Source organism: Danaus plexippus, chromosome 27 (assembly GCF_018135715.1).
Source record: "Danaus plexippus chromosome 27, MEX_DaPlex, whole genome shotgun sequence".
Taxonomy (NCBI): domain Eukaryota; kingdom Metazoa; phylum Arthropoda; class Insecta; order Lepidoptera; family Nymphalidae; genus Danaus; species Danaus plexippus.
In genome coordinates, this window is record NC_083555.1 from 402,469 (window position 1) to 512,223 (window position 109,755).

Consider the following 109,755-nt stretch of genomic DNA (forward strand, 5'->3'; position numbering starts at 1 on the left):
AACATCGCCGGGGCAACATCGTTGTATGGATAAAATATCATATAACGAGTGACGCCGCTGACTCCGCGGAACGAACACCAAGCCGTGTGAACCAGAAGATTCCTGATACCACACAAGCTATGGAATGGCATTGCTATCCTAACATCGGGGCAATCATGTAGTCTTAGGTATAGGTTATAAGTTTTAATGTGTAATTTTTTATTATAATATACATATAAATATGTTTCGTAGTTTTCCTGGAACCTCCGGTCGCCACCTTATATAATTGGCGCAGTCGGTAGGATTTCCGACGTTAGTTAGATTTAGGATTTTCTAAAATCGAAAACCGTCTGACTGACGAAGCTTTCAAGCCTTATCGGAAGTCCAGAACATTATGGAGTAAGGATGGCTGCTGGAACTCGTCACACATCGACCTAGGAAGACTACGACTGAAATTAAGTAAGTACACCAGAATCGCTCTTGTGTTACTTCTTTCCTTATTCATAAGATCCTCTATTCCTTTAAAATTGTATCGAGCAAATTTAAGGTACATAATAGTATATAAGTAAATGAAAAATGCTATATTTTAAAAAATTTAAAGATAAATGAACTTTTCCTTTTGATTTTATCCTTTTTTTAAATAAAACTTTTTATTCTCATAAAATGAATAGATTATTAAGCATGGTTATGTTTAAATAAAACTTTTTATCCTATACCTACTCGTGTCATATTGCCTTTTCCTCTAAATTATCCTATTAATTAATTCTCCTAAGTTACCACAAAAGCATTCGGTGTAATAGCGGCAGAAAGCCCGAAGTTTTAATAATAAAGTCTTCTATGGCCAATCTGATAAATTAAAACCTTGAAAAAAAAAAAGGAACTAAGAATCTGGATCCATGGAACACTGCGGCAACATTTTACTCTGTGGAAAATGGTTGCCGATCTGCGGGTGGAGGTGTTACGTACGCGCTACATATTATAAAATATATGAACATCGCCGGGGCAACATCGTTGTATGGATAAAATATCATATAACGAGTGACGCCGCTGACTCCGCGGAACGAACACCAAGCCGTGTGAACCAGAAGATTCCTGATACCACACAAGCTATGGAATGGCATTGCTATCCTAACATCGGGGCAATCATGTAGTCTTAGGTATAGGTTATAAGTTTTAATGTGTAATTTTTTATTATAATATACATATAAGTATGTTTCGTAGTTTTCCTGGAACCTCCGGTCGCCACCTTATATAATTTACGCCTAATGAAGTCTGTAAAGCTTTACAAATATAAAAACAGTTGTAAAGCACAAAAGAAAAATATCAGTCATTTTTGCTCATAGCTTTTAAATTTAAAATATTAAGACAAAAAGAAAGTAAGAATTAAAGTTGTAGCCAATTCTTTGCGCTATAAATTATAAATATTTTATAAGACATTAGTCTTATAAAATACTCTGTAGTATTATTAGTTTACGAGATCCGAGCGAAAACCCTTTTTCCAAAAAAGTGGAAGGGGTGCAATGGAGAGTGTTACAAATCCATAGATTTTTGTATTAGGTTGTAAATATGCTTATATTGTACTGTAATGGATTATTTCGATCAATCCTCTTTCCATTCTCTCTAATTCTAAATTTTATTTTAACATACGTTACATAAAAAATGTGTATGTACATAACGCACACAACACGCTGTTCATAAGAGAAACTTCTCTCTAAGTATAATTATGTAATTAAAATATAAGTTTATTCACTGAACAAAATAACATTACAAGTGGAAGATGGATCTCATCACCGACGTCCTCGCTCTGAATGATGATCAGTCGGTAGTCAAAATACGTAACATAGCACGTGCTCTTGAGAAACGTGGAATGTGAGGAGTTTAAAGCTTTTTATTTCAGATAACTGACCTTAATGTAATTACATGATATTGTTAGTTGAAGCTCACGACTTTATCGAACGTATGATCGAGATCGCTTACTGACATACATTTAATTGGATTTTTCGTAATACAGAAAGTTATATTTAGAACAGTTCATAAAGTTACAGACATCGTTAATGTAAATGTATTAATAAAACAGATTTAAGGGAAATCTTTTATATTAATTGAACGATTTAATAAAAATTGGACTCTATACCTCTGATGTGTTGTTTGTACTAATAATGATAATTCCCGGTGAAGATTGTACTGAAAATATGAACTTACGAATACGATCCTTTCATTAGTAATAAAACAAATATTAACAGTGACTATATTAAACGAAGTTAAGAAACAGATAGGCATATTTTCCTAAAAAATACTGGTGCATTGGCCTTTATTATTAATCAAAGAATCGATAATATACTTTATTTTTATAAGTATGGGTCATCTAATAAGATGATGCACACGTACTATTATATTTGTCGCTACTTTTCATAAGATTCCTTATTTGTAAAGCAATAAACAATCATGAAAAAAAATAAATTATGGTAAATCTCACCCTATAATTGTAGATCCAAGTGTAATGTGACTTTAAATACAATTATTGAGAAGGAAACAGTGGAAATGCATGAGGTGACTAAAACTGAGGACTTTAGACACTCACACATACTACAGAAGAGTCTTAATCAGATCTAAGTCAGATAAGTAACCAGAGAATATAGATGTCATATTAATCAGGAGATCAGAATGATAACAGGCGATAAAAGGGCAAAAGTTATTATATACTAGTTGAGGACCACTGCCATGAAACTAGTTTTCAAATAAAAACAAAACCGCATCGAAATTGGTAGATCTATTTGAGAGTTATGATGCCACAAACACACATACACTCACACACACGTTAATAAAATCTAGATAGTTATTTTAATTGTACTTACCTAAATATTTTGTACATTTCTTAAGTCTTATGTAATTAAATATAGATGTGCTACGAGTACTCCTCTACATAAGGGTCTTCATCATTGTATAAGATTTCCAAATAAAGCTTATTTAATACTTGACTAATTTTCATAAGTTATCAGCACGTAACCACACGAAATTTTAATAAAGTATCTTTCAGCTATACCGTACATAACACTTCAAGGCGTGCATTTTAAAAGTATTAACAAACTCACGAGTATATAAGACGATCGACACATCTCCAGCATCATTGAGCACACAACAACATATCCAGTAACAGCGGCACTAACAACGACTCATCATATATTAACAGAACGTACAAGTTCACCGAATCAAGGATTCCTTTGACAAAATGAAGGTGTGACGTTTAATCAACAATAATATTATTAATCATTTTATTTGTAATATTGTCTAATGTCATGTTGTTTTCAGTATTTCATAGTGTGCTCGTTACTCGTGGTGACGTGTTTGGCGGAGCCACCAGTTAATAACAGGTAAAAAACATTCAACTAATAAGAACATTAAAGAAATTTAAATCATTTTCTACATTTATATTTCATTGTCTAAAATATTTCTTAAAAATTGTATAGTAAAATTTAATGAATACATTTTTAAAAATATAAATTGCATTACATATAATATCTCCAGGTATCTTCCTCCACAAGCGAGGAACGCGTCTCCCTCTCAGAGTTATGGTGTTCCCGAATTCAGTCAGAGACAGACTGAAGCTGTCTTCAGGTAAATTAAGAAATCATAATAATAACAACAATTTTCTTTTCTAATTGATTCTTCTACATGAACTTGATGCTCAAAAATAATCCAATATTCTTATGGTTTTAAAAAACCGATTATGTAATATAGAAAAACATAGTTTCCTAATCTATATAATATTACAGAGGACGTCCTTCATCTGCCTACGGACCACCTGCAAGTATCCGGCAACCAAACTCTCAATACGGACTACCCAAAACTCCTTCCTCTCAGTATGGAGCACCGAACAACCAATATCAAGGACAAAAGCAAGCACCCACCGGCCAATACTTACCACCAACCAGCCAATATCAAGCTTCGGTGAATCAATATCCAGCTGCGAACCAATACCAAGCACCAAAAGCACAATACTTGCCGCCTGTAAACCAATACCAAGTTCCTTCCACTCAATACGGTGTACCAGATCAGTCTGGACCCAATGGTCTCTCTCAAGAATATGGAGCCTCTGGATTTGAAAGAAGTACGTTATATTTGAGATTATATTTGGTCAACAATTATTTAGATACACTTAGTAACAAAAACATGCAATCATATTTATAAATGTGCACAGGTACCTGTATTCCTCAATATATCTCCCTTATAATATTATAAAAAATATTTAAGGTGTCGGTGACAACAAACATGACAACCAGCAAAGCAGACAGTACCTCCCTCCCAGTGCTCGCGGATATGATGATGGAAGCAGTGGAGTGAGTTTAATATCAGATAAAAACTTTAGGAATGGATTCAATTAAGAGTTGGAACAATAGAATACTCTTTAACAAACTACTAAAGCGCATAAAAGTGTCTCCCATAATACTTTTTTCTTTGACTACATCTCTTGTTATCTCTTAATATAATAACGACTCTTCTTGCAAGTATCGTATCTAAGACCTTTTAATAAAAACATTCAATAACAGGAGCCCGCAAACTACGACTTCGAATACATGGTCGAGGACGCTCCCTCCGGCAACGACTTCGGACACCGAGAGTCACGACGAGGGGACCGCGCTGAGGGAGTCTACTACGTCGTCTTACCTGATGGAAGGAAACAGGTAATATACAGTTGGAGGTTGTGATGCTGTTATGGATGGATATATGACATTGATTCAGATCTTTTCTCGTTCATTTTAATTGGTTAAAATATGTTTATATTTATAATGTATTAGTTAAATTTTATAATATGTGCTAATTAGTATGAGGTACTCCTGGGCAGCATCAAATTTTTTTTTATTACAACCTTTTGTCACTAGACCGTTGAATATGAAGCCGATCAGGACGGTTTCAAGCCCAAAATCTCATACGAAGACGTCAGCGCCGGATCAGGCTACGACAGTAACAGACAAGCGGATTACAACAACGATAACACCAACGGACCTTATTAGAAGACTAATATAGAGAAGGGTTTTTTAAGATGATTGTTTATCTTTATTTGATAGAGAGAAGGATCTTCTTCCCTTCCTCTAACTGATCTGTAAATAGTCCTTATTCTTAATGACGACAAGCAATGTTAATGGACACTGACTGTGTATATATTTAACTTTAATTCTATGTCTACCTTACTCTTATTTATATTTTAAAGACTTTGAGGAGTCCAGTTATACCAAACTTTTTATATGTTACCGTCTTTATTTTTGTTAAAGATTGTGTACTAAATGTATTTTTGTAAATAAATAATACACAAATGAACTTTTGAATCCTTTTTCTTTTCTTTAATCCTTTTTTTAATATAAAGTTGCATGGGTATTAATTTCTGCTTATATGCAAAGAAAAAAAATAATTGCTAGGCATAAAAAAAACTAAATTATAAAAATTAAATATAATATTTTGGAATTGACCAATCAAGCCTAAAAACATTATAGATTCTCAAACTTACTCGATATACATATTATGTACACAATGATTATGTAATATGTTCTAGAAGAATAGCGTCAAATATGGAGAGACACAAGAAGATTCGGATTGTAGGAAGAAGGAGACAGATGTCATAATGTTATATACGAAATATTAACACGAGAGAAAGAAATCTACTGCTAAGAAGTTACGCATACATCTGAAAGGAATCTCAATTCTAAAGACTTTAAACTTTAAACTGAGACGATTATTTTTTAAATCATTAAACCAAATAATAAATAAGAAACCATGTAGTAGCAAGATTATTCATCCAGGCTTTCCTGGCATCACAGGGGTCAGACCCCCACATCCTCAGACTCAGCGATACATAGATAGAACTATATTTTGTTGCTTTATTTTTTAATTTTAAATATATTTACCTAATATTTTAAAATAATAAAAACAGTGCTAAGCAAATTTTCTTACTTTCACTTATACACAGACAGGTTTTGTATTTTTTTAACGCCTGCAAACTTTCATCCAGCTTTTTGTGCACACTTCGAGAATATCGTTTTAGCCCTTATGTAGCCTTTTCAGATACATACTTTACCTTTACGAAACATCTAAATATGTTGGATTTGCTACATCAATAGTTTCTACACACATTTAAATAAACAAATCCTTTTGGACTTCTGAATAGCTGTATTTGGCTTAGAATTGATCAGAACTCAGAGAATTCCGCCCAGCACTTAGGTTACGTTTAAAATTGTATGACCTTTAGTTGATACGCACATCAGGTCAGATGAGGTTATGATGACGCTTGTTTCTGCATATGTTCACATTGTTTTTCAATTATAGCTTCAGTCATGTCGAAAGTACTCTGAGCATGTTCCATGATATTGTCTCAATTAGTGCTTATTATCTTAATCTTAGGTTTAAGGTGTCTGTAGCTTTAGAATAATTTTCTTTCTAATTTCTTACCCCAGTTTGCAGGTTTTATTTACAAAACGTGGATAAATGCAGTACCGAAATAATGATGTCATGTTCCTGTTGGTCAGGTATACAGCAGTGTTCACTTTGTCGACCTGAAACTTCTGTGGCATATTACCGACAAACAATAGAAAACAAGTTCTTTCCACTACTGGCGACGCATAAGTTTTTTTTACCCCAATACCCGAATTTTGCATAAAAAAATACATTTCTGAAGAGAAAATTTAACCCTCACTATTTGGTCTTTTATTTTCTGCCGGGTTGTTTTCAAACGAAAGTCTTAAATACTGTAAAGTATTTACAAATCTCTTTTTTGTCTTTAAGATGATCATCTAAAAATTATTTATAAAGAGCAAAAACTATCACGATGATCTCATTGATATTTACTTTATAGATCCACAAACATCAAGTATAAACCAGGTTATGATCAGCTTCACTCGTGTTACCTTTGTGAGTAAACGGTAGCCTTGGCTGACTGCCTTCACAACCAGTAAAATAATTAAAATTATATATCAATCACGGCTCTTTCCGGAATACACAGATAGATATCTTTCTTTGTACCACGCATCGTGTTAAGGTGTTCATTATTCAAATATATTTCCCTACTTTCTACGTCACTGGACCCGTATGAACTGTCTGAGTTAGATATGTCGGCAGAGAATCACAGTATTCCTATATTTTTGGTATAGTTTGACATTTCGTAACTTTGTTTTTCTAATATTCATATTCTGCGCATGAAATTATCATCAAAGAGCCTTTTCAATTGGTTTTTCACCTCCTTGAGTATTACATTAAGTTACGTAGAAGTTTATTACGTTACGTAGATGTGCCCCTATCGTGATGTGTCAGTTATTTTAAATAGAGAAAAAACAACATTAAAAAATTATATAACATCCCTCCAAATTTCATACGAATCTTACAAACATGAATTTTTAAATAGCACATTCGTCGTTTTGACACAATCAGTAATATAATTAAAGATCACTTCTATTTGAAATACAAATCAATGGATCTGAATCTGTACAAGGCGGAAAGACTTTGATGTTATTCATTTCGTATAAGCAATGTTGTTTTCAAGTTATATATTTTAAGACTTTTAAATATATGTATTACTAGCTGTGCCAGCGACTTGTTCACGTATAAAAAGTACCTTAGTACAAAATTTCTTCATAAACAATGTTAGAAGTCGTATTAGCAGTTTCAGTGAGTATAAACAGGCTTTTTGTATGGCTCACTCGAGATAAAGCTACGTATAATTGTCCATGAGAAAAACAGGGCGTACGCGGATCTACACCGACGTAACTCATCTTCTGTCCCTCGGAAATAAGTACATTGATTAAATAAAATATGTCATTATTAAACACATTAAGTGTTCAACTTTACATAAGTTTGATTCAAAGTAGTTTAGAAATATTCCCATGGGAATGAGGCATTTTCCCGCGGGAGAAGGTACCCTTAATTTTGCATCAGTTGATCAGCAACCCCCATATAAAATGTTATTGAAATCCTTCTAGTAGTTTTTAAGTTATAAGTGTAAAACTACAATAGACAGGCAGACAGACAAAAATATCAAAAATCATATTTTTGGCATCTGTTTCTTCTATGAATACCTCTAAGGGATTTGTTCTCATTTTAATCTATTTTCAATGTACAGAATTGACCCCGTCACCGACTTTATTGTATGTAAATTAGATTGAAGCTTCCACGTGTAATTAAGATTAAGACTTCACTCTTACTTTTTATCTTATGTCCTCTCTTACCAAATTAAGTTTCCTATGATTGACAGTTTATTTCCCGTAAATAGTTTTTAATTATGTATTTAATAAATAAATGGCTTTTAAATAAAATGATGTTTAAGTAGAGCTCACCTTGCGGTCATTACAGGGTTCTGGTCACGTAAGAAATGTGCTCTACTACGAGTAATATGCATATATTGCTTTGTCATATTAGTTTTAAATTTTATATTTTTAAAGAACAATTTGCTTTAAATTGACGAAATATCCAAGAAATATTGACATACCAACTTGTTTATCTTGAACAATGCCTTATTATTGCTTCATCTATTTTATTTACAATAAAATACGGCTTGGGCAAAAAAAATTAAATATAACTATAAAGAAAAGAAAACGATTTAAAATAATTAAATTATTAAAATTTAAAATAAGTAGAGTACCTTTCAAGGCTTTTACTTACCGTTTAATTACCAATTAACAAACAAAAATTTAAAAATAAATAATTTTAAAATACAAGTCCGTCTCAGATAGATGTATCAATGTATATGTTCTTGTTAATGTCCTTTCCTTATTAATGACGTATTTAATACAACATTTATATTTATTACTATCAATTCATTACAATAAAGAAATGACTTTCAACAACCATCGATTTCATAGTCCCTTCTTAATAGGTTCCTAAAACTTGCTCTAGTCACTGTTCTGTATCTCCTGTGAGGGTTCATGTGACCTGACCGTATCGCCCTCTGACGGAAAACTCAAGCGGCTGGTCGAAGAGTGACCCGGAAGCCTTAAAGCGCTTCCCTTTTAGTCTAACTCTGAAATTCCTCCCAATATTCACGTTGTTTCTTTAAATGTATAGCTGAATGTATAGCTACCATAGCTGACAGTATCTCTTTACCAAGGAATGAATCGACTACTCGTTCACATTTATTTAAGTTAATTATTAATATTAAATTACAAATAACAAAGTATTGAAATAAATCAATAGAATATATACTATTTAAGACCAATGAAGAAGATTTAAGGTCATCCAGAGCTTTCCTAAAGCAGATCGCGTCGTGAGAGACCTTGTTCAGTAATTACAACGATTCTTAGTGAAAGTATAAGTATGGATAAACGCACTGCGGACTGAGATGAGATTCATGTGTAACCGAATTAATTGGAAATATTTTATTACAAATGTAATTCATAACTAATAACAGTGCTTGAACCAAACACTAATAACATCTATTTTATTCTAACTGTCACTGAAACTTATAACTGTTCCATAATGATGCAAATGAAGACGTAATTTAAATTATTTAACATCAAAAACAGTTCTAATTTAATATCTTTCCACCCATTCGACTATGAATTGTTATTTAACTTTCCGTATTCTATCATACAAGGAGATGAATTGAAAGTTATCTGACACATTTAATAATAACCGCTTCTGTTCCTCATTTATTGTAAATTATTTTCACTTAAATAATCAAAAAATAATACATACATAGTTTAGAGCCACCTCTCATCACATTATATGAGCCAATAGAATAGAAAGTAAATGAGTTCCAATGAGTGATTTTTTTTATTTAGATCGAAAATTTAAAAATGGTGAACGAAATAAAGCCTTCTTATTTGTACCGTAATGATATATCGTCTACGTTTCATGAATATTACACGAGCAGTTTTCTTGAATTGCGATAGCAAAAATTCTTTTTCATTGTTCATTGTTCAGCTTTTCTAAATTTTTCTTAATTTTTGAGACATATTACGTTACGCAAATAAGTTAAGTGTCTGTTACACACTTGAATAATCATAGAGGGTATTAAGAAACTAATGCAAAGTGAATTGGGCCTTAGAATTAAACTTCTCATAAGCTTCCAATAGACCTTGCCCTGTCATTACTATTGGTAGTAATAATAGATTTGTAAGAGTTTGGAATGCACACGATATGGACATAGATATATAAATAAAATATTGTTATAAATACAATTCACAACATTGATGAATAAAACTTACCTTCTAAATCATCTCGCATAAAATACAAATGCAGCTAAATTGGCTACACTAGCAAGTAATTAATTAAAGATCGCTCATAATTCTATCAAGTTTATTTGAAATCTATAGTCTACTATATTTATTTCTGATGACACAAAATGTGTTAGATCAATCAAAAGCAATGAACGAGGTTTTAACTTTTATATGACACGTGAAATAATACAATGGAGATGTTAACGAATTTATAATTTCATCATTTTATCTTTGACTTTACTTTCATTATATAAGTTGAAAGCAAGTTTTTTTTAACACAATGTTAAATAAACTATAATTTAAAGAAAAATTCGGATGAACTCTTATCTAACCACGTATTTGTTAAAGGAATGTCCTTGAAATTAAGCGATGTTTAAGTAGAGCACACCTCGTGGTCGTTACGTTGTGTTGGTCATGACTGTAATGTACTCTACTATAAATAAAATACATTCTTTTGTAGTAATAAACCAGACTTAAAAAAATTTTCTTCTATATTTTGTTTGAAGCCAATTTGAATAAACCTACTGTTTCTTTTAAATAAAAAAATAACCTAACATAATTTTTATTTTAAATCTGTAGGCCGAGTAAACATCAGTCAGTTGCTACAATTCAAGACGTTCATCTTAAAAGCTTCAACAGATTGACGAGTATATAAGACGATCGATACATCTCCAGCATCATTGAACACACAACAACATATCCAGTAACAGCGGCTCTAACAACGACTCATCATATATTAACAGAACGTACAAGTTCACCGAATCAAGGATTCCTTTGACAAAATGAAGGTGTGACGTTTAATCAACAATAATATTATTAATCATTTTATTTGTAATATATTGTCTAATGTCATATTGTTTTCAGTGTTTCATAGTGTGCTCGTTACTCGTTGTGTCGTGTTTGGCGGAGCCACCAGTTAATAACAGGTATGTAACTAACTTTCAAATAATAATAATATCAAAGAATATTTACATTTTAATTATCTAAAAGGATTGTATTGTATATTTAAAAAATAGCATTTTTGAAAATATACAATACATTACTTATAATATCTCCCAGGTATCTTCCTCCACAAGCGAGGAACGCGTCTCCCTCTCAGAGTTATGGTGTTCCCGAATTCAGTCAGAGACAGACTGAAGCTGTCTTCAGGTAAATTAAGAAATCATAATAATAACAACAATTTTCTTTTCTAATTGATTCTTCTACATGAACTTGATGCTCAAAAATAATCCAATATTCTTATGGTTTAAAAAAAACGATTATGTAATATAGAAAAACATTGTTTCCAAATCTATATAATATTACAGAGGACGTCCTTCATCTGCCTACGGACCACCTGCAAGTATCCAGAAACCAAACTCTCAATACGGACTACCCAAAACTCCTTCCTCTCAGTATGGAGCACCGAACAACCAATATCAAGGACAAAAGCAAGCACCCACCGGCCAATACTTACCACCAACCAGCCAATATCAAGCTTCTGAGAATCAATATCCAGCTCCGAGCCAATACCAAGCACCAAAGGCACAATACTTGGCACCTGTAAACCAATACCAAGCACCTTCCACTCAATACGGTGTACCAAATCAGGCTGAACCCAATGGTCCCTCTCAAGAATATGGAGCTCCTGGGTTTGAACGAAGTATGTGCGATTTAAGATAATATTTATGGAACAAAATTTTCGAACCCGCTACAACTATATATTTCAAAGCTCGTTTACATGCGTGTGTGTTCCTTGCTACATTATCGTTCTAATAGTTCGTCCTTTTTTATCAGGTGGTAGTGACAGCAAATATGACAACCAGCAAAGCAGACAGTATCTCCCTCCCAGTGCTCGTGGATATGATGATGGAAGCAGTGGAGTGAGTTTCATATCAGTTTAATTTTAATATCATTTTCTTAGGGGGTTCCAATTTCGGATTGCTTGATAATAACTACGATAGCATTATTTATTCTTGTTTAAAGCTTCCGATCCGAAAAACTGAAGAAATATTTTTGGTCGCCTTGGCATTTACTTTCTTATGCTTTTGAAGTATCAAAGGTCAACCCCATAACATGTATGTAGTAACCTTCACTTACAGGAGCCTGCAAACTACGACTTCGAGTACATGGTCCAGGACGCTCCCTCCGGCAACGACTTCGGACACCGAGAGTCACGACGAGGGGAGCTCGCTGAGGGAGTCTACTACGTCGTCTTACCTGATGGAAGGAAACAGGTTATTGTTATGAACACAATTGAGATCATGACTTTTACGACATATCCAGGCACCTATTTCACATTTTTTTAATTGCCTTTAGACTAAAAATTCATACTTTAAATCATTGGTCATATAAAGATTGTTTTTGTTTTTGCCACAAATCAGCCAAATTTAGGTCGTATTAAAATTCAAACGCCTTAATGTACAATGAACACAATAATTTTATTAATATTTATTGTAAATCTTTGTCACTAGACTGTAGAATATGAAGCCGACCAGGACGGTTTCAAGCCCAGGATCTCATACGAAGACGTCGGCGCCGGATCAGGCTACGACAGTAACAGACAAGCGGATTACAACAACGACAATACCAACGGACCTTATTAGAAGACCAAATATAAAGAAGCGTTATTTAAGATGATTGTTTATCCTTATCTGATAAAGAGAAGGATCTTCATCCCTTCCTTTAACTGATCTGTTAATAGTCCTTTTAGTTATACCAAAACATTTCTTTATTACGGTTTCTATTTTTGTTTAATATTGCGGAATGTTTTTTTGTAAATAAATGATACTTAAAAGAACCCTAAATTTTTTTTTCGGACCTGAAATACATTTTATTTAAATGTAGGGGTTGAGAGGTGGGCCAGCTTTGTATCTTAGGAATATTTTCAAGTTTACTTTTTAAATTTTTAAAATATATTAAAAATATGGAGCTGTGTGAAGAATAAAACAAGCTATTTAAATATTATAATAATAATAACTAACTCGTCAAATAACCTAGAACACAAAGAGAAAGAGGTGATAAGGACGTCTTATAACACTCCTCATGACACTGGATGTTGATAAAGAAGGGTTACATGGCTAGAATGTTTATTCGCAAGCGAAGTAGTTACGCTAATTCCAATAAGTGGAAGTAAATATGTGATACGAGTCTTGCTGGATTACTCGTTTTTTAGGAGAACACGGTGGAAGCTTCTTGGTTTGCAAGGAAAGCCAATTAATGTTTTGCTTTGAGGAATATAGGACAGACATATGAAAATAAACTGTTGTAAGCATTTTCGTAGTATTTTTAACAGACTTGTGAATAAACATTTTATCGTCTTATCGTCGGTAACGGTGGACGGTTAAGATTTAATTTGAGGTACATTTTGAGACTTACAACGTCATTACGGACAAAAAACCAAGCCGAGGAAACTACTCACGTGGACAACGATCGATGTTTGTCTAAACCAGGGAAATTTAAACTAACTCCCGTACAGTTTTGTGAGGAATGTAATAAGTTGAATTTGAAACTTATTACACTGTGTAGTTTCTTATATATAAAGAGTTTTATTGACATAATCAAACATTGGAAATTGTAACCCACATTAAATAAGCATATGTTGTCAAGATATAACGAGAAGATTTAACAATTACGAACGAAGTTTATCAGTTTTCCTATATCTCATTACAAATTAGAATAATGATAAAATTGACAAACCATACAACCAAACAACCAAACATACCAACTTTCGAATTTATATCAGTGGGATAAACTTTTACCACTGACATGAATTAATCACACATAATTGGTACCCAAAATAAAATAAAAATTGATAGATACATATAACGTCAAAACAAAACTAGTAAGTCCGCTATAACAAGAAAAACTGATCAGATAACGTGGGTGACATCCCGTCCCACAGTGACGAGTGCGGTACGGCAATGACGATGCAATGTTGGATACCTACCTGATGACCTACCTCTGAACATTTCTCATTGTGCAGATAATGTGGATATTATACCAAGTCAAGTGAATGAGACTTGTACGGAAAGCTCTCATAGCAGCAATGAACAATGCTTCTCAATGGACTTTTTGAACAATTCAATCAGAATGGACTTTTTAAATTAAATGGATGTATGTCTCCCTACATAGACCTTCAAGATGAGTTAATGTGTTTTGGAAGTTTCAAATGACTGCGAAAGTAAAGTTACCGACCTTATGCTTGTTACATTATCATTTGTAACTACAATATCTAATGAAAAGTGAAAAATATCTAGTGAAAGTTTTAAGTCTAAAAGTGACATAATGATAAAGTTGACATAATCATTCTCTTTTATCCTCAAACTTCCCTCCTACTACTTGTATATTAACATTTTATCGGCCAAATTCAGACAAGGCCTAGTCGGTTAGAAGTTAGTGTGACGTGTAATAGAAAATTATAATCAAAGAAGCGAAGAACACAAAAGATGATTTACCTGTCTAAAGAGATCTGTAATAAAAATAATATTTAAGTATAAACAAGATATCCTTTTATAATGTAAGTTTAAGTAACCTATATAATAAGTAACCTGAAAAATGTTTAAGGCAATGACCCGAGTAGACATTATGCCGGGATGGTCGGTATAGTGTTCAGATGATTGTGATAACGTCCCCCAATTCTGTCTGAAAATTATCTTTCATAATGTTACAGAGAGAAAGGAATAATGTATTTGTTATTTATATTTTAAAAACTTCACGTCTGATTAATGCGTATATTATTAAAAGTCATCGTGTACAATCAAGTACGGAACGTGTTCACAAATAATGATCTGAGTTTTTATACACTTTAACTGTCATATTATTATAAATTGTGTATATAAAAATAGTTTTACTAATGTATAGTTTACTATGATCGACGGTTAGCATTTTCGTGAATACTTTTCTTATCACGTGCTTAATGAATAAGTGTCTTTGAAATGAAATGATGTTGAAGTAGAGCACACCTAGCAGACATTGCATAGTTTTGGTCACGTGTGAAAGGTGCTCTACTAGAAACAAAGTATATTTTTTGAAATGATACCTAAAATTTCTTATATAAAGGACTATTTCCTTTAAAACTAAAAACAAAGTCTTAAAAATATTGTCTTCAAAAAAAATTCTCTATTGAAAACAATTCATAATCAGTATACCAACGAAGTATTGCTATGAGATACTTAATTATATTTCACAACAGTTTCTAAATAGAAGTGTGAACTTGGCGAATGTAACGATCACATTACAGTTTATTATGATCTAAAATAAGTAGAGTATCTTTCGAGGCCTGCAGTTACAATTCAAGACGTTCATCTTAAAAGCTTCAACAGATTGACGAGTATATAAGACGATCGACACATCTCCAGCATCATTGAACACACAACAACATATCCAGTAACAGCGGCGCTAACAACGACTCATCATATATTAACAGAACGTACAAGTTCACCGAACCAAGGATTCCTTTGACAAAATGAAGGTGTGACGTTTAATCAACAATAATATTATTAATCATTTTATTTGTAATATATTGTCTAATGTCATATTGTTTTCAGTGTTTCATAGTGTGCTCGTTACTCGTAGTGTCGTGTTTGGCGGAGCCACCAGTTAATAACAGGTATGTAACTAACTTTCAAATAATAATAATATCAAAGAATATTTATATCTTAATTATCTAAAAGGATTGTAATATATATTTAAAAAATAACATTTTTGAAAATGTACAATACATTACTTATAATATCTCCAGGTATCTTCCTCCACAAGCGAGGAACCCGTCTCCCTCTCAGAGTTATGGTGTTCCCGGATTCAGTCAGAGACAGGCTGAAGCTGTCTTCAGGTAAATTAACAAATCATAATAATAACAACAATTTTCGTGTCTAATTGATTCTTCTAGATGAACTTATGCTCAAAAACAATCCAATATTCTTATGGTTTTAAAAAACCGATTGTGTAATATAGAAAAACATAGTTTCCAAATCTATATAATATTACAGAGGACGTCCTTCATCTGCCTACGGACCACCTGCAAGTATCCGGAAACCAAACTCTCAATACAGACTACCCAAAACTCCTTCCTCTCAGTATGGAGCACCGAACAACCAATACCAAGGACAAAAGCAAGCACCCACCGGCCAATACTTATCACCAACTAGCCAATATCAAGCTTCTGTGAATCAACATCCAGCTCCGAGCCAATACCGAGCACCAAAAGCACAATACTTGCCATCTGTAAACCAATACCAAGCACCTTCCACTCAATACGGTGTACCAAATCAGGCTGGACCCAATGGTCCCTCTCAAGAATATGGAGCTCCTGGATTTGAAAGAAGTATGTTGTAATTTATTTAATTTGCTTCGCAAGTAGATATATTTTTTTGTTTCTTATTATATTCCCATTCTTATATTATAAAATTTATTTAAGGCGGTGCTGACAACAAATATGACAACCAGCAAAGCAGACAGTACCTCCCTCCCAGTGCTCGCGGATATGATGATGGAAGCAGTGGAGTGAGTTTAATATCAGACAAAAACTTTAGGGATGGATTCAATCAAGAGTTGGAACAATAGAATACTCATTAACAAACTACTAAAGCGCATAAAAGTATCTCCCACACTACTTATTTCTTTGACAACATCTTTTTTTATCTCTTTGTATCATAATTCCACTTTTTTCAAGTATCATGTCTAAGTCCTTATAATAATAACCTTCATTAACAGGAGCCTGCAAACTACGACTTCGAATACATGGTCCAGGACGCTCCCTCCGGCAACGACTTCGGACACCGAGAGTCACGACGAGGGGACCGCGCTGAGGGAGTCTACTACGTCGTCTTACCTGATGGAAGGAAACAGGTTATTTTTACGAACACAACTTTAAATTATTGGTCATATAAAGATTGTTTTTTGTTTTTGCCACAAATCAACCAAATTGAAGTAGTATTAAAAATTAAACGCCTTAATATAAAATGAACACAAGAATTATTAATATTGATAATTATTAATATTCATTGTAAACACTTGTCACTAGACTGTTGAATATGAAGCCGACCAAGACGGTTTCAAGCCCAGGATCTCATACGAAGACGTCGGCGCCGGATCAGGCTACGACAGTAACAGACAAGCGGATTACAACAACGATAACACCAACGGACCTTATTAGAAGACTAAATATAAAGAAGCGTTTTTTAAGATTATTGTTTATCTTTATTTGATAGAGAGAAGGATCTTTTTCCCTTCCTCTAACTGATCTGTAAATAGTTTTTATTCTAAATGACGACAAGCAATGTTAATGGATACCGAGTGTCTGTATATTTAACTTTACTTCTATCTGTACATTAGTCTAATTTATATTTAAAGGACTTTGAGGAGTCCAGTTATACCAAAACATTTCTATGTTACGGTCTTTATTTTTGTTAAAGATCTCGTATGTAATGTATTTATGTAAATAAATTAGAATGAAACATTAAAGTCATTTTTAATTATAATAATTAGGAGTTATTATGAATAACTTTTTAAAATTATAATAAAGCTCGCTAAAGTTCCTGTAATTTATCGATTATGGCTATTATATAATAGTAATTAAAAAATATATTTTTACGAAGCTAGTGACATCGTTTGATTCCAAAAAGATTTATTTTTGACTGAAATTACTTGATTTTTTGTTTATTACATTAACATCAAAAGTAAATCAAAGTGGGCTCTTCGTTTGTTTGAGCCTTGTAAGGAAATCGATACGTTGGATGTTTATTAAGTCGTGTTATGTCTAGATGCATTTCTTTTCAGTGTATCCCACTTCGAATATCTCCAAACCTTTTCATTAACTCGTTTTTATTTATATATACTTCGAGGGATACATTTTAAAATCGATTCATTATCGATTCATTATCTTTATTTGTAGTTGTGTTTTTTCAGAACACGTACCATCAGGTACAAAGTCTTATAAATGTCATTACTGTCAAAGGAGATTCGGTTGTCGTTATTCTTAATCAAATTACTGTGTTTGAAAAGATTTTATAGTGTGCAGTGATTTAATGTCCTGTTTAAATCAGAGTGGTTGAGAGTATTTCAAAGAGAACCAAAGAATCAGACGGCTGAGGTCTTGGAGTCTGCTCAGCGATTAAACCCACAAGCCCTTACCTGTGTAAGATTGGCATACCGAAGTACAATTTGTCTTCTGGTGGAAACCGCAGATTAAAATAAAATTCGTACCCCTTCTCCTCATTATATAACTTCAAGATAATATATCACAACAGAGTATCAGAAAAATAACAGAAAAGGTTCATTTAAAATCATATATTTAATTCCATTTTGTAAATCAAGTTCATTATTATATTTGTGGCTGTTGATTTGAGAATTCTTACCAGACTAGATGTAGTGAAATCAAAGAGGTGAACCACGTGACAAGAAACTAAATCTATATTAAATTAAATATATATCATTTATTTCTTCTATTAATATTTAATAACAAATCAATTTTTACTTTATTTAATAAATTAATATTTAAAATAGTCATAACAATCTAGATATCATTAAAAATATTTACATATTGTTGTAACATTTTGTATATACTTAAAAATGTAATCCAAGATTTTCGCGTGTATTCATTTAAATGACTAAGGTTTTCGGAAAATTCTACGCGTTTTATATATTTTTTTTAGTTATATAATCCCGGCGTTTCGGTTCGTTTGCAGTGAAGTAATCATCTGTATTTAAATTGGGATTTTTTTTAAATTTCAATAGAGAAGTTGGCAGGAATTTATTTTACACCACATAAAAAAATATAAAATAACAAGTAGGTGATCACACCGCAGGACCTCAGGACACAAACAGAAAGCGTATTCTGCGTGCATGCAGAGAAAAGGAAATCCTTGGCGGTGGATGATAAATAACAATACTTAATGATAGACACTTTCATCCCCTCAGCCCCTGATCACGGTTACTGGAAAGGAATCGTATCGTCGGGATCCTGTAGTCATAAGATAAAAAAACGCATTGTATCCAAAAAATCTACTTTCATTTGTACCTAAAAAGTAAAGCCTACGGAATAACAATTAAGTGGGAACCAACTTTGAAAATTATATTGGGAACACAAGTTTTATGTAAAATTATAATGTACTCGAATTTAAAATGAAAATTGTAGTTATAATAAAAAAGAGAGTTATTTAAGATTATAACGAACAACAAATAAAGTATTACAAAAGGAAAAAGATATAATATAAAAGTCGAAAGTTGAAAGTTAAAACATGAAAGCAGATTCAGAAATTCTTAGTACGAATAAACTGATAAAATGTTTGAATTATTTTTGTACGTACTAAAATTAAAAAGTCTTTATTACCTTACCGAGTTATTATATTGATAAAAATAAATAAGAGAGACAGTGACATATACCGATAATACTTTAGCCACGGGTCACTCAGGTACACTAGCACGGGTGCTCGCTTGAAACATGCACTAAATACATACTTAGTAACAATATCATCTACATTGTCACAAAAACAATACTTTGTGCCAATTATACAATATTATATAAGTTGTACAAGACAGGGGATACATATTAACAATCACAGCAGGGCATTATCTTAGAGTCGCCTGCAGAATCACGTTACTCATTGATGCAGTATTAGGTTATCATATATTGAACGGTTTTGAAACATCGCAACACAATATTTTGTTGAAGAAGTCTAGTGACGACAGTAGCAGTACATGTTGAGGTGCGGGTGAGTGTCGCTGATGCAGCTCGGCTCGTTGTTGTAACTGCACATTATGCGTTCTATTATTAAATTATCTTCTATTATATATATATTAAAAAAATAACTGTTTTCGTTATATATAATGTATTGCACGTCATTGGAGACAAAATGATTTCAATAATTCCGCCACTTACGCGTTGGTCCTTGATATATCTCTTGAATTTATCTCAAACCTGTTCTCGTTGATGAAATAAGTCACTAATGCTTCGTATTTACCGAGACCAGGTCCTACTGCGATCTGAAATTAAATATATATATATGTAACCATCGGCCTTTCAGTCATTTACAATTCAGCCACGAATAACTGTTACTGGTTATAATTTATATCTTCTAATAAACTTATATAAATATATATAAAGACAGTGAAATCAATAAAACTTTATCTTAACTGACTTACGTTTTTTTAAATTTATATCGATGATGGAGAAAATTATTAATAATTTAGACTTTTTCGCAATCAGCAGTACACACAAATAAAACATAGCACCTTAATATTTTTTTAAAATTATCCCATTGAAAACTGTCAATATCCCGAATATTATATTTTATAAAACGGAAATACGAATCAACCATACATGGCATAAAAACAGTTAAAGAAAGATCTCCTTTAGGAATCATATACATTGATCTTTATCACACTTGTACGGATTTTTTCACATTAAACTACAGCCGTAATCTAAAGTATGTCTTATAATATTTTTTTAATTTGTCCGATCGGGTGTAACAACGATGCTAATATTTCAAAAGGGGCTATATAAAGCATAAAAAAACTATCTTATCAGTTAAGAGCTTCAGGTTTTATACTCCTTCATACCTTGAGCTGGTAGTTTTCCCTGGTCTGTTTCACTCTGTTACCAAACTTGCCGACATATCCGTCTTGATCGCGAGCCTCGACGAAGGTCAGTACACCGCTGTTGGGCCGCGCTCGCATCACCCACGACACCGACTTGAGCGTGCGCACCGCGCATACCGACCTGGGGGTGGACGGACAGAATAACGATTGACATGGCAGTGACGTTATGGTGGCTCTTATAATCATTATGGGACACGGAACTACTCCTCTTCAACCATGATCGTTCAGAGAGTGCTATAGCATTTAGCAATGAGTATTTTTGTCTACTTAGTTTGTATGGAAAACAATACTATTAGTACATCGTCTTCATTGGTACATATACCGACCGCCTCTCCTCAGTGAGATGATTGATAAAGTCGACCAGCGCTTCGGCCGTCCTACTGAACATGACGTCATCGTCCGACACGTTCTGCCAGGACAGACAGGAACACCAATGAGCCTCCACACCGGCCTCGCTACACGACCTGTTCTTTGGTATCTGGAGAAGAACATGTGATCAAGTATAAATCAAGTTCTGATTCTTAAAAGCTAAGCTATGGCTTTCTGCTTGTTAAGAGTATGTTATGATAAAGGTGGTGGATAATGACCACAGAGTTGTAGTTTCTGTCAGAAAATCTGGATGTACCAGACTTTACAGGAAACATTACTTTACAACTCCTAGTTTCTGATAGGGAGCTCTCAAAATAGTACAAAGTATAATAAAATTTTCTAGACAAAAAATTAAGATATAGTAACACTCACTTAAAAAAATATTGATCCTATAGTTGATAATATTATTGCAAAATCAGGGTATTAAGTTATATATGCTATACTAATAAAATATGATACATTGTTCTGAATAGTTTTGGCTCCACATTGATTTTAACTAATAAGATCTCCACATGAGTACGCGAGTCTGCAATATCATCACATAAAATCCAAGCTATTTGGAACTACATACGTCAAATCAAATTCCTATACAAACTATAGAGTGAAACTTCATTGCTATGGACTGCCTAGAACCCGAACCTAGGTTCGAAATATCGCGTTCCAATTGTTTTGCAAAACTATCTTGCTATCTCGAGTTGATGAATGATATTATAATGTACTGACCGGTTTCAAAAGACTAAGTCCTCTGGTTAGGTCGGCTCCTTTAACTTTGTAGGGGTTAGTGAACTGAGTCAGGTCCAATACATCTAAGACCGTGGCGTATATGTCGTGAGGTGTCGTCAACACTTCCGCGTTGTTCTTCAGATTCTTCTCCGCCTCTGTTCTGGTCTTCGTCAATTTGTCTGGTAGTCTGATCGCCATGAGCGGTAATCTCTCTTCGAATTTCCCTTGAAGAGTATCTCGAACATTTGCGTACCTGATTTTATGGTAAAAATGGTGTGTGAAAATCTTATTCATTTATAATTCCTGGGGATCTCTTTTACAATTCAAGATATATATTTCTTTTTTCAGGTATATCAGTTTAGTTACTCAAACGCGTTATGTTACCGAATAAATTGGATAAAAATTTTATATCAAAGAATGGAGAGCACTATTAAAATATATATGATACTTTCTTGATCAAATCTCTAAAACATCAGGCCGTAACGAAATATAAAAGATTCGAGGCAATTCGATGATTATTCAAGAGTAAAGCGAAATACTATGCTTTCTGTTTATTTGAATTTTTTATGAAATTTACCTTGGTCCATGGTCCCCCATGACAATCAACAAGGTGTCCTCTCTATAGCGGTCGTGGAACCTTCTAAGATAATCTGCGGTATCATCATCAGCGATGGATATCATGTTGAAATCATCATGGGATATGTCAACTATAAACGTGAAAGCAAAACGTTTTCCATCCAGACGGAGAAACTGGGAAGAAGAGGAACATAAGGATAATAAAACTGGAAAATAATATCTGACTAATGAAACTAGGCACCGTAGGAACAACTAAGTCATTGTGTCAGATAAAATCTATAAAGTATTATTGTAGTATATACTTCAATAACATATATATTTCATTGAAATTATGTTTAGATAATGAAAAAAACAAATATGAAATTAAAGAGCTGTAAAAATGTGGATCAATCATAATATGTTATTAAATTTAACTAATAACTTATAATTTCCTTGCACCTGATCCGTAATATCCAACATCAGTCTATACTGCGGCGTGTCTCCCACGCAGTATTTGTTCTGGCTGCTCGTCCACCACTTCTTGCCACCGTTCGACTCCTCCATGTAAAACGACAGCAAGTAATGATCCGCAGGTTGCTTTTTGAAACCATTGAATCTGTACTGAAATGTACCTATCCAGGGCATGTCTTCAAAGAATGCTGTTCGGTAACTGAAATCATACATATTATGTTTACGTCAAACATATCTCTAAGAGTTGATAAGTTTGTGATGCATTTTGATCGTATGAAGATAATTATGATTTGTACTAATGTTATGGAATGAAGTAAAATAAATTGTCAAGAAAAAAACTAAAAGACAAAGAGAATTTAATCTATAATTAATTAAATAATATCATTTAAAAAATCCAAAATATTTTAGGTATTCAAGATTTGCTGAAGGCAATTACTTTTCAAAATACATTTTTTTTCATAAAATCGGTCTTACTGTTCTTTATTATTGACGTTCGTTCTTTTCAATATTTTCAAAGTTTAGGATTTCCATGTCCAATATATATATATTTTATTATCACGTCCATACACGGGCCACTATGAACATAATACATACATACATTACATAATCAAGTGATTACCTCAAGATAAAGGTAAAAAACACTCGGTTGATCTTAATTTTCATTACAGCTCTCATTATATTACCCCAAAAAAAGTATACGCTATCCACCACGTCTCACCCCTCATCTTTCAACTTATAGAATATGAAGGGCATGGAGTCCAAAGTTCTGTTGTTCTTCATCTTCTTCCTCACGTCCGGCAGCTCCAGCTCTGTCTTCCCCGTCAGGATCGGGAACAAGGCAGCCGGCGTGCCATCGCCTACTATATTGTACCTTTTATATATGATATATTTAAAATTTTCTAGTATTACTATGGAAATACCGACCCTTATTATCTAATAAGGGTCGGTATTTCCATAGAATTTCTCGTGAGAAACATATAGGGTAAACGAAATGGAAAGCTGTTTACAATGTAGGATTTTGGTTTTCTTATAAAATTTCTCATTAAAAAGATGTAAGTAAACTCAAAAAAAAAAGAATAATAAAAATTCACTATGTATTGTGTCATTCAAGAAATTTTATTAGTTCACACGTACCCATTCAAAATCGTAGCTCCCAATATTTCCTTTAAAACTTTATAGCTCTTCGGCATTCTTCGTATGAATCCGTTTTTGGCGGTAGAGTCGAATCCCAGGATGAGAACGTTCAAGGAATTACCTCTTCCCTGCGTGGAGAGTTTTGCATGGCCAGTAGAACGCAAGCCAAGAGAGTGGCCGATCCATTTGGAGGGGAGTATGCTGGAAGAACATGAAAACATAACATCTTTTAAATCATCATGAAAACAGAACTTCTTATTAAGATTTCCATTAGTAACATCATTCAAATTGTCACGTGATGTATATTATAGGGAAAATACTGAATACTGTTGGAAATAAAATGAATAGCAAGTATAAAATATATGGGAATTCCTCATTAAATAAAAATATATATCCTGACCATAGTGTAAGATCTCACAAACAGCGGTGATACTATAAAAATTAAGACAAATCGATACTCTTACCGTTGTTATGATTATCGAAAAGTAATTTTAACTATACTTTCAATATCAGCGCCATCTATTGCCTTTAATATATAATCTCACCTGTCTCTATGTTTTCCCGAACACTTAATCTTCACGTGATCGCTCTTAGTGAGAACATATTCGTTATCCCCTCTGACCTCTACAGGAGGTCCTATTGTATATTTTTGGTCACTCTCATATATTATGTCTTGATATGAACACACTATGTTATCGGTGGTATTTAATATTTTAGGAACTACCCTACATTTGGTTTGCTGAAAACATATATTAATTTAAAAACATATGTTATATACATAGGATAGTGATTTGTTTTAATTGTTTTCGTGTTAAATATTCGTGTGATATATGTGCTATTTTTTAAAACAAGATTTCTAAATTTATTAAAAAAAAAAATGTCTAATTATATAAAAATAACTCACGTAACATTTAACCCAATCCGTTCCCAAACACATAACCTTGGGTATATCCTTATCAAACTGCGTGACTTCTTTCGCGAATGGATCTAACCTGGGTATCTCACATCCGGAACCCTTGTCCAGTTTCAGAGATTGTTCTAATTGTCTATCCATATACCTGGATTAAAAATATCAAACGGTTTTTTCTTTCTAAGTTCTTAATTCTAACTATTTAATAACAAAATTAAAATATTAATAAAATATGGGACTTTAACCTAGAAAATAAACTAGGTTTATTTATAATTTAATAAAATAAGAAGATATCACCTAACCGATATTGATAAAATTATGTACATCGCTGTTATTTAATTCCAATTTTATTAACCCCTTCTCATGTATATAAAAAGTTTTATAATTATACGATACAAATACAAAGTATATTGTACGCTAAAACAGAAATACCTTAAAATAGAGACCTACTTACTCAATAACAGGCTGCCTGAAATAGAACAGGATATATAATAAATCAGTCATCAACATAATTCAAATACGCTTACACTATAATAAAAACAAAGATTATTATCATTTATAATTTGTTGAAACAAAATGTAGATACATTAAATTTGTGACGCAAAAGCTCTTGAAAATATGAAATATAATACTGTATTATTATTATTAACTATTAATAATATTACTTATAAATAAGAAAACATTAAACATATTGAAACTACCCACTAGTTCGGACCGTATCCACGGTTGTTATTACAAATCGAATTGCGTTTTGTAAAATTAAAACAACCCAAATATTTTTTCGTTCAAACATAAAGTGTCTGAAATGTTGCATCAGAATCTTTTTGCAATCTTTAAAATAAGCCGAAGTAACTAGACAAGGAATTTAAAGTTATATTCAGGATAAGTACTTTGAACTGCTACTGAAAAATTCTGCGACAACACCTCCAATAACGCTTTTACACGTCAAAGAGCTATTAAAATTACACACCGTCTCGTAATGTCCAGCTTCTCCTCCCTTTGGAAACCATAAGAGAGACTCATGTGGTATACTATAGAGGCGGCTATGAAAATTATAATGACAATTTGATTCCTCCTCGACCGATACCATCGTTTAGGCATTGTGACAGACATCTGGAACAAATATATACATTCATTACAATACTTACTTCTCTAGATATATACTCGTAAATAGAATTGAAGTATCTGTTTGTTATTCTGAAATAACAGCTTCTTACTGAATACATTTCGATGTATAAGCGGCGCATATGCTAAAATAATATCTACCTGTTTGTTTCGCCGAATCTCAGAAACGATTGATTTTTTTTTGAGGTGACTTAGGTTACTTGCAATTTAAGATATCTATTAACAAAAACTGTACCCGCATATTTCAGTTATCTTAAAAGTAACTTAAGTTACCTAGAGACAGTAAATATATTTTGCAATTCCTCCGTTTTTACAACGACCTAAGAGAATCGTTAGCAAATGTGGCCCATAAAGTTTGTTAATGCTTGTTTACGGAATGCTTGGAGATATTTTTTATTGTTATTGCAAATTAATATTCCTTCAAGCATAAATAACAACATGTTTTAATATTTTCACCAAACACTTTACTTACATATATACAGTTAGTATTCATATTAAATTTATAATTATATTAATATTCTATTAATGCTTTTTATTTTACACTCAACATAGAAGTTAATGGTCTAAGTTTATATCTCTCATTTACTACTCCATTATATTATGTGGATTATCTATTATTAGAAAGATTTCTCTAAATGATTATAATGTGGTCATATTACTTAAGTTTATATAAATAATTAGGAGAAGCACCTTCGCTTTTCCTCGCTTCGCTCGAAAAAAAATCATTTTTCGGTTTCGGCAACGAACCATTTTTTGGACATGGGTGCGTTTCCCGGCTTTAAAATTAAAATTAGTGGTCCGATCAAATTTTTTTTGACAAAAAAAAAATATACCACTCAAAATAACTGGGGTATGGAACAAAAAAAACCTCGACTCGGTGCATGAAGATTTATCTCGCCTGTATAGCATGATATTTAAAATTTTCACAAGGATACGTTTAAAATAAAACTATGTGTTAAACCATTCGGTGTAATTTTTTGTTAATAAACGACCCTTTCATCTCATCTGCCCGTGATCACGTTTGCTGTTATGTAACCGAAACCTCAAAAAAATTTGAAATTAAAAAACAAACAGTTAAGTTTTTCCAAAAAAAACATATTTTGAATTTTATTTTGCTCAATTTTTAATTTATTTTAATTTTAATTTTCTTTCATAATATGAAATAATTTCACTTTCATTATGAAGTATTCTGTATACAAAAAAAAAATACGTTTTATGAATTTTAGAACTTATTTACTGTGTAATATTTAAAAAAATAGTTAATAATATTGTTTTTCATAATGCTTTAAGCGATAGCGCAAAGTAAAAAATTATACAATAGTATTTCTGGAGCAGAATAAGCGTTTTACCCCCAAATGAGCTGGTCATATTATGATGTTTTTGATTATAATATAGAAAATATGTTTATCATAAATAAATAAAATAGTCAGCATGTAATTCTTGTCTTGTTTGATTTAGCGATTGTATATTATTTGATTATTATATCCTAAGGGTGGACAGTTAAAAAAAAAAACATAATGACACTATAAAAACAGACGGAACAAAGGTCTTATCAACTAGTGACGATTTCAACGACAACATCATACCAAGGGACATTTATTTTGTTACAGATTGTGGGACTATTTTGGAAAAAAAAAATCGCTTTAATCGCGAGTTCATGTTGACAATGAAATTATGTTTTTGAAATATAACTAAGTGATTTTTTTTTTTTATATATTCCCGACGCCTCGATTACAGTAACTGCGATCACTGACAAACGAGATGAAACCGTCTGTTAGTTAGTCTTTGTTATTTGTCATCTATCGCCAAACATTTTGTTTCTACGTATATCCACAGTTTTTAATTGTGAATTAATATTTATAACGGATTAATATTTATGTATTGTTTAATTGGAGGTATGATTGATCAGTGATCTTAAGAAAAATAATGTTATATTTAAAGTAGTTATTAATTGAAAAACTAAAATTTTCCTTCGATATATAATTACGTAATACAGTGTTTATGCTTGTCGTTTTTCACCAGTCTATAGGGAGATAAAATTTGTATAAAAAGTATGGATAAACTCACTGCGGACTGAGATGAGATTGATCTGTAATCGAATTAATTTAAAATATTTATTGCTAATAACGCTATTTAAACCAATGATTAATTAATTTCATTTTATTATCATTAAAATAATAGCCACTTTATTTTAAGTTATTTTTTGATGTTAAATTTTTTTTATAATATATTTAATATTCTAGAGCGCTACTAACGGATACCGTATATTGAAAATACTAAGACTCATCTCGTCCGGCCGTGATCACAGTTGCTGCAAAGTAACCGGTACGTCCGGAGTATGTATATCCTTAAATCTTAGTTTTATTTAAATGAATACACACGAAAATATTAGATATAATTGACTGAGTTAATATCTGCCATTCTAATAAAATTATTTGAAGAACTGAAAATTATTGACAAACATCGCACTGATGTGATTTATTTGCACTTCACATGTCTCAGTTAAACACAATTTAACATGTTTTGAGACGTTATTGTACATGGCCAAATATCATTACTACTTCTCTTTTTCCTTGTGTCACTTTCATGACTTAGACGATTTTTTTGAAACAACTCATGTAAAAATACGACCAAGTTTGTAGGCTCTAGTCATATCAAAGATACACTGGTAAAACATACCTCTCCTCCTTCTCATTTGGGTAATAAGGTATTTCGGTCATTGTTATAAGAGCAGAACTTTTGCATAATATTAAATAAGTACAAAATATTACGAATTTTTTTTTAAATATATACAAATACAAATTACTAAGAGATGGTGTTTATACAATTATTTTAATTATAATATTAATATTAACTATATAAAAATATTTTATTGAATTGAAACACAGAAAAAACAAATTTTATTGTCATGAGCTAAAACTAAAAAGTCCAGTCATCAGCAATCAATACATAAAACAAAGTCCCTCACCGCGTCTGTCAGTCTGTCTGTTCGGGATAAACAGAAAAACTGCAGCACCGATTATCAAACAATTATCACCAATCGATAGCTTGATTCTCGAGAAAGGTTTCAGTATATATTTTGTTAAGTTTTTTAGTAATTTATATTTACTTGTGTGTACATTAACGATATTTGTTAAAGATGTCGGGAAAACATGAGCCGTCTGAGAGCTTTTAACGAAAACGCTGCCTAAAGTCTTTTAGATATAACAAAATAATATATACAATTGTGTATCTTATATAGATCTTCAGAAAAGTCCTCGGTGGCATATGTCTATACCTTAAGGATAACATACTATATCCATTTTACAACTATTAAAAATTGGCATTCCCAAAGCGTTTATTGGAAAGCTATTTACATAAATACGGTATTAAGTCTTATCATAATAAATGACTTTGTTTTTAAGCCTACATCAGTATCTGTAAATTAGTTTTAAAATTATTTGAAAAGCCGGGGCTGGTTCCTAGTTCAATATAAAATTCGTTTAATATTTAAAGTTTGTTACTATGCTATTAAATTATTATTTTTAGCTGCCTCTCTATATTGTCCATAAAAAAAAACAGTTTATAAATAAGTAACAATGAGTTATCTTTTATAGACAAAACATAACTTTAGTAATTTGAAAATGTTATTGAGATGCCCCGAAGAAAATAACAAATGGGTTTCAGGATCCGGCTTGGTAACATCTCGCAAGGTAATATTTAGCTTAAGGGTGCTCAAGTTACATTGAGCACACTTAGCGGAGGCTTTGAAATATCCGCCAGTACATCACAGTTGGGATTTAGTACGAAGTCCGGTGTTTATCTTGGGGTGTACCGACACTTGTGGAGTACCAACATGTCACCTCTAAGGTCGAAGGAATGTGATGAACCGCTGATACGTCTCTGTATGTCATACAAAAATTAAAGAATCCAGAAAACAAGTGGACACAGTCAAAACAATTTATTGAATTACACAATATTAAAGGCATTTCATTTTCAATAAGAGTAAACGAAAATTAATGAGGATTTGATGATATTATAGATACTGACGGATTGATACTTAAGTTTGGAAACCTTTGACAAGTTAAATTAAACCTTAGATAAATAAACTAAAGTGTTATTATTAAAGCAAAACCAAGAAATTAAACACTTTCAAGTACGTTTAATAAAAAATACATTATACAATTTTTAACAAAAATGAAGAATAACATAGAAATGTTTTGGTATAGATGGCCTCGACAAACACCTTAATAGACCTTAAACTTAAATAGACCTTAAAATATAAATAAGAGTAAGGCACAGATGGAATTAAAGTTAAATATACAGACACTCGGTATCCATTAACATTGCTTGTCGTCATTTACAATAAGGACTATTTACAGATCAATTAGAGGAAGGGAAAAAGATCCTTCTCTCTATCAAATAAAGATAAACAATAATCTTAAAAAACGCTTCTTTATATTAAGTCTTCTAATAAGGTCCGTTGGTGTTATCGTTGTTGTAATCCGCTTGTCTGTTACTGTCGTAGCCTGATCCGGCGCCGACGTCCTCGTATGAGATCCTGGGCTTGAAACCGTCCTGGTCGGCTTCATATTCTACAGTCTAGTGGAAAAGATTTACAATATAAATTAATATAATTATTGTGTTCATTGTATTTTAAGGCGTATAAATTTTATGACGACTTTAGTTTAGCTGATTTATGGCAAAAACAAAAACAATCTTTATATGACCAATGATTTAAAGTATGAAATTTAAGTCTAAAGGCAAATTAAAAAAAAAATGTGAAAAAGATGCCTGGATATGTCGCAAAAGTCATGATATCGATTGTGTTTATAACAATAACCTGTTTCCTTCCATCAGGTAAGACGACGTAGTAGACTCCCTCAGCCCGGTCCCCTCGTCGTGACTCTTGGTGTCCGAAGTCGTTGCCGGAGGGAGCGTCCTGGACCATGTATTCGAAGTCGTAGTTTGCAGGCTCCTGTAAGTGAAGGTTATTACATACAAGTTATGGGGTCGACCTTCGATACTTCAAAAGCATAAGAAGTTAAGGGCCAAGTTGAACAACAGTGTCGCTTCAGTTTTTCATATCGGCATCTTTAAACAAGAATAAATAATGCTATTATAGTTATTATCAAGCAATCTGAAATTGGAACCTCCCAAGACAATGATATTAAAATTAATCTGATATTAAACTCACTCCACTGCTTCCATCATCATATCCTCGAGCATTGGGAGGGAGGTACTGTCTGCTTTGCTGGTTGTCATATTTGCTGTCACTCCCACCTGATAGAAAATTACAAACAATGAGAACGATGATGTAGCAAGAAACACACACGCATGTAAACGAGCTTTGAAATATATAGTTGTAGCGTGTTCAAACATTTTGTTCTTATATTTCACATACTTCGTTCAAATCCAGGAGTTCCATATTCTTGAGAGGGACCATTGGGTCTAGCCTGATTTGGTACCCCGTATTGAGTGGAAGGTGCTTGGTATTGGTTTACAGGTGACAAGTATTGTGCCTTTGGTGCTTGGTATTGGCTCGGAGCTGGATATTGATTCACAGAAGCTTGATACTGGTTTGTTGGTGGTAAGTATTGGCCGGTGGGTGCTTGCATTTGTCCTTGATATTGGTTGTTCGGTGCTCCATACTGAGAGGAAGGAGTTTTGGGTAGTCCGTATTGAGAGTTAGGTTTCCGGATGCTTGCAGGTGGTCCGTAGGCAGATGAAGGAGGTCCTCTGTAATATTATATAGATTTGGAAACAATGTTTTTCTATATTATATAATCTATTTTTTAAAACCATAAGAATAATGGATTTATTTTTGATTATCAAGTTTATGTTTTGTAATGAATTAGAAAAAAGAAGATGATGTAATTAATTATGATTTCTTAATTTACTTGAAGACAGCTTCAGTCTGTCTCTGACTGAATCCGGGAACACCATAACTCTGAGAGGGAGACGCGTTCCTCGCTTGTGGAGGAAGATACCTGGAGATATTATAAGTAAGGTATTGTACATTTTCAAAAATGTTATTATTTAAATATACAATACAATCCTTTTAGATAATTAAAATGTAAATATTCTTTGATATTATTATTATTTGAAAGTTAGTTACATACCTGTTATTAACTGGTGGCTCCGCCAAACACGACACAACGAGTAACGAGCACACTATGAAACACTGAAAACAATATGACATTAGACAATATATTACAAATAAAATGATTAATAATATTATTGTTGATTAAACGTCACACCTTCATTTTGTCAAAGGAACCCTTGATTCGGTGAACTTGTACGTTCTGTTAATATATGATGAGTCGTTGTTAGAGCCGCTGTTACTGGATATGTTGTTGTGTGTTCAATGATGCTGGAGATGGGTCGATCGTCTTATATACTCGTCAATCTGTTGAAGCTTTTAAGATGAACGTCTTGAATTGTAACTGCAGGCCTCGAAAGATACTCTACTTATTTTAGATCATAATAAACTGTAATGTGATCGTTACATTCGCCAAGTTCACACTTCTATTTGGAAACTGTTGTGAAATATAATTAAGTATCTCATAGCAATACTTCGTTGGTACACTGATTATGAATTGTTTTTAATAGATAATTTTTTAAGACAATATTTTTAAGACTTTGTTTTCAGTTTTAAAGGAAATAGTCCTTTATATAAGAAATTTTAGGCATCATTTAAAAAAATATATTTTGTCTCTAGTAGAGCACATTTCACACGTGACCAAAACTATGCAATGTCTGCTAGACGTGCTCTACTTCAACATCATTTTATTTCAAGGACACTTATTCATTAAGCTCGTGATAAGAAAAGTATTCACGAAAATGCTAAACGTCGATCATAGCAAAGTATACATTAGTAAAACTATTTTTATATACACAATTTATCATAATATGACAGTTAAAATGTATAAAAGCTCAGATCATTATTTGTGAACACGTTCCGTACTTGATTGTACACGATGACTTTTAATAATATACGCATTAATCAGAAGTGAAGTTTTTAAAATATAAATAACAAAAAAGTCGTTTTTTTCTTTATGTGACATTATGAAAGATAACTTTCAGACAGAATTGGGGGACGTGATCACAATCAACTGAACACTATACCGATCCTCCCGCCATAATGTCTACTCGGGTCATTGCCTTAAACATTTTTCAGGTTACATTACTTAAACTTACATTATAAAAAGATATCTTGTTTATACTTAAATATTATTTTTGTTACAGATCTCTTTAGACGGGTAAATCATCTTTTGTGTTCTTCGCTTCTTTGATTTTAATTTTCTATTATATGTCACACAAACTTCCAAAACACATTAACTCATCTTGAAGGTCGATGTAGGGAGACATACTTCCATTTAATTTAAAACGTCCATTCTGATTGAATTGTTCAAAAAGTCCATTGAGAAGCATTGTTCATTTCTGCTATGAGAGCTTTCCCTACAAGTTGCATTCACTTGACTTGGTATAATGTAGGTTTACTCTGTGTTTACATTATCTGTGCAATGAGAAACGTTCAGAGGTAGGTCATCAGGTAGGTATCCAACATTGCATCGTCATTGCCGTACCGCACTCGTCACTGTGGGACGGGATGTCACCCACGTTATCTGATCAGTTTTTCTTGTTATAGCGGACTTACTAGTTTTGTTTTGACGTTATATGTATCTATCAATTTTTATTTTATTTTGGGTACCAATTATGTGTAATTAATTCATGTCAGTGGTAAAAGTTTATCCCACTGACATAAATTCGAAAGTTGGTATGTTTGGTTGTATGGTTTGTCAATTTTATGATTATTTTAATTTGTAATGAGACATATGAATACTAATAAACTTCGTTCGTAATTGTCGAGTCTTCTCGTCATATCTTGGCAACATATGCTTATTTAATGTGGGTCACAATTTCCAATGTTTAATTATGTCAATAAAACTCTTTATATATAAGAAACTACACAGTTTCATGAGTTTCAAATTCAACTTATTACATTCCTCAAAAAACTGTACGGGAGTTAGTTTAAATTTCCCTGGTTTAGACAAACATCGATCGTTGTCCACGTGAGTAGTTTCCTCGGCTTGGTTTTTTGTCCGTAATGACGTTGTCAGTCTCAAAATGTACCTCAAATTAAATCTTAACCGTCCACCGTTACCGACGATAAGACGATAAAATGTTTATTCACAAGTCTGTTAAAAATACTACGAAAATGCTTACAACAGATTATTTTCATATGTCTGTCCTATATTCCTGAAAGCAAAACATTAATTGGCTTTCCTTGCAAACCAAGAAGCTTGCACCGTGTCCTCCTAAAAAACGAGTAATCCAGTAAGACTCGTATCACATATTTACTTCCACTTATTGATATTACCGTAACTACTTCGCTTGCGAATAAACATTCTAGCCATGTAACCCTTCTTTATCAACATCCAGTTTCATGAGGAGTGTTATAAGACATCCTTATCACCTCTTTTTCTTTCTGCTTATTGTGTTCTAGGTTATTTGACTAGTTAGTTATTATTATTATTATATTTAAATAGCTTGTTTTATTCTTCACATAGCTCCATATTTTAAATATATTTTAAAAATTTAAAAAGTATACTTGAAAATATTCCACAGATATAAAGCTGGTCCACCTTTCAACCCCTACATTTAAATAAAATGTATTTCAGGTCCGAAAAAAAATTTTAGGGTTCTTTTAAGTATCATTTATTTACAAAAAAACATCCCGCAATATTAAACAAAAATAGAAACCGTAATATAGAAATGTTTTGGTCTAACTAAAAGGACTATTAACAGATCAGTTACAGGAAGGGATGAAGATCCTTCTCTTTATCAGATAAGGATAAACAATCATCTTAAATAACGCTTCTTTATATTTGGTCTTCTAATAAGGTCCGTTGGTATTATCGTTGCTGTAATCCGCTTGTCTGTTACTGTCGTAGCCTGATCCGGCGCCGACGTCTTCGTATGAGATCCTGGGCTTGAAACCGTCCTGGTCGGCTTCATATTCAACAGTCTAGTGACAAAGATTTACAATATATATTAATAAAATTATTGTGTTCATTGTATATTTAGGCGTTTAAATTATAATACGACCCCAATTTGGCTGATTTGTGGCAAAAACAAAAACAATCTTTATATGACCAATAAAGGCAATAAAAAAAAAATGTGAAATAGGTGCCCGGATATGTCGTAAAAGTCATAATCTCAATTGTGTTCATAACAATAACCTGTTTCCTTCCATCAGGTAAGACGACGTAGTAGACTCCCTCAGCGCGGTCTCCTCGTCGTGACTCTTGGTGTCCGAAGTCGTTGCCGGAGGGAGCGTCCTGGACCATGTATTCGAAGTCGTAGTTTGCAGGCTCCTGTAAGTGAAGGTTATACATACATGTTATGGGGTCGACCTTCGATACTTCAAAAGCATAAGAAGTTAAGGGCCAAGTTGAACAACAGTGTCGCTTCAGTTTTTCGGATCGGAAGCTTTAAAAAAGAATAAATAAATGCTATCATAGTTATTATCAAGCAATCCGAATTTGGAACTGTCTAAAACGATGATATTAAAATTAATCTGATATTAAACTCACTCCACTGCTTCCATCATCATATCCTCGGGCACCGGGGGGCAGGTACTGTCTGCTTTGCTGGTTGTCATATTTGCTGTCACTCCCACCTGATAGAAAAATACAAACATGAGAACGATGATGTAGCAAGAAACACACACGCATGTAAGCGAGCTTTGAAATATATAGTTGAAGCGGGTTCAAAAATTTTGTTCCATAAATATAATCTTAAGTCGCACATACTTCGTTCAAATCCAGGGGCTCCATATTCTTGAGAGGGACCATTGGGTCCAGCCTGATTTGGTACACCGTATTGAGAGGAAGGTGCTTGGTATTGGTTTACAGGTGACAAGTATTGTGCCTTTGGTGCTTGGTATTGGCTCGGAGCTGTATACTGATTCACCGAAGCTTGATATTGGCTGGTTGGTGGTAAGTATTGGCCGGTGGGTGCTTGCTTTTGTCCTTGATATTGATTTTTCGGTGCTCCATACTGAGAGGAAGGAGTTTTTGGTAGTCCGTATTGAGAGTTTGGTTTCCGGATACTTGCAGGTGGTCCGTAGGCAGAGGAAGGACGTCCTCTGTAATGTTATATCGCATTTGAGACAAGGCTGTTTTACGTTTCGTAATAAAATATTAGATTATTTTTAAAATCAAATTCATGCTGCGGAAACAATTAAAAAAGGTGATGTTATTAATTCAGATTTTTTTATTTACCTCAAGACAGCTTCACCCTGTCTCTGACTGAATCCGGGAACACCATAACTCTGAGAAGGAGAAGCGTTCCTCGCTTGTGGAGGAAGATACCTAGAGATATTATAAGTAATGCAATTTATATTTTATACATTACAGTACGTAATATTTAAATCCTATAGAAATAATTTAGACAATCAAATATACCGAAATACAAATAGTTGGAATACTCTTGCTCTATAATATTAATTAATATTACCTGTTATTGACTGGTGGCTCCGCCAAACACGACACCACGAGTAACGAGCACACTATGAAACACTGAAAACAATATGACATTAGACAATATATTACAAATAAAATGATTACTAATATTATTGTTGATTAAACGTCACACCTTCATTTTGTCAAAGGAATCCTTGATTCGGTGAACTTGTACGTTCTGTTAATATATGATGAGTCGTTGTTAGAGCCGCTGTTACTGGATATGTTGTTGTGTGTTCAATGATGCTGGAGATGAGTCTTATATACTCGTCAATCTGTTGAAGCTTTTAAGATGAACGTCTTGAATTGTAGCAACTGACTGATGTTTACTCGACCTACAGATTTAAAATAAAAATTATATTAGGTTATTTTTTTATTTAAAAGAAACAGTAGGTTTATTCAAATTGGCTTCAAACAAAATATAGATGAGAAAAGCTTATGATGCAGAGTGCTTAATTTTTTTTAAGCCTGGTTTATTACTACAAAAGAATGTATTTTATTTATAGTAGAGTACATTTTAGTCTTGACCAACACAATGTAATGACCGCGAGGTGTGCTCTACTTAAACATCGCTTAATTTCAAGGACATTCCTTTAACAAATACGTGGTTAGATAAGAGTTTATCCGAATTTTTCTTTAAATTATAGTTTATTTAACATTGTTTTAAAAAAAAACTTGCTTTCAACTTATATAATGAAAGTAAAGTCAAAGATAAAAATGATGAAATTATAAATTCGTTAACATCTCCATTGTATTATTCATGTGTGTCATATAAAAGTTATAACCTCGTTCATTGCATTTGATTGATCTAACACATTTTGTGTCATCAGAAATAAATATAATAGACTATAGATTTCAAATAAACTTGATAGAATTATGAGCGATCTTTAATTAATTACTTGCTAGTGTAGCCAATTTAACTGCATTTGTATTTTATGCGAGATGATTTAGAAGGTAAGTTTTATTCATCAATGTTGTGAATTGTATTTATAACAATATTTTATTTATATATCTATGTCCATATCGCGTGCATTCCAAACTCTTACAAATCTATTATTACTACCAATAGTAATGACAGGGCAAGGTCTATTGGAAGCTTATGAGAAGTTTAATTCTAAGGCCCGATTCACTTTGCATTAGTTTCTTAATACCCTCTATGATTATTCAAGTGTGTAACAGACACTTAACTAATTTGCGTAACGTAATATGTCTCAAAAATTAAGAAAAATTTAGAAAAGCTGAACAATGAACAATGTAATATTCATGAAACGTAGACGATATATCATTACGGTACAAATAAGAAGGCTTTATTTCGTTCACCATTTTTTAATTTTCGATCTAAATAAATAAAATCACTCATTGGAACTCATTTACTTTCTATTCTATTGGCTCATATAAAGTGAAGAGAGGTGGCTCTAAACTATGTATGTATTATTTTTTTGATTATTTAAGTGAAAATACTTTACAATAAATGAGGAACAGAAGCGGTTATTATTAAATGTGTCAGATAACTTTCAATTCATCTCCTTGTATGATAGAATACGGAAAGTTAAATAACGATACATAGTTGAATTGGTGGAAAGATATTAAATAAGAACTGTTTTTGATGATAAATAATTTAAATTACCTCTTCATTTGCATCATTATGGGACAGTTACAAATTTCAATGACAGTTAGAATAAAATAGATGTTATTAGTGTTTGGTTGGAGCACTGTTAGTAGTTACGAATTGCATTTGTAACAAATATTTCCAATTAATGCGGTTACACATGAATCTCATCTCAGTCCGCAGTGCGTTTATTCTTACTTATACTTTCACTAAGAATCGTTGTAATTACTGAACAAGGTCTCTCACGACGCGATCTGCTTTAGGAAAGCTCTGGATGACCTTAAATCTTCTTCATTGATCTTAAATAGTATATATTCTATTGATTCATATCAATACTTTGTTATTTGTTATTTAATATTAATAATTTACTTAAAGAAATGTGAACGAGTAGTCGATTCATTCCTTGGTAAATAGATACTGTCAGTTATGGCCATTTAAAGAAACAACGTGAATATTGGGAGGAATTTCAGAGTTAGACTAAAAGGGAAACGCTTTAAGGCTTCCGGGTCACTCTTCGCCCAGCCGCTTGAGTTTTCCGTCAGAGGGCGATACGGTCAGGTCACATGAACCCTCACAGGAGATACAGAACAGTGACTAGAGCAAGGTTTTGCAACCTATTAAGACGGGACTATCAAATCGATGATTGTTGAAAGTCATTTCTTTATTATAATGTATTGATAATAATAAATATAAATATTGTATTAACGTCATTAATAAGGACATTAACAAGAACATATAAAGTGAATAAATCTATCTGAAACTGACTTGTATTTTAAAGTTATTAATTTCTAAATTATTGTTTTGTTAACCGATAATTAAAACTATGTTAATTGAAAGTTAACGATGATTCCAGTAAAGCAACGTGATGGGTGAATAAATGTGTCAAAACATTGTCCAGTAAGAGCTGTATCCGAAACTGGGAGACCTGTTATACCATTGACTTCCACGTCGTCTTGGTCAAGATAAAAGCCTTAGAAGGTGTAGGGTTTTTCACTACACTATATTGTAAAGGTTTGAAACTTTCCGATACTCTCTAAATAACCACGTCTTATATTTTAAATATCAAAACTATTGTGTAATTTTCAACACCGAAGTCAGTATTTCATTCAATATATCCTTCAATCTGTAATGATAATTTAGCTTCAAGGGAATTTGATATTCTAACACGAAGACAAAACAGTTATACTCAGTTCAGTTTATTAAAAAATAAAATTAATTTTTATATTTTTTTCAAATTTATTCATTCTTAATTTACGAAATCATTAAAAATACCGTCACTTTAAATTTGGCATTAACGTTTTGTGTAGAAAGACAAGAATTTCCTGTCAAGAAAAGTATTAGCTGGTTAAAAACTCCACCCTACAAGTTTAAGTGACTATTTATTACGTGTATAGAAAAAAAATATTATAATGTTTTGTTTGTTTATTTCAACATAAAACACATCATAATACAGTGAACATATTTCGTTATTGGTTCATAAAGAAATGACCGAAGTTGAAGTTGAGGCCTTTGCTCAGCAGTGGGCTCCGATAGGCTGATGATGATGATGATGATGATGAAGTTCATTCGGAACACATTTTTTCCGGGTCATAAGCTAATTTTTTGTTTTAATCATCCCTTTATATAAGAAGATATACGCCTTCCAGCCTTCTACTTTAACAATTTAGTTATTTTTATGTTACTTTCAATTTATTCTGTTAATCGTACTCTGTGTAACTTTGCATATCTTGGTACATCTTAAAACGAGAGATTATAGTAATCTTCATTATTGCTGCTTATCCTTTTTCCGAAGAGTATAGAGTGTACTAATAACTTTATTCAACTACTCGACATTATTATTTTCGTGTATAAAACTAATTTTAAAACTAATATATTTTAATTGCTCATAAAACAAAGGTGATCCGAGGATCATCTTTGTTTTATCAGGGCTAGCCCTGACAAGATAAAAAAAATATATATATTAGTTATAAATACTGATAGTTATTAGAATTAAGGATACAACAAAGTAACAGAGTGTTAAATCAAGATAAATTTATTTACAAACAAAAATAGAGACGGAAATATATGTAGAAATGTTTTGGTATAACTGGCCTCAACAAAGTCCTTAAAATATAAATTAGACTAAGGTACAGATAGAAGTAAAGTTAAATATACAGACACTCGGTATCCATTAACATTGCTTGTCGTCATTTAGAATAAAAACTATTTACAGATCAGTTAGAGGGAGGGAAGAAGATCCTTCTCTCTATCAAATAAAGATAAACAATCATCCTAAATATTCTTTCCTTATATTTAGTCTTCTAATAAGGTCCGTTGGTATTATCGTTGTTGTAATCCGCTTGTCTGTTACTGTCGTAGCCTGATCCGGCGCCGACGTCTTCGTATGAGATCCTGGGCTTGAAACCGTCCTGGTCGGCTTCATATTCAACAGTCTGGTAACAAGTGTTTCAAGGCAATTTAATTTTAGTCATAAGTGAGAACATATCTGAATTAATTTAATAAGTCATTCTCATGACCTCGAATATGTTCATAACAATATCACACCCTCCAACTGTATATTACCTGTTTCCTTCCATCAGGTAAGACGACGTAGTAGACTCCCTCAGCGCGGTCCCCTCGTCGTGACTCTCGGTGTCCAAAGTCGTTGCCAGAGGGAGCGTCCTGAACCATGTATTCGAAGTCGTAGTTGGCGGGCTCCTGTTATTGAAGGTTATTTATTATATTATATGACATACATGTTACGGGCTCGATTATTAATACTCAAAAGCTTAAAAAAATAAGAGCCAAGTTGAACAAAAATATCCCTTCAGTTTTTCGGATCGAAAGCTTTAAACAAGAATAAATAATGCTATTACAGTTATTATTAAGCAATCCAAATAAATGAAAAAAATATTTTCGGATCATACTACGCATATTTTATTATTTTAAAATCTACATACTCCCGACGTTTCGGTTACTTTGCAGGAACGTGAACACGGGCAGACGAGATGTCTGTCACATCTGATATCTCTATCACGGGAGTATGTAATTTTTAAAATATGTGTAGTAGAATCTGAAAAATATTAGTTTCACTTAAATGAAAGTTTCGCGAAAGTCTTAGATCTCATTACGCAATCCGAATTTGCAACTGTCTAAAGCGATGATATTAAAATTAATCTGATATTAAACTCACTCCACTGCTTCCATCATCATATCCTCGAGCACTGGGAGGGAGGTACTGTCTGCTTTGCTGGTTGTCATATTTGCTGTTACTACCGCCTTGAAATAATTTTAAAATATTAAAATGGGAATATAGTAGGGAACACAAGCATGCGTTCAAACTTTGCAAAAATATACGAAGCGGAATTGCTGCTGAATATATAAAGATATAACATATCAATGAAACATACTTCGATCAAATCCAGGAGCTCCATATTCTTGAGAGAGACCAATGGGTCCAGCCTGATTTGGTACACCATATTGAGTGGAAGGTGCTTGGTATTGGTTTACAGGTGGCAAGTATTGTGCCTTTGATGCTTGGCTCGGAGCTAGATACTGATTCACCGAAGCTTGATATTGGCTGGTTGGTGGTAAGTATTGGCCGGTGGGTGCTTGCTTTTGTCCTTGATATTGGTTGTTCGGTGCTCCATACTGAGAGGAAGGAGTTTTGGGTAGTCCGTATTCAGAGTTTGGTTTCCGGATACTTGCAGGTGGTCCGTAGGCAGATGAAGGACGTCCTCTGTAATGTTATATCGCATTTGAGACAAGGCTGTTTTACGTTTCGTAATAAAATATTAGATTATTTTTAAAATCAAATTCATGCTGCGGAAACAATTAAAAAAGGTGATGTTATTAATTCAGATTTTTTTATTTACCTCAAGACAGCTTCAGTCTGTCTCTGACTGAATCCGGGAACACCATAACTCTGAGAAGGAGACGCGTTCCTCGCTTGTGGAGGAAGATACCTGGGGATATTATAAGTAATGCAATTTATTCTTTTAAAAATGTATATATTAAATTTTACTATACAATCTTTAAGAAATATTTTAGACAATGAAATACAAACATAGATAATGATTTCAATTTCTTTGATGTTATTATTAGTTGAATGTTTTTTACCTGTTATTAACTGGTGGCTCCGCCAAACACGACACCACGAGTAACGAGCACACTATGAAACGCTGAAAACAATATGACATTAGACAATATATTACAAATAAAATGATTAATAATATTATTGTTGATTAAACGTCACACCTTCATTTTGTCAAAGGAATCCTTGATTCGGTGAACTTGTACGTTCTGTTAATATATGATGAGTTGTTGTTAGAGCCGCTGTTACTGGATATGTTGTTGTGTGTTCAATGATGCTGGAGATGTATCGATCGTCTTATATACTCGTCAATCTGTTGAAGCTTTTAAGATGAACGTCTTGAATTGTAACTGCAGGCCTCGAAAGATACTCTACTTATTTTAGATCATAATAAACTGTAATTGTGTTGATCATAATAAACTGTAATGTGACCGTTACATTCGCCAAGTTCACACTTCTATTTAGAAACTGTTGTGAAATATAATTTAATATCACATAGGAATACTTCGTTCATATAAGAAATTTTAGGTATCATTTCAAAATATACTTTGTTTTTAGTAGAGCACATTTCACACGTGACCAAATCTTTGCAATGTCTGCTAGGTGTGCTCTACTTAAACATCATTTTATTTCAAGGACACTTATTCATTAAGCACGTGATAAGAAAAATATTCACGAAAATGCTAACCGTTGATCATAGTAAACTATACAATTAGTCAAACTATTTTTGTATACACAATTTATAATAATATGACAGTTAAAGTGTATAAAAGCTCAGATCACTGAGAGGTGTACTTTAGTAATATTATTTTTAATGAAAATTATAGTTCTTAATAAATGAAAAAAAATAAAACTTTATTTTTTGGTTCATGTTGTTTTTATCTATTCGAAACAACTTTCAGTCTGATTACATGACTGCACTGAATTGGCCAAGCTGCCAGAACTTCCACTGGGACCATTGCCTTCATTTACATTACATATATTTATTTATTAGCATACAATATGTTTCAGGTTATATACTTACTTATATACTTCTTGCAGAGATCTCTAGAGGTAAATCATCTCTTGTGTCCGTCGCTTCGTTAATTATAATTTCCTTTTTTCTTTTATATGAGACCAAGAAACGTTATCAGTACGTACAGGTGTGTGTATATACAGTCTGTAAATGTTTAGCTACAAACAACAAACGCTGTAGTTGGCAACAATGATAATCTCCATTCCATACTCAAGGCGTGTCGAATTATATTAGCAGGCCTTAACTTAACTAACTGAATTTGTCTGGTGAAAAGTAAAAATAAAAAAAGTAGGACAGAAGTTGGAGAATAAAATCTACTAATAATGGAAGGAAGAAAGGTCGGAATTCTTATCTCTCTTCGATAATTAAGGTAAAATACACACTTTGTTAAGCTTCTAGCTTGTGAGTCCACGTAAATTGACTTCAGTGATTATGTCGATTACCCGAAACGACCCTGAATACTATCCTACGTGGAGGACAGCTCCTAAACCATGATTTCTCTAATACTGGTTCTGAATTATAAATTGATTAAAACTTAGTTTATGACGTATAAATACATGATCAGTGTTATAACTTGTAATAAACTTCTTAGCAAATTTCCCTCAAATTAAGGTTGAGGTAAAAGTCTTATAAAATCCTTATTTTACAAACGTCGCCCCACAGTTAATCAAAATGCTGTTTAACGCAATCTTAATATTTAAGCTACCAATATTATTAGCATACAATATGTATTGTGTTACAAGTTTTAAGTCAGAAAGTTCACTTTCAGAGATATTTGGGAATCAGACCTTTTATCTTTCAAGAAATCGCTTAAAAATCGACGTAGTAGGACACAAAGATATACCTGGATCTAATTTGAAAAATGGAGATCTCATGTGGGCTAGTTTCAATATCTACTCTGGGAGTACCTTACAAGTAGTATTAACTTAAATTAGTATAACATCAAACAAATCTAACCGGAATTTATATAAGGATATGCTTAACTTGTCTGTTTCAACAATGCATATTAATAGTTTTGCCACACCCGTCACGGGGGGATCGGGTGTCATTCATTATCTGAACACTGTTTCTTATAACAGTAAATTTACTTGTTAATTTTGGTGTGACGCAATATGAACGCAACAGTGTGTAATTAATTCATGTCAGTAGTGAAAATGTACCCTACTGATATTATAAATTTGAAAGTTTGTATGTTGGATATATGTATTATCAATTTTATGTTTTTTTCAATTATAATGAGATACATGAATATAATAATTTCTCGTACGTCATTATCAAATCTTCTTGTTATTTCTTGGCAAAAAATGGTCGTTTAATGTGGATCACTATTTACAATGTATAGTTATGTAAAAAATCTATTGATAGAAAAAACACAGTTTACTGACTTTCACCTTCAATGTATTACGTTCCTCTAGAATTGTATTGTAGTCAGTTATAACTTCAGTGGTTCAGACAAAAATCCGGACACGTCTTAATATTCCCAATATAAAACAATTGACTTGGAAATTTCACAACTATAATTTAACGGTCCTGTAAGAGCAGTCGGTCTCGTAGGAATTGAATTCGCAAGTAGAAACTCTCCAAAATACTGTCTACAGCTACTTTAACGAGCAATATCCACCTCAAAATCTTTACTCTCAAAGAAACAAAGAAAATTCTTTCAAATTCAAAATGGGGAGAAATAAACGGGCATTAATAAAAAATCTACGTACAACCAAAGCCCTAGGCGACAATCATCTTTATGGCGATAAGATAATATTACCTCCTATGGCGATAAGATCAATTTTAAAATTATTCAAGGAATATCGGCGCAAACCGCAGAATGTCAAAATAATTTTGACTGGGCAAAAAATGAAGTAGATGTTGATAAAAACCCTTTTGAGTATTCGAAAACAATTTGTAAGAAAGCATGCAGAAAGCTACTCTTGACCAAAGAACAGCTTTATGAGTATTTTAAAAACACATACAAAGTGCCCAAAGGTGTCAGACTATACAGGGTTCCCCACGGAAAAAACCTGAAATTTATCGTATCGACTTCCATGGCATTCCACTAACGAAAGAAGAAATTACTTGCCAGATAAATAGAAATTAAAGTCTAAATCTACACCGGGACCCGATGGTATCCCATACATAGTGTTTAAAAATCGGTCGGTTCGTAAGTATCTCATATAAGGTAAAATTTGGTCAAGGAAATAAATCCCGGCGTCCTTCGGTAGAGCAATTTTTGTGCTCATTCCCAAAAAGGATCGAATTACTGATCTGAAATAATAATAATTTAATAAAACCCTTTGGTCAAAGTAAGATGCAGGCGTGTTGAAGTTGTGACTCGGGCTCGCGCTATTGGCTGATTTGTCAGCTTTATTCAGTGATCGCAATAGTTTTGGGATGAGTCTAAAAAGCTATCCGAGCTCTATAAACACCTTAGAATTTAGAAGAGACATATCCTGGGGAAATGCAATGATGACGTGATTACATCACTCCAAAAGATAAAGATGGCCCAAAGCTAAAGTCAAGACTTCAATTCCATAAACAGTTTATGAAAGGAGCACAAAGTAATAGGTAGGGTTAGGATCAAGTAAGAAGGCCCAAGATACGGATGCAGAATGAATAGACATAGACGATACGCAGAACAATTGGTTAGACGAAGGAGATATTTTCATCCCAATAGCACTAAAATGTTTCACCCTTATTTATGATCGATCGCCAGCACTGCTTAAATTTTCTTAATGTGTTCCAAATGACTCTCCCAGGTCAGAGTTATTTAGTGAGATGGGGTAAAGATACTGAAAAAACTGGGTTTATCTGTTGCAAGGCAGTTGGAACTGCTAAGCATATGGTGGTGGGATGTGAGGCACTCTTGGATAGCGGTCAATACTCGCGTCGTCATGATAGAGGTCTGGAAATCATACGTGAAGCTGTTAGTCTTTCGGCAACCACAAATGAGCAATCAATAGGTTTTGTGATTGAAGGAGCTAGAGCTATTAATTCAAACGTCAAGTATTACTCTATCCTTAATGTCTCTTTCGTTTGGACCATAATGACGAATATGTGTAAGAAATAATGCAAAACCCCAGAGGCTATATGTGCGAATGCTAAGAAACTCCCCTCCCCCCTTTCAACTCCGAAGGCTGAGCAGTGTCGTCTCTTATACTGGTGTATTTTTATTTCACTGTTCTGTAGTCCTGAAAGTAAACCATTCCTTAGCTTTCGATGCAAACTAAGTAATCGTATTGTAGTTTTCTTAACAAAAAAGTAATCCAAGTAATGCTCGTATCGCATATTTACTTCCATTTATTTATATAACCTTAACTACTTTTACTATTTGACGTTCTAGTTAATATTCTATTGGGATTATAAGAGTTTTAATTCTAACGTTTAAGTATCGTGATTTATTCTTTCCACAGCTCCATATTTGATACATTTTCAAAAGCGAAAAAGAATACTTCGCAAATAAAATAAAATTTACGTTTTTTCTTCATCATTTATTAACAAAATTACATTACGTAATCTTTAACAAAAATAAAGACCGTAACATAGAAATGTTTTGGTATAACTGGCCTCAACAAAGTCCTTAAAATATAAATTAGACTAAGGTACAGATAGAAGTAAAGTTAAATATACAGACACTCGGTATCCATTAACATTGCTTGTCGTCATTTAGAATGAGGACTATTTACAGATCAGTTAGAGGAAGGGAAGAAGATCCTTCTTTCTATCAAATAAGGATAAACAATCATCTTAAATAATCTTTCTTTATATTTAGTCTTCTAATAAGGTCCGTTGGTATTATCGTTGTTGTAATCCGCGTGTCTGTTACTATCGTAGCCTGATCCGGCGCCGACGTCTTCGTATGAGATCCTGGGCTTGAAACCGTCCTGGTCGGCTTCATATTCTACCGTCTGGTAACAAGTGTTTCAAGGCAATTTAATTTTAGTCATAAGTGAGAACATATCTGAATTAATTTAATAAGTCATTCTCATGATCTCGAATATGTTCATAACAATATCACACCCTCCAACTGTATATTACCTGTTTCCTTCCATCAGGCAAGACGACGTAGTAGACTCCCTCAGCGCGGTCCCCTCGTCGTGACTCTCGGTGTCCGAAGTCGTTGCCGGAGGGAGCGTCCTGGACCATGTATTCGAAGTCGTAGTTGGCGGGCTCCTGTTAGTGAAGGTTATTATATTATATTATATTATATTATATTATATAAGGGCCAAGTTGAACAAAAATATCCCTTCAGTTTTTCAGATCGAAAGCTTTAAACAAGAATAAATAATTCTATTACAGTTATTATTAAGCAATCCAAATAAATGAAAAAAATATTTTCGGATTTTACTACGCATATTTTATTATTTTAAAATCTACATACTCCCGACGTTTAGGTAACTTTGCAGGAACGTGAACAAGAACGAGATGTCTGTCACATTTATTATCTCTATCACGGGAGTATGTAGTTTTTAAAATAATAAAATACGTGTAGTATAATCCGAAAAATGTTAGTTTCATTTAAATGAATACTCGTGAAAGTCTTAGATCTCATTAAGGAATCTGAATTTGGAACTCTCTAAACCGATGATATTAAAATCAATCTGATATTAAACTCACTCCACTGCTTCCATCATCATATCCTCGAGCACTGGGAGGGAGGTACTGTCTGCTTTGCTGGTTGTCATATTTGCTGTCACTACCACCTGATAAAAAGGACGAACTATTATAATGGTGTTGTAGCAAGAAACACACACGCGTGTAAACGAGCTTTGAAATATATAGTTGAAGCGGGTTCAAACATTTTGTTCCATAAATATAATCTTAAGTCGCACATACTTCGTTCAAATCCAGGAGCTCCATATTCTTGAGAGGGACCATTGGGTCCAGCCTGATTTGGTACACCGTATTGAGAGGAAGGTGCTTGGTATTGATTTACAGGTGGCAAGTATTGTGCCTTTGGTGCTTGGTATTGGCTCGGAGCTGGATACTGATTCACCGAAGCTTGATATTGGCTGGTTGGTGGTAAGTATTGGCCGGTGGGTGCTTGCTTTTGTCCTTGATATTGGTTGTTCGGTGCTCCATACTGAGAGGAAGGAGTTTTGGGTAGTCCGTATTGAGAGTTTGGTTTCCGGATACTTGCAGGTGGTCCGTAGGCAGATGAAGGACGCCCGCTGTAATGTTATATCGCATTTGAGACAAAACTGTTTCACGTTTCGCAATAATTATTTTGAAACTTTAAAAATATTAGATTATTTTTATCATTAAATTCATGCTGCGGAATCAATTAAAAAAGAAGATGATGTTATTAATTATGATTTCTTAATTTACCTGAAAACAGCTTCAGTCTGTCTCTGACTGAATCCGGGAACACCATAACTCTGAGAGGGAGACGCGTTCCTCGCTTGTGGAGGAAGGTACCTGGTGATATTATAAGTGATGTAGTATATATTGTCAAAAATGTTATTTTTTAAATATACAATACAATCCTTTTAGATAATAAAAATATAAATATTCTTTGATATTATTATTATTTGAAAGTTAGTTACACACCTGTTATTAACTGGTGGCTCCGCCAAACACGACACCACGAGTAACGAGCACACTATGAAACACTGAAAACCATATGACATTAGACAATATATTACAAATAAAATGATTAATAATATTATTGTTGATTAAACGTCACACCTTCATTTTGTCAAAGGAATCCTTGATTCGGTGAACTTGTACGTTCTGTTAATATATGATGAGTCGTTGTTAGAGCCGCTGTTACTGGATATGTTGTTGTGTGTTCAATGATGCTGGAGATGTGTCGATCGCCTTATATACTCGTGAATTTGCCAAGGCTTTTAATATTTTTAATGATAACTGGCGGACACGCTCTTAAATTAGAAATTTTAGTCACAGGAAGTATTTCTGTTTTGTTTTCAAGTACAAAAAAAACACGTTTCTTAAATAGGATGAATAAAATGATATAGTTATAATGTCGTATAATATAAATCTATATTTAAGAAATTTTTAATAAACCACAATATTGTAATGATTAGTCTATCAAAGCGTATTGAAGTGCTTCATATATAATTCTACAAAAAAATATAATCGATATGCATATATTAATTTGTTATTGATCTATTGATATCTAATAATCGGTAAAAATTAATTTTAAATAATCCTATATAATATATATTTCAAATGCTATGGTAATTGTTCGTGAAAATAAAATAATAAATGCGAGCTTGAAATCCTACAAACCTATTCATTACAAAAAAAATTTCACTCTCGAAACATTCTTGCATTGCTATGAACTTTGTATATTTTAAATAATTAAATTAATATTACATATTACGTAATGATACTAAAGTTAAAACGACACTTTAAATGACTTTTTTTTCTCCATTATAAGGATTAAAATATAGTAGCTATAATTTCAAAAATAAATAGTTTTTTTACCGAGACTTTTCATCTCAAACTTATTTTCTCAATCGTTCTAATTCATCTCATCTATCATCGTATCTTATAAATTAAGTTTTCACAATAAATTATCAATATTACTATGAGAAACAAATGGTACTTTTACGATGAAATCTGATGATAGATATGTTCATAAAAATAGAACGGTTTTAAATATTTTTATGCAACACTGGCATAAATGAGTTGATAGAAAGAATATTAGGTTTAACACGCCGCCCTGAGGCACCGCGACAAAAAGGTGGAAAAGTGTTCTCAGCTCTTAAGAATTTTGAAATAATAGAAAGTAAACGATCGAACAATTTTAGTAGAAAATCACAATCAAAAGTGTTAATTAAATTCAGAATAAACATTATGGTTTGCAACAGCATCCGTTATTATTTAAATTAATTCTATTTTAAATCACGTTCAGTGAAAGAGGAAGATTAAAATTGTAGAATATCAACGAAAGATAAATTAACTTCATGTTGATGAGTTATCATTGATAGACATACATATGACACTGCAATACAATGCGCTTTCACCGACTCCACTCAAAACTTGACACTTCAAAGTCAAAGGAACCGGAACACGATATTTAAAAAAGGTTTTTGAAACAAACCCGATTTTCAGGGTGATGGAAATTTATCGATGCTAAGGGGAAGTTTAACACAATTTAACACAAGAAATTTAACACAAATAGGTGGGGTGATTTTAATCATTTTTAGTGAAAACGAATGAGTTACTTATTTTACGGAAGGTAGTAGTGAAATGTTTATTAAAAAGAAAAATTTGAATTAGGAGAGGATCTAATCACACATTGTGATTTAAATAGTATCAATTTTTGAGAGGGTGATTATTTTTGAACAAAGATTGCATTCATTTTTTTATAGATTCCATGTTTTTTTTTTCAAGAAATATTTACACGTTATGAAGAAGGGGCGCTGAAGAAAGCTATACTGAAAAGTGTGTCCTGCATTTAAAATACGTCTTTTTTCAAAAGCACAAGTACAGTTACGATGACGTTAGTAAAGTGAGCTTTTAATGAAAAGACATGCAACCGCTTTAGAAACTTGCTCTTTTTAATTGTTGTTTTCGTGAAGATGGTGTGTATGATTATTATGAAAGATGGAAGATAAAAGAAGCCTTAAAATAGCAGACCAAGAACATAACCACTAACCAGTCTTCCCGTGGCAACTCTCAAGGCCCCATGCCTTGATAATGAAGTGTGGCCCAAACCTTCCCAGGTTACACCATTTTGTGTCCACAGATGGTTGATAACTTGACTTTGTCCACTGTCGGTGAGGCAGCCGTTTTATACATGACAGGCCTCATTAAACCTGTGGGAGGCCAGCGGGGGGCCATCTTCGGATCCTGATACCTTCCATGACCAAGAACCCGACGAATCGTTTCATGACATGACTATGACTAACGGTGGTAACAACACCGGCTGCCGAAGTTTTGGAATACAACGGAGAAAACTTTAAAGACGTTGAGAAGCTATTTATTTTAAATGTTTAATTATCCCTTAACGGTATACGCATCCATTTTTATTACGACAATCATGACATATTAAATAAAAAACTGGGTGAAGTGAATGAGAAGTTAAGGAAAGAGAAGGTTAACTTCACGATTCGCAGATTAGATTACAATCGACTAGGTGTAGTAGTACTTGGGATACAGGAGGGTCAACCCTATCCGAAGTAAAAGTTGAAGAATTTACCAACGTTTGTCGTGCTTCAACAACAACAACAACAACAACAACAATACTGTATAAAGAAAAATTAAAGTGTATATATTCTTATTTCTATAAATATTTTTCTAAAATAATTGTCTTTTTAACAACAACTATTATTAATAATCATTTGTAGGAAAATTCACAGTTAAAAAAATTCAATAACTATGACATTGTAACGTAATATACAAGCTCATAAATTTCGAAATAATATCTTCTTTAAAGTTTTATCTCTAATGATACAGCCACTAGATCAAGAACAAGTATCTACCTATGTAAGCTAATTCATTTAGATTTTAAATCTAATTGATTTTTATTCCACTAAAATATTTATCTTTAGTTTATCCCCTTATCCCCTTGCCAAAGACCGTGCAAAGTGGAGGAGTTCGAGCAGGAAGGCAGACCCTGGCTGATACTGGAATAAATTACCAGTAAGAAGAAGAAGTTTATCCCCTTATATTGAAAATATCAGAAAGTTTAAGTTTACATATTTTATTACAGAAGGGAGATAGGAGATGAAAATCCAGATTGATTTCTAGCATATATTATGAGCTGCATTCTCTATTGCATAAAAGATTATTCACATCGAAGGCTTCATAAGATCTAGATTTGTAAGAACTAAAATGTATTATAAGTCGTGTATCAGTAATTCGTATCCTTGCATATCGCATTTCTCTAGTGAGTTGCCTAATTTAAGATCGTGAGTTGTCTGCTAGCTCTGAACCATCGATTAATTGATCGGATTGGTCCAAGACATGAGAGTTAGCGTTTCTTTGATTATTACATACAACCATTTTTTTACATATATTCATAATCTTGAACTCACGGCTTTTTTATAATTTAATTCTATATTATTTTATGTTTGGATAAAACATCTGCCCTGTTATTTAAATTACCTTTATGTATAATTAAATATCTTAATAAATTTTCGTTCTACGTTTATTTTAAACGTAATTTAACCTTTTATTAAGCAACCGTCCAACTTGTCACATGAACCGAGGCCCAAAATATGTGAAGCTGGTAATTTTCCAAGCTCACGAGCCAGAGATGGTCTTATGCCCAAATCCAAGTCACTAATGATAGCTCGGCCTCAATACAATGTGTTACATTTTATATTCAAAACCGTATCACGATCAGGAACGAACTTGGGACTTTACAAAGCGGAGAATGAAACGATTTAATCAAATGGCCATGTTAAAGCATTGTTTGTTATTTGTTACTTGTATAGAAATATTATAAGTTGAACCCGGTATGATCATTACCATTTATTTAGTCATTGATTAAATCTATTCAATTTTTAAGGCAATACACAGAGGTCTTATCGACCGATAAACTGAAAGTAAAATATCACTAAGCTGTTCAAATTATTTAATGATTTTTCACGCCTAATATTTTTTTCGTCTAAAGAAGACAACGGAAAAATCCGATGATAATAACAAATAAGAGTTAAAAAAAATATCATACATTTATTAACCTTAAAACTTAAATACAATTCATTCTTACATTTTTTTTTTAATTACTTTGTTTTCTTATCTATTATTTAATAGAATTGGGATAAAGTTATGTATTCACTGTCGACTTATCCGATAAAATGAAATGAGAATATAAAGGGGCGTAATTGGATTACTTTATGTATTATCTTTATGTATATAACATTGTAAATAGTTATGGCAAGCTAGTTAAAGCTCACCGAAACAACGCATAACTCCACATTAAATTACTTACGACATTTCATGTTTCACAACCGAATCATTTATAGCCAATGAATCGTACGAAATTACGGCACATCGTGTTCATAAAATAAATGTCAAGTTATATGTATATATATTAACTTTAATAACCCGAAAACCTTAACTATTTTTTAATTACAACTTTTTTGTACGGATTCTTAATAAGATATTTATATTAATTTGCGACCTCCTTGATGATTTTATTTCAATTACTGAAAATGATTTGTCGATAATAATTTTGCTAAATGGGAAAATCAATTTTAACATCCAAATAAGATTAAAAATGCTTAAGATTATGAGGATGTATGTATGGATGTTTGTTGATCTTTGAAATAAAAAGTAGTGAACAGATTTTGATAAGGTTTACAGTTATATGAATAAGACATGAGGAAAAGAAATGAACTATCCCTTTCTGTGTACTTCTTAACAGCTATATTGTGTAAGTAGACACGTGACATATGTCACCGATTTTTTTGACGCTTGCTACAATAACTATTGTTCTAACACATTTTTTACATTTTCCTCTGTTCGTTATCATAAAATCAACGCGGATGAAGTCGCCGGCAAAAACTAGTTCAATATAATATGATATTATGTAATTATACGTAATTGATTTCGTATCTGTGAGACGATTACCTGGTTACTTGATACGTGGGTTATAGTTCAAATCTGTTAAGCAAGTAACGGCCTGACGTGATGAGCTTTTGATTTATGACGCAAAACAAGATCACGAAGGTTGAGCTAATTATATGACTACTTACGTGAAATCAAATTAAGCTGATCACGAGTTCATCGCAGCGTCATAATCTATGTTTAATTAAATTCATTTTAATTGAATTGGATTTTTTTTTCTTATTAAACTATTTCTAAGACCCTATATATATTTTTTTTTATTTATTTATTTTTTCGGAATATTTCTGTCTTTGTACGTGTGTTTTAAAAAACTATGGCTTACGAGCTTACTGCGTAATTAATAATATATATATATATATATATATATATATATATAATACTTAAATTAATTTTACCCACTATTTTGAATACTTTATAGCAACCGTGATTACTGGCCGGCGATGAAATTTAAATAAATATTTACATGTTTGTCAACTTTTTAACCGACTTTCATAGAACAATTCCCAAATCAATTATTTTTATATATTATATAACTTAAATATATATATTTATATATTAAATTTCGCGTGACATATATGAAAAAATCTATTATGTCCGAAAAGTTATTAATGAAGCGGTCATTAAACAGAAGCTTACTTCACAACTGTGTATATTAAAACTGTATAAATGTAACCTTTACTTTAAATTTATGTTTTATGAATTGCATCAAACAGATTTCAGGTTAAGTCGCTTTTTAATTTCAATGATATTTGCACTCTATTTGACTGAAGCATTTTTTTTTTCATTCCTTTACATTTGCAATTTTTTTTTTTTTCATTCTGTGAGTTTTTTTTTATGAAATTAAATATTTTTATTACACTATATTAGTAAGTTCTTGTCTAACTTCCTTATATTAATAGTGAGTGTAAATTTACGATGACCATAAATATGAACACGCCTATAGTATTATATGAAGGTAGATAGATAGATTTTTGTTAAAATTGCCCAAAGAATGCACTACATATATAATAGGGATAATTATTGTATTATATTTGCGATGAGCTCATAAGGTGCTACGAAACTGTATCACGGTTACGAAACCTGCTCTCATCACCCGAAGGTCTTCACTTTGATAGTGATATTTCGTCTAATGTTTCGCGTCCGTCAAAATCATCCTTTCCCTTTCAATTAGTTTCACATAGCTAGATAGAGAGCTTCATAGATGACCCTGGGGCGTTTTTTGCGGACCCTTCATCTGTATGGTAACGGTTTTTTAATATGAATTCAACGTCATTCATTTTATGTTGTGTTGTTTTAAATCACTCCTATTCATGTTCGTGTTACTAAGCCGCTGCTGAGTTCTGAGTTATTAAACAACCCGATTGTTGAATGTTTATAAACGCTATAGCGTTTAAAATATTTTTGAAACTGTGATGGCAAAGTAAATAACAAGAGCAAATCACACACATTTTCATCTCGTCCACCCGTGATCACGGTTGCTGCAAAGTCACCGAAACGGCGCGGCGGGAGTATGTAGTTTAAAATAAAAAAAAAACGCGTAGTTATCCGAAAATATAAGTTTTATTTAAATGTATATTCGATATCATTATAGAAATATAAGGTTCATACCTATGTCCATAGAGACATCATCAAAATCATTTTGAACCTTTCTGTCCATTTCTTTATCTTCTGTGATTTATGAAACTTCTCACATGATGAAATGTCATTTCTGAATTTTACTTAACTGATTAAAGCTCTCTGTATTAATGACAATATTTTCGTAATATTATTAACTCGTACCTTAAATACTTACAATTAGTAAAACAGTATAAAGACAGTATAAACTATCTATATTAACGTATTTAATAATTTTTGTATTATTTTTCCATCCATTTAAAGTAAAATTTTACGATTTTTTTAAAAATATTTCAACATACTTTAGTTTTTACTTCCGCATTGTTCACTTATTTGATTTAAATGCAACATTTATAGTGAAATGATAAAATTTTAAATTATAAAATAAATTCATGTGTTTTAAAATGTGATTATTTCATATTAAAATAAAACGGATCTGACAATAGAAATAACGTAATTATCTTAATATTTTCATTCAATTTACTAATCGCTCAGCCTCTAATTAACAGCATGAGAACTAAAGCAATGTTTCCGAGCTAAATACTGTAAATAGCTTCGAAATTCTCTAGTGGCAGATATTATGCTTTGAGAGAGTTATTTTTTAGGTAAAAATAAATTATCTACGGACTGTGTTCACATTTTCTTTATTTTCATAATCTATATAATCACAGTATACTTAATGATCACATTTATAGTAATGACATATAAAATATACAAAACTGAAAGGTTTATGCGGATAAAACATTTAATATTATACTCAATTTTTTTTTTTTTTTATTGAACGGATTTTTTTATATGGCAAGATGTAGCTATGTAATATGTGAGAAACTTCATATTTGTACGTATACTGTTGTTTTAAGTAAACAATTTACTAACGAATAATCGGTCCAGCCGAATAATCGCATAATATCAAACATACGATGAAGATATCGGAATAAACGTCTCCTTTGATACATTTAATAATATATAAATACATTAACAAAAGAAAATACTGGAAAATAAACTAGTATACAGAAGGCGGTTAAGAAATTTATAACGAATTCAATTATAAAAATCAAGGAATACTTAGAAGTTCATGAATACATTAAAATAATAATATTAAGTATAAAAACGCAGCGCACCGCGCCTCGTGTGAAGCGCTCTAATAATATCTTGCACAGGAACTTGCTTTGCTAGTGGACGTCTAACCATCGGTGTCGTTTGGCTGAAAATATAAGAATATTTAATGAAAATGTCAACCAGGAAATATATGATTATTATGTTTTGACAATTCCGGATATATAAATGACGAAAATTGTATTAAATTTTTATGATTGCATTATGAATATTATATTACAATGTGTAGGTAGTTAGTTTTTGTAGCATAGTATTTAGGAACTTGCAGTATAGAACCATGCTGGGGTAGATTAATTTTTCAGTGTATAAATATAGTCTGTTTGATTTCTATTATATGTATCAACTAACCCGAGCCGGATAAAGGAAGGTTTCAGCGCCAGCTCCTCCGAAGGCATTGCTGGCACCACAACGCCACGCGCCAAGATCGCTCCAAGCAACGTTGCGCAGGCGCAATGCTCCGGAACGCAGCACCTGAGCGAGAATTTAATATAGATTTAGTAATCACATAATTTTGTTCGACTTGTAAAAATCTGCTTACTGGCAAAAAAAATCTTCAAAAAATTTTATTTCAACTTTTGACACTACATTTGGTTTGAACTATATCATAAGTTAAGAGCTTTAAAAAATCCAACCTGCATTCTCGCGCTTTTCTTAACAATAGTGCCATTGTTATCCCTCCAGGTTACCGCTGGCCGAGGATGACCTTTGACCTCACATGGCAGCACTATATTACTTCCTATCGTGTCGACATATACTTTGTATGAGACGACAATTTTAGGGGCCAATGGCACAAGCTTGGCTCGCTCCGAATTGTCCACACTGCCATCTTTTGGTGAAAATCAGGAATTGTTCGATTAGTTTATCGTTTGTTAGCTGTTAGATTAAAATGTCTCATGTAAAAAATCAACTATTTACATATTTTTTTTATGATTTCTATTATATACAATCGTTTTATTCTTATTTGAAGCCTGTTTTGATGTAATTAATGGTTCATTTTTGAATATCTGAATTATTACAATAAAAAATTTCCTCGAAATACCTAAAATAATATCCTGTGAATTGTGATAATGATAATATATGTAATATCTCACCAGTACTATAAACAATAGTGTTAGCATGCGCTGTGTGCTGACCCGACACAGCTAAACATGAATATTTGGCTGGTGCGTCAGTACGGGCCACCAGCAGCGTGGATGAAATACGTGCCAACGATGTGGGGTTCGCTTCTATTATTTCATTGGAGCCTTTATCATACTGTAACAAAGATAAAACTAAATTAAAACTGTACAATTGATTTCTTAAATATTAGTTTGTGTAAGTTTATCCTTTTCAACTATAGAGGCCGTAAATTATAAATCTTATTACATTGAGTTGACACTGTTCAATCTAATGGCTAGCAGATGGCGCTGTCAATAAAATTGTTGTTTTCTTTGTTAAATCACAGATGGCGTACTTCATAAACTGGAGCGTCGTTCTTGAACCAATGTATAGATGGCGCGGGTGCGGCGACCGCCTCGCACGTCAACTCTAGAGCAGCGCCGGGTTCGTGTGGGATTACAGCCGGCGGGCGTCGCGATAGAGTTATAAAACTCTTTGTTGGCGGTTTTCGTACTAAAAATAGATAAAATATCATCGTATAATAGATTTTAGCTGTAGTATGTTATAATATCGTAAGAAAATGAATTATATTTGAGTAAATACTTATATTAGAAACAAGGAGAAATTTTAATATATCCAGTGACAGATGTGTTGTTTCTAAATGCTAAGATCTAACTAAATCTTGAATTGATTATCGGTTCTAGGAACTAACCGCTATCTATGTGGTTTTCAGTCATTTGCTTCACTTGTCTATGGACGCTGGCTGCGTTGCCGCCCGCTAACAGTAGCACCACTACTATGACGAACATTTGTACTAGATGAGATTCTTGGTTATATCTGAAACAACATATATATGTATTTATTAAAAAATATATTTATTAACTATTACTCGCTAACTATAAAAATAGAAATATAAAAATAACTTCGTTAATTTTTTTTATAGACACAATGTTCGTAATATTTTTAATTTTAAACACTGCAGTATCGTAATGATTTTTTTCAGCTTATTGACTGAACCATAGTTAAAAATATGTTTTTATATATATAATTTTTTCTATAGAAACAGTTATCTACAAATTAGATAGGAGGTTTATTGAACATTTTAATTATGAACATTTTTCAGTGCATTTTACTTATATTTATTTAATTTTTGATTAAAAAAATTAAAAAAAAAATCTCTTTAAATATAAAGAAATATAAAACTGACGTTGCTTATTCTAAATTTCATATTTAAAATAAGGAGAAAAATAAACCAGTTCACTTTAATTATAAATGAATAAAGTTATTTCTATTTGTTACAATCCGTTGTAACTTTCTAATAACCATTAAATAAATACAAAGTAAAAATCTTATCTTTTATCAGAATAGTAAAAGCATAGATTGTAAAATGTACGTTTCTTGCATCATCCTCGTAGTTAAAGTATTTAGAACGAACTATTTGAGTCTCAATAATATTAATATTATGCCGAGAAGATCATTATATACAAAAATATATAAAATTACGTACAAAATAAGAAAAAAATACCTCCAAATTAAAAAAAATCACAATACTGTCACGTGGCACCAACACAATCAAAAAATATATAAGATCGAAAAGGAACTTTTTGAAACTAGGCGCGTACACAACTGAATATAGTTCGGGACTAAATGGAGTTGATGTGTTCACAGTCTTATATAGCGGGTGGTAGAAGACTGATGAATTAAAAAAAGGCACGCATTTAGCAACCAACATATAACACGGCTTATATCAGCTATATTACACATTATTAATATGTCAAGTAGAATTTTATTTTCTTAAAAGTTAAATTTTCTCTCACACCTTTGGTGTATTCGATCCCAATTTTATTACAACCTGATTAAAAAACTTTATAATTTTTACATGAAAATATGCTGTATTCTTTTATTCCTTAACAATTATTTCTGTTAGGTTTTATAAAAATAATATAATATATCAATTTAAAGATTTGCAAGCACTAAAATAAAAATATATATATCGAGACAATGCAAAATCCGTTCCCAATTTAATCCAGAGCTTTACATACATTAAAATGTAAAACTGCTGTCGTTGGTATAAGGAATTGAGTACGTGTGTCGGTACGTGTAAGCCCGCACGTTCCACCTTTCGCCGAAACTTTCTTATCGACTATTTTCCTCCTAGACGTTACAAAAAAACGCTCCAAATATAAAGATATCATTGAAATCTCAAAACTGATGAATAATTCAAAAATAAACATCCAATTACCTAAAATAATATTTAGATATAATTAAGAAAACAATTTAAGATAAAATTAATTAATGCTAAAACATAGCGCTCTCATAAAGAGGTCTTTTTTTTTAAATTCCTAAATATAGTTCACACATGTCACAACAGATGGCGGTAGATGTGAATATTTTAGATATAAAAGTATCAGACAAACATGTTACATTTGACACAAATAGTGTGGTTTAACGATATACAAATGAACAATATTTTTGTCAAAAATAATGATTTTAAGGTTAACGTAAGTGAACAATAATGACACAGTTTAATTTGTACAAAAATATCATAATACAATTATTTTATTAAAGGTATACTGACAACGCAGACATAGGTGAAGAGGTATAAAAGAAAAATAGTCTAGAAGCTAAATTAGCATAAACACATTGAAATAAATTCGGGTCAAGCGAAAGATGCGCAAGCGCATTTTTATGAGGGGTACTTAGGGGTGCAAATAATTTATTGCAAGGTGTGAAAAATAAACGTGAGAAAAGGTAGCCATTACAATATGTACTTATTATAATGATAGGAAAATAATATATATATATATATATATAGTATGTTCAATTAACATATTTTTATTGATGTAATTGTAGAATTAGTTCTCGTATACAAGGTGTTCATCGGGCAATCCTATTTTTCGTTTTTAGACATTAAAAAGACTTCACTGATTCTGTATTGTTATCAATATTATAGGGTTATATTAGTTTTATTAATAGCTAATATTTAGTCGTATTTTTTTATACGGAGCTATATATTTCCAGTATAGACTGCTGGCTACATGGTTATTTGACCAGTAAATCTTATTCATGAGACTTCCGTTGCACACAGAATTAATTACAATACGATTGAGACCCGATTACAATATGTCTGACCATTCATTCCCTCACAGTCTTGTCACTTACAATTACGTGTTGTATATCAATTTTTTTCAACTAAATTCACTCCGGAAACTCGTTTTTTCTTTAAATTTCCACAAAAAATTCTGTTCAAAAATAAAAGTCCTGTTTCTAGAAATAGATTTGTTTCCAAAGCATTTGACTCCATCAAAGTTGTAAATATTTATATATTTCTTTTGGTATATCTGGAATTAAGATTTTGTGTTTTCCAGAAAGTCGTAGTAAAAGGAATATGTTTAGTGAAGTCTCCAGGCTCTCTGTTTTTGTCACATCGGCGCGCAGTTTGTTAAACACTTAATTTTTTAAATTATATCAAGCTATCATCCGATACGAAAAAAATATTTTCTTAGACTTTTATTACTTTTAAAAATTATTTTATGACCCGCGACACGTAGATTATGTATAAAGATCTGACATACAAATTGATCGACAATTCCTTTTATAAATATTTACAAGGACCGTGTAGATAATATAACTATAGTTATTAAGTAACAATCTAGCTCCACAAGGCAATCTAGAGGAGAATCAATTTAGTAAAAACAAGAAAATAAAGTGAAAATGGCAATTTTCTTGTGAACCTAACTCATTAATGGTTGGCAGTCATTGGAGGCAGAGGAATTTAAATGGAACTAATGTTTACAGTTAACTACGAGTTATTTTATTAGTTTTAATAAATACATACTCCCGACGCTTCGGTAAGTAAACAGCAACAGTGATCACGGTCATAATAAAAAAACGCATAGTAATCCAAAAATATTAGTTTCATTTAAATGAATACTCGCGAGTCTTAGATCTCATTAGGCAGAATTATATTGGCAAGTAACTCTATCGTAAATTTCGTCTCTTGGGTCGAAGTTTAAAGCAATTTATCAAAAAATCTTGCTTCTCAACTCTCTGCATCGCAAAGGAAAATAGTAATAAGAGAATGAAACCTTTAAGTAAGTTTCTGACCAGAGGAGTCTCTCTTGCCTCCAGCTAAGAGATAAGTGCGTTTATCAGAATGGAACATTATAACTCGTATATGCAACTTAAACTTGTAAATGGGTCGCGATAATTTTTAAAGAGGACGCGTAAGATATGGATCATTCTTCCGGGGACTATTTGCAACAATCCTTATCATAATATATGTTTGCTCTTTTGTTCCCTTGAGCACGTGCGGTAAATGTAATACTGAACATTATAGTCGGTGTGATAAAAAAAGAATGAATTGTCGATTTCGGATAAAAATGATCTTGAATAATTTTCAACTACCGTCTCTCTTTTAGTACTTAGATTTATTGTATTTATTTAATTAATTTTAATGACTGTAGCAACAACAGTAAATTTAAATCAAATAATCGTTTATTTGGATGAAATTCAAACGACAGAACATCACGTGTTTCAGTCACGCGTGAAAGTGAGTTTGATTGAATTTCATAGAACAAAAAATGTATGAAAAAGTTAATTCCTAAGTCATTTGCCTTCTTAGAATATGCCTCCTAATGTTTTAATGTATTGTTTGATCAGACTGAATATATCTGTTTTAGTAATGGGGAGACTAGACTTAATTTAAAAATTAAACTTTTTACAGCTCCCGATGTTAAACCAACGTCCTTTCTTGTGTTTCAGTAAGTTATTTTACTTTATGATTGTTATTACAGCATTCGTTCTGATATCATTGATACGTCACAATTATTTATTATAAAACTATCTATTTGTAACGAAAATAACGCTAATGTGTGCTGAATTTGAAACTGCAATCTAAATATAAAATACAAACACGTATGCTGAGATGCATTGAGAGGTAAGTAAAAGTAAATTTTTTATTAAAAAGTTAAATATATATATAAATAAAAATTAATCCTTAATATTATTAAGTTTAAGTTATGTGAAAATAAATTATGGTTATGAAAAATAAAGGGTTGCTTCTACGTCTTTTGTTTTGTGAGGAAGCCACACAACTATTCAAAGTGAAAAATACGTTTCATTCACAGAAGTTTTCAGTACTGCGAGGTTGCCAACGTTATGATGTTTCAATTTCTACCTAAACATTCAAAAAATTGCCTTTTATAGCAGAGTCAATACTAAGTGACTTCGTTTGAAACTAAGAATACAGTAGCGTTACCACAAGTTCATCAAACCACATACGTAGCTTTTCCAGTTTTTTCTTATTAATACTACGTTGATTCTATCATGTAGGAATATATGAATAAAAAACTGCAAACGCTCCGTGTGTAGTTCAACGAACCTGTAGTAAGGATACAAAGTCTCTTGGTCCGAGAATGATGCGTCTAAATATAATACAGTAGAAACTTAAACAACAAATGACTTAATTCTGTCATAACACGGTTTAAGTTTTTTTTAAATTATAATTATGTATTTATTGTGAACAAATAAATATGTTTTAAACATCCAGTCGTTTGAGTACAAAATATATTTGAAGAAGTTTTTCTCGAAGCCACAGAGTATTGCTGGGCTTCTTTGAGTTACACGGCATTTAGTGGTTAAAATCCTAAGTTGCTATGGTATTTTTAATATAACTCAATAAATAGCTTCTCACTATGTATATAAATTTCATTTATACATATATATATTGTGAAAGACAGTCGTGGAGTCCTATATAGTTTCTTGGGTATTAAAATATTGTAAACCATCAATGAATCTCGTTTTCTTGTAAACATTTAGACACGTGGATGTTAGTATGTTAACAACATTATTTAATACTATCAACATTAAACCACAATATACGAGAGCGCTGTTGAAAGATCTGGTTAATATTAATAGAAATTACTTATAGAGAGATTGATTTAAGACTCGGATTTTGTTTGCCAAAATTTTTGTATTTCATCGAGTTGTTTGTGAACCCATTTTAGGATTACGATCTTGTGGAAGGTGAGGTGCCAGTTGAACATTATTAAACATATTTCTTAAAATTTAAATTATATCATGAATTAAAAAAAAAACATTTGTATGTGCGGTTTTAATTGTTACGCAATAAAGCAGACATCTGTCAGTTTGGGAACAATTTTGTTATGAAGAACTCAATCTAGTCTTGTCAAGAACATGAGACTAAAATGCTGTAACATGATGTAGTACTAGGCAGTGCTTTAGTTGTAAAACTAAAATCTATAGCTATAGAAGAAAAATTATGTATATTATTGTGGTAAGTTTATTCAATGTTCAAAAAACAGTGTTTTCGTTATATGTAACTCTGTATATAAATAATAAATAAAAGAGACGAATTCCAATTGATAGTTATTTAAAATATGACGTATTTTTAAATTAAATTATCACACAAGACATGAACTGCCAAATTAAATAGAAGTTCTAAATTTTATTTCAATTCTATTCTAGATCAAATAAGTGGATTTTTCCTTCAGTACTTCCTCGTTGGAGCTCATAGCTTGCGTGGACCCTTGTTAAATGCCGAGCTAATATGTCGATTATGGTGTAGAGAGCTAATTGGTCTACGGAGGTTAAGTCACGTACGCCTTTTGAAAATATACTAAATTATAATCTAACGCTCCTCAAATCTCATGGTGGTAAGACACAACACTGATTTAAGGAAAATAATGATTTATCTCACATCAATAAGTAATCATCAAAATAAACTTGGACTAAACTATTTCTTAAAATACTTTTATTATAAAATTTACATGATATTGCTGAGAAACGAGTTCGTTTAGAATGTATGAACGATCTAACAGGGACGCTACTGTCCTCTATATAAACATTAAGTTTATTGTAATTTAATCTCACCATACGATTATTTAAATTATCATATAGATCACGTAATATCTTCTGTAACTATTTTCATATGGATTTATTCCTGATCACGTTATTACTAGACGTGACAATAATTTTACAACCAAATATTACTACACTTAGATAACATTTCAGAGGTAGCGCATAATATCATTACGTAAATGAGTCGTTTAAAATTATTGTGAATTATTTCTACGAAATAAACAAAATAATAGTAGTAATTGATCGGAAATTTCATATATATATATATAAATTTTTATAGCAAACTTATTCTTTTTTATCCTCATATATATTTATCATATTTGTTTTTATGGGTTTATGAATATATTTATTTTTAAGGTAAAACAGTGAGCCGTAACTAGTTTAACGTATTATACGGATTGTATAACACGCGGTCAAGGACGCGTGGGTTACAAAAAAAAGTCATTGCAAGCTAAACACTGTATGTGTAACAAGATATACACACACATTAAGAAAAACCACAGAATATATAAATATATTGATCCAGCAATAAAAACCTTTTTACGTAACATTTTCAGTTTGAAAGAATTTTCTGAATTCTTAGTAATAAGGAATGTTATTTTAAAGTTAACATAAGTGAAGATTATAAAAAATTTTACTCGAATCATAACGCAATCCCAACCTTCCAGGATTCCTCGAAGTGGGACGGGTTACCTGTTAAAACAAAAAATATGGGATGACTTACGATAGTACAAACCAGCCCTAGATACGGGCACGTTTCCATTCCACCTGACAACAAGGAGTCTATTTAAACTTCTATTGAATAGCTTTGCTATCCCTTTAATTGTATCTGCTCTGCTTATTTCAATTTAATGTTGCAGTTTTTTTGATAAATTTATATGCTTGTATATATTTTTTTTCAGCCTGTCCATATAATTGTTTGTTTAATGATAATATTTTTATTTTATTGTTATGTTCCGATTAAATTTTTGTTTAGAATACAGGCGGTTGTGAGGAAGGGTTTGTGTTAAAATAATGACCGGATAGCCCATCAGGTGGTTAATTATCGTCATCTAAGAACATTACTAACATTGGGGGGAAATAAGATTGTTTGCTTTGCAGAAAACTAAATAATTGAAAGACATTATGTAACCTCAGAGAATATTTCAGGAGAAAGATAATTCTTCTGAGAGTCCTTGGCATTTACATGTAGTGATATCCAGTCCCACCTCGAGAATTGTAGGTATTCAAGTATTCTTTGTCATAAAAATAATACTACAAAGAAGGGTCTCGTCTAGTGTGATTTCAAAGAGCTCTAAGTGTACTGAAAATTTCAAAATATCAACGATGTTACTTAAATTCCATTAACAATATTTAATATAGGAAGAAAATGTAATATTTAGAAGTAGTAACTTAAATTTATTTTACCAAAAAAACTCATAAAAATTTATTTCAAAATGACGTTAACAATGATAATGGGAAGAGACATTTTTTTTCCTACACGTGACATACAACGCTAACAGACGTCCAGACGACAGATCAATTAACAACTGAATATTAACTCTAACTAGAAACATTTAGGGTATAATTTAATTTGATAAAAAAACATCGTATTTTTCCTTGCATTTAATGGAACGATAATTTTAAAATGCAATCCTTGAATGATTCATCTAGAATTTTTAGTTAAAGTGATTGTTTTATATTACCTATTTTATTATAAGTGCTGTTTATTTACTGTTAAGTTACTGTATTCCTTGTTATGTATAAAACATTAAAAAGTATTTAACCTACGTTTATTGCTTTTTTGAACTTACGTGTGGATATTTTTATCCATGGGTTTAAACGTTATTCATTAAATTTGAAATAAACTTAAAATTATTAGGCCACGTATTTAATACAATATCCAATAAACAACTTAGAAATGATCAGTTTAAAGTGACATCATCCGATACCAATTTTAAAGCTATAGAATAAAGGAAATAATTCAACTTACACGAGCGAAGCTTAAGTATAAAACTAGTCAAATAAAAGATAAATAAAGATAGGAAAAATAACGGCACACAAATGATAAATGGTATCAAACGTGATTATCACACTTGTGATCATCACGTTTTGTAGATATTAAATAATGTTCATTGTATGTTAGCACATAATATGTAACTCGGCTATTGGTATTATTATTACTAAACGCTAAATATTTCTTCTAACCACTTATTAAGTTCCGTTTAAACACATATAACAAAAAAATCCATCATCTTCTGATAGATATCTTTTTGTTGCGTCATAGTATCTTACGATACTACACGTGTTTCCGGTAGGGACTGCACACTTGAATATTTCGCGGGACACTGTTTAATGTCAACTACATAACTGGTAGGCGTTTCGGAATATAAAAAAAAATATTATATACAATAAACAAATTACTTATGACTTTTTATATTATTATAATAAATTCAATTATATTTGTAATTATTTAGTTGGATTATATAATTTAAAATTTATCTTAAGTATCTGTTTAATTTCTTTTACGAGGGATGCTATTAGTTTGAGATTTCGACGTCCTTTCTCTGTACTGTCCAGTTTCTCACACGTGGCTTCGTTATCAACTCAGTCTCCCCGAGAGGCAGCACGCTGATAATCTTTACAAAGATAACCAAACAATGACATTATAGACATAGTATAGAGACTTGTCCGTCTGTCCGTCGGTTGGTGTAAATCTAACACATATAGATAACGTTTGTACGTCCCTATCGTGGACTTTGATCTCGTGCTTGAAATAGTTATTTTTGTTTACAATTTATTTCTGATGAATCTTTGACTTGTATTTACATCTCGTCTTATTTCTGATTAAGATCTTGAAAATTAACTGCTGAATTCTTTATTAGATAATCATAGAAATATATATATACTATGTCGCGGTATGATAACTAATTAATTAGTTTTTCAGATAATACTCTGCCATATTGATGTTATGGCTATTTAAAGTATAATTAAGTCTAGATTACCTTTCACAGCTATTTAACTTTAGTCAAGGTTTAGTCGTTTGAAGTCTAGACGTACAAAAAAAATATATATATAAAAAGCAATGGAAATTTATCTCAAGGTAATGTAAGGAATTAACGAAGTTTTCAGATGTTTAAACTAAAAAAATATTCTATATTTTAGGACCTGATGGGTCTATGGGATATAAAAGGTAAAGTAATATTTGATGTGTCACAAATTTAGCCACAGCGAGTTAGATGGATTTTTATAAACAGAGATGTGCGTTTCTTATTAGCTATTTTCCAAAAATACTGCTTTTTATTTCAGTTACGTATTTATTATCGACTTCCGCGTTGTTATCGCTGATATGGAAATACAAATGTGATCCTAAAGTTATAGATAACTTTAAATACATGAGAGTGTAAACGTAAAAGAGAGTGTAACATAAAATAAACGAGAGTTAAATCGCTTTTGGGTAAGAACCCAAAAGCGATTTCATATAACTATCGAATCCTGAAATGTAATGTTTTAAGCAAGAACTAATTGTCGTTGGTCTTATATTAGTTACGTCTAAAGAAGAAAAATATTAACATAAAATTAATTTATTTACTTAAATCAGACAGATATAAAATACACCGATCCATCAAGCTATCATGTTATTTAGATTATATGAAACAAACATTTTTTTTTTGTATATAACATTTTTTTTCCTACAAAACATTAAAACCATGGTATCTCCAGTGGCCATTCATAGCGGAATGTCAGCTTCCGAGAAACGAACGTCACAATTGTCACTCTTCCTGTTTGAAAAAAGTTGTCGCTCTGTGAAGGGACACGTCCGATTTATTTACGACACGCAAACGTCTAATCTGAAGTCAAATTATGATAATATATTTTGTGTGTGATGTTTCTTGTTCTATATAAATATATAAAAAAAATAGTCGCTTTTAATTTAATTTTTGTTTCAGTTAGCGGACTTTGAGCACGTTTAGATAATGTCAATGAAATCATTGATTATCGTCCTTACTTCCAACGTTGATTGAGGAAGTTAGTCGACGGGAAATATGTTTACTCTTTTTTTTATAAATTAAAACTAATCTGATCATTACGAAGAGACCCTCGCTCAACGTTGGATCATCTCGATGGTCTACTGGCTGTAAACTTCACATTTCAAGACATCCTAGCATTGATTTTGATTGATTGTTGCTTTATTAATTAAAGTTTTAAGCCTAAAAGATTTCATTAATTTAGACAAATATATAAAGATATTCATAATATTATATTTATCAGTGTACATTATATATAATACGATTAATTACCGTTAACTTATAACAAAGCTGAAACTTGAGAGTAATGGTTTGTTACCAACCGATATATTTAAAATAAATTTTATAGTAGGTACATACCTATAGGTATCGTAACTTATATATAACAAGAGAAGCCTCGCAAATATATAAGTGTTAATGAAGTCAAAGGTTTAAAAAAAATTAACTTCATTTTATTATTTCATTTAATGAAATTACAATCGTATGTTATTTTTTATTCGCGAAGGGTTACCAAAGACGTATTCACACCGCTAGTACCCATGTTATTGTACATTTTAATAAGAATAATGATTATAATATGTACGTATATACATTATAAGAGTTGTTGTCAAAGTTGGTATTTTTGTTATTTTGTTTGTTATTAAGTTATTCGTTAAATAAAATATTACATACGTTGTTTTTTTTTATCTTACGATCGCATGCGATGAGTAAGTCGGGCCCTACCGGTTTTGGCAAAACTTTAAGTGCCATACAACAGCTTGCGTTGGATGTAACAATTATACTAGTATAGTATAGTATAGTAATTTATTATAGTATTAGGAATGGTAAAGGATAAGAGTGAATGAAGTTTGTCTTTAAATGGCTCATAGTGAAATTGTCAATTTGATAAGTAGTTTCAAATATATCATATTTATTTTATATATAGGTTAGAAATATTTAGATGAGTAATGTATGATAAAAACCTTTTTAATTTCCAAAGATTCTTGAATACAGTAATCCTGTTCTACCACAATAAATACTCAGAAGGAGAATTTTTTAATAACCTATGATTTGTCTCTCTACTTCACTCTCATATTTCCTACCTCTTTTTTCTAATCCTTGCACTATTATAACGTTGAAGGTGCATATAAAATTTTATCATAACTGGTTTAGCATTTTTCAGTGACTCGCTTACACCCAAATTTCTCCATTAAAATGAATAGGTACGATCTCGATAGAGACCTAAATGTGTAAGTTATTTTTGTGTAATACATGGCACCATTTCAAAAACTAAGCCTATACATTACAAAAAGCACAATTAAAATCGATTTACCGACAACGTTCGCGAACGTCCAAGAAAAAAAACGACCAGTACATTTTTTATGAAAGTAATCAATAAAATCGAGGGCCATAAAACAAAAAAAAAAGTATCTTCGCGTCCGTGTTATTTATGTCTCTATCATAAATTATTACATTGGATTTTAATGCTATGTTGTTAAAGTCGTTTTTGTATCACGAATCGGTTACATTGTTGCGATAATTTGAGTAATGGGATCTAGAATGGGCCATGGGAGTGAAAAACAAACCTAGCAATTACGTGAGCATTATAATAATCTTTAGGGTTAGGGCAACATTATTCGGTATATCGATAGTTTATAACTTTTTTCCCCTACTATTTATTTGTTTATGTTTTTTGGCCAACAATTATTTTACCACAAAGCATGTATGTGATACTTATATAAAAATAATAATAAACTTACATAGATGTATCTTAAATCTTCCTATTGTAAAACCAAACTAAACCTATAAGTAACTGTCATCTCATTAAAATAAGGTATCATTTCCCAGAAGTCTAGCATACTACATGATGGTTTAATTCGATAACGTAAAATTCTCGATAAAAATAAAGATATTTAACTACACACAAATTCATCTGCATTTCATGTAGTATATTGTTATTTTTATTATTTATCGATATCTATACGTAAATCCTGCAGGATATGGTTACATCACTAGGTAGTTGCTATACAATTAAAAAGATTACTGCGCCCTATTCCTAAATCAGGTAAGAGTAAAACAAGACTGTGTAATTTAAATCTTTATAAGAATCAGTGTGGTACGCTTATATAGTGAATTAAGATTTAATTTAATGTTACATAAGTTTAAAGATTTGTGGAAGAAACAAAGGTATATAGTAAAATTTCTTGAATGAAATTCATCATACTCGCAAGTGAGACTAAAGTTATTGCATAATCTAATATATATATATATATATATATATATATATACATGTGTGTGTGTGTGTGTGTGACAGTATATATTTCATACAATTTTTTTTTGAGTGATCTTCATTAAAGCGTATAATCAAAAACGAGTTTAATTTTTCTTAAGCGATTTTAAACCACGATTAATTTGAACACTAATAATATGTCCATTTAGATAAGTTAATGTGGATCAAGCTGTATGTAGACGCTTAGAATGAGCTGTCTCATGAGCTTTTGACAATTTTAAGAACTTTTTTTATAAATGAAACACGAAGATATATCAAAAATATAACAAATTTATATACAATCTTAAATTTATATTATCTCATCATCATAAGGTAAAACTGTACAAAATAATGCATAAATTTGATCATAACCCAAGATTTTTAAATATGTTTATATTATAAGTAGTCAGGTTATAATAAATCCTCTTAAAATTCATGTCCTCATGTAATCTGTACATGCAATTGCACTCCAATCCGCGTGATTTATATAGCGTTAATTAATATCGAGATTTGAAACGATAAAGTATTGACAGTTGCTCATTTTTTACAAGTGTGAGTCATCGTTAAACAAAATGGCGGGCGAAAAAAAAGCCCAAAAAAACATAGCAGGTGAGATTCGAAGGACACTGAGATGAAAGTTGTCGGTTAAAAAGTGTTAGGGATCCTTTTGATGGAATTTTTATATTATTCAAATAAATGTCCTTACGAAAAATGAATGAATACATTTTCTATAGATATATAGGGCGGACGGCTGTTTAAATACGTTAAGTTTTTGACAAACATCAGATATTCAATGTACCATTTATTGTTTATGAGAAAAAGATTTTTTGAACTTTAGTTCATTTCAAAACCATTATATTATTATTGAAAATATTTATAGTAATTAGTAGTATTTCTAATCGATATTTTTCTATTTACTTTCGTGTACAAATACAAGCTACGTAATCGATCTTTATTAAATAGTATCACAGCGCATTCATACTTCCCGTTTCTTGTTATACTACAAATATAACAAATAAATATAAGTGAAAAATATATTTGTTTTATCAAACAGTAACATAAAGACGAATGCGAATAATGTCCGCAGGAACCTTAAAGCGTGATTATGAATTCAGTCACATGTGAGTCAGCAGATAAGATGTTGTCTCCTTATCATCTACAATGGTTCGAATATGGAGTTTCCCTGTTTGATATTCTCGTGATTTAAAAAATAGTGATTAACTTCAGTATTTGTGTGTATGTCTATGTCATCGTAGCTATCAAACGGAACATGAATTAAAAGCCAGTTTCCTTACGGTGTGCTTCACACTCAATATTGCCCGGCAGTGTGTGAGTAGCAGCTTAGTTTCATGATGATGTAAGGCATTTTAGGGCATATTCGATCACATGCCTCGCGCGCCAATATAATTGTTAAATAACAATTAAGGCATTGTTTCTTTTTTCTTACAAGTGATTACATTTAAAAAAATAAAAAACCCTTAAAAATATTTCTCGTCTACGGAACCCGCAATCATTTTCACTTACTACATTTATGATCTCAAGCAGTGAAAACGTTATTTTATTTTCAAATTCTAATACAGGATAATAACCCTTACACGATCCGTATAAAGGTGAAATTACTATAATTGTATTTGTTAACAGGTAAAAAAAAATCCATCACGATTCGCATTTCTTCCGAGCGTTAATTCATTTCTCGCAAAAAAAGTGAGGAAAAAAAGTTAAAAATATCTTTTGTAATATGACGTAATGCCCCAAAAGTGGTCAGATCGACCTTCTCGGTGTGTATTTTGTTTGTTTGTTTGAATAATATATATATACATACATTATGTTCGTTTTAATTATTAATACGCGAAATGTTTTTGTTAGTTCTTGATTACACATCTTCTTAATCAAGAAGTGGAAAATAACTTCTGATGTGTTAATTTATGTTATATTTAAGACCACAATTACGCGCTTGGTTAGGTTTATTGGATACTGTGGTTATATCGTCACAGATAAATTTGGAATTATCATAATACATCTGTCTCTTTTTGATCAGTAAAATGAGAAATTTCACCGGCCTAAATTAACGACTTATACCTAATAGTTTTATTTCTTTATTATAATGTAACTAATCAAGTTGTATATAAGAGAAACCTGCGTTTTAAATTTATCTACCAAACTATTGTAAAGCCTTTACTGTACCCTCATGTGTAATTCCGCCTATGAGCTTCTGGATTACATTAAATTAAGATAATCTTCATCGAAACGACCTTGAAGAAAAAATGACGAGCAAAGTCGCGGGCGATCATTTTGCCAACCTTGATAGTGACATCTTTTACTTTTTGCTGTAACTCGAAACTCAGATAAAAAAAAACAACTTGAAAACTAAGAAAAAATACCGCGGACGAGCGCACAAAAAGCGAGTTACGTGAAAATGATGTCATATCAAAGTCGGTTTAACGATTTTTTTGATTATTATTATTAATACTAATTTATCTCTTATTGTTAGAGTAAAAAAATTTTTGGTTTTGACCTTTTGTGACGTTCACGGGGATTTTCTGCTGTTGGAATAAAATATGATTTTAATAAATTATATAAAAATAAAAAGTATTGACTAATACATTTTTATTTATATATTTTGTGTCACAATTACTTTGTCTTTGTTAAACCTAATTAACACTTGTAATATAAATAACTCGCTTATAACTATATCGAAAGATAACAATCGTGTTTAAATTAAATAATTACAAAAAGTATAACCTCGCATAAAAGTCTTTCTTCTTGATTGGTTTGGTTTTATTTGAAATGTGGGGACGACAGCCACTAAACATTTTAGTGGAATCAAAAAAGGGGAATAGCAAGAAAATAAATGGACAGTCCCAACAATTTTATGGTCAATAATATTCAAATTTTTTTCTATATAGCAAAGGCTTCTTTATAATAAAAACATTCCAAGGACGGCCAAAACGATTTCCCCATATTCAACAAATCCTTAACGTCACCAGCTCCGTAACTGGGTCGTACGCATATAACTTTACATGTGCGTCAGTTGCATACATGCATGCATTTGAATGCAGAGAAAGCATATTTGATATATAATCATTATGGAAGTATTTAAGGATAAAATTATTGACAATTATTTAAAATGTGATTCAAGAAAATTAATTTTCATAAAGAAATTTTAACGTTAGTAAGATTTAAACTATGGAATATCTATTTCATAATATATGTCTTAATTTATGATGAATTAGGGCCTTCATTAAAAACATATCTTAATATAGTCTCTTAGAAATTTATTAGACATATCATGGCGACCACATAAGAAAGTTTTATTTTCATCCTTTCAAAAAGGAGTTAAATATTCTGGCAATTAAGTTCGAGATGAAGGTTTAAACAAAAAAATACTATTAAATGATGACATTTGGACCTGTAAAATATAGAAATGGGATCTAGACGAATGAGAGATCAAAGATGACCTAAAATATTCTTTTTGCTGTATTATTTTCGATAGACAATATTCAGAGTAAAAATATTGAAGTAAAGAAAAGTGGTACCACAAACATCTGTACAAAGTGAGTTGAATATTTTTATATATAAGACATAAATAAGTATTCATTTATGGCAGAAAAACTAAAAAACATGCAATTGAGCAGCTTAAGATATTTCACTCACTTCGTACAATCAGAATATATAAGTATTTAAAGGTCATAAATCTATTTCATTATATAGTCTTATAAAAAAATTACACACATAAATGTATTGTAGAATTTATATAATTCCAGACATTTAAATTTGATTTAACAGAACGTACTATCTGTTAAGGTTAATTTACCATTACTATAAAGAATCAAAATAATAGATTCTTTTTAAATATGGTCTATTTTATAAAGTTCGATAACATTTTGACAAAAAAATATTTTCCGGAAAATTATTTCAGTGATAATAAAGCGATATATTTCTATAAATGTTGCTATAAACTAGAAAAAACTTATGCTCAATCATCAGACCCGTCCATCGTCTATGTGTGAACTATTTTCAACGTAAATTTAATAAGCTGAGCGTAATATTAAAAAAGAACAAAAAAAAAATTGCTATTAATTACAAAAAAAAAAACAAGGAAATGATTAGAAACCCTTGTTGTTACCAAGTACAAATATAACGTTTAAAATATATTTCCTTATATCAAAACTAAGAAAAGCTCATTCGCGCTCAGCCATGAGATGTCCGAATCATTCAATGATTCATCAATAATTTATAATGATTATAATCAATACAAGAATAAAATACATTAAAATCGATTCATAAATTACGTTTGACATAAGTTACCTCATAACTACATTCGTTAGGGGATTTAATTAAGTTTATTAATTACATAAACACTTAGAATTATAAAATATTACTCACTTACATAAATAAATGAAAAGGAACATGCAATCTAATGAACTGCAATAAACAATAAATTATAGTTCAAAAAGTATTTGAAAATGATACGAAGTAATTTCGTTTAATCAGAGAAGTAATTTATGACATCACGTAATTTTTAATCATCATCACATTTCGAGAAAACATACATACATTCATCATCATCATCATCAGCCTATCGGAGTCCACTGCTAAGCGAAAGCCTCTTCTCACATGGAGAAGGTTAGAGCATTAATCACCACGCTTGCTTAAGACGGGTTGGCGATTTTAATTTGAAATTATAAGACCAGATTTCCTCACGGTGTTTTCCTTCACCGTCCGTCAGTGGTGTCTAAATACTCTTAGAAAGTACATATGACTCGGAAAAGATCACATTGGTACTTGCCAGGTTTCGAACCCGCGGCCTCACGTATGAGAGGCGGACCTTTAACCTCCGGGCCACCACAGCTTCTACATACATTCAATAATCGATATTATTTGTAACGATACATTTAATTATTAAAAAAATAGTAATCAGATTCAAAACAGGCTCGTTGTTCGGATATTTTTAATAATTCTTTAATGGCAACGATTCTATATAATCTGAAACATCTTCAAAACTAGGTGTGCCATACATTAGATTTATCAAAATTACTGTTATATCATTATCATATGATAACACAAATCAAATCTAAACACAGAGAGAGTATTGAATGATATTAACACACTAAAATGCCGTTACAGAATCAACAAACAATACAGTAAACGCACAGAAACACGGTCAAATATTGAACCAAAAGATTACTAACTCAGCTAACTCGACTTATTTGTTTGATAGTCGATTTAGATGTGAACGTTTAAATTATACTAAGGTGTCATTTAGAAAACATCCAGCCACTGAAATTTGATTCATATAACTAATTAAATAATCACGTTTAAATTAAAATAAGAATACAGGTAGAGACGGAAATGCCAAGTTCAGAGTTTTGATCAAACTCTACGTCTTAAAATTTTCTCTAAACTATTTAAATCTTAAAAGTCTTTTTATAAATAATAATACAATAAATTCTCATTGAACGTAAATATATTTTTTTTTACAAAGACGGTTCAAATCATATCCTCTCAAGGTTCGAAGAGAAATCATTCATTATTTTATTAACAAAAATGTTCACAGCATTTCCATATCGACAGTCAACGTTAAAATTTCAACATTCCTCCGATTATTCACACTTTTGATATGGTAGCCAGTTATTGAAAAATTCCTTAGATATATATATATTGCTTTAATTTTATATAACACATAACAAAATTATACGTAGATAAAATATTTTGTATAGGCTGATGCAAGAAATATTTTGATACCTAAATATTTACTGGATTGTTCAACTCAATCCAGATTTTTATGACATATTAGTAGAATCCCATGTTTTTGTTTTTTCTTAAAATCCTTGCTCTTTCTTAAAAGAAAACTCCTCGGGAAAGCTGTGAATAAATAGCAAAGATCTGCTGCTCTTACGTATGGAAAGTTTTGAACTAAATATAAGACTGGTAAAGAGCAACACGTCTGTTAAAAATTTTAATTTTAGTACAAAATTATATTCATTGATTAAAAGAGAGTAAGAGAAGAAGTTTTCAATGGATCCAACCTTTTAAATTTCAGAATCAAAATGGAAAAGTAAAAAAATTACAAATATTGTTTAATTTTAGGTCTTCGTTAAAAAATCTCATTTTTTTAAATACCATTATAAAAATCTATAGCCCTTAAACTATTTAGTCGAAGGCATGAAAATAATTTAAATTAAAAGCACAAGAACAACGTGACCTGCAATCGTTCGATTTAATCGATATGCTGGGATTTTTTCTTGGCAGTGTTCTGTCATTATTTTTAAATAATGTGTTCAATTGAATTAAAACAAAATATATAATGTTTCCTCTAATTTCAGCTTGATATAAACGAAGTATTTCCTCATACATGATTGAGTATCTACCCTGGTGGCGTGTATTTTTTGTGCGTCCATCAACTCAGCCAGTTAATTGGTCCGTCATATCTCGTGATCAGATATGATGCAATAGTACGAAGTCCAGTAAATGCAGTCGCCAAGCAGTCTAACACCATCAAATCAATGATACTAGTTTACTGCACTCCCACAGATTAATACAAACTCAGAATAAGCAAAACTTTATTTTATTTAACACATTCAAACACCGCTAACACATATTTTATATATGAAGAACAGTTTTTTTGAAGATTCTTTCGTAATTACGACTTGTAGCCCGAGAAAATTCGACGGCAAAAGCTAGTAATAGTAATGGAACCTTGAAATCGATTCACTAATTCAATGGCAGATATTCGTGATTATTAATGCTTGATTGGACGCGGTAGATGAGTACCGTGTGTGTATTTTATTGGCAGAAATGAATTTCTTATCCATGTAATATAACGCAGGATTTGCCTTGCATTCTTTGTTCAAAAATTTATTCTTTTAATAACATAAAAATAATCATTAACTATATCTAGCCGTCATCTAAGCGTAATGTCGGGATAGTTACTTATTTATCTTTTGTATTAAAAGTTATCTTAAAATTTAGTTCATTACTCTGTGACATTCCGATTGACGACTTGTCCTTATTGATTAGTGTAAATTATTACTATTGACTCTTCATTGACTGTCAAGTTGCACATTCGTTTAGACTCATTGTGTTTAGTTCCGTGTTTTAAAATAAGTCAGTGTAAAGTAATTTCAATAGAAATTAATTCGGATTTGATTTAAATTATTTTATATTATATTATATTTAAATTATTATTATATATATATATATATATATGTACTTTACTTTACACGAATTTTAAAAAGGGTGTATATCTAAAATTTGTCTAAAAGGAATAGAGACATAACAAATTCATTATAAAGTGTATGTAATTATTAAGAATATACTAAAGAAAGGAATTCCTTCAGATATATTTATAGATAATGGAGATAGAGAAAATCGCGTTGATTTTTATGTATGTCGAGGACAACTGTTACGTCACTGTGACGCAAACGCCGTGATGACGGACGAGCGCTTCTGAATGATTTTAAAACTAAGTCAGATGGGTCAAAGGTTATTGTGAAATAACTTCAACAATTAGGTTTCCTCCACGTCTCAATATATATTATATGTGATAAGTTATACTTTTGAAAAATGTCAACCAATTGTAGAGTTACTAATTCCTTATATAAAAAAAAAAACAATTTTTTTGTATTCATACATACACGTTTTAGTAGAAATAAATCCCAGCTTAATTTCTTAATATTGAAATAAATAATACGCCCAACTTACATAAGGTATGGTCATAGTAAAATTAAAAATATAATAAATTCTCATTCTCTGCCACTCTCTTTTCTTCTATTATTCTTCTCTAAACTTCTACGCTACTCTTTTTCCAGGTTATTTTTCAGTAAGAGGACATAACATTACGATCTCTTGTACCTGTTCATATCTAAACAAAGCGTTTTATGTGAATTTAAATGAACAAAGTCTTTTATTCACATTCAGATGTACTAAATTTCATGAACAGCAACTATAACTTATAAATTTCTAGAATTTTCGTTAAACCATCTCCATGTAAAATAATTTCAAAGGATTTCACTATGTCGCTGCTGGAATTGAAGGTTTATTTACAATCGCATACACTTAAAATTACATAATAAAAAATAATAAAACAAATATTTTTTTCGTTTATTTCAATATTATTCATAGTTTATCAATTTACGTATGTGTGATACATTAATATAATCTAAACTGTCACTGTTGTTTAAAGAAAAACTAAATACGTGAGATTGTAAAGGGTCAATGAACTTGATCGTGTTGGAATGTAAGAAAACATATATGAATGATATTTTATTCATACATTAGTAATGTACAGATAATAATACCTTGTTTTTAATTTGTAATTCCAATTATTTATTTAAATACGTACTGTTTTATTAGAGCCTAGTGGACTTTTTTTCTTAAGCAAATATATATATATATATTTCTTTGTTTGTTCTTTTCTTTGATATTAGAAAAGCTCAAACAAGCAATAATGAACCTCCAAAAAAATAAGATCAAATACGATTTTATCTTCATTTTGTGTATAACATTAGATTTTATTTGTTTTATATTATTTTTAATGATGATTACTTAAATTACGCTTGAAAACTTCGCCTCTTGACTAAATGAGAAAATTCACAAGCACTAGTGAATCCAACTCATTTTCATTTTAAGTTGTTAACCTTGGTTCTCGTTATAATATTATTAAATACATTTTTTGTACCACGTAAATTTAATGTGACGTAAATTGTATCTGATTTCATATTAAATCTAGCAACTTATATAAAACAGACAAACAGATTGTCTATGTATTATACACATTTATTTTTAAAGGCAAATTAAAATTCCTATACATAATAGTTTAGTGGAAGGAATAAACATTTTTTGTCTTATAAGTCCTTTTTGCCATTGCTGTGTTCAATATTTAATGAGAGAAATAACTCTATTATATTCATATTAAATTTGAAAATCTATTAAACTGGTAACCCAACCGTTTTCCGGCCTTTACTAGCGTCACCTGATCATTCTTGCTGTAATTCAATTTGTGTACGTGATAAACGTCATGTCAACTGTTAAACTTTTACCTCGCGTTAAGGTCTCACTATAGGGTTGGCACTAACAGTATTGACTCCATATTAAATAAATTAGATGGCCTTTCATATTGGTTTTTAGATTTAAATAAAATTCATACTAAAGTTTTAGTATTAAAAATATATTGTACACTATATGAATTAATAATATTATAATAAATATATATAACCTTCATGCCTCATGACGATGTTTCTTGATTTTTTTATATGCATCAAGCGCCAACCTTAATTTAGAATCTCGGGTTGAACAAACTTTGATGGAACAGAATCAGTTCAAGGCCACATCAGTCGTTATATGTAACTGCACTTATATCTATATAAATATAACACAAACGTCTGTTTGTACGTATATGAAATAAAATTGAATAACAAAAAACAATAAATATTAAATGAAAAGAAGGGACAGTTGCAAATGGTTTTTTTTATGTGAAAGGTGGCAAACGAGCAGACGGTCTACTTGGTGGGCACCGTCGCCCATGGACATCCGTAACATCTCTGTTGCCAACCTTGGTTTTTTAGAAAAAAGGAGGGATGGGAAAAAGGAAATGACGGAAAAAGGTGGGAATAGGGAAAGGGCAACCGGCTCTCTCACACATCGGACGAAACGCAGCCATTAAAGGCTACTTAACGCCGATCTTCTGTGAGAGGGTGGTACTTCCCCGGTCGAGCTCGCCCATGTTCAAGCAGTAACTTGACCACAACTAGTCTCTACCACCTACAAAGAAATGTATAGAAAATGAGTGTAAAGGTCCTTAATTATTAAATAACCATTTAATAGTTATTTGTTTCAAACTCTACAGGATATAAGGATTAGAGAAATCGGCTTTCCTATACATAAATAGATAGAAAATTGTGTAACTGAATAATGACAGTTCAAGTAAAATAACGTACAAAAATGTACAATTAAATTTTTGAAGTCGAAAATTTTAATGTGTGTAAAAAAATTTATATTTTCTTATATATAAGATTGAAATTTGATAATGATTCATTATAGATTCATGTTTTTATTGATTAAATATTGATACTACTGACACAGATTATACAAAAAGATAAGTGTGTATAAGCCTAGAATGCCTAAGAAAATGGACTGTGACTGTGATTTAACGAATGACTAAATCATTAGTACTCTCATCAGCATAGTATCAACGTTAAAGGTACTTGCAAAATAGAAATTTAAATTCGACGTTACAAACAGTATGCCTTATCACAAGTTTAAACTTAAACTACCTACGAAGCCTTTCCCGTTTCTCACTCAAGAAATCGCGTTAATATTTCTATGTGAAGAATTATAAATTTAATATAAGAAAAACATAGTTTTAAATATATTGATTCAAAATATATTAAACAGAAAAAAAATCTAATATACTAACTTTGTTACTACCATGTGTTATGTTTAGTCTGACTAGGAAAACTTGAAGAATTTACGTATTTAAAATACTCCAGTGTAGTCTAGAGTAATCACTGTTGCTCAAAGCCATCAGCCGTCAAAGAATGGTTCGTATTAATGACAATATTAGCAGAGCAATAACTCAACTTTAAATTTTATTATTATTAGAGCACTAAAAAAATCCGGACGAAACCGCCCCCATACACTAGTCGTAAATGACGCAATCATCCTAATTTATTTCGTATTACAATCTCATTTATTTTCAAGGTTTTAACGATTAATACAGAAAACATTCGTTACTGGCAATTTAATGACCCTTTCTCTTGTTTCACTCGAAATATAATTTGTTTATATAAAATAATACTTAAGTATATAACTACGAAGATTGTTTTTTATTTAGAATGTTTTTTTTTCGAAATAGTTAACGATATAGTATATATATAATTTCGTACATATGTAGCTGGATTTAATCAACAAATATTGAAATAAAATCTACATTAAAAAGATAATACATATTAAAAGCTAAACTTTTTTCAGTTTCAAGCAACTCATATATATTTTTTATTAACTAAAAGGTAATACCTTTGCCTTTACCCGCACGTTTCGCATGGCATAAAACACAGAAATTGTAAACTTTAATTGTTAACATCCACCCCATCATTATTGGAGATGAATTATAAAATTCGATCATAGATAATTTCTACATCACTCGTAGAAGATTCCTACCAAATTTGGAACATTTAGGAGATATATTTTAAAAACAGACCCTTGTTGACGCTCCTCAACACCTCTCGTGGACGGAATATCGTAAAGTCTTAGCTGACCTTTATTCACTGAAAGAAATATTCCTACTAAATTTCAAGTTTCTACGCCTTATGGTTTCGGAGATATCATGATGAGCCAATATAACGATAAAAATCTCTCATATGTGTATATATAAATAAATATATTGCCTATTAACTGTAACGCACTATAGCTACTGTTATTTTTGTAGCAAGGTACACATTTTATAAAATTTGGCCCACATGTAACATAGTTTAGAAAATTTTATTTGTTTCAACCAAAGGTAATGTACCTCAATGTAAAATACCTTGAAAACGAACGGCTATGAAGCATTGACAGTAAGAAAATCACAAAGAAGTTATTTAAGGAAACGAAATTTTTAGTAATTATGAATAATTTAATCACATAACTTTTCGTCTCTACAAAGGCACGATATTGGATTCATTCCAGCTATCAACATGCATAATAGAAAAGCAATGTAATAATATGCAATTCCTAAAATGTCGTCATTTTCATCAATTCCGTTTATGATCACGGTTACTATAAAGAAACGGTAAATTCGGGATTATGTTGATGCAAAAAAAACCGCGTAGTATCCGAAAAACTTAGTTTAGTTTAAAGGTTCTAAAATCATTTTAATAATTTCACTTAATTTGTTACGGTTTATGAATAAAAATGTTTAAGTTGATATGTTAATTTATTCTATATATGGAAGGTCCTGTTTGTGTTATTATTTAAAAATTAAAGACTAGTGGAACTAGTTAACTACTTTACCGTTATATGTTAATATTGACACAGCACTGATTCTTGCCAAATTTCGTCACTGATGAGGCCAACAGGAAGTTATTTGCGGGTTTAAATTCGACTACGACTCTCAAATATCTTGTATTGAAATGTTTTTCATACAAATTTGTTTCAAATGCTTTCTATCATCTTGTCTAAGTAATTTATACAAATTTTAACTTGATACTATCACGCCGCCATATAAGGAATTTTGTAAAACATTCTATAAGGTTTAATTTCCGATAGAGGTACGGGAAACAAAAAAAAAATTATGTGTTAAGTGTTTTTTATTGATTTTTATCATGTATTATATATATATATTCAGTACGTATTGTATTCAGTACGTAAAAATCATTACACATAAAAATTCGCTTATTTTTTCAGTCAAGATACATGAATGAATTTATAAGTTATATATACAATAGGTATAGAAAAGTTTACCTACTTTTTTTGATCACATAGCAAAACAAAATTATTTATATATATTGACGGATGGATTGAGGACAAAACCAAATAAATGTCTGTGTCTTGGTAGACGGAATACAAGATATACTTTATATGATCCGGGATTATCGTTAGGCGGTCGATGCCTTTCCATGGTTACGGAAAATGTACCATTTAAATTTCTTGGTCGGAAGATTGATCATATAGGATGTACTCCACCTTTGAAGGAATAGTAGATAGCTTTTTGACAACACTCTATCTCAACGAGGTAGCCAACAGATCAGTTACGTCAAAAAAGCTTGGATCTACGATAATTACCTAATTTCACGTTTAAATTGACCTTTTTCTAGTCTATGATTTTATTAAAATACTTTGGTCAAAATTTGATGCAGGCGTCATTAAGATGTTGAAGTTGTGGCTGGGGCTCGCGATATCCTCTAACTCATCAGGTTTATTCAGAGATCGCAATAGTTTTGGAATGAGTCTTAAAAGGCCATCGGAGCTCTATAAATACCTAAGAGTTTCCAAGAGATATATCCTGTGTAAATCCCATGATGACGTCATACATAGCTCCCAAAAGCCAAGTATGCCCAAGAGCTAGAGTCAAGACTTCCATTCCATAAGCAGTTTATGATAGGAGCATAAACTAACAGAAAAGGGTTAGAATTAAGTAAGAAGGCCGAAGATATGAATATATTAAAGTATTTTATTTGGCAAGATGAAAATGCTAAATATAACATCCATGAAATGAGTTTAAAGATGCAGAACGAGTGATTAGACATAGGATTTTTGCATCCCATTATCACTAAAATAACGCACCTTAATTCGTGATTGGTCGCCAGTATTGTTAAAATTTTATCTCAATGCGTTCCAAATGCCTCTCCCAGATCAGAGTAATTTAGTAAGATAGGGTAAAAGTACCAAAAAACCTTGCTGTATCTGTGGGAAGGCACTTGGAACTGCCAAGCATTTGATGGTGGGATGTAAAATACTCCTGGATAGAGCTCAATACTACATCCCCAAAGACAATGCCATCAAGGTCAATAAATATTACGAGCTCACAAACGAGCTGACAAGAAATATAATATTCGAAATAATAGGTTCGTCGTGGATTTGTACGCGGTAGAAGTTGGAGGGAGAGGTATAACGGCTAAATCTCTCTACAATCCACTAAAAGACTTTGGCCTGACCAAAACTCATATTTATTCATTCTTGGAACGTTCTTCGAAGGCAGCCCTAGCAGGTTCTTTTCAAATTTGATTAGGTAGAGGGAGGAACTTGGACAGTGGAGGTGAGCGTTTAAGTCGCATTAGATAGAGGCTTCTTAAACCTACACCTAGGTCGCAAGGCCCAGGCACTGATGAAGCTCCTCTCCCTGCAACGCGATGGACCCGGCACCCGCACGGTGAATCCATTGAATGCTAAGAGGTTTTGTCTCACTCATGAATAAACGATTAAAATATTTAAAAATCGACCAAAACCGCGAATAGATGCTTGTATATAAAAATACTACGTATTGTAATATACTATTTAGGACATTGAATTCCAAGAATTTACAAACAAATAAGTGTATTGTAGCTTCGGCAGTGTTTTAAGAATTCACGACGTGTTTTACGACGTAGTAAGTGGATTGATGACCTCTAAGTTGCTTACTATTAGTTATTCATATTATAAATAACTAAAATTTTTCCAGCAGCAGCAAAATTCAATTAAATTAAAAATAAAAAGTGTAGTAACTAAAAAACTTGGTTTCATTTAACTTTAACTCTCTGCTTATTACGTCAGAGGAATGTTTATAACATATAATCCTGAGAAAGATTTAAATATTTTACATTATATTAAAAATATTATACCCAAAAATAAACCGAATCAAGTTATTAAATAAGTTCTGAAATCGTATTTATTCCTAGTAGCACACTTCATAGTAATATTTACACAATACTAACTATATACTATGACATTCATTATATTTTAGTTCCACAAAGTAATTATGACTCGTAGAGATATCACTTGATTGCAGCGTTTAATCAATGCACACGTAGGGCACTCCACTAACGGCGATATTATTATAGAGATATAATAATAAATCCGTTTTCATTTAAGGCGAAAAAGAGAGCAGAAATATTATTTCATGAAAGTAAAGTATAACAACAATAGTATTGAAATTTAAGAAAGAAAGCAATAATTTTAAAGCCTAAAGCTTTCTCAGTATTAAGCCGTTATTAAATTACTCAGTATAAAACTATAACCTCGCTATATTTTATACTGAGTTATACTCGTTTTCTGTAAGATTGTACTGATGTCGACCCAGCTTCACTTATGATCAGTCAATTAACAACCAAAATGTCACATCAGGTGTACAGCAGCAAAAAAGTTTGCAGCAGTCGAAAAATCTTGGTTTAATTTTATCACGCACTGATTAAAGTAAAATTAAGGTCCACATTAACTCAAATGTGCAACAAAGACGGAACTACCCTTCAACTACTTTTCCAATGACTTTTTTCCCCTACTCCTACGAAAGCACGATGGAATGGTGAGTTAACCTCAACTTAACAGAAATTTTAATCCCAGCTCTTTCCTTTTGTCCTAAATATTAGCTGGTTGCATTTAAGATAATACAGAAATAAATATAACTAAGGTGTAGAGCAGAAGTCAGTTAATACAGCTCGAACATGGGCTGGCTCGACCGAGGAAGTACCACCCTCTCACTGAAGAATGTCGTGGAGTAGTCATTAATGGCTTCATTTTGTCCGATAAGTGAGAGAGCCGGTTACGCTTTCCCTTTTCCCATCCATTCCTGCCCTTTACCTTTTCCCATCCTTTCCTTTCCCTCTTCCCCAATCAAGGGTGGCAACACATACACAAAATAATCTTACGGATGTCCATGGGTGACGGTAACCACCACCATTAGGTAGGCCATCTGCTCTTTTTCCCTCTTTAGCATAAAAAAACACCAAGACCGTACGATCTTATATTCGATTTCTCTTAAAATAATTTCAGTTAACTATGAAGTATTTATTATTTTTGAAAAAACTTTTACATTTTTCACTTCATATAACACCAGTACTTGTTATACCTAACATAATATTATGTCTAAATATGTTGAAATTGGGATACTCCTACTCTTAAGTTCGCGTGACCATATGTCACAAAGTCTGGAGAAATATGCTGAGTGAATCTCATCGCACTCGTAGATGTACAACATTTACGGCAATCATCTTTTGTTACTTGAAACGTTCTGTCAAGTTTCAAGTTACATTAAGTTATTACAGATTACTGACAATCACAGATACATATCTTGGTTAGGTGCATGCTAGAAACACTCTAAAAGTCGTGCATTTTCACTTTGTAGTCTACTTAATCATAAGTATTAAATTAATATTTAAATACAACTAATATTTTCGGATTTACTTTGTTTTTTATTATTTTAAACTACATTATCCGGTTTCGGTTACTTTGCAGCAACCGTGATCACGGACAAACGAGATGAAAATGTCTGTTTTATATATCTAAATATTTGAATAATCTGATAGATACACGTTCCATCGTCTTAGTATTGAATCAGTTTGAGATAGATCTTTCTTTTCCTATTCTTACCACAAGCGTATAATCTCACAACATACAGAAAGTTCCACGTGTTCCACTCATCAACTTAGTTTTATACTATCTTGTTCTACGATTTATGAATGAAACTCAAAACGCTTCGTGTGTAACGTGAAACTAGTGGTACGTGGTCCTGGACTACTTACTGCTTTATATTCCTACAGCTTAAAATACTAGTGATAATATCTATATTATTTTATTTTTTATATTATCATGAACCGGTTATATTGGTTAAAAATATAGATTACATTTAATAAAACCATCAGCGGGCAAATACTAATTACTTTTAAAACATATCAGAATCGTTTACAGGAAACTATATGTTATTAAGTAACATATCATATTTATATATTATAGGAATTGTCGAACTAATGATCACTGACATCAGGAGAGTTCAATTGAGAGGTCATTGGGGCGGAGATGAGAGATTGATTAATATACGAAATTATTTCTAGAGGAAACCAGATTTTTGCCAAACACCGGCTATCTCTGGTTACGTTCATATTTATTTTATTCTTATACATATTCCCATTAATGTATATTAAAGATGCTGATTTGATTTCGGTGACGACAAGTTAATATTCAAATAGACTTATATATTAAATAACTATATATTTTATATACTCTCTTTTCACAGTGCTTAGCTTTATTTACCAATGACACAAATCGTTTCAAACATACCTATGTGCAACTAACAAATTCTTCATATAACAAGAACAAGAAAATTTATTTCCAACTATCTTAAATCTACGTTAATTACATTTAAGACAAAGAAGAGTTAGATAAGAACGTTTCAGTATTATTAGGTATAAATCAATCATCTTCATTAATGTTTATGAAGACCTGTGTTATGCAGATTTTTCGTTCGTTCAGACTATCCAGCTACAAATGCGAGATATAAAATAATATCTGATTATTTCAGTGAGGGCGCGATAGATCACTTTACGTATCGACTGAGACGTGACATTAAGGAAGTCGCCGGTTCCAACCTGTTCATTTACTTACTCTAAGATAACATATAACTAATTTAAGAAATATATTTCTTATCGATAACAACCTTTTTTTTTTGATTACGCAGGGAAACTCTTTTTACGAGCCGTCTCACCGGCCTTGGTGGGGCCGGTGAGGATGTGTGAGACTCGACCTGGGCAGGTCCCTACTCACTAAAACCATTGCGAAAGCCATCGGCCGCTATGTTGGTGCACCCCGGATCTGTCAGCGACAGGGCACACCAGCGACTAGCCGGTCCTGGCAAAGACCGGACTTACTCCCTCGGAGAAAGGGGGCGATCCCGGCAATCGATAACAACCTTACATAATATATTGGTACTTTTATACATATATAAAAAAAATACTTTTATATATGTGTGTGTGGGTGTGTGTGTGTGTGTATTTTTCCAAATGAAAAATCTTATTTTTTTTTAATTCAGACTTCATAAGCTTTTGTAGATTATATAATTTTGATATTTACCCAAAAATAAGCTGAACCCAAAACTCAGTTAAATCCAAAGTGAAGATTAATATAACGAGGTTTTGTAGGAAATAACTGTACGTTTGATCCCTTCCCTATTTCACGGTAACCTTGACTATAAATAACTGAATTATTCACTTCCTATATATAACAGTAACATTGTGAGTTAATAACTTGTTGGTATTTATATAATAAAGTAACTATTATCAGAATTCTTCTGAATCTTAATATTTAGAAAAACATTTTTTCTTCTGCCAGTCTACAAGAAAAAACAGAGTAACGAACGATTAGTGAAAAGAGATTTATTTAGACTTCAAACATACATTGTAGTATGTAAAATGTTATGTATATATATATGTATATTATATATGTATTATATATATATACATATATATGTATATATATATATTTGACATCAAAAACACACCCACAAATTACACCAATCTAGGTTACCTTGCATAAGATACTTTCGATTTATACATATATATATCTTTATATGCAACTCTTAAATTATTTCTCATTAAGTGAAGTCGGTTATTTAATATAAATTTTAATAATTAAACAAAACTCTAAACCTCTTTTCTCACGGGATTTATAAATTTAGAACGCTGTTGTGTACACAAAACAGTTGGTAGGTACAGCATACTAAATTTTTGAAATGATTACTAATAAAACCTAAGATCTGTATGTATATGTTACTATTATTTGAGACTTAGTTCTATTGAAGTTCTGAGTCACATTTATTTTAGTGAGTTTTGCTCTTCGATAATAAATATTACTTTCAAAACACACATACAATACCGATTTCTGTGTCATCTGCATATAACAGGACCAATTTTATAATTATCAATGTATATAATATCTCTAAATTGACTAATTACCATAAAAAGGTTATTTGAATTCATTTATACAAAACCGTGTAAATAATACACGTGCAATTAATCGTGAAGTCTCCATGTAAAGGAGAATCAATGAAACTCTTTGCTCTGTAGTGTGAAAAGAGTAAGAGTAATTACCAATGAGGAGTGTTTGAAACAAATTTTTATTCAATCAATGTCCAATAAAGATGTTTTACAAACAAGAAATGTCAATGTCAAATGTCCCTTCAATGGCAAAGCAATATGGACTCTATGTCCCAGATATATGTTTTGATTTAAGATAACGTTATAGGACTTACCTTTTTTTCGCACGGTTTAATTTGTAGCCTCGATGAACTGTTACTTTATGGTGAAATACAAATAATATTGTATCCGAAACACTTTTAACATCTTAATAAGTTACTACACGAACTGATCACACAAATGCCATCAAAGTGTATATCTGAAGGAAAGGCCGATTTGATGATAGTGATGTGCGCGGTAGTTATCGATACGTCTTTTTAACTCGACGCCGGAGTGTCGAATGATGTGTAAGTACTTTATCAGTAGTTTTGTATCGATTTTCGATTTATCAGCATTATCAGAATCAGTTATATGAATATGCGAATTGTTAATGTATTTTAAGGCTGCGCTATGACGTGAAGAAATCACTTTTTTATCTTTTTAACAAATCTTTTTTTTTTTATTTAACATGACATGACATGCCAATAACATATACTTGTTATTATTATTTTGAAAGAATCGTTTACAGAACTTAATGAAATATTAATTATTCTCATAAAATAGTGTTTTTAATTTTGTATCATTTTTTTAGGATGGGATCCATTGAATTTGTTATTCTTAACAATAAAAAAAAGAAAACTACCGAATTAAAACCCTATATCTTTGTGTCGGTTTGCTTGCAAACAGACATTTTTGATATTTTATTGCCGAATATATGTTTTAAACAGACAGACACTTATAATGACGTTTTAGAGAAAACAAACTAAAGAAAAAATTTAAACTAAAATAAATTTTCCAAACATAAATATCTACTAATATAATATATGTGTATCCCATAGTATAATATATGTGTAAATTTTATCAATACAAGCCATATAAGAATTTGTCCTTACCACATTATATCTGTACATTAATTAACTGATAACACATTTAGATAACGATAAAAAAATATATATATCATAAATACCTTGGAATTACCTAATTTAGGAATTAACTTCGTAACAATTAATTTTGTTTGACGATAAAAATTACTTGTCTCAATAATTTTATCGATATGTCCCCGGCGCGTCACTAGTCGTACCATCGGGCCCCTCATAGAGCGCTGTCAATGTCAACGACCGATTACAAGTCATGGTAAATGGTAGCGATTAAATCTAGAGCCAGTAACTTGATTCGTATGAAAAATGTAATTAATTAAGATTATTATAAAATAAAAAGTTTAAAAAATAAATTCTTTTATATTATCATAATAATAATGTTTAATTACGGTGTTTTAGAATACTTTTAGATAAACTCATTTAATCCACTTACGAGTGCAAGCACGATTGCTCAAGTGATAACGCAATTGGAACGGACCCAGTAGTCTCAAATACGGATACTGTTTTATTTAAAAAATCTACATATATATAGATATATAATAAATATCACAGAGAAATCCGTTATAACAAATATGAGATATCATTTCCTTCTTATTGTAATGGAAGGTTTTATACATGGGGGGGTGTAATTAAAGTCAACATGCAGCTAATGAGCGGATCCGTCGCACTTAAAAATAATTAATCGATAAGATAACGTCCATATCACAAATCAGTGTCTATAATAAGTGATTGTAAAATTATTATGAATTAACACTAAAATTATCTATAAAATGAGACGTATTTAACGCGGCGGCATTAACTAGACAGAATTTAGCGACAGTGGTTGGTAACTAGGCTTACTTATACGTAAAAACCGCTACCCAAAATTTTAATCTTACCTTAATAAATTAGTAATTATAAAATCGTACGTCATACGTCTGAATTATGAATATTTAATTTGTTCAAAACACCATCAGAACCGGTTTAATTGAATTAATATATTTTGATTCACTTTTAAGCCAAAAATTTTATCACATCTGTTTTCTTAATAACAATATTTAAATATTTTTTCAATTATTATACGTCGTAAAAGATTCAGAGCACTTAAATTTTCGAAGTAATAACACGTGGCTATAAAAATAAATACTCAATGGCTTCTGTAATCAAAAAACGTTCTTAGAAGGTTAATTTAATGATAAGAATATGTCTGTGCTTATGTTCAGTTCTGGTAAAATTTCAATGACCTCAATTTAAGGGTATACAAGAACGTCGATTTAACTTAACACAACTCATAGTTTTAAGACGATCTCAGTGTGTTTATAGTTACAAATAAAAATTATATGATACGATTTAAAAATATAGGTTTATTTCTTCATGAAATTTTTGACAATTTAAACACAATGACAAGTTTAGGGTCTCGCGAATGGCTTTAATCGTAACGTTTTTTGTTATTTAATTTGATAATTATATTTTAAATTTATTTATTTAAAAAATTAATAGATTTTTTTAAATAGAATTTTAATAAAAAATTTAATTCCATAGCAGACTTCATTGTTTGATTAATTTTATATCTCATTAATATTAGTAGGTGCTAGGAATAATTATAGAGGTGAAACAGAATTTACTCCGAAGTATTTTTTTTTTTTTCATTACAAGAACCCAGAATATCTCAAATTAGTTTTGAGATCTGACCTAATTGTTTTCTTTAGGAAGCCGAGCAATTATAGTAATTTAGCTTCTTTCATTACTTTCAGCCTAGAATAAGGTCTTTGATATCGACAGCTATTAATGGTGAATCCATATAAAGCAAACTATATATAATAATAATCTTGATAATATTTTATACACAATAAATCTCTGTCCATACCATTTTAATAAATAATCCAAATATATTATTTTATTAAATCTATAATAAATTTGATTTATTGAAAGTCCTGAACGACTACTGTTTGTTAACAACTTATTTTGTTGACCCAGTTGATTCTCATTGTTTTTTAGTACAAAATAATACAAACTCAACAACAAAACGTCATTAATATTATATTTTTCATACAAATAAGCGTGGAAATTGTAATATAGAATGCACATTCAGTTTATAATGTAAAGTTTTTATGAACGGATGTTGGTTTTGCTTAATATATAAAGGAAATGAATGTGTAAATGGTATGTATTATATGTGAAAATTGTTTTTCATCATTAATGTGATATGGAGAACAGTTGTATCCTGGAATCAGTTTTGTTCTTGCCTTAGATAAAATGATCAACTTATTGCTGTGTCGTGAAAAGCCTACAATATATTTATATATTGAGATCTCAGATTATCGCGGGTATTCGTTTAAATAAAACTAATATGATCGTATTTGATATACGTTCTTTAATATTTTAGGCCAATACTCCCGACATTTCGGTTACTTTGCAGGCGTGATCACGGACAGACGAGATGGAAATCATTTCTTTCTTTCTATCTTTTAAGGTTATAATTTTAGTTTGACCTTTCGATTTTATACGAATTAATTAAATATATTACGTATTAACCTGATAATATCTATATCGATAATTTATCTCACATGATTTACATAAAGATCCAGTTAAAATTAATAGTTTAATTGTATGCTTACAAACAAAATAAACGACACGTATTTATAACTAGATATTGGAAATGAAGTTAAACGCTTGCTTCATTTATAATAAACATAACCTGGTATTACTTTTCTATGAACAAATTAGTATCGATTATTCAAAGATATCTTAAATTGATCTCACTTACAGTGTGTACTATTAGTGCGAGTGAATATTATTAATTCTAATTTAAAGATAGAACCTTATAATTTAACTCGTCGTTTTATAAGAACAACATTACTTTATTAATTGAAATTGTTTTTTCTCTTGGATATATATAATTTCTAAATACATTTGCTTTTAATGACAACAGATTCGTTAACTCAAATGTTTAATCTGAACGCTATATCTACCAACTTCAATGTGGAAATCAATTGAAGTTAAACTTATAATATTATTGTTCTGGTTCAGAAAATATAATCAATAATAGTCACTTATAAAGCAAGATCTCGCCCCAACAAACAATGATTTTCATATATATGAATAAACACAAATGTCATTATTAAATACCCAGCTTTGATTAACAAACTAAACACAGGCTTGAGGCCGGAGCTTGTGTGTTGACGAATGGGCTAATCATTTTAATAATAACACGCCCACGTTATATTAGGCTGGGTACATACTGACGACTGATTTGCAATATTATTTAAATTCATTAATTAATAAAAAGAAATATATAATCGTATGTCATAAAGACTTTGCTAGGTCAAAATTGCAGCGAATGTGGAACTATCCTAAACATCAAGGGCTCGATCTATAAAAGTAGATTATAAAGGAGATTTAAACCTCCTCACAGCCGCTTTGTTGTTATAATTAGTATCGGATAAAGGATAATCTTCTCAAAGACGTCTTAAAAGATATTCATACCAGTTCAAGGTTTAATATTTTATAGAATAATCTTAAAGCAGACAACTTCGCGTGTGCTGTTTCTGTCCTCATTGCGTATTTTTATATAGAAATAACTAAATACTATAGTTATATAAATTAATTAAGTGTTATAAATCAAATAGTTATCGTAATTATTATCTTCAATTTATAGGAACATTAATTGGACCAATGATGTTATTTAATGATGACGTCATGTTATTTAATGGTGACGTCACTGGAATAACAAACGAAATCAGCATAACAATTTCATTAAGTATATTATAAGGCCGGTCATAAAAATGATAACACCCCGCTGTTACTTGTTAGATTACAGTTAATTATCGGTTATTGGTATGGCGACAATTTAACTGGCTTTTGATGGAGTTGGGGAACAACAACACGGTTACGGAGGCTATATATCATGACAGATTTTCTTATAGTTATGTATACATAGATACATTCTTATCTAATCTAAGGTAACGTATATATTTTTTTCTTTTCTTTTCTTTTGTTATTATGGCACCTTACAGCACCTTATAAACATTTATAAATGGCAAAACTACAGACTCTTCGTTTGTATTTCAACAATGCATACATATAGTAAGGCTAAGAAAGGCAAGTATTGAAAATTCGTATATGTTATCAGGATCTATATGTCTCTGAGTTTAGATACATTCAAGTTTGAAATATATTCTCGTTACAAATAATTGATTACATGTTGAATGTTTCTTTCAATATTTCGTTTTTTTTTTATTTTCTAATTACTATATAAATTCATTATAATTGATAAACCCACGAGGAAGAATGGAATCAATCAAAGGATTATAACACTATCAACTTCTATGAATTAATACATCTCATAACCTTAATAGTCTTTTTATTGTTATCTCAACATTTTTCAGTTAGAATTCCGGGTTATTTATATGGTAACCCTCTTTTTTTATTTCACTAGTGTTTTTCTGCGACGTCGTCGGTTTTTAATTCAGAAACGAGTTCAAATTGAAAAATATAAAATGTTTTAAAATAATAGATATAGTTACCAGTGAACAGCGACATCTATCGTCTGTTTCAAGTGACATACTAAATGTAACTGTTACGCCTTGATCCAACAGGGACTACACTCAATCTATGTAAAATTTCTTGTTTGCCCGAAAGATTAACACACATAAACACTTCTTCACAAACCGTCACATTTATTTCATTTACTGCTTCTAATATTGAACTATAAACATGTTAAAAAAAATATAAGTTTTATGTTCAAGAAGAATTCGATGTTCTTATTTTAAATCGCTTTTTTTTTTTATTCTAACCTAATATCCTCGCTATACATCCCTGCACATGGATAATTGTTGTCAAAGTATTCTTATCGATTTCTCAACCTCACGCCGTTCTTGGAAACAGTCGCACCTCATAAATAAATAATATATGGAAATAACCTAAATTTTAAAAGGACGTTTATAGAGCAAATATTCTCTTTTTTTCCAATAATATGAAGTAATATTTACATAAAAAAAATAATTAGGTTTTAAAAACTGGCTGATTTTTAATTTTACCTCGAAATTCTCTGATATTTTTTTTTATTAAAAACAAAAAAAAAATCATTTATAACAAAATCTATATATAAGTTATTTGCCATACAAAAACGAAAATTTAAATTAATAAAAAAAAAGAACATAAGGTTTTTCTGTTCAGTCTGAGAACTTTCCAATTTTGGTTAGTAAAAAAATATATACGTTTTACATATGATAACATAATAATTATTTGACAGTTTTTTTACGTCTGTACATCTAGACTATACGTTAAAATAAAACTGTCCACAGTCTGATACCTCATTTATCTTATAGGAACGGAGATTATAATTACATTACATCTTTAAGGATTATTCTCGAGAAGGATAAAAGTTTTGATAAAACATCGCATGTGTCCTACAGAATTTTAATAGCTCATAAGCAATGAGATTTCCAATAAAACAATTTATCACCACTGCTATGAATATCAAGGTAAGAAAAAGGGTGAACATTTTCGAGATAGTTTCAGTGTAATTGGTGCATTTGGCCCTAATTAAAATAAGGTACGAAGGGTCACAACCTCACAAAGGATAAAGTTATAGTTGAAACTCTTTGAACATTTGTAATGTTATATATAACCTTTGACAATTTCTAAACTTTCACAATTTCCACTACTTTCATCCTTTTAAATGTATATAATCAAAAACTCCGATCTGAATGAATTATCACCAAAATTAATAATTATGTATATAACACATTTAATAGTAATAATTGAAATGTGAAAGTCTTTATTTTATCTCTCGTCCAATTATTAAGTCAGTCATGGTAAGGTATATAATAACCATCTGTTCTAAGAATTATGTGTTTCCTTGTCACAAACGACCGTGAGATTTCAAATCAAACTCCTATATTTCATACATTCTAGAGTGGTGTTATGTTATGAGGAAAATTTAAAGGCTGTCTTGGAATAAAAAATCCAGGTGTCTCTGTCCAACACGTAGAATAATGAATATAATGAAAAAAAAATATAAAATTTTAATTCTCTTACTTACTCTCACTGGATTTTGATATTATGAATTTCTTTGAAATACTTCATTAAAGGAATTAAGGCGAAATTGTAACGTCCAAAGGCTTTACGATTAAAATTGAGAAGCTTGGTTAAGGATGCTCTTTATTTCAGCCTAAAAAATATACGTATAGAATCTAGTAAAATATTACAACGTTCGTATTGTATAAGATTTAATTATTGTTGTGACACGCGAATATTAATTGAGGATTAATCTATTAGGGATCCCTTATAGCCTGAGGCCTACCGGGTTAACGAACACACAGAATAAATTAACCGATCTAATTATGCGACATGTGAGTTTATGAAAACGTTTTAAAAAGAAACCATCTTGTCTCTAACGTCCTTGGCATAAGGAATATTTCAGTTGTTCCGACGAGATCCGTCTGTATTGAGACGGATCAAACACACTGGGTGATTTATATAATTTATTGGGTGAAAACATTTTTATAAATAAGTAATCGCTGTAAGCAGCTGAAAGAATATATACATTTAATGTCGATTTTATAATAATTATAGTACGTTAGAAAATACAGTAATTTTTCAGTCACTTGCCTAAGCTGTTATAGAGGGGGTAAATATTATATTTATATTATATTATAGGGGGTATATATTAATAAAGCGGATATATATTATCAAATTAAGTAATTCCATACAACCGTGAACTGACTCCCTTGTCCCTAGTAATCAAATGATTCCCGGTAATCACAAGGAAATCAAGACAACATTACAAGAATTTATTACGTCAGAAATAAAATTGTTCTCCGAGTTCTGGAATTTCCAGTCAATGTTAATTGTTAATTGAGATAACATTTAACCAGGAATATTTTTCATTTAATTTATATCTAGAAATTTAAGCGTGTACTGAATATTCTAAAGTATTTAAATTAGTTCAAAATAGGTTTTTTTTCTTCAAGTACTTATAGGTATTTTATTTATATCTATCGTAATATTTTTTCTGCATGAAGTTTCCATTGCTATTTATAGTTTTTAAAGATTATCGATTCTGTTTAATTATAGCTGAGTAAAGGCTCAGTAAAGGATAAAGGCACACTCTAGCCTTAACTCTAATTGAGAGTTTAATTATTCTGTCCATAAAAATTTTCTTTTCAGAACTCAAAACTCTTTCTGGTGCCTAATATTTTACAGGCTACCTGGGCTCTTATTTTCTTTTTCCATCATCCTAAGATTTAGTCTACAACGACATAGGTCAATAGTGATCAATCAGCCCTAGCATTTTCTGACCTGATTGAAAGAACTTTGACCCTCTGTCCTAACCGATCTTCTTTTGAGACATCAGAAGTTTGCAAACAAAAAAGGTATCGTTGTTTGAGTTGACACTTTAATATACTATATTTGTGATCGACTTACTTAACAGAACACGTCTATGTTTCAGTGGCCGCCCTTGTATCCTTCCACGTATATACCTAAGGGTGTGTATTGGTATTGAGATTCTAAGGAACAGTTCCAATTAGGCGCAGTTAACTAAGAATTAAAATAACTTGTGATAATTCTGAACTCAGTTTCGAAGGATACGATGATAAAACTGAAAGCTTCAACCCTTCTTGTTATAACTGATAAAGAATAAATCTCATCTGAATCCAAATTTTTTTATTTTTTTTTTATCTCACCATATCAGGATGATGTATTGAGGAATGTTTATACACAAACCAGCTCAAACTTGCGTTAGAGAGTTACTTATCTGAATTATTATATAAAACCTCTTTGTTCCAAATGACATTTACGCAATCTTATGTGATATTTAAATGCAATTTCACACAATTTTGTGTGTTTTTTTTAGGATACCCTCGCATGTCATATTTTTTATATACGTATGTATATATTGATGTTTGTGTCACGTTCATAAATCCTCACTCCATTCACATTGTAATCACATTTTTGTGACGCGTTCACAAAAATTTGTCGATTAATCTAAACTCTATTACTGTAGCATAAGGTTTATTAAATTTACATATAAATATTGACACATGACACCCGTAGATGTTAAGGTGGAAACGAACCTGCTCAAAGAAAAGCTGCGACTATAACGATTTAAATATAAATTGTATATGAAAGAATAAACAAATAGCCGTATACATAATCTGGATTAAGCGGATTAAAAGTTTTGAAATAGAACCTTAAAGTAAAGTTAAACCATGATAACGATTTTTAAAATAACTGTTCTACTAAGCCTTAAAATATTTATATAATAAAAAAAATACTGATGTTTGAAATCAGAACGTTATGCGATTGATATTTTTAATAAATTAAAAAGACAACCAATTCCATAGTAATTACTAAGGTCTACCTCTGTCTTAACATAAACTACGCCACAAATAACACGTGGCATACACGAGTGCGTCGTAAGAAAAAAATCGTATGTTCATACAAAAAAGTCACCCAACGCTATGAGTCATTAGTTCTCAAAAATATACTCTACTAGATACGAAGTAGATTATTGCTCGGTGGGGATTTTGATAAAAATTAAATCTTATACGGAAAAACGAATGAATGATGAACGAAAAATAACAGCTATACTCGTATTGTACATCGTTTGACAGACAACGATCGACTGATTTGTGATAATATTGAGTTATGTACAAAGGTAACAATTAAATAATAAAAATATTCACTACAACAATATCTTATATACTATTTAAGATATAAAAGGTGAAAGAAATATTCAGGTCCAAAGTCTTAAGAACTAATGACAGTTTATATAGACCACACAGTTTACGCTAGTATATATTATATATTTAGTATATTACAGTCCACTAAGAAATCCTTTGAAACCTTACTTTATAAACAAAAACATTGACTTATTGTTCTGCTATAATTTTATTTAAAATCTAAAAATAACTCACACTTTTATCATAAAACATTTTCCATAATTTGCAATTTAAATTTATCACTCTTAAAATAGCTTTAGAATTTTTTCAATAGAATTCTTTTAATAACCAGACGTGCTTAGATTATCTCGTAAATAGCTCCTTTTCGCAATTTTGTATGTATTTTATTGTATGACCTAACAAATTTCTATATATACACAACCAAAACTTGCTTCATAAAATTAATTTGGTTGTACCAAAATAAATGTTTGAATGTCACTTAATTGCTCTGCCCACAGCTTCATTTGCAGTCATGGAAAACAAGTGACCGTAAATTGCGTGCAACATGTACGAATAATAATGTGATATGATAAAATTGAATGATAACATTACAAAATATAATGTTTTAAAATAAACTATATATATATTATCCCTTCATTTATGATGTATCAAATAAAAACGTAAACATATTCGTTTAAATTTCGCCCATAAATCGATTTGAGAACCGTGATGAATGTAATTTAGATTCTAGCCCACCATTCCACTTCTATTGTCTAATGGAGAACAATGTTCTATATATAAAAATGAAAATATGTATGTGTTAATGTATATATAAAAATTATATAATGATAATAATATAATAAGATCAGTTTTGGGTTAGATTACTTAAGGAAAAAGGTCCTATCAGAAATATATATATCTATATATATATATATATATATATTTTTTTTTTTTCATTCAAGATTAAATGAATAAAGCTGCCATTTCACGTCTAGTATATGAATCGTGGCTATGTCCGTTCAGTTCTAGGGACAATTTTACATACATGATGTAACAGCTCATAAAATAACGTAATAATTTTATATCAAGCAAGAAACTTATACATTAAATTCACTAGTAAAAACATAATACAACAGAAAGAATAAAACATACAAACATACAAATATTTTTTATATATATTAAATGTAAATAATGAATTACATACAAACTATCTGTTATAAATATATTTAATCATTAGGCGAAAATGAAAAGTCCTCAATCAATCCAGATTTTCCTGTTCATCAAATGACGTAGTGAAGTCACTCCAGCGACGTATATAAGGGTTGGGATTGTCTCTTAGTTGTATTGCGCTGAAAACACTCTCACGGGAAACATCTAAGGTATGTCACGTTCATAAAACCTATACAAACCAAACATTAATATTACAATAGCCTTAATTTTTTTTATATATATTATACTTTTTATTTTTGGGTACATTCGATTAATTTTTTTTTTAAATTGTGTTTTTTATTGAATTTTTTTTTTTAATTCTAAGTAAATTATTGTACATGTATCCGAATTTTTTCGAATAATGTGCTTCTTTCATAAAGTAGTTGCATTTTTTTGTTTGTAAAAATATTTAAATTCCTCCAAAGAAATGTCAAACCAATGACACGGTTTAAATTTTTTTTTACTTTTAATCCATTTTAATCGAATATTGGTCTTATAAAAAATAGACGAAAAGTTATATTAAATTATACTTTTGCCTTTATGATATACCGTGTCAATGTTAGCGTTAACGTTACACAAACTGACAGATCTTAAGATGTCTTGACATTATTAATCTTTTGAATAACAAAAGCAAATAAAATAAATAAACGAATAAATATTAATAGCTGTTTATTCTGTTCAAACAATTAACACAATCACGACAATTCTGCAAATCTTTTCAGTATAGTAAAATACAGTATGACGATCCCCTTAAATTCAGTTGCAGTCAGATAAAACTAAGGATCATTTAAATGACGGCTTCCTTTTTACAATTTCTTGCCTTTTCTAGTAACAGCTTGATATAATAATTATATTGGACTATTATTGTATATGATACGATGTTATGGATTGGGATTTCCTAATCAACCTGAACTTTTTATTTTGTTTTAGTGTCATAACCAACATATATTTTTGTTTCAGCTTTTTATAATACTCACCGACCGCCATCTAGTGAACATAAAGATGATTTGCTTAGTGTCGCTACTCGTCGCTACGGCGCTAACATCCCAATGCTTTGTCGAAACCAATGCATTAGTAAATCCTAAAATTGAAATGGACAACAACTTGTTACCGGACGGTGAGAACCAAAAAAACTGCTCATTTAATAGAAACTTCTTAAAAAGTCCATTAACTTTAATTATTTAATATTCGATGATTTCTCCGACACACGACTTCTATTGAATATACAAAGCGGTTCTAAAATTCACGAATATCAAAACTAGTGAACATAATCGAATTCTGTTTTTGCGTGCATGATACGTAAATATAGAAGGATTTGCTGACCTATATTTTATTGTTATAACTTTCAACAGTTTTGAGTCTCGCTTTTTTATTAATTTTTTTCCACGATATTGATCGCTTTTGAGCACCAAAAGCAAAGAAAAACACATATCGTGATATTGTTTTACTTTGATGACAAAATCTAAGTAACCGTCTATAAAAAGGATAATAAAAATGTGCTAGTAAAAATACGCAAACTAATATTAAGATATTTCGAAATATATTCAACATCTGGCCAACATTGAATTACAGATGACCAGACAGAGATTCTGATTATAAAGTGTAATGTAGTGTTACAAAAAAAAATCCCCGGTTGCGTTGACTGTTTTAAAAACACTGAATGAATCTGTAGTATTTCACTCCATTTTATGGAACATAAAAAAAATCCAGCAACCTGCATAATTACCTGTCATTTAGTTCCACTATTCGCCACTGCAGCGCTCGGTGTAGCTTTTACAATGTATTATCATTAAACTTGTTTTAGATGTGTTACCCGTCCACCGTACTGCACAACGTAATGCTTACGTGAAAATATCAACACCACCGCCTGAGAGCGTGAATTTTATACCGGGGACAGCACTTGTCTTAGAATGTGAAGTACAAGGTCATCCATTACCAATCGTGGGTTGGTTGAAGAATGGGGTGCCCTTGTCTGATGTAAGCTAGTTTATTATTGCTCTTTAATATTTATAGTTATATTATTTATGTCACTTTAACCCTATTTATTGTTTCAAGAACTTTCTTAACTAAACTTATATATTTTAAGTCTTTCGTTATGTTTGACACATTTTGTAACCTAACTTAATTATATCACAATTTCAGTTTGAAGAAGAAGTAAACGAGATCCTGCCGATGCATCCTTCGGGTTACGGTCGCATGATTAATCGATTAGTGATAAGTGATGCGGAGAATGAAGATGTCTACACTTGTGTTGGAACTGCTGGTTTAAAAGAAGCCGTTGCTACTACTACCGTTTTTGTTGAAGGTAAAAATTTAAAACACCTCAATAGTAAGAATAACAATACAATATTTATGTTATTGCTATTTTATTTTGATAGGCTAATTATGTGGAAAATATTATTTATTTATTTATTTATTTTGCAGCAAACCAACCGTTTTTAACATCTAAAATGTTTTCAACCAAGCCAATAATCACTGGGTTCTATCTGGACATCTTTCAAAACATGGGTACAAGCCTCACTTTACCTTGTAGAGTATACAGTCCCCTTAAAAGTCAATTATACTGGATTGATAACAATGACAATATTGTTTATGGAAACAGCAGAATGCGGGTAAGAATATAAACTATATTAAAAATAGTTTAATTAATCACTAGCAATATTCAATTTACTTAATTCAATAGAGTTCATATTTATAACTCTTGATTGCCACTTGAAAGCGCCATCTCTTAATTACTTTTAAAACTACTAGGTGCTGCCATCTGGAGATTTGCACATAAAGAATTTGGCTTGGGAAAACATGGGTGGTTACACTTGTACCGTAAAAAATGCATTTGGAAAAGATTCAATGAATGCTTTCTTATACCCCGTAAAACCTTCAGGTAATTGATTGAATCATTTTATTCATTTTATACATTTCAAAACGTAAATTTATAAGTTAATTTATTATTTCCAGAATAAATCAACTTATTCCGGACTGAGTTACCCGCCGATGATATTCCGACGTTCCTATATAACATAATATTATTATAAATTTAATTTATTACTAGGATTAAGACGTGTAATATACTGTGCTCACAAAACCGTTTTATGTACTTATTATTGTTTAATTTTTGAAGGTTATTTTAGACGGTGTGGTGTATCTATTGAATAATAGATGGCACTAACTGCATTAGTTTTTATATAAAATTAGTTATTTAAACATATCTGAAATTATTTAATGCGTAACATAATTTTTAAGTTCAACATATTAGTTTAAAGTCTTAATTGTTACCGATTTTTAATATAACATTATTTTTAATTTCGTTGTGAGCGAGATATTATTTATTTATTATTTAAAGTTTTCTGTGATTCCTCATAATAAATGTTTTATTATTAATACACACTCTTTTTCATGCCTTAACTAAATTACACCTTATCAACAAGCTTTTTACATGTAAAAAAAATCATGTGAGATATTTCCATTCACTAATCGAAGCGTGGATACGAAGATTTCTGAAATGGAAACTTAAAAAATGACTATGGGTTGGAACGCAATGACGCTAAGGGTAAAAAAATATATGTGAGTTAGAAGAACGTGAGAACACGTCATTAGTTCTTATAATAACGTAACATTAACAACATAAATGTTCATGACTCAATTCCTTTGAATGCGTATTTCACAATTTATTAAAAAAAAAAATAGCAAATTGACATCTTACAACTAATATCATGAGTCTTAAAGTCTTATAAATAAGAATCATTTTAGCGTGATGTGATTAATGAACTGATTCCCTTAATATAAATTGTAATGACATTTTAATAAGTAACATTCCATACACATAAATTAAACTCTTTGTTAATATACATAAAAGCTAATATTAAATGTTTTAAGTTTAACCTTTTTAAAATGTTACTCGGTCATGTAAATGGATTCTTTAAACTATGAAATGAATGGAAAGGCCGATGTCATTCGTATTTTATTAATATATATATTAATAAAATATAAACAGATATTTTTAGAGCTTACCATCCAAATGATTGTGACCAAATGAATGTCTGAAACTGAAAATACATAGTTTATATAAAAGCTTAATTATATTTTGAAACATTTTACTGACGGAAATACGATATTAAATTTAATTGAATTTTGACAATATTGTTAAATATAAACGATTAGTCAAACAAATCTCGAATTAACTGATAGCTGATTTCGCTATATCAATTAACTTTTAAGATTACAATATATGTATTGTATATTTGGTTTTTAGAAACAGAGATGGGAGTACAAGTAAAATACATCGGTGTAGATCAAAGACAATAAACAAAAGGTTACGAAACATCAGACACATCACATTGAATAAATTTAAAACTAGCAAATGCACGCTACTTCGCTCTACGGATGTGTCATTGATTTAAATAAAAATTACAATATCTGGTCAATAGAACTTCCAAAATAATACATTGACGTAAAAACAAATGAAAAATACAATTACTACATTATATACAATAAAAGGTATTTCAAATAAATCCTTAAAATATCAATCATTCCAAAATTTGTAATTTTTTTTTCAACAACCAGGTTAAAGACTACTATAAAATTTTCAAGTTTTTTCGCGAATACTTCTTACATATAAAAATAATTATTTTCACTTTAATTTAATTCAAAATTACCACATTTAATGCTGTCATAAAACGTATATTCTATTCAAATAATGTGATTGAGTTAAGCAACATTAGGTATAACAAGAATTGGTCTAATTCGTGACCGTTAGACTTCACCGAGATGTTCAAGGAAGCGATATTAAAAATTTAAAGGTTACACTTGAATAACGTCTTGAATATGAATCAATGAGATATAAATCAGTATGATTACAACAAGTTCGCATACACTACACACGAGACGTCTCTCGTTTCTCACATACAAATCTACGTTAATACTATGTGAATTAAGGAATGCCTAACTGTCAGCGCTGCGTATTTAGTGTGATGCAAAACTGGGGTAACTATAGTGTAATATTAACACAAGTTTGAAACGTTAAAATGACGTTTAAAGTAAGGTTGTTAATTAGTAATTCATCACACGTGGTAGCATTGACGTGTTTACATGAATTAAAAACGTTAAATTATACGTTTTTAATGGAGACCTGTGGTAGTGTAACCGTTTATTAAGGTATGGCAATTTTTTTATAAGATCGTATCTATTGTTAAAGGTTTTTTTGTAAACAACCAAAGCAACAAACGTTTCGTTTCTCACGGGGAGGACTTTTGTTTGTTGTCAAAATATTATATTTTTGTTTAAACCGAAATTAGTTTTTTTATGGCTAACTAATATAAGATGTATTAATATGTACAATAGTAATATAAATACCAGGTTGAGCTTTTAAAATGTTTCGCGGACATTTTAATTACTGAAAAAATTTATTCTCTATCTCCCTCTCTCTACAGGAAGAGAGAGAGATATAATAATTATTAGTTTGGAGTTAGTATCATATACATGTACAATACTAACCATGACAAATAGAATTTTTTTTTTATTTTGTTTCTTATATATGTATATAGGCATAATATAGATTGTGTAACATATTTTAATTGATGATGTAATATAACTACAGTCTGATTTGAAGAGCTTTTCAATGTCATCGTTAAGTAACAACTCCAATTAAAAGTTCGATATAGAATTTAAGCAACAATTAGTCCATCAAAAATAATCCGTGTTGAACGCCCTGACAGATCCGTGTTGCTACCGTGACAGACGGACGGGCGAGATTTTTTATACATCAACTCTCCCTTTCATCACTGGATACTATTGTATCGGATGTTCTGACAGTTTGGAAATTCAATTGAGACGTGACCGGCAACGTCCGAACTTCTTAATGTCAGCGTACGAAGCTTTTTATTTATACTCCATAAATTATACTTTTAATAAACGTGGAAATTTTAAGATTTTTCTAATCACGTAACAAACTGCAACGCTTGGCGTGTTGATTTTTTTTAGTGTGTTTATATGAAGATGAAACGGAATCAGTATCAAATTAAAATTTAACAAAATTGAAATCTAAAAAATATTGATTAAATATTGTATTAGTCTTCGCAAAAATGAGTTATCATTAAAATAGCTGAAATTCCATGCCATTTCCATGTTAGACACACGCAGAAATATTTTTTTCATACAAAAAACTCTATTATTATTATTATTAAAGTAGATAATATTAATTGAGATACGTCAAACATTTCGTGTGGAAAACATGTACTAAGCGTATTAACATTTATTTCAAACGCTTTTACAAATACATTATTCTTCAAACTCAATAGTATTTCATTACCAGAAGACACGAACTGACAACAGGTATCTGAACCGTAAATGTAATGATGCAAGCTCCAGATACGATTGTGAGCTGTGACGCCTCGTAACACGTGATTTACGAAACCTTGCTGTTAGAAAATATTAACATATTTTTCAAAATATCTTCCCTACATCGATACAATTCAGTGATTACTGTGTCCTTATACACGATCAGCATTAATTTATAGATAAAAAAATGCTTTTTTTGTTTTAATAATGTGAGCTATAAAATGTATATAGGAATTCTTTTGTTTTTAAATATAATTGGTAATGCATGCAACTGTATGAATAGTTATAAAGGAATGGCTTTCATGATTTTAAGGTTATTTTCATGTTTCAGTGTTGATAGATTACTTTATATAATTTTTTTATCACCAATTTTACATTTTATAGACCTGTTTATTATCTTTAACTTTTTTTGAATTTGCAAATTTGCTTCAAACGTTTGATAACCGCAAAGTCACATGTATAAATTAAAGTCAAGATATTCTTTCTGATCGCATAAAAAGGCTTTGACATATCTGTATTATATATACAAATATATTATGTATTATTTGCTTTGTTATAATAATTAAACAAACAACATAGGTACGGAACCTCATCAGGATATCGATATAAATTTAATAAATTCACCAAAAATTCGCCCGAACAGGGACTTGAACCCTGGACCCTTGGATTAAAAGTCCAATGCTCTACCGACTGAGCTATCCGGGCTGTGACTATAGTGGGAAGTAGAGCTGTTATATTAAAATATTTAAAAAAATAAACAAATTAAATTTATAAACTATTCATAAGAATATCTAACCTGGTCTATTTTTATAAATGTATTAAATATTAGATCGTTTTAAATTACTTTGGTAACCCGAGCGTGAGACAATAACGAACAACACCATCCGTTATATAAAAGGCAATTTGCATATTACGATGGTTAAAAATTCCATAGATTCACCTTGAGATCTTCTTGAGATTATTTCGTACTTAGCTCCAGAACGAGTCAAGGTTCACTGTAATAATATGTATTATGTACATCGTTGAAACGTACTAGGAAAAGGCGATGTCCTTCAACTTGTTATCAAAAAGCTGTAAGTAAATTAATAAAAGCTCCATCTAGCGGCGGCTTTCCGCTAGTGGTATTTCCGCTTTCCGCTAAAATGTATTTTTTTTTTTATCTGCTTTAAAGAGAATATATGTGATATTTTTAATCACATACTCTAAATGTACGGTGCTATGTATAGCAAGGATGTTGTACAACAATTTTAACTATATAACTAATAATACAAAATTAATGAAACATTTTTTTTAATTCTGTATGATTGCTTGAAATTAAAATGTCAACAATTAATCAAAGGTCACTGGTTTTTATTGATTCATAGCGATAATTTCGTACGATATTTACACATAAAGTTATACTTTTGTGATACATTAGTATTTTATGAAAGATATAATGAAATAAATTCAATGCTTTGGTAAATGTCAAAAAATACATACAAAACTAACTTCTGAACGGTACTTTGTAATCAAGATAAATTATTTTGCTTTTGTTTATTTAAAAAATATATATTGAAACTTTGCTTATCTTGGCTGTATGACAGAAAACCTGTGTTTGGTGTGAAAGTTCGATCATATGTCCTAAGCTTATATTTTCCGGCTCCCTTCATGAATCGTCTGCATATTGAAGTAAAATATAATTATAAATACGTTGAACAATTTCGGGTCTCAAATTAACAAATATCTGACATTTGATATGAAATTACAATAAAAGTTGGTTTACGGTCCATCTAATAATAATATTTAATTATCCTATAACATTTAATACATTTCAAATATCAGATTCGTAATAAATAAATATTATATTAAAACAACATTTTAATAATATATTATTTAGAGCTAGATTATTAAACACAAAAGTCAAAATTGTTTATGACTTTTTGCACCATACCATAAATTTTATGTCAATGTATGATTAAAATTTATTTAAATTTGGAATATTTGTTTTATTACTTATTTATTTATATTCAATTGTGATAAATTTATAATCATGAATATTTTTGTCTCGTTCCAATTTTATTTAATCTAAATTATTCTGGTTGCATTATTTTTGTTTTGCTCAGTATGTGATGCGAAAGCGGGCTGTCTAAAAATGAACTATCTAGAACGTACAAAAGCCAAAGAAATTAATGTCTTAGAAATGGTAAAAGAATTAAGCTACTGTCGAAGTAAATATATTTTTGTTTGTAATAATTATTGACGTAATAGAAATATTTTATTTATAAACGCTTTCAAATATATAGTGAAAATAAAAAGTTGCTATTTCCATATATAAACGATGTCTTGGGATATTACATAAAAGACTTCTTAACTTAAAAACTATTTACTGTATAAAAAAACTTTGTTTATAATATATTTTCTTCTCCATCACTTGTTTCCAAATTCAAAAAAATATAAACAAAAACTCATTTTGAAACAAAAGAATATCGATTATTCGAATTTGGCCGTCGAAAAGTTAGTTCATGTTACAATAAAACAGTAAATTTCTGAAAAATTAAAAGTGATTACACATTTGATAAGGGAAGATCAGATTAGAGCAGTAGGCATATTGGAAGCGGGCGCTATACAAAGGGTAGTTGCTGAAACTCTGCAAACCGGCCAAAATTTAATCTCCCGGTTATGGTCACGATATCGTGCTACAGGCGATGTCGCTGAACAGGCAGATATTGCTTCACCACTCCTAGACAGGACCGTTTTCTTCAAAATATCGCTTGGAGACAACCCAATATTACAGCTATGCAAATGGTTCAAAGGCAATTTCTGATGAGTCTCGGTTTGGTTTTCATCCGGATTCACGAAAATTAAGGGTTTGGCGAGTTTCTGGTAGACGAAGCCATCTCTAGCATCCACGAGAATTCCATTCATATCAAGGCGGCACTATTATAGTATGAGCTGGTACTCGTATCGGTGCGCGAACCGATCTCATTTGGATAAGAGGGAACATGAATGCACTGAAATACCGCAATGAGGTAGGGGAACCTGTGATTATCCCACACAGGGTAAAAATGTGTCACGAGTTCCTACCCATGCACGATAATGCCCGTGCCCATACTGCTCAGCTGGTATCAACTGTGCTTAGGGAACATGAAATCAGGGTTATGGACCTACTCAGTCCCCCGACATGAATCCAATTGAAAACGCATGGAAGATGTTACAACGAAGAGCTATGGTAAATTTTTCTCCAAATTTGATAACAGAAGAACAACTTTTCCTGCACTTGAAAAGAACCTGGGACCTGATACCACAGCTCGATTTGGATAACTTAATTTTGAGCATGAATAAC

The 109,755-nt window shown here is 31.1% G+C and overlaps 10 protein-coding genes and 1 non-coding gene across 14 annotated transcripts; 4 read left to right on the top strand and 7 right to left on the bottom strand.

Annotated features, from left to right (window-relative positions):
- The first annotated feature begins 2,874 nt into the window (after positions 1-2,874).
- Positions 2,875-5,295, top strand: LOC116775753 (pro-resilin-like). The gene is made up of 7 exons (XM_061525087.1): positions 2,875-3,214; positions 3,289-3,350; positions 3,505-3,594; positions 3,753-4,087; positions 4,231-4,316; positions 4,527-4,661; positions 4,860-5,295. Exons 1-7 carry the CDS (start codon positions 3,209-3,211, stop codon positions 4,989-4,991), a joined length of 846 nt encoding a protein of 281 aa, XP_061381071.1. The 5' UTR covers positions 2,875-3,208; the 3' UTR covers positions 4,992-5,295.
- Positions 5,296-10,843: 5,548 nt separating this feature from the next.
- Positions 10,844-12,937, top strand: LOC116775514 (pro-resilin-like). Its single transcript, XM_061525086.1, has 7 exons — positions 10,844-10,966; positions 11,043-11,104; positions 11,238-11,327; positions 11,486-11,820; positions 11,955-12,040; positions 12,260-12,394; positions 12,632-12,937. The coding sequence occupies exons 1-7, from the start codon at positions 10,961-10,963 to the stop codon at positions 12,761-12,763; spliced, it is 846 nt and encodes a 281-aa protein (XP_061381070.1). The 5' UTR covers positions 10,844-10,960; the 3' UTR covers positions 12,764-12,937.
- Positions 12,938-15,534: 2,597 nt separating this feature from the next.
- On the top strand, positions 15,535-17,560 carry LOC116775510 (pro-resilin-like). The gene is made up of 7 exons (XM_061525121.1): positions 15,535-15,630; positions 15,707-15,768; positions 15,901-15,990; positions 16,148-16,482; positions 16,576-16,661; positions 16,872-17,006; positions 17,182-17,560. Exons 1-7 carry the CDS (start codon positions 15,625-15,627, stop codon positions 17,311-17,313), a joined length of 846 nt encoding a protein of 281 aa, XP_061381105.1. The 5' UTR covers positions 15,535-15,624; the 3' UTR covers positions 17,314-17,560.
- Positions 17,561-19,480: 1,920 nt separating this feature from the next.
- LOC116775775 (uncharacterized) lies at positions 19,481-26,030 on the bottom strand. Its single transcript, XM_061525150.1, has 13 exons — positions 25,889-26,030; positions 25,373-25,387; positions 24,913-25,066; positions 24,554-24,747; positions 24,009-24,209; positions 23,593-23,745; positions 22,863-23,073; positions 22,426-22,598; positions 21,849-22,101; positions 21,083-21,234; positions 20,718-20,877; positions 20,038-20,141; positions 19,481-19,907 (listed from the first exon to the last, which is right to left on the bottom strand). The coding sequence occupies exons 1-13, from the start codon at positions 26,017-26,019 to the stop codon at positions 19,835-19,837; spliced, it is 1,974 nt and encodes a 657-aa protein (XP_061381134.1). The 5' UTR covers positions 26,020-26,030; the 3' UTR covers positions 19,481-19,834.
- Positions 26,031-30,171: 4,141 nt separating this feature from the next.
- On the bottom strand, positions 30,172-32,382 carry LOC133319745 (pro-resilin-like). The gene is made up of 7 exons (XM_061525159.1): positions 32,283-32,382; positions 32,145-32,206; positions 31,923-32,012; positions 31,427-31,761; positions 31,220-31,305; positions 30,866-31,000; positions 30,172-30,624 (listed from the first exon to the last, which is right to left on the bottom strand). The coding sequence occupies exons 1-7, from the start codon at positions 32,286-32,288 to the stop codon at positions 30,493-30,495; spliced, it is 846 nt and encodes a 281-aa protein (XP_061381143.1). The 5' UTR covers positions 32,289-32,382; the 3' UTR covers positions 30,172-30,492.
- Positions 32,383-34,741: 2,359 nt separating this feature from the next.
- LOC116775512 (pro-resilin-like) lies at positions 34,742-36,780 on the bottom strand. The gene is made up of 7 exons (XM_061525160.1): positions 36,685-36,780; positions 36,547-36,608; positions 36,312-36,401; positions 35,841-36,175; positions 35,622-35,707; positions 35,268-35,402; positions 34,742-35,053 (listed from the first exon to the last, which is right to left on the bottom strand). The coding sequence occupies exons 1-7, from the start codon at positions 36,688-36,690 to the stop codon at positions 34,922-34,924; spliced, it is 846 nt and encodes a 281-aa protein (XP_061381144.1). The 5' UTR covers positions 36,691-36,780; the 3' UTR covers positions 34,742-34,921.
- Positions 36,781-40,176: 3,396 nt separating this feature from the next.
- Positions 40,177-42,526, bottom strand: LOC133319746 (pro-resilin-like). The gene is made up of 7 exons (XM_061525161.1): positions 42,397-42,526; positions 42,259-42,320; positions 42,015-42,104; positions 41,550-41,878; positions 41,333-41,418; positions 40,723-40,857; positions 40,177-40,592 (listed from the first exon to the last, which is right to left on the bottom strand). The coding sequence occupies exons 1-7, from the start codon at positions 42,400-42,402 to the stop codon at positions 40,461-40,463; spliced, it is 840 nt and encodes a 279-aa protein (XP_061381145.1). The 5' UTR covers positions 42,403-42,526; the 3' UTR covers positions 40,177-40,460.
- Positions 42,527-46,708: 4,182 nt separating this feature from the next.
- LOC116775756 (pro-resilin-like) lies at positions 46,709-49,050 on the bottom strand. Of its 2 annotated transcripts, XM_061525158.1 has the most exons (7): positions 48,927-49,050; positions 48,789-48,850; positions 48,567-48,656; positions 48,075-48,409; positions 47,856-47,941; positions 47,277-47,411; positions 46,709-47,146 (listed from the first exon to the last, which is right to left on the bottom strand). In XM_061525158.1, the coding sequence occupies exons 1-7, from the start codon at positions 48,930-48,932 to the stop codon at positions 47,015-47,017; spliced, it is 846 nt and encodes a 281-aa protein (XP_061381142.1). In that variant the 5' UTR covers positions 48,933-49,050; the 3' UTR covers positions 46,709-47,014. The 2 variants fall into 2 exon arrangements, with proteins under 2 accessions (XP_061381142.1, XP_061381141.1); XM_061525157.1 differs by lacking the exon at positions 48,927-49,050 and having other exon boundaries at positions 48,789-48,868.
- Positions 49,051-56,025: 6,975 nt separating this feature from the next.
- On the bottom strand, positions 56,026-89,652 carry LOC116775762 (neural/ectodermal development factor IMP-L2-like). 3 transcript variants are annotated; one of them, XM_032668744.2, is made up of 7 exons: positions 89,443-89,652; positions 58,324-58,448; positions 57,967-58,124; positions 57,605-57,767; positions 57,146-57,339; positions 56,862-56,984; positions 56,026-56,601 (listed from the first exon to the last, which is right to left on the bottom strand). In XM_032668744.2, the coding sequence occupies exons 2-7, from the start codon at positions 58,418-58,420 to the stop codon at positions 56,581-56,583; spliced, it is 756 nt and encodes a 251-aa protein (XP_032524635.1). In that variant the 5' UTR covers positions 58,421-58,448; positions 89,443-89,652; the 3' UTR covers positions 56,026-56,580. The 3 variants fall into 3 exon arrangements, with proteins under 3 accessions (XP_032524635.1, XP_032524636.1, XP_061381139.1); XM_032668745.2 differs by lacking the exon at positions 89,443-89,652 and adding an exon at positions 59,137-59,290; XM_061525155.1 differs by lacking the exon at positions 89,443-89,652 and adding an exon at positions 59,119-59,263.
- A 10,485-nt stretch (positions 89,653-100,137) lies between these two features.
- LOC116775746 (neural/ectodermal development factor IMP-L2-like) lies at positions 100,138-103,478 on the top strand. The gene is made up of 7 exons (XM_032668724.2): positions 100,138-100,270; positions 101,061-101,217; positions 101,905-102,077; positions 102,243-102,405; positions 102,525-102,712; positions 102,852-102,981; positions 103,056-103,478. The coding sequence occupies exons 2-7, from the start codon at positions 101,103-101,105 to the stop codon at positions 103,058-103,060; spliced, it is 774 nt and encodes a 257-aa protein (XP_032524615.1). The 5' UTR covers positions 100,138-100,270; positions 101,061-101,102; the 3' UTR covers positions 103,061-103,478.
- Positions 103,479-107,065: 3,587 nt separating this feature from the next.
- Positions 107,066-107,138, bottom strand: Trnak-uuu (transfer RNA lysine (anticodon UUU)). The gene has a single exon. It is a non-coding gene; the product is annotated as a tRNA-Lys (tRNA).
- Between the last annotated feature and the right edge of the window lie 2,617 nt (positions 107,139-109,755).

What these genes read in the sequence shown, in the direction of transcription:
- LOC116775762 (XM_032668744.2), bottom strand. Translation starts at nt 58,420, where the DNA reads ATGTTCGTCATAGTAGTGGTGCTACTGTTAGCGGGCGGCAACGCAGCC. An exon ending in AGAAAAGCGCGAGAATGCAG is followed by an intron (nt 56,985 to 57,145) that starts GTTGGATTTTTT and finishes ATTCTCGCTCAG; the next exon opens with GTGCTGCGTTCCGGAGCATT. An exon ending in CCTTCCTTTATCCGGCTCGG is followed by an intron (nt 56,602 to 56,861) that starts GTTAGTTGATAC and finishes TTATATTTTCAG; the next exon opens with CCAAACGACACCGATGGTTA.
- LOC116775756 (XM_061525157.1), bottom strand. Translation starts at nt 48,868, where the DNA reads ATGTCATATGGTTTTCAGTGTTTCATAGTGTGCTCGTTACTCGTGGTG. An exon ending in GAGCCACCAGTTAATAACAG is followed by an intron (nt 48,657 to 48,788) that starts GTGTGTAACTAA and finishes TAATATCACCAG; the next exon opens with GTACCTTCCTCCACAAGCGA. An exon ending in TGCCTGATGGAAGGAAACAG is followed by an intron (nt 47,147 to 47,276) that starts GTAATATACAGT and finishes ACTTGTTACCAG; the next exon opens with ACGGTAGAATATGAAGCCGA.
- LOC116775512 (XM_061525160.1), bottom strand. An exon ending in ATGATGATGGAAGCAGTGGA is followed by an intron (nt 35,403 to 35,621) that starts GTGAGTTTAATA and finishes CTTCACTTACAG; the next exon opens with GAGCCTGCAAACTACGACTT. An exon ending in TACCTGATGGAAGGAAACAG is followed by an intron (nt 35,054 to 35,267) that starts GTTATTGTTATG and finishes CTTTGTCACTAG; the next exon opens with ACTGTTGAATATGAAGCCGA.
- LOC133319745 (XM_061525159.1), bottom strand. An exon ending in CAGACTGAAGCTGTCTTCAA is followed by an intron (nt 31,762 to 31,922) that starts GTAAATTAAGAA and finishes ATAATATTACAG; the next exon opens with AGGACCTCCTTCATCTGCCT. An exon ending in AACTCCTGGATTTGAACGAA is followed by an intron (nt 31,306 to 31,426) that starts GTATGTGAAATA and finishes ATTTTCTATCAG; the next exon opens with GTGGGAGTGACAGCAAATAT.
- LOC116775510 (XM_061525121.1), top strand. An exon ending in GAGCCACCAGTTAATAACAG is followed by an intron (nt 15,769 to 15,900) that starts GTATGTAACTAA and finishes TAATATCTCCAG; the next exon opens with GTATCTTCCTCCACAAGCGA. An exon ending in AGCTCCTGGATTTGAAAGAA is followed by an intron (nt 16,483 to 16,575) that starts GTATGTTGTAAT and finishes AATTTATTTAAG; the next exon opens with GCGGTGCTGACAACAAATAT.
- LOC116775746 (XM_032668724.2), top strand. Translation starts at nt 101,103, where the DNA reads ATGATTTGCTTAGTGTCGCTACTCGTCGCTACGGCGCTAACATCCCAA. An exon ending in ATGGGGTGCCCTTGTCTGAT is followed by an intron (nt 102,078 to 102,242) that starts GTAAGCTAGTTT and finishes TCACAATTTCAG; the next exon opens with TTTGAAGAAGAAGTAAACGA. An exon ending in ATGGAAACAGCAGAATGCGG is followed by an intron (nt 102,713 to 102,851) that starts GTAAGAATATAA and finishes TAAAACTACTAG; the next exon opens with GTGCTGCCATCTGGAGATTT.
- LOC116775775 (XM_061525150.1), bottom strand. Translation starts at nt 26,019, where the DNA reads ATGCCTAAACGATGGTATCGGTCGAGGAGGAATCAAATTGTCATTATA. An exon ending in ATGGGGGACCATGGACCAAG is followed by an intron (nt 22,102 to 22,425) that starts GTAAATTTCATA and finishes CCATAAAATCAG; the next exon opens with GTACGCAAATGTTCGAGATA. An exon ending in GATATATCAAGGACCAACGC is followed by an intron (nt 19,908 to 20,037) that starts GTAAGTGGCGGA and finishes CATAATGTGCAG; the next exon opens with TTACAACAACGAGCCGAGCT.
- LOC116775514 (XM_061525086.1), top strand. An exon ending in AGCTCCTGGGTTTGAACGAA is followed by an intron (nt 11,821 to 11,954) that starts GTATGTGCGATT and finishes CTTTTTTATCAG; the next exon opens with GTGGTAGTGACAGCAAATAT. An exon ending in TACCTGATGGAAGGAAACAG is followed by an intron (nt 12,395 to 12,631) that starts GTTATTGTTATG and finishes CTTTGTCACTAG; the next exon opens with ACTGTAGAATATGAAGCCGA.
- LOC133319746 (XM_061525161.1), bottom strand. An exon ending in GAGCCACCAGTTAATAACAG is followed by an intron (nt 42,105 to 42,258) that starts GTAAAAAACATT and finishes TAATATCCCCAG; the next exon opens with GTATCTTCCTCCACAAGCGA. An exon ending in ATGATGATGGAAGCAGTGGA is followed by an intron (nt 40,858 to 41,332) that starts GTGAGTTTAATA and finishes CTTCAATAACAG; the next exon opens with GAGCCCGCCAACTACGACTT.
- LOC116775753 (XM_061525087.1), top strand. An exon ending in AGCCTCTGGATTTGAAAGAA is followed by an intron (nt 4,088 to 4,230) that starts GTACGTTATATT and finishes AAAATATTTAAG; the next exon opens with GTGTCGGTGACAACAAACAT. An exon ending in ATGATGATGGAAGCAGTGGA is followed by an intron (nt 4,317 to 4,526) that starts GTGAGTTTAATA and finishes ATTCAATAACAG; the next exon opens with GAGCCCGCAAACTACGACTT.